The sequence below is a fragment of the Nelumbo lutea genome, chromosome 2 (assembly GCF_056320005.1).
Source record: "Nelumbo lutea isolate HS-2025 chromosome 2, American lotus-T2T, whole genome shotgun sequence".
Lineage (NCBI taxonomy): Eukaryota > Viridiplantae > Streptophyta > Magnoliopsida > Proteales > Nelumbonaceae > Nelumbo > Nelumbo lutea.
This window is the reverse complement of record NC_142685.1, coordinates 11,324,150-11,439,612: the sequence shown is the minus strand read 5'-3', so window position 1 is coordinate 11,439,612 and position 115,463 is coordinate 11,324,150. Positions and strand designations below refer to the sequence as shown.

The 115,463-nt window shown below is 40.5% G+C and overlaps 3 protein-coding genes across 5 annotated transcripts; all 3 read right to left on the bottom strand.

Moving 5' to 3' along the window:
- Positions 1-7,381: 7,381 nt before the first annotated feature.
- On the bottom strand, positions 7,382-8,708 carry LSH5 (LIGHT-DEPENDENT SHORT HYPOCOTYLS-like protein (DUF640)). The gene has a single exon (XM_088973098.1). The coding sequence runs from the start codon at positions 8,176-8,178 to the stop codon at positions 7,555-7,557; it is 624 nt and encodes a 207-aa protein (XP_088829224.1). The 5' UTR covers positions 8,179-8,708; the 3' UTR covers positions 7,382-7,554.
- Positions 8,709-16,284: 7,576 nt separating this feature from the next.
- On the bottom strand, positions 16,285-110,835 carry LOC148868555 (Rab3 GTPase-activating protein catalytic protein). 3 transcript variants are annotated; one of them, XM_088972622.1, is made up of 22 exons: positions 110,735-110,835; positions 96,837-96,880; positions 96,619-96,682; positions 91,081-91,195; positions 90,914-90,981; positions 90,661-90,758; positions 71,002-71,173; positions 64,081-64,300; positions 63,348-63,474; positions 49,959-50,068; positions 49,757-49,849; positions 49,117-49,251; positions 48,465-48,598; positions 45,596-45,685; positions 33,903-33,976; positions 32,600-32,786; positions 32,419-32,490; positions 32,202-32,241; positions 21,713-21,990; positions 17,756-17,933; positions 17,442-17,653; positions 16,285-17,061 (listed from the first exon to the last, which is right to left on the bottom strand). In XM_088972622.1, the coding sequence occupies exons 1-22, from the start codon at positions 110,792-110,794 to the stop codon at positions 16,765-16,767; spliced, it is 2,868 nt and encodes a 955-aa protein (XP_088828748.1). In that variant the 5' UTR covers positions 110,795-110,835; the 3' UTR covers positions 16,285-16,764. The 3 variants fall into 3 exon arrangements, with proteins under 3 accessions (XP_088828748.1, XP_088828749.1, XP_088828750.1); XM_088972623.1 differs by having other exon boundaries at positions 49,117-49,245; XM_088972624.1 differs by lacking the exon at positions 96,619-96,682 and having other exon boundaries at positions 110,735-110,827.
- On the bottom strand, positions 38,974-40,663 carry LOC148868556 (uncharacterized). Its single transcript, XM_088972625.1, has 2 exons — positions 39,485-40,663; positions 38,974-39,155 (listed from the first exon to the last, which is right to left on the bottom strand). The coding sequence occupies exons 1-2, from the start codon at positions 40,524-40,526 to the stop codon at positions 39,121-39,123; spliced, it is 1,077 nt and encodes a 358-aa protein (XP_088828751.1). The 5' UTR covers positions 40,527-40,663; the 3' UTR covers positions 38,974-39,120.
- Positions 110,836-115,463: the final 4,628 nt, after the last annotated feature.

The window sequence follows — 115,463 nt, the reverse complement described above, 5'->3', positions numbered from 1 at the left end:
GTCTGGTAGCTTTGCGATGGAGATCTCACAGACGTCACAGGACACAGGGAGCTGCTAGCTAGTCATGACTCATGACTCATGACCGTAGACAAAGGAAAACAAAGTAGAGAAGTAGTGGCGTGAAGCGAGGGTTGGGGGCCCCCTTGTCACCCATTGGATTGGAATCCACTTGACAAACTCACTACACCTTGTATTATTTGGTTTGGTATGAGTCAATTTCACTAACTTCCTCTGTGTTTTCATAAAACTTCACCAACCTCCCCTATTATACGGGAAATATTTTTGACTTCTCCTGTTTCCTTAAAACTGTCATCTCATTCTCATCAACCCAAACTCCAAAGTCCTCATTATACAAATGTATGTCCTCAGACCTAATTAATTCGCTATAAAAATTACACCATGGAAAATGCTGCTGCTTCTTTTTTTTTTTTTGCAAATGAATCAATGCAAGTATGCAACCGATCAATTTAATTAGATTACCAAAAGACAAGATTAAGAATACCAAAATATTGTGCCATACATTTCTATAAAATCTCTCTTTCTTGGACAAATTGATCATGCAAAATTTCAAGATATTTTGGTGTTCTATAACTCTTTTGTAATTCATGTGACGGGGCACCATTAATCTCAATTTGGGTTGAAAATTTGTTAAATTTTTAATGGTTCCGATCGAACCCCAACTTGGTCCTGTTGTAGTTTAAAACTAAAGACTGAGGGAGATAAGCCAAATATACTATTTTGGCGTTTTTTAACTTTTGATGATGCAACAAAAAGTGGAATATTAAAACCAAACAGACCCTTATAAGATATTAGGGTTACTGTTTTATTTTTCTTATCCAAATAATAGTGAATAATTAATAATATATTTTAATACATATACACATACTCATACACACTATTGAAACAAATCATAATCCAAGTTTTCCTAATGTCTTGCTGATTAACTTTGAAAAACAAATCTGAATAGATCAGAAATATACATGCTAGCAATATAAATGAAATACATGAAAGCAATGTTTGATTTGTGTAGCGGAGACTTGAAATCAAATTCTGCTGTAATAATCAGGGCTGGGAGTATAGTTCAAGATATCGACGAGAAATTGTATATTCAGAGTTTTTAATTACTTTTCAGTTGGTTATAAAAAAATATATTACATTGAATATTAACATTTGAACATTTTGAGAGGTTGTAATTTTCAGTATATAGTGTTAGATCGATCGGTGGATAGAATGAGAAACCCCGTTTGTTTTGTGTAGAGTCTGTAGACTGTAGACTGTAGTCCGACGAAAAAGAGAGAACAAAAAGACTTGTGGAAAGTGTTAGAAGAAATGTCATTTCCTTGGGAAAAGATTTGGTCTTGACAGTTTTGTTTTTTTTTTTTACGTGCAACCTTACAAACCAAAGCCAAAGCAAAAGCCAAAGTGGGTTCAAAATAAAAATAAAACAGCCATTTTACGACAATACAAAAACGTTAAACGAATAAACTAAGAAGTCTTGAACCAAGTGCCTGATTTTGTAAGGCAACCGTACAGAGTCAGTGAGTCACCTTGTTACGGTGTCAGTCTGTCAGACACCAACCCGGATGTCGGAGTCCTTGTTCCTTAGGATTTTACATTACCATGCATTTATTTATTTATTTGGACGGCATGACCGTTCGCTGATCGCTCTCCTGCCTTCTTTCTTCATGATTCATGACTCATCTTCATTCAGTCATTCACAAAAAGCTATCGACATGCAGCTGGGCTTCAATCCTTCTCCACCAATCTCACCAATCAACCACTTTCTTCAGTCTTTTTACCTTGTGCCTCTTCTATTGGACGCTTTGCCGCCGCCACTCCACCCCCTACATCATGTATATATGTATAGAGAGCTAGGGACTGAAAACTCAAAGAACAATTATTCACCTGCTCTTTCTATATATGCTCATATATACAATCTATAGAGAGAGATGTTATGTTTAGGGCTGTTCATAAGAACACCCAAGTCGACCAAACCGATCAATTCGGACCGGCCCAATTTTAACTGATCAATTGGTCGGTTTCGGATTGTAAAAAATCATAAACTGGTAGTTCATGTTGATTTTGGTTTTCATATGTGAACCAAAATCGATCTGAACTGAATTGACTTAATAGTTAGTAGTTAGTTCCTATTTAGTATTTACAATCTATTTAGTTACTATTTAACTAAATTGTCTCTATCCTACTTACAACCTAACTTAATTTTTAGTCTTCTAGTTATGAATGACATTAATGGCAAGTATTGTAAGACAATTAGACAAACAATTTTTTTTCGAAAAGTAAAAAAAAAAGGAATCAAAGGATCATAGTTTTTATGGTCTTTTACACCAAATAGTCAATCAATTACAATTAGAATTAGGTGTCATTTTTTACTTAGAATAGTAGGTTTCTTGAAATATACAAATTTCAACATTCTTTCTTTAATACAGTTTGACTTTCTATTTTCTTGATAACTTTTATTCTAACTTGGTCCGCCCTTTATCAATTTCAGTCTTCTTTTTCTAATAGAATTATGTGTCCTTTTTTTTTTTACATCAAATTTCAGTTTTCTTTCTCTAATCTACCAATTTATTATCATGATTGAACTTAGAGCTGAAACCGACTGAAACCAGTTAAACTTGACTCAAACCGACTAGGTCGATTTTACTTAATACAGGATCAGTTTCGATTTTAATTTCAGGTAACCCGACCAGATTGAATCGATTGAAAAAATCTCAATAAACCGACCCAACCTGACCCATGAAGAGCCCTAATTATGTTGTATCTTGAAATCTCACTAATTATAATTAGCTCATTATCTTATTAACTTATTAGGGTGTAGTTATACCCGTTTGGTGGTAGTGGTAGTGGTCGTCTAATATAATCCAACTATGAACTGTGAAGAGAATATAAATCATGGGCCCTAAGGGCTCACAAGTTGGGGTTGAAGAAATTCAAATTGGTGGTGAATCTAAGCCCAGGAAGTGAAGCAGAGGGCAAGAAAGAATCCGGACAGCTATATAGTATATAGGCTCGTAGCTAGGCTGCCCCTATTCTATGTATGGTTATGGATGGTTCTGGCAGTGGCTTAAGCTTAAAATAGTTATTTTGAGTGACAGCAGCAGGAAAGCCATTTATAAGCATTTACATGCATGTGCTTATGCAGATCCGGTCCCACCATTTAAAATCAGGTGAAGTCAGTCGGCTCAGTCCCATTGTCCACCCTTTTCTTCTCCAGCTGTTGGATTTCCTTCCTTCTCTTCTCTTCTCTTTCCTTCTTTCTGTTATAGCTTTCAATTGGTTGAATGGTTGATACTCGATACGCCTTCACTTCACAGTTCACACACAACACACAAGGATTGCTTACTTACTGCATGCTCAGCCTCAGTAGTTGCCGCCTTGCCGGTTGGTTAACACTTGAACAGTGCCGCTGCTATGCATTCTTTTGACATTTGTTACCAACTCGATCACTGCTCTGGACGATCGACATAGATGGATGGTCATCTGACGTCTACAGGTGATCACGTATTCATTGGAGGTAATGTGGCCCACAGGACCCACGTGCTGACTCTGTACACCTTCCGATTGGAATACGTGGGTTCGTGGGATTTACATTTACCCTACGGGCTAGTACGGCTACCTTGTTTGACCCACAGACAGACGCTAGCTAGCCTGGTTCTCGTTCTTAGAAGTTAGAACTTAGAAGAACGCCGTTAAAGCGTGACGTTAACGTAACCGATGGGCGATGATGGATCACGGTAGGGTAAGCAAGCGTATGAAATGAAGATTCCAATAATAAGGGGTAATAGGCTAATAGCAATATCAATAGCATATAGGTCCGTCCATAGGCATGAGGCATCTCTCGTCCTTTCCTTTCAATGTTTCATCCTCCGCCAATGCGCTTTGGATAACAAAAGAAATTCCCAAGTGGAATTTGGGTGGATCCCACCATTGATTCTTCTTCTTGCTCCACACCTGACACCCCCCTCTACCTCTAGCTCTACGCTTCTACTCAAGCCTCGGTGACGATGAGAATGAGAATTGAGATTGCTTGCTGCACAGTCATCTCACTGGAACAGGATAACTGGATAACCATAACCGTTTGATTAGAATAGGGGCCCACCAACATGGAATATATATATAACAACATAACGAGTGAATTATGAAAATTGAATAGAGCCAAGCCAAGACGATACGCAACAGCATTATGAGTATATGGTTGTCTCAACAAGTTGAATAATAATGGTTGCAGCGTTCCCTTCTGGAAAGCAAATCGCAAGACGTCACCACATATTCATTGTTTTTTTTTTTCCCGCCTTCACACCTCAATGCCAGTTTCATAAATCCAGCATTAACTTTGAAAAGGAAAACCCATGAGCCCATGACAAGAGATTGTCCTACTCCCTACTCACGGCTGACGCCTCCCTACATTATCTCGTCCCGGCTCGACTCCATTACATTATAGGTAATAGCACAGCCAATTTAGACGAATTGATATCTGCTCCTCACACAGGGCGCCTCACAAAGATTTCACACGGGAGATATTACTAATTAATGTATGGTGGGAATTGGGATGTGCCTGTGACTGTGAGGATTAATGTGTCAGTATAATTAACCACGTGGCTATTGTTATGTTGTTTACCGTAGCGCACTCTCTTCTCTTGCCTTGACAGTAAAAATACCGAAAGAGATGTTACCTCTTTCGCCACGCGACATACGGTTATTGGTGAAACTTGACAAGTCAAGTGATGAGGGCGATGTGGCAAACATTTGGATCCTCTATCTTTTCTTAGTGCTGTACAAAGGGTAATGGGATCTGAGACCCACCGTCCGATGCAGAACCCAACCGACTGAATTTTAATAGAAAACGAAAGAAGAAAAGAAAGAGAGAATAAAAGAGAGGAGAGTTAATATATAGAACATACACATACATAATCAGGGTCAGGGCCCTCGAATAACAAGCTTTTTGAATACAAACAGGGCCCACAGTTTGACACTGAAGATCTAATTACCCATAAATTAATTTATAAGCATATCAATCAGATGTAAGAGAAATTATTGGAGGTCCTCACTCCTCAGCTTGGTGCGTCTGCTGAGTAGGAGTAGGAGCAATAGAAGAGTGATAAGACGGGAAACAACAATATCTGTTTTAATATCTAGTAGGGGTCTACAAAACCAGGTCCACCATATAGAAACCGCACTGTAGGCTGGTCCATATTAACAGCTATTGTGCAAAGAGAAATTGAAGTGAGTCAACATTCGGCGCATATTAGTACAACTCACGTGTAATTTAATTTTGTCGTTTTAGTTTAGATATTTTATTTTTTCTCGTGCTGGGTCCTAGGGGGGCCTGGCGCTGCGCTGCGCTGCGCTCGGGGGGGTGAAGGCTAGCAGCGAGGAGCGAGGAGCGAGCAGCAAGTAAAAAACAGAAAGAAAGAAAGAGGATGAGAAGGAAGGAAGCGATCATGTGGTGTCTTACTTGGAGGCAAATGAGGCAAATATTTTATGTATATATTCCTATCAAAACCATACGTCAATAATAACACTGCCGGACGTGTCGACAAGACTAGACGGTGCAGGTGCTTTTAAAACCCCTCCATTTCCAAATTCCAACCCCTTCCAGTTTGAAAATTCTCTTTATCTTCTCTCTCCTCTCTCTGGTTGAATGGATGAAGTAACGTTGCATTCCAGATACCATTTGTCATGTAAGGACAAAACAAACGATTCAGCCATTTCATCCTTTCCCTTTCCTTCTAACAATCCATCCCAACTAATGACATCGCTTTGCTTCTTTTGATCAAACTCGTTCAACCCTTCTCTCTCTAGAAGTTCTGCCCATTACGTACCGTGACAGAGACGGAGAGACTCAATGTTGAGCTAGCAAATACAGTAATATATATTTTGAGTTTTCTATAATGCGTTTATTATAGCCGTGGACCCCTTAACAGTGATTAGACTCTTCTACGATTGATACCATAAGTAATTTATTAGGCCTGATAGGTCGTATGAGGCTGAGCAGCCGGAAAACGAAAACAGGAAAAGCTAAAGTTAACCTATTTGAGGGTCAAAGAGAAGATTATGAAATGGGGTTGGGTTTTAATTTCCAGGAGAAACAAGACTGCATCTATCTGCATGTTGTCTTTCGAGACTGAACTCTGAGAACAACACCCGAGAAAATATGTTTTGTTAGCTGAGCTTTTCAACTCTTCTGGTTTTTCAAATTGTCTCGTGTCACAACACAACCACCCAGAATTAATATTTTAACTTGTAGAAGATAAGAAAATGAATTCGAATTCATCCTAGTTATATAGACTTGTAGTTGGGTATTTAAGAAAAAAAGAAAAAACAGTGGGAATGCCCATGGTGTTGTAGGAATGAATATAATGTGAAAAACTCCGAAGTTCAAACGTCTAAACTTGAAAAATCTCAACTTGGTTTGTAGTTTGTACTGAAGTTATTGTGGGGGATTTCTGTTCGTTATACGTAATAGGTAATAGTCATACAACAATAACATCTACGACGATCTTATAACCTGGGCAGAGCAGGGTCGGCTGCTGGTCGTTTTCACACTTGGGCTGAATCGCAGGGAAAAAGATGTTTGAAGAGAGAGTGATGAATCGAGACTCTTTGTTGTGTGTGTGTGAGAGAGAGCTCGTCATCATCCCTCTCAATTCAATTCATAAGCAGATAATCTATAAAATCCCAGAGGGCCAGAGGAGAGAGGACCCAGATCAGCAAAGTCTTCGTGGAGTAAATGGAGAGAACTGAAAGACTTGAAGGTGCAAACGCGTGGGGCAGTGGAGGCACGTGTATCTCCATCGAGACCTGATAACATCCCCCGGAAGCCTAGCTGATCCTGGATCAGTTATAGTGGTCTAAACGTCTACTACAAGAATTGCGGCTATCCGGCTAGCCTGCTCTGGGACTGATGCAAATCTGAGTGAAGTGAGCTAAAAGATAAAGTCTCCAAGTTTGAGGGACATGGTGATCACTGCATTTTGAATGATAATTAGGGTTTTAGTTAAGCAAGATAAAACAAGTAGATATGAGATTTTACTTGGTTCAGAATAAAAAAAAAGTCACCATACAGTAGAAGAATGTATTGGATTTGTGTTTTTTATGATATTGGGTAAGATGGAATTGGAAGAATGAGGTTAAATGTTTTTTTATCTTCGTATTAATCGACAAAGAAAAGCAACAAGAAAATAATGGGCGAGAGGTTTTGCTTCATCATTCGAAAGCTGCTGAGCTCCTAAACAGCAGAAGACAAGCAAAGAGAATCGCATTGAAATCTAAGAATCCTTCTTTCTTCCCTAACTTCATTTCATGGTTCATGTGCAGAGAAAATGAGCCCCAACATAGTTCAGGCTTCAGCCGGAAGAAGGAAAAGAAAACTGGGTTTATCCAATCTGATTGATCGAGAGAAAGAAAGAGAAAGACGATTTCCATTCTAGTTTTGATCACGGTGTTGATGGAAATATAAAGAGAATCGATCGGCATATAATGACTCAAATAACAATGAAAATAAATAAAGAAAAAAGAGAAAAATTAGTGAAGCTATACGGAAGTAGTGGCTGGAGGGACACTAGCAGCCCCAGCTTCCGAAGAGGAACCACCGCCACCACCATCAACCGCTTGGGTCATCGCTGAGGAAGCATTTGCCGGCATAGTCGTCGTTGTCGAGGTCGGTCTCTTTCGCTTCTTCTCATACGGTATCCCTCTTGCCTTGGCTTGACCTTCTCTTACCTCCCTCAGATATATCCTCACAGCTCTGGCCCCAAACGGGTTGGACTCAGGCCGTCCACCGTTCTCCTCATAGGCCGCCCTGAGCCGTCCAATGAGCGCGTCGAGGCTCCCCCAAGCCTGCTTGAGCGGACACGCACAGGGCGCAGGTGGGTTGGGATGTCCGAAGTAGGCACACCCAGTTAAGTGCACCTTCGTCTTTCCAAACTGGTCTAGGTACTTCAAGAACTCGATTACGTGTGCACCACTGCACCTTGCGAGCGATAAAGGGGGCTTGTGGTTCTTCAGGTACTGTAGGAACGTGTTCCAGTCTCGCCTCTTCTGTGACTCGTACCGACTCAGTGGAGCTGCCGACGATCCTTCTGCGCCCCCACCACCCGTTGCCGACGGACCTTCGCCGGAGTTAGGCTCTGATGCACCACCCGGTGTTCTTTCCATAACGGTTCTGTCCTTTTCCCTTTATTCCTCTTGCTGGGTATTGATGTTTTCCTCTTTCCTCTGGGTCCTTGGTGATTATCTCTCCTCTCTTCTTCCAATTTCTCTCTTGGTTGCAGATTGGATTTGCTAGCTGTAGCTGAGCTAAGGATCTTTCATTTAGAAGGGAAATATTTCCTCTATTTTCTCTCTATTGTTTCTTCTTTTCTTTTTTCTCAATTTTGGTGATCTTTTATGGGTTGCTCATAAGGTTTTTGTGAGATGGGAGGGAGGGTTTTTGGGAGGAAAAAATGAACAGTGAAGAAAGAAGAGAAAGAAGAAGGGAGAAAGTGGGGAAGATGGGACGTTAAAAGGGATGTATGGATGAATAAGCGACGCTGTGAGATAGATAGATAGATCGAGAGAGAGAGAGAGAGAGAGAGAGAGAGAGAGTGAATGCTTCTATTCACGTGGTGGGCCTTGTGGCCCCTTCCGACGTAACTCCGCTCCCCATTCCCCGTCCGTTGTCCGATCTCCCTCTCTGTTAGCCTCTACTCTCTTGTTGCCTTCTCACAATTCATATTTATATATGTTCAAGTCAGTAGATACTAAGCTCTGAGTCTGATGTATTACATCTCTTTATATTAATTGAATCAATTTTATGTAAACAAAACTGGGTCTTTCAAAGGCCAGCCGTCTGCTAATCTTCCTGGCGTTTGGTTGCTGGAATTTTAGGTGTTAACCATTCTTGATTTCTCGTCAACAGAGGACCAAGAATGCCCCTGGTAATCTGTAAATGACTATTGATGACTAGCACTGTAGCACAAGTGGTGAAAGTAATCTCATTCTCATAATCTCATGCTTGTTTATAATCGAGGAAAAACAAGTGTTTTCATTTTTCATACCACCAAACAGTCTTTGTTGAGGAATTTCATTTTAGATCCAAGAATAGGATTTATTATGTTGGAATTAATACATGGAGAATTAAAATAAAAACTGATGCATTTTAATTTCCATGTTTCTTTTCCTTTTTTTTTTTATTTCCTGACTGCAATTAATCTAGAATTTCCAAATCCCGTTCATCTATTCGATTTCAATTTAAAGCAAACTTAGAGCCGTTTGATAACAGCTGAATGGACGAACCAAATTGTATATTGCTCTGTCTTTTTTGTGAATAACTATTTAAGGAGGTTATGTTAATTGATTAATTATTATACCCTTGACTATTTTATTGTTTAATTGTTTAATTGTTTTATTCATTAAAAGACAAACGAATAAGTGATTCAGTTCAGCCGTTATCAAACGGCTCCTTAGCTAATCACCTTAATTGTTCAACCGTGTTCTATGAAGGCCAGATAATAAGCTTGGCCGATTCAACAAAAACCTCCTAACAGTTTACGTGAAAGCAGAATTTTTTTTGGCCTCGTAGAAGATGAGATGTCATCACTAGACTAGAAAATAATTTGGTCTTCAGTATCTTCATAATTTGCTTTAATTTCTTTCTTCTAATTTACCTGGAATTTTACAGATGTTAAACTCGAAGGAAGTAGAACATTCCTTTATTCAATTATATCCTGATAATTACACCCTTTATTTTTTCTTTCCCATATTTATATGCTATTTGATTCTTTCTTTCTTTTTTTTTCTCTTCCTTTTAAGTCTCCACTTTTTTTTTTTTTTTTTCATTTTCCCCACTGTTGAACTTTTTGTCTCCATTTTGGAGCTTAATAATGAAAATGGTCCAACTAGATGAACTTAATTTCATTAAGTATTGTATCGAATGTATGGAGTCAGTTATATGAATCCTATTTCACCATTCCATTTTATTCATTATAAAACCGGTAAATTAAACAATTATTTAACTATTTTATACTATTTTTATTATATTATAATAAAGAAAGAGATTAAATATAAGAATGCCAAGTCAGCATAACCAAGAAAACCACATTCAAGCTTGAAGTGATTATTGTTATTTAAGAAATGAAGAGAAATATTCCATGGAATTCTTATAAGAATGTATTAGTTGCTAGCAGTCATGCCCCTATTACCTAGACCGATCACCTTCCCTTGTTTTACCTAATAAAATTCCAAACTTGTAAAATAAAAGATTCGGTTCAGTGGATGTTATTCTGCATTAATTTTAAGCCCTTCTACTGAATTCTTATTATTTAATAATTGAATGCTGACTTAGTGAGGTGAAACATTATCTTCCAATATGCTCTAACTTACAGAAGCTTATATATGTATATTAATTATAAACCATGACTACCGAATTGAAGGAAGGGGAATTGGTGCATTAATTTTTGAATGAATAAAAAAAAAAAAAAAAAGAAGAGGAAGAAGTGATGATTTGCTTGCGTAAGAGGAGGAATCTAATCGTCTGATAAGCTAAGCTTGTCATTTTCATTGGCTGATATGGGATAGTGATGTAATGGGATGGATCCCACACAACAAGAGATAATCTATTGACCCTGCAAATTTACGCTTGGGTTGGAATCTTATGGCAAATTGATTTTAAATAAGCTTTTATCATATGACATATATAGTGAGAAATATTCATTTAGTTAAGTGTAGAGATACTCAGATACAGAATATATATAAAAAAGTGTACAGATACAGGCCCATGAACATTATTATGATCCAAAAAAAGAAAAGAAAACTAGTGACATCATGGCACCATAGTTTTATGTTTTCATTCATTATTTTTAATAGAAGAAAAGCTATTTTTTATGTTTTAATAATTATTCAATATCAAAATACTGGACTGCATAGTATAGCCCAGTATGTTGGACATATTGAAAAGCTTGGACCTACCCAATAACGGTTAATTATCGATGTAAATAAACTTGATTTGTATTAATTATATATGTGAAAAATGAATATATTTTATTGGGTTACGTAACCCAATAATGTATTATTCTCTCCATCTCATTATACATCCAATCAATAGAATTTTAATGTGTTTTTATGTGAAATTGAGACCAGATAGAGAGAGAGAGAGGAATTCGAGAAAGTTGTCATTTTCTCAGGGGAAGAGAGAAAATGAAGGGTGACTTTATTACCTCCCAAACGAGGGAGGTCTTTTACTATGATTGTGTTTCCTCACCTCAAGTACCCTCATGTCAAAAGAGATTGAATGGAAGGAAATGACTCCGTGAAAAGACCATATCAAGTCCTTTTTTTTTTTTTATAATATACCTGTTGCCATGATAATAGACATCCTATTATGGCAATTCTACGGATCACAGTAATTCTTTTTTACTTTTTATTTTTAAATTTTCTACCATCTCACACCACACATCTGCAACACTGCGTCATTTCAAAGTGGGGTTGCAATTATATACATGTGGGTCCCACAACAATCAACCGTTTGGCAATGTATCAAGAACTGGGTCTTAACAACCCTGGGTTCTTTCTTTCTTTCTTTCTTTCATGTGTGTGTTGTTGATTCGATATTGTTATTACTCCACTGCACTCTGCAGAGCCAAGGGCGAAAAGAATGATGCCTCTCCCCCCCTCCCCCTTTCAATAACAACAATGTTCTGAGTGTCTCCCTATTGAACTTAGGTCTCCAAATGGGATCATAGCTTGGTTTGACACTATTCGATGTACCCTATTCCCTATCATATGCATATATATTCTTTTAAATGATTACAATAAATACAATGTTAAATCAGTGGGGCCTTTGGTTGCCTGTGATTCTGTGAATGTATGTATGATGCATTGTCACGAGAAAAGATATGAACAAATTTGAAGGTTGGCATTTCTTTTGTTATCTTATATGATCTAAATCTGCAACACATTATCTAAATCGGCATTCAAACAAGCCAATGAATGCAATGGAGATCCTCCAACCATTGATGAAAAAGCCTAAAAACATAAACTAATGCTTTATGTTCTGCTGCTTTTCACCAAAAATCTTGCCAAAGTTTATATTATACAAGTTCTTCTCATGAGTATTAGCCAACTCCAAATAGGTGGGGTTAAGGTTGGGTTGAGAAATCAGGAATTGCATAAACTTTGTGATACTTTGTATGAAGAAAGAAACAAGACTAAGAGCTTCTCATAACTCTCGTGATCACAATGGCTATTGGTTTCAAATCATGGGTTATACGTACACTAGGGATTTGGTGCGGGGGGACGTCTGAATGAGGGGGAAAAAAAAAAAAGAAAGAAAGAAAAAGCTATCTTTACAGAGGAAATAAAACTATGAAAAGAGAATACGAGGACCCACGCCTTCACCTTTATTTATTATCTCTATTCTAGTCCTAATAATTAAATCTATTATAGAAGCTCTCAAACAAAGCATTCGTTTTGATCAAATCATCAATCTGCTAGATTTCTGTACACTTCTCACCCTCCCACCACCCAACTCCAACCAACATACAATGATGGCTCTATAGGGCACCAAAATTTCTTGCATTTGTTTCTCATCTTATTGCCATTTGTATTGCCTTGATCAGTGTTTCCGGACTGGATACGGTAAAAATCAGGAATCAATGGCCTTTCCAGTTGACCAGTAAAATCGGAACCTGTAAAGAATTCCGGTCTGTCTTAAAACATTAGCTTTAATTAGCCTTGATAAGGTGGTAGTTACCTTCCGTCATGTCTTCAGATAGGGGAATATGGCTATACATTGGCTTATTAATGGTGTAGTTGCTATTTATTGTGTTGATTTTTGGGGACGTACTTCCTCCCCTATTCTGTGTGATTACTTGTATTTAAAAAAAAGAAAAAAGAAAAAAAGAGGCGCAACGCTATTAATTTTTTTTTTTTCAACCACAGTTTGTAGTTTGAACATAATAAATGAGAAGAGGTAAATGGATGGATAAATTGGAGGAAATGGGGAAAAGGGGATGCATCATCCATCATGTTTGATGGGTAGGGCCTCTTTAATATATTATATATTTTTAAATGTTTATAGGTCAAAATGTTATAACCCACTTAAGAGGAGTAGCGTAAGGCAAGATAGTTGTTACATCGTACGGTTCATGCAATCCCTTGTTTTCTTTATTATTATTTTTGAATAAAGGTAAGAGAATCCAATGCCTCCTTCATCCAAAAATCCTCCAAACCCTAAAATTCAAAACAAAAGATGTCGCTCTACAGCCCCACAAAATTTTCTATAATTTTTTAGCATAATTTTTAATGTCCAACCGGCCCCACCACAAACGATTCCCTTCAATCATTCAAAACCTCAAGCAATCAAAGGCAGCTAGGAAAATGTACTCCCCATTAAATAGATTATCTTAGAAAAGAAAAAAAATTGAAAAAAAAAGTTGTAACAATGTAACCCCATTCTATAGTTTAATCACCAGCCCTTTATTATAATCAACTAATCAATCATTTAATTATTTATTGTCAGAATAAAATATTAATACGAGTCCAGATCCCATTAATTATTATTATTATTTATCATGGAGCCCATGAACTCACTGGCCAGCGACCACTAAAGCTAGGGTTCACCTTCCGTGCTCTGCTCTTAAGTGGGTCGTGGTTGAATCAGTCTAACGAGATCAAATCATCATCTAGAGATGTTTTCAATACACGATGGAAATGTACTGTAGGTCATTGTGGGGCATAGTCTTGTGGGGGGTTGATTTAGACTCCAGTCTAAACCCTTTCTACATTTGAAAGGGTTCAGACCTCCGTCTTGTGGTCTCCCTGTCTTAGAAGCACTGGTTGCAATACGGTTTAACAGTTTACGCACCTAAAGTATTTCATTTATTGAATTTAAAAAGAGAGTAGAATGTTAGATCAGGATTTGAATTAAAAATAGATGTAATATATTTCTATCTTTCTTTTTTTCTTTCCCTTGTTTGGTACATGTACAAATGATTCACATTATTTATGTAGAGGGAGTTAAGAACCATTTAATTGAAGTAGTATATGTACAATTAGTGGTGCATGATCGTTATTGAAAGCATTGATGTTGAATGGGAGTCCTACATATATGCTTAAGGACTGTTTATTTATTGCTTCTACCCACCATTGATTGTTGTTGTCCTCATTCTGGTGTAGGACATGTGAACACAGAACAAGACTTTCATTTTTGTTTCTTCTGGGTGCAAATACACTAGGTTATGAGGGGTGTTAAAAATATCCTTCTGTAGCCATAACCATAGCTTGAATGATGCATGGGCGGAGCAGATTAGATAAATTTCTCAAATGTAAATAAAGACTGATAGTAATACTTTTTATAGGGGTGGCTTAAAATTTGAAGTCATGAATTTGGATTTGGTTAAAAAAAAAAAAAAAAAAGAAACCAGGTCAAGGAAAAAGTACTTTGGATTGGGTTGGACTGAGATGAATATCATTATGGTATCAATTCACCAGGTAAAACTTGTCATAGCCCAGAATAAGACTCAACCTTATGTACATTAACTACCTATCACATGGTTCTGACCAAGTTCCTGAATTCAGTATATTAGAAAGGTGATTGTCAACCATGCTTCAACATTCAGTCACTAGGGATATGTTTGGTACTGTACGTATCAATGTTTGTAACCAGAGATATTTCACGAGAAATTAAAATGTTTTGACAAATGTGTAAGGATTTGATTTTAGGGAGAACGACGGTTCAGCCCAGGGTCAGAATTTTTAGGCTCAAAGTACAGTTGGGGTAGGTGCCAGTTCGGAATTGATATCAATTCACGGGCAGGCATTAGTGTCTAGAGTGAGGGTTTTTGACATTTTAAATGTTTACAGGTCTACAGTGGAATTCAGAAATCTGTATTGGGTCTATCCATACTTTTTCGTTGATTTTAGACATATAGGTGCCGGTAAATGCCAGGCCGTACAATCATAATAAAAATGCCCCTAAAGGTAGGGGTGTCATTTGGACCGGATTTGGTCCAATCCCATCCAGTCCAATCTGAGTCCATTACAAAATGGACCAGGTCCAATCCAATCCAATGAATATTTTGGACCGGTCCAGTTCAATGCCTAAACCATCCAATCTATTCAAAATTGTTTTAATTTAGATTAATTCTAAGTTTCTAACCCAAACCTTGTCCTTTGACACCTATATTCCTATCTTCTATCAATGGACCCAATATTAGCTCAATCCAATATAAATTCATTATAGATGGACCATTTCCAATCCAATCCAATAAGTACTTTGGAGTTAGGACCATTAATTCTGGACTGATCCAATTCAATATGTCTTGTTGGTCCACCCAAATTGATTTTGGTTTGGATGGGGTCCAATCCGGAATCAGTCGATTGACACCCCTACCCGTAGCCTCTCAAACACCCCCAGGTCCAATCCAATCCAATAAATACTTTGGACCATTAATTCTGGACTGATCCAATTCAATGTCTTGTTGGTCTGTCCAATTTGATTTTGGTTTGGATGGGCTCCAATCCGAAATCAGTCCATTGACACACCTACCCGGAGGCTCTCAAACACCCCCCAGGTCCAATCCAATCCAATAAATACTTTGGAGTTTGGACCATTAATTCTGGACAGGTCCAATTCAATGTATTGCTGGTCCGTCCAAATTGATTTTGGTTTGGATGGGGTCCAATCCAAAACCGGTCCATTGACACCCCTACTCAGAGGTTCTCAAATACCACAGGCACATAATCTTATACAACAAGTGGTATGAATGTTAATACTCAAAATAATTTACCCAACCAAACAAATTTTGTTGCATGGCGCTTAAAGCACAAACTTTGAGATCTGCTGGTCATTGTGTGGGGTCGAATCCTGCCTGCACTTGAGTTGGGGGATAGGTTGCCCCCTTGTGTAGCCCTCCAAGAAGAAACCCCGGGGGAGGGTGCAGATAGTCCATCCCCATAACCACAATTCCCTAACACTGGTGTAGGATTTGATCCCAAACCTCCTCTGCAATCAGTTGGGGAACTTGCCAACCGAGACACCATCAGTTGGTAAAGTAGCAAACACAACCTAGAACTCTTTGCGTTTGATAAGATGGATGTTGTGATTGTTATTCCAGCACTATGAAGTCGTTTTTCGAACTGATACAAATTGAGGAAAAAGAATGGTCTAGTAAACGTGATTTATAGTTGTGCATATGGCATTATGGCAAGTATGGATATATCTGCTGATATACAAGTTAATGAAAACCGCGTGTCACACAGCACACAATTTTACCCTATTACATGTAAATAAGAACTTAAACCTTTTTATTTTTTCATTTCAATCAATCGGTTACATTTTACACGGCCACTAGCTGAAACTTCGAATTAAACGTATTTCCACACCCGCCTGATAGGGTTATTTTCCTTTCTTCTTCTTCTTCTTCAGGGAAAAGGGTGAAGTAGTAGTTCAACATTTCTAGCAATTTCTCCCACCCTAAAAATCTCTACGATTAATAGGATAATGTCAAGCATCCACCACCAAGACTGTAACACCTATAAATTGAGTAAAAAGAAAATAAAGATTCCTATGTCCTCAAGCATGTAGTGAAGCACGATATATTCTTTCAATCCCTTGGTTGGAGAATTCCATTCCCATCCAACACTCTAGACCTTGGAAGAACAATGACATTGCTTCAACTAAGGGACCCAAATAGCACTGGTAGATGTCCAATCTACCCAAAACAGGAATAAAAAAAAAAAAAAAAAACTGAAAACAGGTAGAGACTAATCACAAGAGGTGACAGAAAGTGCTACTCGGAGGTCATTAGATGTTCCACAAATATACATTCGATGTGTTTCTATGTCTTGGTGGCAGCTCCTGGGAGAAGGGGCCCCATAGTGACTGCCTCTCATGCTTTCATGCATGGAAAAAATGATTTCCCTTTGAATTGGTTCATGGCCATTAAGGAGATTGCCCATGCTTAGAACTTTCCTCCATGACTGGTTAGCAGTGGGTGATGGAAACATATTTGCCACAGTTTGTCTCTCATTCATCCTCACCTGTTGCTTCATGTTGAACTCCTAAACAAAGATAATAATTTCAAACATATCAGAACATACTAATTTCAAGGACATTTTACAACAAAAAGGGTGACTTAAAGTCTCATTCTCATAGTTGTTGAATATGGTCCATGAATACCATGTCTTTGTAAATGACATATGCAAGGGGTTGCCCATCATGTCAAACCTAATCAATTATCCAACATATTTGACTTTTCTTGGGCAATTCTGATCCCTCATCAGAGTAATGTTATGATGGATCTCATAGATGGAACCCAAGACATAAGGTATTATAGATTTATAGTCCCCTGCAAAAACTATTAATTGACCATATTCACAGTCCATAAGACATGAGCACTCATATTTTTGCTTTCTCTAAAGAGATCCCTGTGGCAGTTTACCTTCTGATCATCACTCCCAGTTATGCTATTTCCCATTCTTGGAACATAAAAATTGTACAAGTCTCCAAAAATTGCTCCTGAGAGGCGTGGTACCTCTGCAAACTTACGATGAATAGAAGCTGCAAGGATTATTAACTCCTCAACATGTTCAAAGATGACACAGAGTCGTCTTAGGTCATCAACAACTTCAAATTTTTCAGGTAAAAGATTTGCTGTGATTGACACAAAATAGTAAAGCTCAGAAAGCTTGAATTTCATGATAACTTCAAGCTGCAAGCAAAGTCGAAATAGAAAGAACAAATGAGATGATATACCTTGCAAATATTTCAAATTTGATGCCATTGTCAGGTAGATCTGTGCTAGTTTGGTAGTCATCTGTTTTAGTCCCCCGAAAGAGGTCTGGTTTAGACTGTCAGCTGATGCTCTGAAGGCTGTGCACACCATTTGTTCAAGCAGATGATGTGGCCGCAATGTTTCCAAATAATGAAGTATCTACATAAAATAAGGTATTTTGGTTGATCATAATCCAAGGAATCATGGAATAAATTTTGAATAACAAGCAGAGCATTTTTTGTAAGAAACCATGTTTTTTCTCTGTCAGCAATCTTTAAACCATGACCTAGGTTAACAAGCACCATGCAGCTGGGCACTAAATAAACCTAATACAAATTAGTGTTCCCTTAATTTTTCTATACAATTTTGTTAATATTGCCTTCATCATCTTCTTTGAGTCTTGAATTATGCATGGTTTAGCAATAGAGGTGGTTAAAGAAACACTCATGTTCCTTCTTTATGATATGCAGTGTGATCCCATATAGTTGGAATAAGGCTTGGATGATGATGACAGGTGAGACCCCAAAATTTAATAGGGAAGACAGACAGGTATCAATGGTCATCTTCCATTATAATAGTTTGGATGAGAAGTGATAAGAACAAATAGTGATTTGAGATATGATATCAACCAAGCGGTTGTTTGGTATCAATGGCATTTATAAAATAAACGCTTTGTACAATTTTTTTACACCTCAGCGCCATTATCTGATAAACGGCTTAAAAATGAGAAACATCAGATTTGTTTTTTTTCGATAAACCGCTAAACCAAATAATTTTTTTGACGTTTTTTTGTTAAACGTGTTTATAATGCTGAGCTGACACCATTTCTCTGAAAAGCTACATCGATACCAAACACCATCCAAATAATTTTAATTGTTTTTATGTTGTTTTACTTCACACTTTTTTTTATAGATATGTCTCCCATGGAAAGAAAACTTCCTGGCAAATGGTTTATAGAGATTCCAGTGTAAGCAATCAAGTTGTTGAGCCACCATTATCCATAGTAAACATGACAAACTCTAATGGGTCGAACAGCAACCATATCTTGTATTGGCTCTCTCCTTAACCCATGTAAAAGGTATTTTGAAATTTTACCCTCTGTTTATTTCTTCTTCCAATTCAGGGTGGGTAATGACCTTAGGATGAAACTGATGTTTAGATCAATAAACCCCTAAACCCCCCGTTTCCTCCTTCATATCTTTCAACTCTCCTTCTCAAAGGATGTGGTAATCTCTGCTTGTCTTTCTATTGATGACAATAGTCACTCATGGAACCTACATCTTAGGCTCCCACTTAAGAATACTGAGATCAAATAAGTCTCTTCTCTCCCGTATCTCAGTTCGAGGTCATGAACCTTCAACCCTAATTCTAACTCAAAGCAATCTTCAACTTTAAGTGATCAACCGTAACTCAACCCAATCTTATTATCTCCAACCTGATCTAACCCACTTCAAAAACCAAAAAAAAGACCTAACTAGATGTATTAGAAAAAAACTAAAAATAGTTAAGAAAATCCACTTCTAATTATCATGGTTAGTGTTAGGATCATAGATTATTGCATTCCAAAATGACATGGTGTCATTCTAGAGACAAAGTAGAGGTATCCCTTTGTTGGTTTGGCCTCCTAATAAATGGAAGACTAACCCACCGGCCACCTCTTGTACACCACTGATAATGTAAACTTTAGATAGTGGACACTTTTCTCTTTCCACAATAAATGCACTACAGCAGTTCAGCTAGACCATTTCCTTCTCAACCCTAATCCAATATTTAACCGAACCCAACACTATTTTTTCAGATTGGTTTTGGCCCAGTCCAACATGTACCCCCTACTTTTTCTTTTTGGTATTCCAATGTGGCTTTGGCCCCCAAGGAGTGAGGTGCTGTATGCTAGACCTAGTCAGTGGGTTAGTTATAGGGTGCATACAGGACCCATTGGCACAATGTGCAGAACCTGCCTATTTGTGGTTTGAACCCATGCCTCCTCATTATAAGGGATGCCTTACTCCCTACCTCAAGGAGGCCTACATTTCCCCTTCCCCAACTCTAGAATTTGATTTCCATGTTGGTAGCATTTTTACAACTAAGTCTTTCCCTGAGATAAGTGCAATTGTTGTTTGGGGAGAACATGCAGCTCTTCTCATCCCCTACAGAATCAGCATTACACCTGTTACTGCTGCAATGTCAAGAAATCAGGAAGGTTTGGCCATTTTTTTTCCTCAGTGTGATTAGGTTACATAGGTGGCTTCAGGCCTCATGGTACTGGAAGTTGAAGCCTGTAATGCATACTACCTGGATGGAGTTTAATAGTGAAGAAATAAGCTGATCTTTTAAGGTAAGAGTTGCCTCTGAAATTTTCCATGAAGTTGGATTCTTTTTCTGGTTAACTCTTCGATGCTAGCAACTCATGAATCCAAAGCATATCCCCCATCTATATCTAGGCCACTCTTATTTAGATGGGGAACCCAGGCCTGGTGGAACTTGGGGTGGTTTTCTTTAACCTGGAAAGATATCTCATTTGGTTCTTCGTCTTCATTGCTAGTGTTATCTTCCTGGTAAAATTATGACCATTACAATGCCACCAACATATTTCTGAACTTTACTTTTCCTAAGTTCAAGTATTCTGCAATATCTGAATATTTCTACCAAAATTCAATGGGGGTAGTGATTAGTTTGTTGTTTTAAAATTTTGTGAATCAAGTGTTGTTTTCGTTTACTTGTCAACATTCAGCTAGGACCTCATGCCTCAGCAGCTTTCTCATCCAAGTTTTCCAGGAATTGCAGAAAACACCAAGATTCCTGTTTTCTAATAAGTGCTTCAGGAACAAGTGTTATTTGTTTAATTGCACTTAAGCATACCAGATGCAAGGTCCTACCTCTGTGGGTTGGAAGCATGGAAACCTTGCATATGGAGAAGGCTTTATGGTAGGACTTAGGGGATGATTTCAAGAAATGAAGTTGATCTGAAGTTCAAAGTATCAATACACCCAATACACATGAACTTGCATATCAAATGTTTCGATATCACCCAACTTTTTTTGTAGCGTTTAAAACCCGAAAATCCCTTTATTTAGAGTCTTGGAGGCGTGCTGATATGATACGATATGCCCAATATGGGGTGTATTGGATCGAAATTTTGAACCTTCAGCCAATCTTAGCTAATCAAATAAGATCCATTAGGCTATATGTATCACATGATCAGAAAATACAGTAGCTAGGTTGTGCCATTCTCATGGAGAACGACAGCGTTGAAGAACACTATACATAAGGGTTAATATGTCAATTAAAAAGCGCAAGTTTGATGTACCTTTTGCATCAGCTAATATGACAGGATTCAAGAAGATGATTAAATAAATATAAACCTAAAGGTGACAAGGAATCTCATAGAAGTGCTAAATCATGTGATCTACCTAGAACCAATATCAAGAAACTAGCAAGGTTCAGGATAATGCATGTACAGTTTTTAAGGAATTCTGACCAAAAAAGGAGGAACCTTTTTTTTTTTTTTATCAGTAAGGAGAAACCAAATTTTGTTCAAAAAAGTCTCATAACATTATGCATTTTGGCATAGCATGGTCTTTTGAACATTGAGAGAGAGAGAGAGAGAGAGAGTGGACCCTAAAAGGGCCGATTAAGATCCTTCTTTATACAATCCTCCCTATTTCTGCCATGGAATTCATGATGTGACCAACTAACTATTCACTGGATAAGGGACCCTCCAGATTAGCCACTAATCTACTCACCCATTCTACTTCAACCCTATACCCTACCTTATATCAGAGCTTTCCCCAAGTGGCACTTGCCATCCAAATTTTGCATTTCTTATTTAATAGAATGTGTATCAAAAAGGCTTATTTTAAAGACATGGCAAAGGGTTTCAGAATGAAATTTGCTCAATGAGGGTAAGATTTCACATAAAACTATGCACGGAAAATCACCTTTTCTCCTTCTCGATTTGGATCAAGAAGAGGCTTCTGCTCAGAAGCAGGCAAAGCAGGGGCTTCATTCCAAATTTGCCGCCATGAATTTCCATGCTCAGACATGCGCTGTGAAAGTCTTCCCCGAGGAGGCCAGCTGTCTCTTGGTCCTTCCATTGCATGATCACTGGAACTTTTACTCTCTTCAATTTCATCACTCTCCCAGTCTCCAGGTGAATGCCATCGAATAAAATCTTCAAAAACAGCACTTGGATTTGCTGCTTTGAATGCAGACATATCTGGTCCAAAATTTCTATAGATAATAAATACCAAATTCATATCATACCACACACAGTAAGGAATTCAAGCAGTTTGGATAGACTAAAAGCTTATCTTTCATCACAGTCTAAAAAGAGAAATTTCAGAATTTAATAAATAAGCATTTATTCTTAATGCATAATAGAAAAAAAAAGATACAGAAGCTGAAATGTACAAATATGATTACAAGTTAGGCACTCCAGATACCTGCTAATGTGTTCATGCTCAGTGGGGATTTATTTGGCAGGTGTAGATACTAGATTGAGATATGTGATAGGAAATGGGCAATATTTGAAAATCTGACCAGATTTTCTTCTTTTGTTAAGAACCGATCAGACCCTCCAAACTTTACAGATACTACCTTCTTCCACCCAAAATGGGATACCAATTAAATACAGTATCCCTTTATAAAAAAATCTAAAAATCATTACATGAGAAATGTAAATACCTCTCAGCTAGGGATAAGAAAACATTATTGAAGAGAACCCATCTCAATTGCCTACTCATTTTCTATATTTAGTCCCTATCCCATCAGCAACTGCAGAAAAGTTGAGAAAATCCAGAGGGATTTTCTATGGAGAGGATGGCAGCAGAGAGATTGTTAAGCCCAGTGGAGGAGAAGACCCTGGCGGAGCAATTCAGGCCCAACCGGCCCAAGTGTCAGCCTAGAACACCACACGAATCACACATATGGCACCACCCATTACGTTCGTGTATACCTGACGTCCACGTATTGGGAAGCAATCATAGTCTGTAAGATGCTCAGAGTCAGTTACAGGTTGTTAGCTGGCCATGCACTATATAGGCCAATCCGCGAATACATGACAGAACAGTGAATAATTCCTTGATATTTCTCTCTCTCTCTCTCTCTCTCTCTCTCTCTCTCTCTCTCCGCGCGCACGCGCGCGCATCTTCAATCTCTTGTCCATTTCAGGAGGGCGAGCTCCCACGAACCAGCTCACTAGAAACAGAGTAGAAGCGGGAACCTATCAACTGGTATCAGAGCTTTGCTGCGATGCCACCACCAGGTCCTCGTTTGCAGAAGAAAGGATCGACCTCATCGAAGGAGAAGTGCGGTAGACTACCAGTGAGTTAAGAGAAATCAAAGAGACCCTCTCAGCTCTGGTAGGTCAGTTCGAACAGATGTCATCAACTTCCAAACCTATGGATGTTGAAGGATCTAGCAACGGCGTTAGGCGAGGAGGAGCATTTCTAGCCAAGGCTGCTGTGGTGATTCGTGGGGATTGGGAGAGAGAGAGAGAGAGAGAGAGAGAGAGGTACGATTGAGAGGAAAAAAGTAACTACTGGCTGCCGCCAGTTTTCTATTTATATTAACTTCATAAAAGAATCAGAAATTACAAGTATGCCCCTGGCGGCATATCCTAGAATCAGAATAATAAGGAAAAAGAAAGAAGAAAAAAGAAACAAGTAACTGTAACTGTCCAACAACCTACTAACAGCAGCTATAAAGTAACAATTAAGTAAGCCTTACAACACTCCCCCTCAAGTTGGGCTGAAGATGTTTATCATGCCCAGCTTGTCACATAACTCATTGTGCCGCAAGCACGGAAGCCCCTTTGTAAGGACATCAGCAAGTTGTTCCTTGGAGTTGACATAAGGGATGCAAATTTCCCTTTTTTCCAGTTTCTCCCTTATGAAGTGTTTATCCACCTCAATATGCTTGGTCCTCTCATGTAGGACTGGGTTGCTGGCGATGTTTATTACAGCCTTGTTGTCACAGTAAAGGGACATAGGACTATGAACAACAACTCCAAGCTCCCCTAGAAGGTTCTTTAGCCAAAGGACTTCAGCACCCCATGTGCCATAGCTCTATATTCAGCTTCAGCACTTGACCTTGCTACCACATTTTGCTTCTTGCTCTTCCAGGTCACCAGATTTCCTCCCACAAATGTGCAATACCCACTAGTGGACTTTCTATCATCCACAGCTCCTGCCCAATCAACATCTATAAAGACTTCCACCTTTAAGTGATTGTGTTTACTGAATAGTAGGCTTGTTCCTGGATATTTCTTCAAGTATCTAAGGACTCTCTCTGCTGCCTCCATGTGTGGCTTCTTAGGAGAGTGCATAAACTGGCTCAGGACCCCAACGGAATAGGCAATGTCTGGACAGGTCATGGACAAATAAATCAACTTTCCCACTAACTTTTGGAACTGCTTCACATCTTTCAGAGGTTCACCAACACAGTCACCTAACTTGTGGTCCACATTCATAGGAGTATCTGCCGGCCTTGCACCTAATTTACCTGTATCCCGTAATAGATCAAGGGTGTATTTCCTTTGAGAGACAAAGATACCATTTTCTGAGCGGGCAACTTCAATCCCAAGGAAATACTTCAGGAGTCCTAGATCTTTCACTTCAAATTTAGATGCAAGGAATTGTTTCAAGCTCTGTATCTCTAAGCTCCAACTTTCTGTAATGATGATATCGTCTACATACACTATCAATACAGAAACCTGTTCCTGACATCTCTTCACAAAGAGTGTATGATCAGACTGACATTGTTTGAATCCCATCTCTTGAGCTGCCATGTGAAACTTACTGAACCAGGCTCTAGGAGACTGTTTTAAGCCATAGAGAGACCTTCATAGCTTGCACACCTTATTTTCACTCCCCTTGGCACAGAATCCAGGAGGTTGAACCATGTATACCTCTTCTTCTAAGTCACCATTTAGGAAAGCATTCTTTATGTCCAATTGATGCAATTTGATAAGAATAAAAATTATCATATTTTTTATCCCTAAATATTCAGTCTTTTATACTTAATTAGTACTTAATTGGACTTATTATGCTTGTATTTCAATTCAGGGCATGAAAGAAGGCGTTAGGAGAAAAACAAGGCTAATCGGGTAATTTTGCACAGTTTCGGCGCCACGTAGTAGTCTGGGCATAACTTTCCCATCCAGACTCCGATTGATATGATTCAAGATGCATTGGGAAGATAAGGAAAAACTCTACAACTTTCATGTTTTGAGTTTTGATAGATTCAGACTGCATCAAAGTCAAAATCGGGCCCGAAGTCTGAGCAAATTCGTAGGGAAGCCCAGTTTGTAGCAAAAGCCCAATTTGCAGCAGAAGCCCAATACGAATACAAGAATAAGGAAACTGCAAAGAGTCCTATCAGATTTAATTTTCTGATGTAACTCTAGAAAGATAAAGGAGATTGAGATCACCAGATAAGGGATAGGATAGGATTAGATCTAAACTAATCATTAGGAATTAGGACTTTCTATTTTTGAGAAAGAACTCCAAAAAGGAGTTGGAAACAACCCCTCTTCCTAAAGCTATATAAAAGGGGGGGGGGGGGGTGGACTAGCACCAGGCATCAATCAATCTGGGGAGCAATCAAAAGTCCTCCAAGAGAGCTTCAACTTTCAAGGAAGCAGTCAGCAACCTAGGAGGAGAAGAAGGCAACGGCAAGGAGAAGACAGGCTCATCGATCTCAACTTCAAGGGCGACATCATGAGTTCTTTCTTATACCTTGTTTTTTTAATCTTCTTTATCATGAACTAGTTTATCTATAGCTGGGGCTATGGAAAGCCTAACCATGACCATGGATTGATTTTTATTTAATTCAACCAAGCTGTTTTTATTTTCATGTTGTCTATGAGTTATTATGCGTAATGCAATTAAGAGCTTTGGCCACTTCTTAGTTGATTTGGTTTATGTGAATGAACCGGAAGGGGAATTCATATAATAGACTACATAACTCAGTGTGTGAATTGAATGGTATATAGGAATATATATACATGATTCATTTGATGATACAGGTTTTTCATAGAACTTAATGCACTTTCTATCTCGAGAACTCTAATCGAGGAATCGAAGGGTTACTCGATAGAAGTAGGTTTGATATATCCTGGAAGGGAATATTAAATAAATTAGGAAAAACTTCAGCTTATGAAAATAGTAAATTATTTTGGTTAATTTAATAAATTGATCATTGGAAAGGTTAGGTGGACCAATAGTCCTGGCACTTTCAGTTAAATTGTTGCAAGTTCAATCATTGATTGCCTTTGTTTTTATCTCTTTTCTTTTTCTATCTTTAACTTTCAGTAGTTCCTATTGTTAGATCCAAAATTCGGTTGTCCAAATAATTGAGGGAAGCTATAGTTCTAATACTTATTTTGTTAAATCCTCGTGGGAACGATATCTTTATACTACTTGATAACTAGTGCACTTACTAGGGTTATGTAATTATAGCTATCACAATTCCCAGTCAAGATTAGCAGCTAAGGACAAGAGAACCCTAATTGAGTTCATCTTGGCCACCGGGGCAAAAGTCTCATCATAGTTAACCCCATATACTTGTGTGTACCCTTTGGCCACTAGTCTTGCTTTGTACCTTTCAACTGTTCCATCTGCCTTGTGCTTAACTGTGAACACCCATTTGCACCCCATGGGGTCTTTCCCCTTTGGAGGATCCTCCAATTCCCAAGTCTAATTTTTGTGGAGGGCATTAATCTCCTCCTTCATGGAATCTACCCATTCAGGGCATTTTAAGGCTTCTGTAACATTTTTGGGAATAGGGATGCAATCAACTGCCGATGGGAAGGCTCGGTACGAGGGGGAAATGTGGTCATAGTAGACAAAGTGGGTAATGGGTTGTTTGGTAGTGCAGGACCTGACTCCCTTTCGTTGGGCAATAGGAATGTCAAGGTCATCCACAGTAGTAGGGTTAGGGGGTGGACTTACCTCCTGGGAGTCTGATGATGTCAGTTGCTCAGTGTTTGGCTGCTCCACATCTCTATCACATCGCTGATCTATCCGACGTGTACGTTGGAAGACACGAGAGGGAGTAAGGTCCAGAATAGAAGGAAGAGATACCTGAACCTTCTTCTCCTCTTCCACACTACGACTCTCCCCCTGAGGAGAAGGAGGGAAGAATGGCTCGGACTCAAAGGACACATCTATAGACACAAAAAATTTACGACTAACTGGGTCAAAGCACCGATACCCTTTTTTAGAGGAGGGGTACCCCAGAAAGACACAAGGAATGGATCGAGGGTCTAACTTACCTCGGGATGGAGACAAATCATGGACAAAGGCTCGACAACCAAAGACTCTCATGGGGATGGAAAATAAAGGAGACAGAGGGTACAATAACTGATGAGGGGCCATGTAGTTCAGTACTCTGGAGGGCATGCGGTTGATGACATACGCAACTGCAAGTATAGCATCCACCCGAAACCTTTTTGGGACATTCATGTGTAACATCATCCCGCGGGCTACCTCAAGGTGTCTATTTTTCCTTTCTGCAACACCATTTTGTTGTGGTGTTCTGGCGCATGAGCTCCTATGAATAGATCCGTGGGAGGCGAAGAACTCATTGAGCTCCCAATGGAGGTATTCCTTCGCATTATCAGATTGGAAGATCTGTATTTCAACATGGAACTACGTAAACACCATCCTCTGGAAGTCTTTCACTATCTTTGGAACTTTGTCTCTGCTACGCATAGGAATTTCCCATGTATAGCGAGAGTAATCATCGATCAATGTAATAAAGTACTTATATCCACCCTCAGAGATCACATTGGTAGGCCCCCATACATCAGAATACACAACATGAAAAGGAACATTTGATCTTTTATTACTTGAGTGAAAAGTTGTTCTACATTGTTTGCTCAACTAACACGGTTGACACATGAACTCTAACACTGAACATGACTTAAATAAAACTGGAAACAAAGATTTTATTATTTCGAAAGAAACATGACCTAAACGACTATGCCACAAGAAAATTTGACTCTTATTTGACTAACTATGCGACTCTGAGGATGACACTGAGAGACCGGCTTTATTATCGAGAATGTAGAGACCATTCACTAGGCTTCCTCTACCAATCGTCCTCCCAGAAGTTAGATCGTGAAAAACACATGAGTCAGCAAAAAATGTCACACTACAATTCAAGGAGCTTGTAACGCTACTAATTGAAAGCAAGTTTATGGGAAGCTGAGGGACATGCAATACACAATTTAGGTTAAGGCCATGGAGAAGGGACATTGATCCTTGGCCTACAATGGAAGAAAAAGAGCCATTTGCAAGTCTCACTCTATCCCTTCCTGACAAAAGGCTATAAGACTGGAATAAGTTAGGCTTACCGGTCATGTGGTTGGAGGCCCTTGAGTCAATGATCCAAGGGGAATCTGTGGGAGTGACATGGAATGCAGAAGTCATATTACCTGAAGTAGATGCAAATGAAGTAGAGGGAGTACCAGTGATTGAGCTGCCCATTTGCCACAAGGCCCGACCATAAGATTCCAGGTGCTCTCTGAAAGAATTCATTATATCCTCCTTGGGGTCAGACTTATTAGGGTGGTCCCGGGTACTACCGGCAACTTGAGTATCTTGGGTTGCCACATGTGCTGTGCTCATTTTCTTCAAATGACCTTTACCCTGTTCTTGATTCTTTGTTGCCCACTTGGGTTTCTTGTGGATGTCCCAACGAGTGTCATGTGTATGTCGTGAACGCCTACAGTGGGTCAAACTTTATGTTACAGCTAGGGGGAAGGCCGGTTATATAAGTGGAAAAATAAAAGAACCAAAGTCTGGTACTGCTGAACATGATCGATGGGATCAAGAGAACAACATGGTTATGTCATGGCTGTTAGGCTCCATGTTACCTCATGTATGGAAAATTTCATATGGGCTGACACAGCCTGTGAAATCTAGAAACAAGCCAAGGCAACCTATTTTGAACAGAGGCATTTTGCCTAGATTTATCAACTTCAAGCAGAATCATCTACGTGTAGACAAGGTGACCGTAGCCTATCTACATACTACTCAACCCTTACATCTATCTGGAAGGAACTAGACTATTATCAGACCATTGATTGGAGGAATGATGAAGATGCATGGGACTATAAAAAACTTGTCTCCCAACAGCGGGTTTTTGCCTTCTTACATGGGCTGAACCCGTTGCCCTAGCTACAAGAGGGGGTAACACAGGAATGAAAAAGGGGGAACCGAGGAAAGGTGAAGATAAGGACAAACTGTGGTGTACTCACTGCCAGAAGCCTAGACACACTCGAGAAACCTGTTGGGAATTAGTGGGTAAGCCCAAGTGGGCAACCAAAAATCAAGACTCTTCAAAGAAGCCTCCTCAGAAGAAATTTAGTTATGCAAATTTGGCCACTCAAGACTATCAGCAAAGTAATCAAACTATTGTGTTTTCTCGAGAGCATCATCATGGTTCTGATCCCAAGAAAGAGATCATTTGGAATTGTATGGTAGGACACTCAGGCAGTTGGACAGGTCAGTTCCTACCCCTTCTACCTCATTTGCTTCTACATCAAGTAAAGGTGCTTTTGCATTTCATGTGCATACCTTTGCTTCTGAGTCACTTTGGGTCATTGACTCAGGGGCATCAAACCATATGACCAGTAAGTCAAATCTCTTTCAGACCTACACTCTTCTTTCTAGGAAGGGATAAAGTGAGACTTGCTGATGGGTCTCTATCCACTATTACTGGTCAGAGATCTGTATCTCTTCTTGAAGGCCTTGTCTTTTCCCATACCCTTCATGTTCCCAAACTTCCTATCAATTTGTTATCTATAAGTAGTATTACTCAGTCTTTAAACTGTTGTGCAACATTTTTTCCACATTCTTGTGTTTTCCAGGATTTAACCTCAGAGAGGACGATTGGTAAAGGACATATGGTTGATGGTCTCTACATCCTAGAGAACAAAGTTGGCCCTGCGGCATTAGCTTCTGTGAGTCTTATGAGTCAGTCTGTAAGTTAGTCTACAAACAGTCAACTGTGGTTATGGCATAATCGCCTTGGTCATTTGTCCTTTGAGTGTTTGAAAGTTATGTTTCCTGAATTGTTCAAGTCAGTGTCTCTTACTAGTTTGCATTGTGAAACGTGTCAGTTGAGTAAGCATTGTAGAACAACTTTTCCATCAAATAATAAAAGATCTACTTTGCCTTTCAATATTGTCTTTTCTGATGTTTGGGGCCCTCTTAACATACCTACTGAGGGTGGGTACAAGTACTTTATCAGCTTTATTGATGACTATTCAAGATACACGTGGCTATATCCTATGCACTCGAGAGAAGAAGTACCCAATATTGTGCAAGATTTCCATCGCATGGTTTTCACTCAATTTCATGTTGAAGTCAAAATTTTCCAATCGGATAATGCAAAGGAGTATTTTCATCATGACTTAGGCTGAGCTTTTCTCTTCACATGGATCTCTTCACAGAAGCTCATGTGCCAGAACACCACAACAGAATGGAGTTGCTGAAAGGAAGAACTACCATCTCCTCGAAGTTGCTCGTAGTATGATGCTTCACATGCATGTTCCAAAATGGTTTTGGGTTGAGGCTATGATGGTTGCAGCTTATGTTATTAATCGTATGCCATCACGCCTTCTGCAATACAAGGCCCACATCAACTTCTCTTCCCTCAATCCCCTTTATTTTCCATTCCTCTACGTGTGTTTGGGTGTAAATGCTTTATTCATGATCTATCTCCTAACCGGGGTAAATTGGACCCCAAATATGTTCCGTGTGTTTTCTTGGGCTATCCCTCTTCCCAGAAGGGCTACAAATGCTTCAATCCAGTCACCTCTAATTACTTTGTATCTGTGGATGTGTCCTTTTTTGAGTCAGAACCCTTCTTTCAAGTCTCTCCTCAGGGGGAGAATAGTGTGAAGGAGGAGAGGCAAGCTCCAGCTCCTCAAATCCCTCTTCCCCTTATTCCTGACTCCTCTCCATTCCGTGTCTTCTTGAGACACCGTAAGGGACTGCTGAATTCAAAGGCTGTGGAGCAACTTGAGACTATACATCCAGCACCTTCTGACTCCTTGAAGGAAAATCCAAGTACCCTTGTTCCCTTTGATATGATTGAACCTATTGCTATTGATGATCCTACTAATGATCTTAATGTCCCAATTGCTCATAGAAAAGGGGTTCGATCATGCACTACTAAGCATCTTATTGCTTAGTTTTTATCCTATGAAAACATTGCTCCCACATTTCGTGCCTTTTTGACTGCCATTGATTCCGTCTCTGTTCCCAAAAGTGTTGCAGAAGCCTTATCTATACCTGAATGGGCAGAGGCAATGAAGGAAGAAATTAGTGCTCTTCACAAAAACAATACCTGGGAGTTGGTGAATCTCCCCAAAGGCAAGGAGCTAGTGGGATGCAAGTGGGTATTCATAGTAAAGCATAGATCAGATGGGTCGGTTGAAAGGTATAAAGCCAAGCTAGTTGCAAAAGGGTATACTCAGGTGTATGGGGTTGACCATGCAGAGACTTTTTCCCCAGTTGCTAAAATGAACACTATCCGGACTATACTATCCTTGGCTGTTAACTTTGATTGGGAGCTTCATCAACTGGACATCAAAAGTGCTTTCTTAAATGGGGATCTGGTAGAAGAAGTTTACATGATTCAGCCTCCTAGGTTTGTAGCACAAGGGTGTGAAGGGAAAGTTTGAAACTAAAAAAATCTTTATATGGTTTGAAACAATCCCCAAGGGCCTGGTTTAGCAGATTTCACTTGGCTTTATAGCAAATTGGGTTCAAGCAGTGCCAATCTGACCATACTCTATTTGTTAAGAGAAACCAAAAGAATGTTGTGGTATTAATTGTTTATGTTGATGACATTGTTATTACAGGGAATTGGGACTTTGAGATTGAAAAGGTCAAAGAATCCCTTGCTATGCAGTTTGAAGTGAAAGATCTGGGACAACTACTTTATTTCCTTGGTATTGAGGTTGCCCGCTCAAAAAGGGGCATCTTCATTTCCCAAAGGAAGTATGTCCTAGATCTTTTGCTGGACACAGGAAAGTTATGAGCAAAACCTGAAGACTCTCCTATTGAAGAAAGCCATCGACTTGGTGATTGTACTGGAGAACCAGTGACAGATATCAAGAAATTTCAGAGGTTGGTAGGAAGACTTCTCTACCTATCAATGACTCGACTGGATATAGCTTATGTTGTTGGTGTCCTCAGTTAGTTTAAGCATACAACATCCTCCCATCTAGAGGCAGCTGAGAGGGTACTCAGATATCTACAGAAGTATCTAGGAACTGGGTTACTTTTCAAGAAGGTGAAATTCCTTTTTGTCTCTTTGGAGATTATTTGTTTTAGGAAATTATATTTTCCTTATTCTGAATTAAGATTTACTAAATCAATCAGATTGACAAATCATGGTAGTGAAAATAACCTGATGACAAGATCTCTCTCTCCAATTGAGCAGAAAAGCTCTGTAACAGAAAGATGGGCATTGATTAGTCTTTAAAAGAAAAGGAGAAAAAGAAAATAGATGCAGCTACTGAGTTAAATACTTTATCTTGTATAATCAATTCAAGGATAAAAATCTAATAAACTAGAATTTTCATGTGAACAAGAAATAATCTGGGTGAAAAGAACAATATGCTCACAAATGCAGAGCCAAAAGCTTCCACTGCACGGAGTCGCTCTTCATGCATATCTTCTGTCATAATTGGTGCATCCTATGATTATTTTAGAGAGGCAGATTAAGTTTTGATATTTTTGAATAATGGTATTAACAGGATGCAAAATATCAAGAAGGGACCATAGTCAATTGGTCCTAATTAAAACCTGAGTATATGGAGCATGCATCCTCTCGTAAGAATTCAAAAGCATCATAGACCCAAAAACACCAGATGAACCCCTCCTGGTACGTTCTTCTGGTTTTGTATTTGCAGATGCCATTACATTTCCAGGCTGAGCACCAGACCTTGTTACAGCTTTCCTACCACTGCGTTGACCTTCTGTTCTCAAAGGGCTGCAGCAAGAACAGAAAGTTATGGAGGAACAAGACAATGAGGGAAAAGAGCAAAATTTTAAACATCAAGAAGTAAATCAAAACATAAAGGCGTGCTATATGGTGCATAAGAACAAAGTGAACGCCTCCAGCATCAGTCAGAAACAAAAGGAACTTTGGCTAATGTGATCACTATTTAAAAATTATACATTTCATCAATGGACAAAACCTTTTGGAAGCCAAAGAGGAAAGCCAGGGAAGCAAAACAAATGAACCAGATAGAAAACAGTTCGAGAAATCAGCTCATTTCCTTATATTTCTTGTTGAGTTTTCCATTTTTGCAAATACCTACATCAAACATAGCTGCAAAAACTTTCAAACACATTTTAAAGGTTCAGTAATTTAATGTCACATCAATCAATGCTTACTTACCCAATTACATAAAAGCAATGATTTGATCTCCATGTATGAAAACAACCAAACAATAATATTTTACTACTAATACCTCTAAAGCTCTTCTTATTTTTCACCTCTGAGTCCATTATTTTCTTGAGTTTCATGTTTTATCAACCACCTGTTTGAAATTACTCTATGACATTTAGAAACATCTCAGGCTTGCATATTGTATTACACAAATACACTGAGGTCCATGTCTCATTCTCTTTTATCCTTACCAGAGGACAAACAAATAGAATGAAATAAAGTGCATAATTACACTTAAAACGAGCTAAAATATTAAAGAAAAAGCATTTGAGAAACTAAATGATGTTTATATGCAATGAGTTACATTGACCATTTACCTTGTGTTGTTCATTGTTATTTGGTTACTCTGACATAACAATTTTGGAAGTGTGAATTATTGCTGCTTTATAATCCCTAAAGAACTGATAAATTTCTGATTATCTTATTATGTTTCAAATGATTTAACAATTTTTACAATATTACAAGATTCTAAGAATTTTACACATGTTTCCTATTTCTAATGACAACCATTTTCGTTGATACAAACATTTGGAACATTGGTATAAAGTTCGCATAAAGAAAAGGGTATTAAACAAGGAAGTCTTTCAAGACCATATATTTCGTCCAATATCTTGAAATTGTAAACAGAATGTGGTTCTCAAGTGCTTACTTTACCTATCATGTTTCACATCAAACTTCTTTGTAGAATTCCGCATTTCAGTTTGGTCTTCAACAGCCTGACAATCTTCCTGTGTTCACAAGTTAAATAATTAACCTGCACCTTGCATTCAAAAAGGGTTAATTACTTAAACCTCCCCTGGGTTTAAATTATTCTTGCCTACCTTGATAGAGGAGGATCCAGTTTGTAGGTGACACTATTTTCATTATAGAGTACAACTACGGTTTGTTTCTGAATATTTGCTGCATGTTAAATCAAGATTTCAACCGATCGCGTTAAAGACATTACATGGTCTACTTTTCATTCGTTCACTTTCACAAGGCATACCTACTATCAATTAATAAAGCTTACCTGTTACCTGATAAAAAAAGTGTACCTATTATCAAGACCTTAACAACGTTAAAGATGTCAGCTGTGACATGCCATTTTATCACTGGTTCACATTTTTTGTTTCACAGTGCAGTTCACACACCATAGATTCTGCCTTTATTTTATTGCCCCCATACCCCCAATTTACACACCATTTAATAAAATTACCTTCTATATTTACTATTTTTCATTTCACTCTGATTTGACAGTGTGTGGTCAAAGTCATACTATATTATATTCAAAAATCCAACTACTGATCCTTTTCTAAAGAACACATTGATTTGGTCTTTCCAAGTAATGTGCCAAGGTCTGACCATTTGTGCTATCCAAGTGGTGTCATTGACATAAAAAAACTGACATAGACCATCTAATATGGGTTCCAAGATATAAGCCATAACTCCTAACCATTGAACAGGAGAGTCCGAGCAGCATACAAGATCCAGCCTAAAAGACTATACCATAGAGAAGGGCCATCCATGTAGTGTGACAAGACCTTATTTTGGATTTTATCAAGTGTGTGCCATAATCCAAGCATTGATTTGAATCATCCTAGTGGTATGCAAAGAAATTATATTGATCAGTCATCAAGGCCACCTAAGCCATCTGCCACGATCCAACTTTTGATAGAATTGTCCAAGTGGATGGAAGGTTCCCAAGTCAGCTATGATTTAGCTTAAAGCTTCGACTTTTTCACTATTTTACACATTTTTTCAGAACCTCATTCATCCATAATTTTGGTGTAACTAAATTATTGTAGCACAAAATGGAGCTGGTCAGGTTGAGATCTACTCTATCGAGAGCAAAGGACGAGTCCGAGATCTACTCTATCGAGAGCGAAAGAAGAAGGTTTGATGGAAGAACAGAGGAGTGTAGAAGAGTTAAGAAAAAACAAGGAGGAAGGAGATAGTGGAACGGAGCTTTTAGGGAGCAAGGAGGAGCCAAAGGATGACAAGAAGTCGAAGAGCTAGGAGCTGGGGAAGGAAGAAGGAAGAAAGGGTGATGTGGCAGGGGAAACATTAAGAGAGAGCCAAGTGGAGATTATGGAGTTAATAGGACGGTGAGAGAGGTCCACTTAGCAGACAATTGTAATGGTGTGTAGAAGCCCAAAAGTTGGGTGAAAGGAAAGGGGGAAATTAAGAAAACAGGCAGTTGAAGGTAAACAATTGAGAGAAGATAGGAGTGGGGTCCACTGTTTTGAGAGTTTTAGTAGGAGTTTTAAAAGAACAAACCGGCATCAGAGGTTAAAAGTGTTTAAGGGCATCGTCGGAAAAGAAAAGTTAGGAAAAAGAGAATTAGGAAAAAGATTTCATGTTTAGGGAACTCAAGGGACCAATGGATCTGAATTGTTACGAGATATGGGGAAGAAAAAAAGATCTAGTCGCTCAACAACAGAGAAGTCAAGGATTCAGGGAAGCTCAATGCCAATTTAGAAGAGCAGCTGCTAAAAGTATCGTCAGTGCTGGAAGATGAAGTCTTAGACTAAGCCTCCAAGCTCTTTGTTGCAATGATTGATCCTCTTTCGACCAGATTTGTTCGCCAGTTGGCCTCCAGTTTCAAAATCCTGGTTATAGGGAGGGAAGCGGAGATAACCAGGTGGATACTAGTGCGGAGTTAGAGAGCTCGAACAAATGGCCATGTGAAAAATTGAGAGAAAAAATGAATTGATTGTATTGTCTTGGAAGGAGCATATACACAACTTTATATAGAATTACAAAGCTAAATTACAGGGTGATAAAATAGGAAACTAACTTTTCCTAAAAAACTAATTTCTATATCAGTGGAATTCTCCAATTAATATCCCATGATTCCAGGATATCCCATGATTCTAGGAAATTAAGTTTCCTAAACTGATGGACCTAAAATTATGGAGAATCAATCAGAGAGTCAATCTTCTACTTTCCAACACTCCCCCTCAAGCTGGTGAATATGCATCTTTCATTACCAACTTGGAGCTAAGTCCTTGGAATGCCACACTATAAAGCCCTTTTGTCAGCACGTCTGCCAGTTGACCATTCGTTGAAACGTATGGAGTGCAAATTAATCCGCTATCCAACTTTTCCTTTATGAAATGCCTATCTATCTCAAAGTGCTTTGTCCTTTCATGTTGGACGGGATTGTGAGCAATGTTAATAGCTGACTTGTTGTCACAGAATAATCTCATTGGACCTTCCCATCTGATCTTTAGGTTTTCCAAAATTATCTTGAGCCATAGTAATTCACATACTCCCTGGGCTATTGCCTTGAATCCTGCCTCCGCACTTGATCTAGCTACCACATTCTGCTTCTTACTCCTCCATGCCACAAGATTTCCTCCAAGGAACGTACAGTAACCTTTAGTGGACCGCCTATCCATGAGAGAGCCTGCATAATCTACACCGGTGTATGCCTCTAGGGTTAATCCAATATTTCTTTTAAACAAGATTCCTTTGCCAGGATTAGCCTTTAGGTAATGTAGTATCCTATAGACCGCCTGTAGGTGAACCTCTTTTGGGTTGTGCATAATCTGGCTAGCCACGCTCACGGCATATGCTATGTCTGGCTTTGTGTGGGCAAGATATATAAGTTTTCCTACTAATCTTTGGTACATTTCCCTATTCACGGCTGGATCTTCATTTGCTTCTCCCAATTTGTGATTTGGCTCAATCGGTGTGGAGGATGGTTTGCATGCTAACTTTCCCGTCTCTCTTAAAAGATCTGTTACATATTTCTGTTGTGAGATAAAGATGCCTTCTCTAGAATGAGCTACTTCAATCCCTAGAAAATACTTCAATCTCCCAAGTTCTTTTATTTCGAATTCTCTGACTAGGCATCTTCTCAAGGCTTCCTTCTCCTTTTCATCATTTCCTGTCACAATTATGTCATCGACATATACCAAAAGTCGTGACTCCCCCTGCATCCGAATGCTTTATAAAGAGTGTATGATCTCCCTGACTTTGTTTGTATCCGATGGCAAGCATAACTTTAGTAAATCTTCCAAACCACGCCCAAGGTGATTGCTTGAGACCATATAGTGCTTTCTTCAACCTGCAAACTTTATTTCCTTTTAGATTTCCTTTGAAGCCCGGAGGAATATCCATGTATATCTCCTCCTCTAAATTATTGTGAAGAAAAGCATTCTTTACATCAAATCGCTCCAAGTACCAGTCGAAGTTAGCTGCTAGTGACAACAAAATTCTTGCCGTATTCATCTTAGCCAGCGAATGTCTCCTGATAGTCAACACCATAGGTTTGTGTATATCCTTTTGCCACGAGTCTTGCCTTGTATCTTTCTAGAGAGCCGTCTAACTTGTACTTTATTGTGAAAACCCACTTGCAGCCCACGGGTTTCTTTCCTGGTGGTAGGCCAACAATTTCCCATGTTTGATTCTTATCTAGAGCATGCATCTCTTCTCTCATAGCATCTTTCCATTTCTCATCAGATAATGCCTCAGATAAAGTATTAGGAATATGAATGGTGTTTAGACTAACTAGGAAACTCCTATGTGATGGTGAGAATTTTTTAAAGGACACAAAATTTGCTAAGGGATATAAGGGATGTTTAGTGCATTCTCTTGTGCCTTTCCTAAGGGCAATAGGAAGATCTTGGTCAGATGCTAATTCAGAAGAAATTTCTGGAACTGTAATTATCTCATTCTAAGGATTAGGAGTTGAATCTTGAACCTGCACAAGATTAGGATCCTGGTTTCTTCTTCTTGAATATACCTGCAATCTCATAGAGTGACAAAGTTCATCATTCTCTGTCATGGGTCTGGTATGAATGGGTGAAGAAGTTGGTTTGGTTTGAGGCGGTTCGATAGGTGCAGATACGGATTGAACTAGTATAGATGCTGAGTTTGGGTGTTGAGAACTGTAGGTAGACCAAGCGGGAACAAATCTCTGTCCTTATCTTCAATGAATGACAAAGACTCCCCCTGAAGATAAGGTTGAGTGAAATATGGTGGTAACACTTATAACCCTTTTGGGTGGACGAATAACCCACAAAAATACACTTGACGGCTCTTGGATCTAACTTCCCTCTATTATGGGTATGAACATGGACAAAAGCAGTGCATCCAAAGATTCTTGGGGTGAGATTATTTGTTGTACGTAGATCAGGATAAAATTGAGAAAGTGTTTCCATTGGTGTTTTAAATCCCAACACCCTCGAAGGTAATCGATTTATAATGTATGCGGCTGTAAGCACAGCTTCCCCCCAATAGGTTTTTGGAACATGCTGGTGGAAAAGTAAGGCTCGGGTTGCAGCTAGTAGATGACCATTCTTCCTTTCTGCTACTCCGTTTTGTTGTGGAGTATTAATGCAGGAGGATTCATGGATAATCCCTTCTTTTTGAAAATATGGGGATAAAGTTTGGTTGAAATAATCTCGTGCATTATCCGATCTAAATCTTTTGATTCTGACCCCAAACTGATTTTGGATCATGTTATGGAAATTTGGGAGTACACTACTTACATCTGATTTAGATTTAAGAAAAAAGATCCAAGAGACCCTAGTGCAATCATCAATAAAAGAGATGGACCATCGTGAGCCAGACACATTTGGAACTGTGGAGGGTCCCCATATATCACTATGGATCAAAAAGAATGGGACTGAACTTCTCTTGTTACTGATGCACACGCTTGCGTTTTGCAAATTCACACACATCACAATGAAAATATTCAACATTCAATCCTTTAAACAAGGAGGGAGACATGGTTTTCAGAATTCCAAAAGATGGATGTCCTAGTCTGAAGTGATGAAGCCAAATGGTGTCTTTGTTGGATGATGAAAGGAATGACAGAGATAACTTATCCTGGACAATATTTGATTTGCATGATTCTTCAAGATAGTAGAGTCCATTCTTCTCCTTAGCAAGTCCAATCCTCTCCCCCGAATCCTGGTCCTGAAATATACAGTAAGAAGGATAGAAAAGCACATTACAGTTCATGCCATGGGTGAGTTTTTGGATGGATATCAAGTTAGTGGACAATTTTGGAACATGAAGGACACTTTTTAGTGTAAGTGATGGATTAATATGGATATCCCCAAGGCCAGCTACGGTAGTAAGGGAACCGTCTGCAATGGCTATTTTTCGATTGCTTGGGCAGGGGGTATAAGTGCTAAAATGTAGTGAGGAGTGACTCACGTGATCTGTGGCTCCTGAGTCAATAACCCATAAATCCCTAATAGGTTCATCTGAGACATTTAGTCTATGAGGAATAGAAAACTTACCTGAGATTGCAAGAGAGCCTGTACCACTAGGTTTCTCCAACGATCCCAGAAGCCCCCTTAACTTTTCGATCTCCTCCTTATTGAACTCGGTCTTGTTTAGAGGCTTTTCTTGGCTCGGCGGATTTGTGGTGAAGTTAGCTTGACTTCGACTCTTCTGTTGTCCTCCTCGGTAGCCCCATTCCCTATTCGATGGTTTACCATTCAACTTCCAACACTTCTCTTTGGTGTGCCTTGGCTTCTTGCAATAGGTACACCAAAGAGACTCCTTGTTGTCCCGTGCAGAGGACAAACATGTCTTCATTCCTTCCAGTATTTTCGTTTGTTCCATCCTTGTAGTCATGGTCGAACCTTCTAGTACTTGGGGTTCAAGCATAACCCCCCTACGGCTTTCTTCAGCACGAATCAGAGAAATAGTCTCATTTAGAGATGGTACCTCTTCTTTGCCGAGAATCTGGACCCTAACTTGATCAAATTCTGCGTTGAGTCCTGCAAGAAAGTCATAAACGCGATCTTTTTCGATAAAACTCTTTAGGATTGCTGCATCTGCTGCACATTTAGTCTCAATGCACCGATAATGATCGAGTTCTTGCCACAGGTTCTGCAGTAAATTTGCATACTCGGTAACTGTCTTGCTGCCTTGTTTAGTTGCTCCAATCTTGACTTTGATTTCGTACACTTGTGCTGCATCACGTGCTTTTGAATATGTTTGTCGGACGGCATCCCAGATCTCTTTAGCCGTGGATAAAAACATACACGTGTCGCTGATTTCTGGGTTCATTGAATTCCATAACCATGACATGATCATGGAGTCAGCTTCGTCCCATGCATCAAATCTTGGATCTCCTTCCTTCGGTCCCGTCCCTAAGAGATGGCTAAGCTTTCCTTTTCCCTTTAAATATGTTCGAACAAACTGAGACCACTTCAAATAATTTTTCCCGTTCAACCTATATGCTGCCTGAATGTTTTGCAGGTCGCCAGATGCTTGATGTGAGGAAACTTCTTCCGATTGTGCAGTGGTATTTGATACGGTGGCTTCTGACATATTGGGTGGGCTTCAAGAAAGAGAGAAAAACAGACAATGAAGGTCTGAAAAACTTAGTAAGGGTTGGCGATGAAGGCCTAAAGAATCTTTCAGCCAATGTAAAAAAAAAGGTAACTGTAATGCTTCACCAAACTGAAGAGTGGATCGAAACCACTCAAAATCAAAACTGATCCAAACCAAACCAAAGGGATTCAGTAAATCTGCTCTGGGCAACACCAGATCTAAGATTTCAGACTGATCTGATGTCTCTACAAAGAGATCCAAGAAAAAAGGATGAATCCGATGGCGCAGCAGTCCAGAAGAAGCAAAAATGTAGAGTTCAGATCTGTAGCCGATCTCGAAGAAGAATCGAGGACACTCAAGAACCTCCCAAATACTGTTAGAGAGTTCTTGAACCAGCAGCAGAGATGACTAAAGAGATACTATGTGTGGATTAAGTCGTGACCAGTTCTGATACCAGGAGAAGCAAAAATGTAGAGTTCAGATCTGTAGCCGATCTCGAAGAAGAATCAAGGACACTCAAGAACCTCCCAAATACTGTTAGAGAGTTCTTGAACCAGCAGCAGAGATGACCAAAGAGATACTATGTGTGGATTAAGTCGTGATCAGCTCTGATACCATGTGAAAAATTGAGAGAAAAAATGAATTGATTGTATTGTCTTGGAAGGAGCATATACACAACTTTATATAGAATTACAGAGCTAATTTACAGGGTGATAAAATAGGAAACTAACTTTTCCTAAAAAACTAATTTCTATATCAGTGGGATTTTCCAATTAATATCCCATGATTCTAGGATATCCCATGATTCTAGGAAATTAAGTTTCCTAAACTGATGGACCTAAAATTATGGAGAATTAATCAGAGAGTCAATCTTCTACTTTCCAACAGGCCAGATAGGATCAAGAACTCTGGAGATCATTGCTAGCCTGAATTCTGAGTTAATAGGTTTGTAGGTGAATGTTGAGGAGGTAAAGCCGAAAAAGATACAATCTTTAGAAGATGGTGGAGAGCAACAAAGCAGGGTGCATATCAGAAAAAAGAGGGTGTGTGGTCAAGGAGACGAGTAGGGGAACAGGAGGGGGGAGAGAGAAAGAGAGAGAGATCCCGAAAGTGGGCTTAAAAGAGGGGATTGCGGTGGAGGTGGGGTTGGGGGAGAAAGAAAATCCAATATAGAGAGAATCAGGGGAGAAGATGGTGGACAAACAAGTGGAAGTGGGAAAGTCGCTTGGCCTATTCTTCTTGGGAGGGGAGAGGGTGGTTAGGAGGGCAATAGAACAGTTCGAGAGAAAAAGAAGGAAAGGATAAAGGGCTTGATAAGTAGTTGGTCAGTAGGAGAGGTAGTGAGAGAGAGGCTGTTTTTCAGAATGTTTTGAGCAGTTTAAAGGAACAAAAGAGAAGGAAATTAGTGGAGAGGGGGGAAAGTTTGAGAGGCAGGAGAAGAGTGGGAAGAGGTCCGGGGTGAAGGATAGTGAAGGGTTTTTTGGAAGAAATAGTTAGTGGGATTGAATTGGTTCGTGGCTGCTCATTTGGAATTTTCCTCCTAGCCAGGATGCAGAGGAGGGTTGATGGTCAGAGGAATTTGAAGCTGCCTTTCTTTTTCTTGCTGGATTATTTGGATGGCACAGGAAGAGAAATATTTTTGGAGCCAAGGATCAAAAGCTGGTCTTGTTATGTTTTCTAAGGTCAAGTGAGTCGAGTCTGATGAAAGTTTATGGGAGGGATTGGGTTTTAAAAATTGTATCGTGGATAATTGAAGTTGGGTAGCTTTTCTTGTTGTTGTTAGTGTGGTGATATCTTATCACCCTCCCGGATTGTACTTTTTTTCATTTTAATGAATTTTTATTTTACTTTTCAAAAAAATTATAAAATAGACATTAATAAACTAAAACATTCATTTTGTATATTTATATACTAATTTCTTTTTATTATTTTCTTATTTTGTAGGGTTTATCAACACAAGCATTACTAACTACTGTATTGAACCCTCAAAGACTTCAAAACCTAAAGCCAATAAGGAAGAACTTAAAATTTTGTCTAATTAACACATTTTCTTCTTCTTTCACCTTTTCTTTTCTTCTTTTCCTATAACAAAAATAGGGGTTCAGCCCCTATATTTTTTGAAATTTCTTTTCTTTCTTCTTTTTCTTCTCATGAACATGTTGATTTTCTATACTTTAACATGAAGTCTATACTTTTTCTTGTGAAAATTATGGATAATTATTAAGGAAATATAGTTATAGAACTTTTTTTTGGTATCAATAGTTACAAAACCTAGGGAACTACCCTAGGATGTATGTTTTTTTTTTTTTTTTACTTCAAACACCTAGGTGACAAAGCGCCCTCCTGTCACCTAGCCTCACCTTGGCGCCTTGAAAACTATGCAAGCAACTTGTCGTTGTGGTTGAACTTTACTCCCAAATCCCAAACTTAATGCAGATATACAACCAGCTGGAACTTCTCAACCTCAGCTTCCACTCTTTCAATTAATCCTTCATGAAATCCCGAGGAAAAAAATAACTTGAATTTCATGGAAGGAGCTATTTTGTCAGTCCCATCGAACAAACTGTGTGCTACTAAAGCGTTAAGATTTACACTATCTTGATATCATATAGTTGTATTGAACTGATTCTTGGTCAAAACTTCATTAAAAAATCAGCTTAGAAAAATTCATATAATCCATTTTGGGACAGAAATCAAACAAAGCAATCTTAATGAAAGCATTCAAGTCAAACCCATAATTTATTACGAAGGAGGAATTTATCTTCCTTAATTACTTTCCAATGAAGAGCACAACCAGAGAATGTGGCAATGCAAAAGAAATGGTTCTATGGCTCCCCTATTCATGTACAGTTTGGAGTAAATATGGACAAAAAGAATTAGAGATTTTGATCTGGTAAAGAGCTGAGAATGAGTATAAACAATGATAGAATTTAGTGATCTTTTGATGAAGAGTGGAGTGATTTGGATTTTACTCAAATGGCTATGGAGACTTGGAGCTCAGAGGTTTGCTTAATAGCAAAAGGTGGTAGTATGCAAGTCTGGCACAGCCAGGTTCTAGTGGGATTCAAAACAGGTCTCTAATACTTAAGGAGTGTTGTGTGGAATATGATAATGTCTTCTCACTAAACTTATGCTGCTCTCACAAGATTTCTCCTCTCCATCCAAATCTCTCCATATCTCTCTTCCAGTAAGGTCCAAACTACAACATTCCTTGTGCATTTCCACATTATTTTACCTCTTTTTCTTGGCAGATTAAAGAAAGATGCTCTAAACAAACTCTCCACATCTGTAGGAAATTCCTCTGGAGAGAAAAATCAATCCTAAATGCTGAAAGTAAATAGGTAGGAGATTTAAGTGGTAATTAGTTTCTCAAGTTGCTTTACAAACAAGAAAAATGTGTTGGGATAAAAATCATTTGGTCTCCTCTTCTGAAGGATATCACACATATTGATCTTTAAGTGGCACCAGTTTGCACCAAATTTCTTTATTGACCAATGTCCTATTTCCAAAAGACCACTTCTAAATAGAGAGTAGAATATATTTCCCTCGAGTCAGTTGGAAGCTACCTTGATTTGCCCAAGAAACTTGGATGTCAAATGGTACTGCATGCATGTTCTGATGGCATATCCACCATGAAATCCTTTTATGAGGTCATCATAAGAAGTTAAATCGATTGGCCAGTTACAATATGGATATCATTCTTACCATTGACCATCTTAAGAGCAAAACTTTTAGGATGGAAAATTTTTGCTTTATGTATAACAACCATAAAAGATAGTAGAGCAATTATTTACACATTGTTAGGTAGCTATTATTAATTTGATGTCATACTTCTTTGGGTTATTCTAAAGATTAGTATTTTGCCCTGCTTTGCCCAATGAAATATTTTCTTCATGGCCTTCTGTGATGCATTGGGGATTTGGAGACAAAAAAATAGAAGAATACGTGATAGGAAGGTCAGGAAGCGTAGGAGGCAACATTTGTACAGTGGATCACTTAACTAGTGTTGTTAGATTTCGAAGTAGTGGACAGAGAAGCTTTTAGAGAAATTTGAAGACTCCTTTGGATATTATTAACCATCATACACAGATACCTGCAGAAGGGTGCCATATCATTTTTTTTTTGGTACGCATGTTCTTGGGGCTACATAACGAGGGTATCCCCATACCCTTAACCCCCCACCCAACCCTGGTGGCAGCAGGATTTGATCCCAAGTCTCCACTACATACATCTGCAGATCCCACCAACTGAGCCACCATCAGTTGGTTGGGTGCCATATCATATTGGGTATTTCAAATTTTCGTGTAAAATTCTATATCTGACACTTTGTCCAGCTGTGGCTTTACCATATATGGGTAAAATATATTATTACAGATGATGTATAGATTCTAAAAGGTTTATGTGGCTTTCTGTATAGTCTCAATATGGGAGACATTTACTCTTTCTCCACCATTACATACTAGCAAAACATGTATTTCCATTTTAATAACATTTTTACTACAAAAAAGAGATGGATTTTACTCCATTTTTTATGATAAGAGCACAAATTTGATTTAATTGTTTGAGGTGTATCAAAGGTTAGGTCTGTAACCAGTCTACTCCTCCCAAGACCCCATATAACTGGGATTAACATTGAGTAATGGCCTTCTTAGGCATACAAAAGAATATATCAAGTCATGTTTAGTCATGAACTTAGATCCTAACTGTTGGAAGAAGGGGGGGGAGTAACTGAGCAAATTTTGGAAGTTGGAATTTGGAGAGAGTAGTTTCAATAGATAGATTGTCAAGATCAAGTTTTCTAGGAATTTCTTAGTCATGTTTCCATCTATATCAAGGACTACAGCTACAGTAGGTCAACAGAAAGGAGGGATAATTCCAGAACACCCTATTTTAGGAGAGAGTAGAGTAATTCAAAAAAATCAGGGGAAGTTTAGCATGCTTCAAAATTTCAGGGGAGAATTAGGTAATTATCCCTAAAATATAATGACAATTACAAAATATGGTGAAATATTTCAATTGTGGGCATGATATTGGACAAAATAATGATATTGTTCAAAATTTACCACCTTAATATGACCAGAAGCATGATTTTTTCTTCCAGGGCTTTCTTGATGATTGTTATTCAGTTGTCCCTTCTTCTCAATGCATATCGTCAACTGAACAACAAATCAATGTAAGTGGAAAAAAGTTGGTCATGGCACCATCCAGAATCACAAAAGAACACTGTTCATGATCAAACCTCACCAACTATGAATTAACTCATGGAATGGATAAATGTACCATATATGCATTAATAGATACAATTATATTGCAAGATTCACCAAATAATGTGCCATAAAAAAAAAAAAAAAGCTAATAGCAGCAAACACATGGACAGTTCACTTCCATGTCCATGGTAGAAATTAGAAGGATTTCTTTAAACCCATGTTTAATTTGATTTTCCAAGGACCAGATAATGTAAGAAACCAAGCAATACTCCCTGATACATGCACAGGAAAGCATTATATCAAGGTAATCATTCATGATCTGGAATTGAGAGCTGCTAAGCATTAGATTTTAGGAGGAAGCCTGATGTAGTCTGCACTAGGCTAAGATAGTGTTTATCCAAGGGATTACAAGTTCAGCATTTCCGGAAAATTTTCAATCAATTAGTGCTTTGAAATTAGTAATGGACGAAGATAGTGGAGCACACTGTTTAAAAGCCACTTTTACAACAGATTAAAAAATAAAAGGACAGTGCCCCTATACAGCTAAGTATATGCATAGACTTGACAGCTTATTTACAATGTGTGCAGCAAACCTCCCATTTAAGTCCTATAACATTGGTTCCATATAGAGAGGATTTCACATGGTGATCAGGAAGACCCTTAACAGTAAGGCAGCTCAGACAAAGAAACTTCAGCATGGCCAATACTATAGATATGTCATCTGCTAGGTTGTCGAGGAACATGGTGTACATGTTTTTTACTTTATAACATAGAAAAAGACACTGGAACAGCTGAAGCATTGGCAAGACAAGGTGCTAGCAGGGATCACTTATTTTTGGGGACCACTAGCGGGGAACAGGAAAATGTTGCATCCTAATTAATAAAATCTTCAATTTATCCACAAAAAAAAGGACACTAGGGATTTCTTCTTCATCTTCCAGGTAGATAGAGAATCCCATCTTGGCCTCAAGAGTTGATGCAATCCTGGCAATCTTTCCTTTTTCAAGACAATCAGTGTTTTATAGAATGCTACTCCTTTCAGTCTTTCCAAGAAAAGGGAATGGAAGGGATAAGATCATTTATGAAGGTTCGGCATGTTCATACTATTTGCAGAGATATTAGCTTATTTGTAATGGACTTGGTATGGTGTTACAAGAATTGATATGAAACAAATTAGATTCAACAAGGATCTATAGGAGTAAGTTTTTTAATTTCAGTACATATAATCATATTTTGAATAAAGCCTGTCTCTCTCTCCTATACTTGAATTCTGTAACTTTATCTGACGTAAATTAAAGAAACCGTCTAGTCACCAATCAAAAGTTAGGTGTCACTAATTTCCAGGATCCACGTTTTTTTGTATGAGTAAAACTAGGATCCACTTTGTATCAGTGATAATCCTGTAATGTCAATTTCTACCTTGCCTACACCGGAACATTTCCAAATTTCTTGATTTCAGAATCTTAAAAAGTTTTTATCATTCACTATTCAATGAGTTGAAAACCATGGAACTAGATTTGATTTGAGCAAGTTATGGTCTTTTTCTTTTAGACAGGAAGTACTTGACTTTCTACTTTAGTTTTATAAATTATAATGGTTATTTTATCACTTCTATTTCTTTTTTTTTTTTTAATTTAGTTCTTTTAGATGAATATTTTCTTACCGAAAAGTGTTACCAAAGGATTGTAAGCCATATTTCATTGAATGAAAGTTTTGCTTTTTGATTTTTGTCAAGGTCCACCTTGTATGCTTTGTATGACTTCCTCCATTCTGTGTTTGGGTGGCAGGAAGTTTTTTCTTAATGAAATTTCTCTTTTATCATTAATCCAAAAAAAAATGCCTTTTGGTTGTTAATTTCTCCAGGACCTCTTGAGATTGCTAGGAATTTTACCACAGAGATTCACTTTGTTTGTCATCATTAACAGTGTAAAGAATTTCATTGAAAGTGTGAAGGATGAGTACAATGCAGACCACCACTGGCCAGAAATTAATTAATAGAAAGCACACAATCGCCTTTGCTACATTTTGATCCCTTGGTCTAGCTCCAGTTACCACACCCTCAATTCTTGATTGCCCTGGATTACCAGCAACATCCATCAAAATTTAATTTGAAGTGCCTTGTTCGAGGTTTACTTTGATTTCCATCTAACTTATTTTCAATAAAATTTCCTTTTCTGTTATTATTTAAAAAAAAAGCAAGTCACCAAAAGTGATTTTAATAATCTTGCACCCTGTTAGAATTATAATGGATTTTGTCACCAAATAGCACCAAACTATTAAGTACCTTAATCTATGGATGTAACTTCTTCCTAATGCGTTATACCAATTTAAGGAAATGGTCCAGTTCAGCAAAAAATGCAAAGTTGTTTTGTCCATTGAGCATGAAATATTGAAAGTAATCAGTTCATAACATCAAACCTATAGGCCAAAACTTTCTTTAATAGGAAAAATTACAATGTTTCTTAGTGTTAAGCAAAAAAGAGTGAACCTCTGTAATATATTTGAGATGACAATTTAACTACGAATTCATTGTACTACTTTATGTGAAATTGTTATACACCAGAAGAATAAGACTGGAATTTTGAAATGCATTCATTTCAGTGCACAGAAAAACTTAAAGTTCAGTTAAGCCAAAGAAAACATTTCAGTTTAATTAAGTCAAAGAAATGAATGTGGATCCAGGTATCAGCAAAGTTAAAGAACCTTTCAATATAGAAGAGAAGATTACCATTTGCAGTTTCTGGTGAATGAGACATGTAGACAGGTCAATAGCACCATTGGTTAGCATTCGGGGCAATGGTTGTGACTCCTCCCAGTACCAACGAACTTCTCGAACAAATTCTACCCAAAGCACTGCTATGGCTAATCACAAAAATTTTAAAAAAATTTCAAGATGATATTCACTCAATTATATTTTCTTATTATATAATGTGCTTTTGAGAAATGCACATGCCCTGATTTTTTTTTTGTGTGCAATTGTATAATCTCAGGCTGACAAGCATGAGAATGTCGTTATGAGTCTGAGAGCAGCTAATTTGTGTAAAAATATGCCAAATGTCTTATACAAGACCCATATTCCATAAATAACCCAAAGCACTGCTATGTCTAAACACAAATTAAAAAAAAAAAAAAAAGTTTGTCTAGATGATATTCACTCTATTTTATTTGCTTATTGTATAATGTACTTTTCAGAGATGCACATGCCCCTTTTTTTGCAATTGTATAATCTCAGACTGACAAGCATGAGAATGTGGGTATGAGTCTTAGAGCAGCCACTCTAAATGTCTTATACAAGATCCATATTCCATAAATAACCCTATGTAATAAACACATGGCAGTCATTGAAAGGAGAAAAAAAAATCACATTTCTTCATACATACCACGTATATTGCAGCTGCCAATCCAAAGTGCATGCAAACAAAATTGGGCAAAAAGTGAATCTAGAGGTGCGCCTTTAATAGCACGAGAATTCTTATGCTCACCATTGACATAATCTGAGGGTTGCACTCCTGTATCTGAAACAGGACTAGTTATCAAAGAACAACAGAATAAGAAATGTGGATATTCCCACATGCATAAATCCTTGTCATGACAAATAAAAGTGTTGTTCTCCTCCCAAGATGAAAAATAGTTTTATCTTATTAGAGATCTCAAAATTCAGAAGTCCCATACTCTCTCATTGGCTCAAAAAGGTATAGAGACTAAGCTCAATAAACAAGCCAGATGATAATCCTCATCACTATTTCATTTTTCAATTGAAAGTTGTAATACATTGAAAATACAGTTCTTGTTGCCAGAAAACAAAGGTCAGATTAAATGATGAATAAAATAATTGTTTTGTAACATAGAAGTAAGAAACATTTGAGAGAAGTGATCAAACAAGGGGAGATAAAAGAAAGAATAAACAGATGTTGGAACTCAAAAGGTCAACATGATCAAACATGGAAAATCCAACCAAGAGAAAACTGGGAATAAATATCAATATAGTACCCATTGGAAAAGAAAAGCAGAATGAAATACCATCATGAAAAATATCTTTGAGTACACGATCCAGAACTGTTGGAGGAGGTATTGCTGTGGAGGACTTTAAATTATCAGAACTTGAGCTTTCAACTGTCACAACATATCAAGAAGCAAGAAACAATGGGAACAAATCTTAAAAGACCTGATCTTCATCAATTAGAAAGACCATAAAACCTAGATAGTGTAACAGTCTTAAAACCTGATATAAAATCTTCCATAAACTGAGCCTCAAAGGACATTTCCAATGCACTTACTAAAAGGCGCAATTGTGAAGAAAATCCAATTGTATTTCCTTCAGATTCATCGCTTCTGAAGAGAGGAAGAAAATAGTTCAAGTTTCTATTATATTTAAAACCAGTACACCAAAATGAATTAAGCAACAACAAACAAAAAGATACATCTCTCAGATGAAAATAAGGAAATCAAGATTGTTATTTTTAGGCTCAGTTTGGAAAGAGTAAGGACACAAATTTGTACGGTGCAAAACCTTGTATAGTGTATTGTAAACCTTGTATTTGCACTGTACATATTTGTATTCACTCTTTCCAAACTGATCCTTAGGTGAAACCACAAACTTATTCTACTTCATCAATGAACCTCAGAAATAATAACCAATACTTAGCCCCAACAATTCCTAGGAAAAAAATAGGTGTTCTGTTATGCTTATCCTTGAGGTTCATGTCATTAAATCAAAGCGTTTTTTTGTTCTTTCTTGAAAATCAAAGATTTTAGTGGTGGAAAAGATATAGCACAATCAATATAAGACTTTTACACATTTCTAAGAAAAATTTTACATTTTTTAATCACTAACCAGATCAAATAGCTCTGTTAATAACAATCTAATTTTACGAAAGTATCTATTACATTTATGCTCAATCTTTTGAGGCACCAGTTGAAGATTCAAACATAGGGCTGTCAATGGGTCAGATCCACCAGACTGAACAAATTGTATCGGTTCTGGTTCCATGGTCTATTCCGTGGGTTGGTTCGGGTTCCAGGTTTTGTACCCTGATTATTATTGGATCAGGACTGGTTTTAGCTGTCCCAAACCAATTCAGACTTGAACCAGTTATATATAATACAATATCTTATATAAATATAGAATATTATATTATACTACAGTTGGAATGTTAATTTTATTTCTTATGTTTGTATTCTGCTGAGTTAGGGTCCGTTTGGACTAGTTAAAGTGGTTTTTTTCTCTGTTTTTTGTACTGTAACTTAAGTAGGGGCATAAGGGTCCTTTTCCTTTTAATTATGGTCGCCCTATATATATTAATATGAACTGGCACCGCCAGCTATAGATGTTGACTCCAAAATACTCTCTTCTCTTCTCTCTTCTCTCTTCTCTCCTCCCTTCTTCCTCTCTTTTCTTCTATTCGGCTGTTAATATGGTATCGGAGCGGTTCTGCTAGGCCTGTGAGCAGATCGAACAAGTTTCCACTTCCTCAACTTGCTGTCTTCTTCAACTTTGATAAAAAAGGACAGACCTACGACTGGTACAGATCCTTTTAATATTATTTTTTCTTTTATCTTGGTCGTGTACCAAAAAAAAAAAAACCATATGAATCCAGACTGCTGAATGCCTTCTGAGAAGTTGTGAGGTTTGAACCTCTTTTTTTATGGATCGTGTGTTCCCATATCTGAAAATACAGATCTGTAGGTCGTGAATGACCTGATTTTTTAACCCTTGTGGTGTGACTGTACTGGTTTATGACCCCTCCTAGCAGTCGATGTGTTTGAATGGTCTGGAAGTTGGAGTGTGACTGTTAGGACAGTTCAGCACTGAGATCAACCTAAAATCTTGCCTTTTTTCAACAATCTAAGCTGGTTTGTGGTCAGACTGTGTCCAGATTGCAATGTGTGCATGTGGGCTTCATCCTTGGTGTGTTTCTATGACTGTTTTTTTAGTGATAGGAGGGATCATAAGGTGTGTGTAAGATCTGAAAAGTGTTTGAACCATGTCCTCTGAGAATTCTGCAACTTCTGGAATTTCAAGGAGGTCAAAATGGAATGAGTGGGTTGAAGGAAGTTAAATGCTAGAAGAAAGAAAAGAAGTGGTAGAGAGAGCGTGGAGGTGTTTGTTTTAATTTATGCTTTAGTTTAAACTTATATTTTTTGTTTTTTAACAATCAATGCCATGGAACTATTAAAGTATATCTTTGGGTAGTAACTTTAATTTTATTCTCAAAGCAAAATCTTTCTATTTGTTGAAAAAAAATTATCAAAAAAAAAGGAATGAGTGGGGGATGATACGAGTTTCCCCATGGCTGTAATCCCCTTTGATGGACTGAACTATCTTGAATGGTCTAGGGGAATTAAACTTTATATTACTGCTAGAGGAGAAATTGGGTATATTAATGGTAAAGTGAAGGAACCAAAGACTAGTAGTGTTGAACATGACAAATGGGACCAAGAAAATAATATGGTGATGTCATGGCTCTTGGTTTCCGTGCTGCCACAAGTAAGGAAGACTTTTATGTGGGCTGAAACAGCTTGTGAAATATGGGAACAAGCAAAATCTACTTATTCATAACAGAGACACTATGCAAAGATATATCATGTTAGAGTGAGCCGAATAGGGATAGTTTAGTAATCTCATGTCAGTTAAGTACTTTGCTTATGTGGCTGTTTTATTAGAGTACTCTGCCCACACTTAAGTGAGGGCAGTTTAGTCTTTGTAAGTGTAATTAGAACCTAATAAACATTAGGGGGTCGACTGAATGAGAGACTAATCAGTTTCAACTAAACCCTCCTGTTCTTTCTTTCTCGTCTTCTTCCTTTCTTCTTCCTTCTTCACTGATTCGGGTTACTGTAGCTGCTCCAAAACATGGTACCAGAGCGAGGTTTCTGACCTGTTTCTGCTTGTAAAGCATCTCAGCTGTGTTCGTGACACCTTCTTCTTCGTTTCTGGTTAGTTAATGGAGAGAGCTGGTTCGCCCTAGGTCTGAGACATCACAGCTCGTTGCTCTCTGCTGCGCACAGCTTTTTTCATCAAGGAAGGTGATTTCAGCAGTGAATGGTTGGCTGATACTCTCGAAGGAAGGTTGGTTATTTAGTCCTTTCGTGTTGCTGGTATTTTTGGGTAGGAACCCTTCAAGAATCAGTTAGTACTGATTAGAACCTAGAGAACTAGGTTCATTGTTGCCCTAGGAAGGGCTGTGTGTGCAGTAGCCGAATGGTGTAGGGCTGCTGTGAGTTGTTGAGTAGTGTTAGGGCTGCTGTAGGTGGCCGAGTGGTGTAAGGTGGAATGCAGTGACCTTGCCAAGCTCCTTGTGGTTGTGTATTGCCCTCTTAAGTGTGTTAAACAAGTCTGAACTGGACGTAGCAGTTTGACTGTGTTGTGGTGCTTGTGATGCACAATTTCTTTTATTGAGTGGTTGTAAGAGGGCCTACTGTTGTGTTGTGGTGCTTGTGATGCTTATGTGGGCCGTAGGTGTGTAAAGTCAGCAGTAGTGTGAAGAAGAACAAGCGTGTGGTCCCACTGTTGTGTTTAGGGGCTGCAATAGGTGCTGAAGTATCAAACTGTGAACAACATCAATCAACTTGTAGCTGAGAAGTAAGGTTAGAGGCAACTGTGAAAGAGTACAATGGCAGCAATAGGAGATGGCTACAATGATAAAAAACCTAGTGTGGTAATTTCCTCTGACTACCTAGGGGTACAAATGACCTCAATTAAGCTGAATGGGGAGAACTATGTTCCATGGGCTAAATCAGTGGAAGTGTTTCTCAAGGCAAGGAAGAAAGTAAAGCATGTAAGAGATGAGAAGCCACCGGATGACTCTTCAGGGTTTGATGATTGGGAACAAGAAGATGCTCAAATCATGACTTGGTTGTGGAATAGTATAGAACCCAAAATTAGTGCCAACTTCATGTTCCTTGATACGGCTAAGGCTATATGGGAGCATGCTAAGAAGCTATATTCTGGACAAGATAACACAACAAGAGTGTATCAACTTTATCAAGAGTATTTTGATTTACAACAAGGAACCAAAACACTAGAAGAGTACTATGCCTGCATGAAGAATATAAGAAATGAACTCAATGTCTATCACCCCCTTACTCCAGATATTAAAGTTCAGCAATAGCAAAGGGAGCAACTAGATGTTACAAGATTTTTAGTGGGGCTGAAGTCGGAATATGAACCAGTTAGAGCCCAAATATTGGGGGGCTCTACTCTTCCTACACTTGAGGAATTATTCTCAAGGCTTCGTAGAATTTCTTTGGGACAGACAGAGAGCTCCACACAGTTTGATAGATCAGCACTTGTGACAGCTAGAGGGGTTGGACATAGTACAAGAGGGGGAGGTCATGCTCCCCGAGGAGGCCGTGGCAGTTCCATGATTAGTCGGGGTGGTCGTGACTCAGAGGGAGGTCGTGGCAATAACTCTACAAGGAAATGTACTCATTGTGGTAGAGAGGGACACACAGTGAATTTCTATTATGATCTACATGGCCCTCCCTCTAAATGGGCTAATCATGCTGCAGCAGGTGAGGTTGATATCAGTGACAGTAAACTGGCAGACCGAACTCCTCCCACATCTACATCTACCTCTGGGAGGGAGATGGTGAGCGTACCGCGTGATGAGTATCAACGGTTCCTTCAAACTACTTCACAACATACCACTGCCACACTTGCCCAATCAGGTATTGCTTGCATGTCATCTAAAACCTCTCCTTGGATTATTGACTCTGGAGCCTCAGATCATATGACCGGGACTCCAGGTGTGTTTTCTTCTCTTTCTGAAACCTCCACATCACAAACTGTTACACTTGCCAATGGGTCCTCATCCCCCATATGTGGTGTTGGTAATGTTGACATGGCTTCTGTGCCCTTATCATCTGTTTTATATGTCCCTAAGTTTCCATTAAATCTTATGTTTGTTAGTGAAATAACTAAAGCTCTTAATTGTTCTGTTACCTTCTTTCCTTCCACTTGTGTTTTTCAGGATCTCAAGACGGGGAAGAAAATTGGTGGGGGGCATGAAGCTGGTGGATTGTATTATCTTGACGGTGGTGGATCTTCAATTGCTCTTCAGACTTCACTTACTCCTCTACAATGGCATTGCCGACTGGGACATCCATCTCTCAAGGCTCTCAAGATTTTGGTTCCGTCATTGAGTCACTTGTCAGTTTTGCAATGTGAGTCATGTCAGTTTGGGAAACATCGTCGTGTGTCCTTCAGTCCAAGAGTTGAGAGTCATATGTTGAGTCATTTTTCTTTGGTTCATTCAGATGTTTGGGTTCCAATCAAAATAGAGTCTTATAATGGGTACAAGTATTTTGTCTCCTTTATTGATGATTGTTCAAGAATGACATGGATTTACTTAATGAAAGAAAGAAGTGAATTGTTTTCCATTTTTCAAAAATTCCATGCTGAAATACACACACAATTTGGCGCTCCAATCAAAATTCTCCGTTCAGATAATGGTTGTGAATACTTTCTTACTTCATTTCAACAGTATTTAGAACAGCATGGCATTATTCATCAGACATCATGTGCATTCACCCCTCAACAAAATGGGGTAGCTGAACGGAAGAACCGTCAGCTTCTTGAAACTACTCGGTCTATTTTTCACCACATGAATGTTCCTAAACGGTTTTGGAGTGATGCTGTACTCACTGCATGTTTTCTCATTAATCGGATGCTCTCCTTCATCCTTCATGGTCGGTCCCCCTTCTCTATCTTGTTTCCCACTTTATCTCCATTCCCATTAATTCCTCGTGTCTTTGGTTGTGTGTGCTTTGTCCACAATCTGAGCCCTGGAATAGACAAGCTAGATGCACGCTCAATTAAATGTGTCTTCTTTGGCTACTCACGGACTCAAAAAGGGTACAAGCGTTATAATCCCATTACTCGGAAGTGCTATGTCTGCCCTGATGTCACCTTTTTTGAGTCAGTCCCCTTCTTCTCAAGTCCTGAAGCGCCTTCGTCTCCACTCGTCCTTCCTCTTCCTCTTCCTGTCAGTGATCCAGTTCCAGATGTTGTTGTTGGAGTAGACTCGTCACCTCATCCCGTGCAGATCACCACCGAACGTCCACCAATCCGGCAAGTGTACACACGTCGAACGACACCGGCCCCTCCTCTAGCTTCTACCTCATTTGCGGATCCTCTCATGGATCCTATTGTTGAACCTTCAGACCTTGACCTACCCATTGCCTTACGAAAAGGTAAATGCAGTTCTACCCTCCATCCATTTCCAACTTTGTTTCATTATCTCGTCTTTCTACCTCACATCGCCAGTTTGTTTCCCCTTTATCCTCTATTTCCATACCTAACAATGTTCAAGAAGCTCTCAGTTCACCTGATCGGCGGCGAGCAATGGAGGAGGAACTTTCTGCTCTTCAACATACTCAAACGTGGGAACTTACTACTCTCCCACCTAGTAAGCATGTTGTGGGCTGTAAATGGGTGTATACTATGAAATACTTGCCAGATGGTAGTACGGAGCGTCTGAAGGCCAGACTTGTTGCTAAAGGTTACTCACAGTTGTATGGAGTGGAGTACATGGAGACATTCTCTCCGGTGGCTAAGATTGGTTCTGTTCGTGTACTAATTTCCCTGGCAGTTATGTATGATTGGCCTCTATTTCAGCTTGATATAAAGAATGCCTTTCTCCATAGTGATCTTGAGGAGGAGGTATATATGGAGCAACCACCTGGGTTTGTTGCTCAGGGGGAGGATGGTAAAGTATGCAGATTGAAGAAGGCAATTTATGGGTTGAAACAATCGCCGCGTGCTTGGTTTGGGAAGTTCAGTGAAGTGGTGAAGAGTTTTGGAATGAAGTAGTGCTAGGTAGATCACTCAGTATTCAACTATGACTCAGAAGCTGGGAAGATTCTATTAGTGGTCTATGTGGATGATATTGTCATTACTGGCAGTGATAAATTGGGGATTGGCAAATTAAAGGTATTTCTACAAAATTATTTCCAAACAAAAGATCTTGGAACATTGAAGTATTTCTTGGGAATAGAGGTTGCCAGGTCAAAACAAGGTGTAAATCTGTGCCAAAGAAAATATGCTCTTGATCTATTGGAAGAAACAGGACTGTTAGGTGCAAAACCAGCTGAGACCCCTATGGAACCAAATGTTAAGTTGAGCAGTGATACAGGAGAAGTATTTGAAGATCCTGGAAGGTATAGACGACTAGTGGGGAAGCTGAACTATCTAACTATCACGAGACCCGACGTATCCTTTGCAGTCAGTGTAGTGAGCCAATTCATGCAGAACCCTCGTATACCTCACTGGGATGCAATTCTTAGAATTGTGAGGTATCTGAAAGGAGCTTCAGGCCGTGGACTATTGTATAAACCAGGAGGAAAACTTGAAGTAGTGGGTTATACAGATGCAGACTGGGAAAGCTCAGTGAATGATAGAAGATCTACTACGGGCTATTGCACATTTCTTGGAGGAAATCTTGTGACGTGGAAGAGTAAAAAGCAGACGGTTGTGGCCAGAAGTAGTGCTGAAGCTGAGTATAGGGCCATGGCACATACTACCTGTAAGTTAGTGTGGTTGAGGAATCTTCTACAAGAAATTGGTTTTCACATGGATAAACTATGAGACTGTATTGTGACAACCAAGCTGCACACCATATCTCATCCAATCCTGTATTTCATGAGAGAACAAAGCACATAGAGGTTGATTGCCACTTTGTGAGGGAGAAGGTCCTTGCTGGAGAGATAAACATAGAACATGTGGGCTCGAATGATCAATGGGTAGATTTGTTTACAAAAGCTCTAAACTCAGGGAAGGTGAACTATCTATGTAACAAGCTGGGATTATATGACATATATTCTCCAGCTTGAGGGGGAGTGTTAGAGTGAGCCGAATAGGGGTAGTTTAGTAATCTCATGTCAGTTAAGTACTTTGCTTATGTGGCTGTTTTACTAGAGTACTCTGCCCACACTTAAGTGAGGGCAGTTTAGTCTTTGTAAGTGTAATTAGAACCTAATAAACATTAGGGGGTCGACTGAATGAGAGACTAATCAGTTTCGACTAAACCCTCCTGTTCTCTCTTTCTCTTGTCTTCTTCCTCATCTTCTTCTTCCTTCTTCACTGGTTTGGGTTACTGTAGCTGCTTCAAAACATATCAATTACAAGCTGAATCCTCTACTTGCAAGCAGGGGGAGAGGAGTCTCTCGGTGTACTGCTCAAATCTGACATCAATTTGGAAGGAACTGGATCATTATCAAAATGTGAATTGGAAGTGTGATGAGGATGCAAAGGCCTACAAATCACTTCTTTCCCAACAACGGGTATTTGCTTTTCTTTTGGGGCTGAATCCTACATATGAATCCATGAGGATACAAATCTTAGGAAGTAAGAACATACCTTCAATTCAAGAAGTTTATGCCCTAGTTCAGGCTGAAGAGAGTAGAAGAAGTGTGATGAATTGTATAGAAGGGGAACCGGTTGCACTAGCTGTCTGAGGGGGTACAAGTTCAAATGTTGGAGGTTCTTTTAAAAAGGATGATTCATATAAGAGAGTGGATGGCAAAGACAAACTTTGGTGCACTCACTGTCAAAAGTCCAGGCACACTAGAGACGCATATTGGGATCTTCATGGCAAGCCTAAATGGGCTCAGGAATTGAGTAAGAAGCCAACCCACAAGGTCAGAAAAAATATAACTCAGCAACTGTGGCATCTCAAGAGACTAGTCCCATGGTACCCCAGGAGCGACACTCTGGTTCTGACCCCAAGGAAGAGATCATCAACTCCTTTCACGACCACTTGGAATTATATGGTAGGACACTTCGCCAGATGGATTCTGGCCCTACTCCTACCTCCTTTGCGTCTACATCAGGTAACATTGCCACCGCTTTCCATGTGTCATCTCATACATCTGATTCCCCTTGAATAATTGGCTCTGGAGCCTCAAACCACATGACTGGTAAGTCAAATTTATTTTAGGCATATAACCTCCTCTCTGGGAGAGATAAGGTGAGACCGGCTTATGGGTCTTTTTCCACCATAGCCGCGATCAAGGAACCATCTCCCTTCCTCTTGGTCTTACCCTCTCTAATGTGTTGCATGTTCCTAAATTACCTACCAATTTACTTTCCATTAGCAGTATTACTCATTCCTTGAATTGTTCAGTGACCTTCTTTCCTTCTTCATGTGTGTTTTAGGATTTGACCTCAAGGGAGACGATTGGTAGAGGAAGCATGGTGGATGGCCTCTACGTGTTGGAGAATAAAGCCGGTCTTGTGGCTCCAAAGTCTTTAAGTTCATCTAGTGAGAGTCATGCCTACTTATGGCATAATCGTCTTGGTCACCTTTCGTTTTGAGTCCTTAAAACTTATGTTTCCTGAGTTATTTAAGTCTTTGTCAGTTAGTGAATTGCTATGTCAGACGTGTCAATTGAGCAAACATTGTAGAAATTCTTTTCCTTTAAGAAATAAAAGATCTGAATTTCCTTTCCATATTATCTATTCTGATGTTTTTTTTTTATAAACTATCTATTTATCTATTCTGATATTTGGGGCCCTATTTCTCTACCTACTGAGACTGGATATAAATATTTCATTACTTTGATTGATGACTACTCTAGATATACTTGGGTTTATCCTATGCGATCTAGAGATGAAGTGCCAAAGATTGTGAAGACTTTCAACGAATGGTTTTCACTCAATTCCAAACTGAAATTCACATTTTCCAGTCGGACAATGCAAAAGAGTACTTTCATAGTAATGTCACAGAGTTCTTTGCTTCGTGTAGATCCCTTCATCGAAGCTCTTGTGCCAGGATACCTCAACAAAACGGTGTTGTTGAAAGAAAAAATTGTCATCATCTTGAAGTAGCTCGTGGTTTATTACTTCATAAGAATGTTTTGAAACGCTTTTGGATGGATGTTGTTATGTGTGTTGCATATATCACCAACTGTATGCCATCTCGGTTACTAAAGTATAAGGCCCCAAATCAACTTTTGTTTCCTACAGCTCCGTTGTTCCCCATTCCAATGTGTGTCTTTGGGTGTCGTTGTTTCATTCATGACTCATCTCCTACTCACGGTAAACTCGATCCCCATGCCACTCCTTGTGTTTTTCTTGGTTATCCGTTATTTCAAAAGGGTTACCATTGCTATGACCCTGCTTCACGCAAGTACTATGTCTCCATGGATGTATCATTGTTTGAGAATCAACCTTTTTCCCCAGTTTCTCCTCAAGGGGAGAGTAGGGTTGAGGAGAAACACACTTAGATTCAACTACCTCCTCTTCTTGATCCTTCTCCATTTCGTGTCTTTCTTCGCCGCCATAAGAGCGAGTAGAATTCAAGAGCCGTGGAACCTAAAACTATGCAACCAATATCATCGGACTCTCTAGAGATAGATCTTCCTCACCAGCCAAGTACACTTGTTCCCATTGATATGCCTAAACCTCTTAATATTGATTCCCCTGTTATTAATGATCTTAATGTTTCTATTGCTAAGAGAAAGGGTATTAGATCTTGTACTACTAATCTTCCTATCTCTCACTTTGTATCCTATGATCATATTTTACCTTCATATCGTGCATTCCTCTCCTCTATTGACAATTTCTTTGTTCCTAAGAATGTGGCAGAAGCTTTATCCAAACCTGAATGGACAGATGCAATGAAGGAAGAAATTAATGCCTTACACAAAAATGGCACCTGGGAGTTGGTGGATCTTCCTAAAGGAAAGGAACCAGTGGGTTGCAAGTGGGTATTCATAGTAAAGCATAGAGCTAATGGTTCAGTAGAAAGGTACAAAGCTAGATTGGTGGCCAAAGGGTTTACACAAGTGTATGGAGTAGACTATGCAGAGAACTTTGCTCTAGTAGCCAAGATGAATTCGATCAGAATCCTCCTTTCAGTGGCAACTAACCTTGACTGGGAACTTCACCAATTGGATATCAAAAATGCATTCTTGAATGGTGACCTAGAGGAGGAGGTTTACATGACTCAACCTCTAGGTTTCTGTGCCAAAGGTAGTGAGCAAAAGGTGTGCAGGTTAAAAAAATCATTATATGGGTTGAAGCAATCACCTCGGACCTGGTTTAGTAGGTTTCATTTAGCTGTACAACAGATGGGATTCAAACAATGCCAGTCATATCATACTTTGTTTGTGAAGAAAGGTGAAGGGAAAATTGCAGCTTTAATTGTGTATGTTGACGACATAGTAATCACCGGAGATTAGAAGACTAAAATACAGAAACTGAAGAAATTCCTAGCCACTCAATTTGAGGTGAAAGATCTAGGCCCCTTACATTATTTCCTTGGAATTGAAGTTGTCCACTCTAAAAAGGGCATCTTTATTTCCCAAAGGAAATATGTACTAGATCTATTAGAGGATACATACAAGTTGGGAGTGAAACCAATTGATTCACCCATTAAACCCAACCATCAGCTAGGAGACAGTCAGGGGGAGTGTTTGAAAGATGTGAAGAAATTCCAGAGACTTGTAGGGAGGCTCTTATATTTGTTTATGACCAGACCTGATATTGCCTATGCAGTGGGTGTCCTTAGTCAAGACATGCATAACCCTAAGACAACTCACTTTGAAGTTGTAGAAAGAATCCTTGGATACCATTTGAAAGGGGAGGTGTATACAGATGTTGGTTGGGCAGGGCCAATCGATGACAAAAAATCTACCAATGGGTATTGTACCTTTGTGGGGGGAAACCTAGTCACCTGGAGAAGTAAGAAGCGAAGTGTGGTGGCTAGATCTAGTGTTCAAGCAGAATACAGAACCATGTCTCATGGAGTTGCTGAAATCATGTGGATAAGAAACTTGTTAGGAGAGCTGAGGTTTGTAGTTAACAAACCTATGTCACTCTACTGTGACAACAAAGCTGCTATCAATATTGTTGCTAACCTAGTCCTCCATGATAGAACAAAGCATATTGAAGTGAACAAGCATTTTATTCAAGAAAAATTTGTGAGCGGAGAAGTGTACACTCCATATGTCAGTTCAGAGGAACAACTTGCAGACATCTTCACCAAGGGCCTTCATCATGTGCGGCATAATAATTTGTGTGACAAGTTGGGCATGATCAACATCCATGTCCCAACTTGAGGGGGAGTGTTGGAATGTTAATTTTATTTCTTATGTTTGTATTCTGCTGAATTAGGGTCCATTTGGACTAGTTAAAGCAGTTTTTTCTTTGTTTTTTTACTGTAACTTAATAAGGGGCATAAGGGTCCTTTCCCTTTTAATTATGGTCGCCCTATATATATATTAATATAAACTAGCACCGCCAGCTATAGATGTTGACTCCAAAATACTCTTCTCTCTTTTCTCTTCTCTCTTTTCTCTTCTCTCTTCTCTCTTCTCTTCTCTCTTTCTCTTCTCTTCTCTCTTCTCTCCTCTCTTTCTCTTCTCTTCTTCTTCCTCTGTTCTCCTCTATTCGGCTGTTAATAACTAGAAACATAGCAGCAAGCCAGCTGGACAATCAATGAAACTGACCCTTTTTATTTCTGATGACAGTCCTGATATGACACAAAACAAGGAGTGCACGCTTTTTCACACCCATCCTAAAAAAATGCTTCTTAGAAAAGTTATTTGAGAAAGAATTCTGATCATGAGATATGACTGAGGGTGGATCTAGATGTTAAATAATGGAACCTTCCTACGTAAACCATGACCATATCGTATAGATCAATGCTGATGCATTAACACTGTATCATTGTTTCTGTAAGACCTTCCCTTTTTTCACCGCACATATCCATCTTATCATTGTACAAAACTCTTGTGTCTTGTGCAAGTGTTCTTCATAATAAAACCCCTTTTAGTAATATGCCTAAAACAGTAATTGAACAAACCCTATCCCTTGGTCTTTCTCCTTATTCTTCGCCTTGTCTTGTTTACTTTCACTCTTCATATTGGCAAGGATAGATTATGATGTTAACAACCACAGTAGTGGCAGGCAAGCTCAACAACAGTGGTGAGGGATTTGGCCATTCACAGCAGCAGTAGTGGCAGGCAGGCACAGGAAACCAAGAATGGCAGGCTTGCAGCTTTGCAATTCTCCAAGAATGGCAGCACCGCAGGTTGGCATGCAGTAGACCAAAAACCAAAGGTAACAACTCTATTTTGACATTCTGCAACAACAAACCAAGCTTTTTCCATTGTTGGTCTATTATGTGATAGGCATAAGAATGGTTAGAATTGCAGAGGAAAGTTGCAGTCCATAACTGAAGCAAAAAAAAAACCATAGTAATCTGCAACTGCAACACAACCTAATTGTAGTCTTGTAGAGTCAGATACAACCGGGTCTTATTGGGTCAGACCCGATTATTCCAACTAATGGTTGGTCCAGTTCTGGGTCTGAAATTATAGACCCTAGAGGGTCTGGTTCGGGTTCAGAACAGAATTTTTTCCCATTGGTTCAGGACGGTTCCAACCATCCTGAACCAGACCCGACCCATTGACAGCCCTGTTCAAACAGCCAATATTTGGAGTTCAGACAATTCAATTGACCTTCAGACACAATATTTATACAAAAAACCATGGGAAACTGGCAAGAGTGTAACAAGGCAAACAACTATCAGTAAGATGACATGTAGATGTACAATTTGAATCACTATATTTAGAGACCCTACACTAACCAAAGTGAATTTCTTACATATATGTAGACAAAAGAGGAGTAAGTAGCCATTTATCAGCCTCATGCGATGAAGCATTTTCTATTTCTGCCATCTCGAGAGAGTTTTCTATCATCTTATTTGACCATATGGTAATCAACTCAAACCCTGGACATAGTATAAAAAAATATAGAATGAAAAATGGGGATAAATTAAAAATAAGAAGATTCTAACAATCCTATCACCCCACATTGGCATTTAAAAAGAAAGCAAAGAAGAAAAGAAAGAAAGAAGGAAAGAAAGATAGAAATCCACCTAGAAAGTCTTACAGAAACAGCAGACATTTAGAAATCCATATATCTTGGTTTTTTAATCAACAAGTTTAAACATCTTTTCCAGTAAAGTTAATATATTCTTTTTTATTCAAAAGTTTATATACTGAATACTTGAAGAAAAGTTCATACAATGATCTCACTAGTGTCGTCTAGAACTGAGAAGCAAGAATAAAATTACAGATAGTTCCGGAAAATAGTTAAAGCAAAGGGTGTCTTCTGTCTTCAGCAATTTTCACTCCATAGGGCATATTAGCCAACATACAAGTTAGTCTGCATTGGATGGAAGTGATTGTAGTGGATACAATCTTGTTTCCTCAAAGAAAAATCCAAGTTATTGTGCAACTACTGAAATACACAAGATTGAATAAAGCCTTTGAAAGAAGGCATTAGAGTACAAGAAAGGTAAAACCTCAGATGCTAAATTAGCAGTTTAAGTTACCTTTTACAGGATCTTCTGCAGAATACCACTCACTCCAAGGGCAATCATCATCCCATTGTGTTTTACTACGGGTGTCACCAGAAGGACCTCCGGTTTCTGTAATTTCAGGTCCACCTCCATGTAAATCATCATCATCATCATGAGGAGGTGTTCTGTAGGTTAGCTTCATCGTGAAATGTACTTTAAAAAGATGCATTGATAAGTCCATTGTGGAGAAAGCCTTCAAATTAAACAGAAGTATTAGTTCTCCTAAAATGGATCGGATGAAGCTACGTGCAGACAGAAAATCATTCACTAGAAGCCAGTTAAATATGGAAACGGATAATTTTCTACAGATACTGAAAACACAGAATCATGTTCCACATATATATACAAAATAGATGGAAAGAAGGCTGCCTACCCCTTTTATTAGAGTTCATTGATCTTTTCAGTTTTTGTAAGGTCCTCCAGACCTTTCACTGTTTTATCATGAGCTGGAGAGACTCATTTATAGATTTTTAGAGTTGTAAGGCTTTTACATACCCCCTCCTGGGCTTTTTACTCTTATTATTAATAAAATTTACAGTGGGTTTAAAGGAGGGGAGCCAGAACTGAGTGGAGAAATTAAGAGGTCAAAAAACAATAAAAGAAAGAATGCAAGGTAACAGATGAAAATGATAAAAAGCTTTAAATCTAGATGTTTTCCGAACTGAACCTGTTGAGAGAGTTGAGAAAAAGAAGAAGAAGAAGAAGAAGAAGAAGAAGAAGAGAGGAGAGTCTGATGTGTTCGAATGGGTACTGTTCATCAGCCGGCCCTGTTCACTAATATAAGAGCAATACATAATTTACATGAAAGGACCAGGATGCCCCTGATTAGTGATGGGACACCCAGTCTAATAAAACACAAGATACAATTAGGCCCAGTTACTAAGGCCCATTAACTAAAGACTCTAATACCCAGCCCAGACAAGAGAATAACAACATATCAGTCGAACCGACACTCCCCCTCAAGCTAAGCATGGATGTCAATCATGTTTAGCTTGCCCAGTAAGTCCAAAAATTTCACTGTGGTTAGTCCTTTAGTTAAAACATCTGCAATTTGCATTTCTGAGGGAGTGTAAGGAATGCAGAGTTCTCCTATGACTATTCTTTCTCTAACAAAATGGCGGTCTATCTCAATATGTTTTGTTCTATCATGTTGCACTGGGTTATTTGCAATGTTGATAGCAGCCTTGTTGTCGCAGTACAACTTGAGAGGACACTCAGTCTTCACTCCCAGTTCACCAAGAAGAATTTTAAGTCACAACAGTTCCGCAACACCATGAGCCATAGCTCGATATTCTGCTTCTGCACTAGACCTTGCAACAACATTCTGTTTTTTACTTCTCCATGTAACTAGATTTCCCCCAACAAAAGTGCAGTAACCTGAAGTCGACTTTCTGTCACCCACAGAACCAGCCCAATCTGCATCAGTATATCCTTCAACTTCAATTCTATTGTTTTTTCTGAACAGGATCCCTTTCCCAGGGCAAGACTTCAAATATCTGAGAATTCTTTCTACAGCCTTCATGTGAGGAATCTTGGGATTGTGCATAAACTGGCTAACAACATGAACGGCATAAGCAATGTCGGGACGAGTGAGGGACAAGTAAATTAACTTCCCCACTAACTTCTAGTATCTCTCCTTATCAGGGTAGTCCTCTCCCACTGACTCCTGTAGACCATGATTCAGTTCTATTGGAGTATCTGCTGGCCTGCACCCCAACATGCCTGTCTCTTGTAGAAGGTCAAGGATGTATTTCCATTGACATATATAGATGCCCTCTTTGGATCTAGCAACTTCAATCCCTAGGAAGTACCTCAGTTGACCCAGGTCTTTGATTTCAAATTCAGCAGCTAGGACCTCCTTCAGTCTGTTGATCTCCTCCTTATCATCCCCAGTAATTACCACATCATCTACATAGACGATAAGAGCAATAAGTTTTCCATTCCTCTTCTTTATAAATAGAGTATGATCCGCCCCGCTTTGAGTATAACCACCTTTCTTCATGGCTCCACATAGCTTCTCAAACCAGACACGAGGGGACTGTTTAAGGCCATATAGTGCCTTTCTCAGTCTACAGACTTTTCTACCAAATTCATAACCTGGTGGAGGATCCATGAATACCTCCTCATGTAGATTACCATTTAAAAAAGCATTCTTCACATCCAGCTGATGAAGCTCCCACGAGAATTTTGCAGCTAATGAGAGTAGGACTCTGATAGTGTTGAGTTTTGCTACAGGAGCAAATGTTTCTTTGTAGTCAACTCCTTCCTTTTGAGTAAACCCCTTTGCCACGAGTCTAGCCTTGTATCTTTCAATGGACCCGTCCTCCCTATGCTTCACGGTGAACACCCACTTGCATCCAACAGTACCTTTCCCTTCTGGTAGATCTACTAGTTCCCAAGTCCCTGCTTTCATCAAGGCCTTCATTTCTTCATTCATAGCCTCTTTCCACCTTGGGTCAGACACAGCCTCAGAATACCTAGTAGGAACATGCACAGAAGAGAGAGTAGACACAAAAGAACAATAACTAGGGGACAAGTGTGAGTAAGACACAAAATCCGCAATAGGGTATCTGATAGTACAAGAACGAGTAAATTTACGAAATGCAATTGGAAGATCCAAGTCAGAGGAATTGATAGGATTACCTTGAGTTACTGAGACAGGTTGATCTGAGTTCAATTGGTTGCTGTCATGAGTTGGAGGGCTCTTCTTCCTTCTATTGTAGGTAACTCTGATATCTTTCTGTTGCCTGTTGGAGCCTTTAGTAACATTTTCCACATCACTAGTAGTAGCTGGGCCAATGGGAGCCTCACTAGATTCACCTGGGATACCACAACTAGGAGGATCAATAGGAGAAGATGGAAGATCCGAGGCAGAGAGGGGCACAAAGAAATGGGGAATAGAAGAATCAATCGGAGGGTCCTCTTCCATCCTACTAGTCTCCCCCTAAAGAGGATCCGAGGAAGATTGAAAGTAGGATTGAGACTCAAAGAACACCGCATCTTTTGTGACATCTTTTCTTGGTGACTGGATCATAACACTTGTATCCCTTCTGAGTAGGAGAATAACCCAAGAAGATTCCCTTTGTAGCTCGAGGGTCCAGTTTTGTCTTCTTTGGATCCTTGACATGTATGAAACATACACACCCAAAGACCCTCGGTGGAAGAGAAAAAACAGGGAGATGAGGGCAAAGAACCGAAAATGGAGTCTTCATTCCCAAGACCTTAGATGGCATTCGGTTTATCAGATATGATGCAGTGAGGATTGCCTGAGACCAATAGCCTTTTGGAACCTTGTGCTGAAATAATAAAGCTCGTGCAGTCTCCAATAAGTGTCTATTCTTGCGCTCAGCAACCCCATTCTGTCGGGGGGGGGGGGGGTACTAGCACAAGATGACTAGTGAATCATTCCCGCATCCTCCATAAACAAGTTTAAGGATCTTTCGAAATATTCAGCAGCATTATCTAACCTGAATTGCTTGATTTTCTTGCCAAATTGTGTTTCAATCATTTTGCAAAATGCCATGGTTACCCGCGGCACTTCATCTCGTGTCTTTAATAAATAGATCCATGTGCATCGAGAATAGTGGTCAATAAAACTGATAAAGTATCGATAGCCATCCACAGAAACAATGGGAGAAGGACCCCAAACATCAAAATGCACTAAGTCAAAAGGTGCTTGAATTTCATTACTAGAAGTTGAATACACAGTTCTACACTGTTTTGATAATTGACAGACTTCACAGACTAACTTTTGACTTGACACACCTTGAAACAATTCCGGAAACAACATTTCCAATGACGAGAACTGTAAATGACCTAGTCTAGCATGCCTCAGGTGCAGCTTAGATAATGACTCCACATTAGATTGACCACTAGTAGTAGATGTTTGAAGGGCTGAATTGATGTCTGCATCCAGGTAGTAGAGACCTCCTCGCTCATGACCGCTCCAAATCGTTCTCTTCGTCAAATTGTCCTAAAAAACATAATGGGTAGGAAAAAAGGTTATGCTACAATTCAAGTTCTTGGTAAGTTTTGAAACAGATAAAAGATTTGAAGAGAGATTGGGAACATGTAGGATAGATTTGAGGGAGATGTCCTTGCTTAGGTCAACCACTCCTTTCCCAGATATGGTAGAGAGGGAACCATCAGCAACCTTCATCTTGTCTTGACCAGACATTAAATGATAGGAAGAGAATAAGGAAGATATGTGAGTCATGTGGTCAGTTGCACCGGAATCAATAATCTAGGAGGCTGGATCAATGGAACTAGTTGCACTAAAGGCTGAAACAATACCTGATCTGGCAAGGGAGGTGGAAGCAAGAGAAATTGTCCTTAGGTGGGCCAGTGCCCAGCTAAGTACCTCTACCTCATTAGTTGTGAAATCCATAGGCCCATGTCCTTGGGAATTGGTAGTCTGTCCCGAAGAAGAGGAAGCAACTGTGGATGAGTGTTTGGAACCTCCATCACTGTGACTTGCTGCTAGGTTCCCACTTGCCGAATGGCCCTTCTGGTGCTTCTTCTCTTTCCTCAATGCTGCTGGTTTCAAATGAGGGTAGAGAATCCAACAGTTCTCTTTCACATGTTTTTCTCCCCCACAGTGAGTACACCTCAGGTGTCTCTTGTCAAAGAACTTGTTCCCCCTTTGGCTTGTAGAAATGAGAGCTGAATGTTCTATAGACTGCTCCACTGGTTTAGTCTAGGCATCAACTTGCATCACCTTTCTTCTCACCTCTTCATTTCTCACAAGATAGTAGACATGATGTAGATCAGGCATCTCATCTCTTCCCAGAATTTGGAACCTTATGTTCTCATATATCGGATCTAGGCCAGCCAAAAATTTGAATGCTCTACCCTCTTCAACTTGTTTGTCGTGTTTCTCCTTATCTCTGGCATTCTCTCAGTCTATGATGAGGTGGTGATCCATCTCTTCCCACAATCCTTCTAATGTAGCAAAGTATGTAGCAACACTCATGTCTCCCTACTTCAGGGCAGCAATATCTTGATTCAGTCTATAGATTCGGGCATTATTCTTTTTCTGCCCATAGGTCTTAGACACCTTCTCCCATATCTTGGCAGCTGTGGAGAAGTGTTGAACCGTCCTAGCTACCCTGGGAGTCATTGAAGCAAGCAGCTAGGACATGACTGTAGCATTCTCTCTTCTCCAAACAGCATATTCAGCACTCTCTATTTCGGATTCTTTCTTCTGCCCATCCAAATAGCTTGTAAGATCCCGGGATGTGATAAAGAGCATGGCCGAAACAGACCATTCCCTAAAGTTGTATTCATCAAGTAACACACTTGTTATCTGTAGGCTATGCAAATTAGGGTTCTCCAGATTAGGAGACCTCCCACTAGTCCTAATATCTCTAGAAGAAACTTCCCCAGATATGGAAGACATCTTCTCCGACTTGCAAGAGTACCAAAACTGTCACACAGGTTATGTGAAACCTCTTCAGACTTCCGGACCTTGCAGCACTGTATAGGGCTGTAATACCCTTCCCACTCTGCTGTACTGCTCCACTCACTGCTGTCGCAAGCTGCCACTTACAGTTGAAGTGCCGAGCCAAAAAAAAAAAACTCTGCTGTGTTTGGCCACTGTTGCCGAAACCCTGACCTAGCTGTTGTGGCTTCTACCACACACCAATCACTGCTATCGCAGGTTAACCTTCACCCACGAACTGCTCTAGGACTGCTGAAATCAGTCCTCTCTTCTAGATCTGTTTTACACAGATCTCACTTAGCCGAATGGCAACACCTTGCTCTATGTATCTCTTAGGGCATCAGTTACTGGGACTAACTCCCCTTGGGCCCTATAACCAAGGGAAACCCTAGGTATAGGTTCTGCTGTGTTTTACGACCAGACCTAGGGTTTCTTTGCAGTACCAAGATAGAGAGAGAAGTGCGAGATAGCTGTTGTAACCAGGCGAGAGAGGTGTTCTACGACCAGATCTAGAGTTCTGATACCATGTTTGCCGAACTGAACCTGTTGAGAGAGCTGAGAAAAAGAAGAAGAAGAAGAAGAAGAAGAGAGGAGAGTCTGATGTGTTTGAATGGGCACTGTTCATCAGCCGGCCCTGTTCACTAATATAAAAGCAATACATAATTTACATGAAAGGACCAGGATGCCCCTGATTAGTGATGGGACACCCAGTCTAATAAAACATAAGATACAATTAGGCCCATTAACTAGAGACTCTAATACCCAGCCCAGACAAGAGAATAACAACATATCAGCACAACACTAGAAAAGGATATGTGTAGATGTTGAAAATGAGATGAAGTCATTCATTTCAACATTCAATTTTTGTCATGTGGAAGTTCAGTTGCTTTTCATGGTAAAAAATCTCAACTCAAGTACGCCTTTTTCTTCTTTTTATCAAGTGAAAAGGAAAGCCTTTTATCAATTTGAGAAGAACCACCAGAGAATAAAAAAAAAAAAAACTCAGTTACATTATTGATAGATTCTTCTTGCGGTTTTAAGTATAATGTAGCCTTTGGGTGATGCTCCCCTAGATAAAAAAAAAAAGTTCTTTGGTCACAGAAAAACTGGCCCCTTTGAGGGGAAGGGTTTAATTGTTAATCAACCTTTGTGCTAGGACATATTGAAGGACAACAGCAGAAGTATTTGAAGACATCAGTTGACCCCTTCAGTGTGTTTGCATAGACATTGCTAAAATATGGATTAGTTCATTAGCATCAGGAGGGATTTGTGAAGAAATGGAGGGTCTTAATCTCAGAATCTCTTTAGAGGTTTTATTTGGTTAGAATCCTTCAGTGAATACTTTTCCATCACCTCCTTGTAATAATATCCTAAAAACATAAATATTTAACAGTGATATCATTATCAATGAAAAAAAATATATAATAAATTATGAGTTGGGTAAGGAAACTTACAAACTTAGAAACAAACAACTCATATAGCCCCTCTAAATGCATGAGTTTTACTGGAACCTGACTACCAATACGATCTGCCTCAAAACGTCTGGTAAAAACTGTTCCCATATTTTGTATTCCAATAAAAGCTTTCCGAGAAGGATCATGCACTGGAACAAATGCTGGCCACATACTGTATAGAATGCATAAAGAGATAAAGAAGCATGGAAACTTTGTTTTTTTTAAACTAGATCTGTTTAAAAAAACAAAAAAGAAGCATGCAAACTTTGTTTACTGTCAACAACTCAGGGCAAAAGCATGGAAACCCTACGGAAAAGAAAATAAAAAAAGCAAAAATATTGGTGGTAGTTGGAAAGATAAGAGATAGGGCCCATTCCTTGGGAAAATGGGAAAATCATGGGCTGACAAGCTTCAGAACATATGTTCGAGTCTGAAAGAGTGATGCAGATGATTATAAAAAGGCCCTACTGGAATCATTAAAGAATGCAGAATCTACAGAGTGCAGACTAGCAGATTGGCCAGACAATCAGATTCAGCTACCCTACTTGTCCTAGCTAGAGTGTTCAGGTTTTGATGGCGTAGCTAGAATCAGATTCAGCCCACCACATTTCATGGCAAAAGGCTTCCTGGAAGGTCTGTTCTTCAAGAAGCATCTTTAAAGATGACTTTCTGCACCTGCCTATGGAGTTTATGGTTCAAGTCCCATATTAATTGGTTTAGTAGTTTGGGAGTTGCACTAGTTTCTTAGTTAAATCCAGATTTCAGCAGTTTCCTAATAGTACTATGTTTCTTATGCCATAGATAGAGTCAGTGAGAATTCTTAGATTTTACATTTTAACCAATAAATCTGTTATTTCGATTTGGATTGGTTTATATTAAATGTAGGGTTATTTTGAGTGGGCAGCGTACATTTTTTCTATATACATTGGAGCATTTTCTGTAGTTAATAGTACATCAATTTCAGTCGATTTTTTTGTTTGCAAAGCATGGTTAAAAGTACTGGTACACCCAAATATGCCGGAAGGGGGGTGTATCAACACTTTGAACCATGCACATCTTAATTTTTTTAGTTTTTTTTAACTTCACAGGAAGTTTTTTTTATGTTATTTAATTATTAAAAAAGATTTTTTAAAAATACCTTAAAAAGGGGTATCAGTACCCCAAAAGATACAATACGATACGCCTGACCTGATACATATCGATATTTTGAACCTTGTTGCAAAGTTGAAAATTTTTGTTTTCTTTTTTTTTTTTTTGAAAGATAATATAAAATTCATTAAAAATAAAAAAGGAGAGATTACAATCTAGCAGGTGATGAGGCATTACCTGCAAATCATAAGGAATAAAAAATCAAAAACAAAGAGATCTGCTAGGGAGCAGAGTTACAGAATTACAAATATCTATCCAAGTTACAAAGATGGAATCCCAAGATATTTCCCAAATTATCCCCCAAATCCTCCCTAGAGGCATGTTTAAATTCTGGAGTTGCAAGAACCCAATCTGCTACCGAGTTGCTGACAGCTGCCACAATCTTGTCCAAATTCCAGTATTTTTCTTCAAAAACTCTTCTATTTCTTTCTCTCCATATATTCCAACAAATTGCAAACAGTATACAGCGCCAAATCATTTTTGCTTTATTGCTCCCTCTTAATTTTGGCCATGAAGAGAAAATTCCTGCAGCAGTGCCTGGCTGAAAGTTTGAGAATCCAAACATAGAAGTAAATATCCTCCACAAAAATTCAGCAATCTTGCAAGAGGTAAAAAGATGACTGTCAGGTTCCTCATGTTCTTTGCAGGGGACACACATATTAGCCGAGCTGAAGACCCTGAATTTCAGATGGTCCATGGTCAGAATACTATCCATGGCAACCAGCCAGGCAAAAGCTTCAATCCTTGGGGGAACCGGATTTCTCCAAGCAGCAGCTACCTGATCTGAATCTGAAATATTTCTGATGAGATCCATGTAACATGATTTAACAGAGAACTTCCCATTTGAGCATTCTTTCCACCAGAATTCATCCCTTGACTGAGCTGAGATCTTCACTTTCTTTAACCTCTCCAAGAGGGAAATGCATTCCTCCAATTCTCTATCCAGTCTTCTTAACATTGGACACCAGACCAACTGTTCCCCCCTTCTCTCATAACATTGGCTTATGGTTATTTCAGCTTCAGATAACCTATACAGACTTAGACATGGCTCACACAGTTTACCTGCCCCACACCAATCATCCTCCCAAAACCTGATTCTTGTGCCATCTCCAACTGAGAAGCTTGTTAGACCCCTGAAATCCTGATTGAATTTCATGATCCCCTTTCATACACTCACCCCATATGAAGACCTCACCTCCCTGGATTCCCATCCAAACCTCACCATCCTGTACTTACCCACCACCACTCTTTTCCATAATGAGTTTTCCTCCCTCCCTGTGCCAAATCTCCACAGCCACTTTCCAATCAATGCCTTGTTAAAAATATTGACTCTCCTAAAACCCAGCCCACCCTTCTCCTTTGGTCTACAAACTTACCCCCAGCTTACCAAGTGAAACTTCTTTCCTTTTCCCTCCCCATGTACTCCTTCCCAAAGAAAATCCATTTGATTTTTTTCATTTCAGCCACTTGTCACGGAATCCTAAGTAAGGATAAGTAGTAAGTTGGTAGGCTTGAGAGAACACTCTTTATTAAGGTTATTCTTCCCTCCAAAGATAAGTATTTTGCTTTCCAACCATCCAGCCTCTTCTCCACTCTTTCCACTATTGGTCTCCATAATGTACCTGATTTTGAGGATCCTCCAATCAGCATCCCTAAATATATGAAGGGGAGTTCTCCAATTTTATATTCAAAGGCTTCAGCGCATTCCACTAGAACCTCCCTTTCAACTCTCCCAACTCCAATCAACATACTCTTTGTTAGGTTCACCTTCAGCCCCATTAACAGCTCAAAGTTTCCAAAACTGCCCTCAGGTTTAAAACCTGCTCAAGTGAAGCATCCAAAAAAATCAAGGTATCATCTGCATACTGCAGATGAGAGAGAGAAGCATGGTCCATCTCTGCCCACTTTGAAGCCTTCAATTAGACCCAACTGCCCTTCCCAATAATAGATTCAGTACTCCCGTAACCAAGACAAAGAAAATGGGAGATAATGGGCTTCCTTGACTTAAGCCCCTTGATGCTTGGAAGAATTTCGAAGAGATACCATTAATAAGAATGGAATATGGCACTGTAGATATGCATGCAAACATCTAGCTCCTCCACTTCTCTCCAAATCCCATCAGCGTTTGAATTTCTTCTAGAAATCCCCACTCCACATGGTTGTAGGCTTTCTCAATGTCAATCTTGCATACCAACCCAGCTCTTCCACTCCTTATTCTGGAATCTATACATTCACTTACTACTAAAACTCCATCCAAAATCTGTCTACCTTCCATAAAAGCCATCTGAGATTCCCCCACCACCTCATGAAGCACTTTCCTCAATCTTTTTGACAAAACCTTGGCTAATAATTTGTAAGTGCTGCTGATAAAATTAATTGGCCTGAAATCCTTCAGTTCTACCGTGCCATCCTTCTTTGGGATCAATGATATGAATGTAGCATTAGCCATTTTCTCCAAAGACTTTTCCCTATGTAACTCTTTGAACATCTGATTAAACTCATTCTCTAGCATATTCTAGCATGCCTTTATAAACAAGAAAATTGTTAGAGTTAGCCGAATAAGGGTAGATTAGTCAACTCACCTTGGTTAAGTTATGAACTTATGTGGCAGTCTTATTAGAGGTTCTCTGTCCCATACTTAAGTAGGGGCAGTTTAGTCCTTGTACATTTAATTAGAGCCTAATCACTATTAAGAGATCGACTGATAGGGTTTAGCTATCAGGTTCGACAGTTCTTTCATCTTCCTCTTCTCCTTCTCTTTCTTCTTCTCCTTACTGGTTCGGACTACTGTAGCAACAGTAGAAACATGGTATCAGAGCAAGGTTCGTGACCTGTTTCAGTTCGTGGCAACTTCAGTTCGTGCTTCAGTTCTCTCTTTTTCTTCTCTGGGTTGTCAATGGAGAAAAGTGGTTCGTCCCAGGCCTGAAACATCTCAGCTCTTCTTTTTTTCTGGTGCGCAGAGCCTCCTTTCCTAAGAAAACAACTTCAGCAGTGAATGGTTGGCTGAAGCTCTCAAACGAAGGTTGGTTATCTCTTCTCTTTGTGCTGTTGGTATTTCTGGGTTGAAATACTTCAAGAACTTGAGAGGAATGATCAGAACCTAGAGAACTAGGTTGGTTGTTGCCCTGGTTCTTGGAAAAATTCCAAGAACAGGCTGTGTTTATAGTGACCAAATGGTGTAAGGGCTGCTGCTGGTGGCCGAATGGTGTAGGGGCTACTGTAGGTGGCCGAATGGTGCAAGGTGTAATGCAATGGTACTAGTTGAGTTCTTGTTGGTCTTGTGGTGCCCTCTTAAAAGCGTTAAAGCAGGTCAGTATTGTGTGTGACAGCTATGGCTGTGTGGTGGTGCTTGTGATGCACAAACTTTGTTGAGTAGTTGTTGTAAGAGAGCTTGCATGTGGTTAGTAAGTGCTGAATTAATGTCGGTGTAGTCTGTGTTTTATGTGTGTAGAGAACACTGATGTGGGCCCCACAGCTACGGTCCCACTGTGTTTGTAGGGTAGAAGTTGTTCTAGTCTGCCTAGGGTTAGCTATTGGTCATTTAGTTGTTTCAGTTGTTATTTATTTCAGTCATTTCAGTTTTCTGTTTTGCTCTATTTGTTATGTAAAGACTAAGGGCAGATCTGTCCTTTCCATGTAATGAGCATAACCTATAAATATTAATCAAAGTGGTGGCGGCAGAACATTAAGCTTCTGCTCCTCCTTTCAACCCTTGTGTTCTACTGCTTCTCCTCCTTCTTCCTCTTCTCTCTTCTTTCATTTCTTCTTATCTTCGATCCTGAAATCCATTAGGGTTCAAGACTGATAACAGTCCTGAACTTCTACTTGGTATCAAAGCAAGGTTCTCTCATGTGAGTCTAGTCCAGCCGACCACATGAGAACCATCTAAGGCTGGAAGCTGAGAAAGCAGAGTTCGTTGACTGGTTCTTGGAGATCTCCAGAGGATTAGCAGTTGTTTGAAAAAGTGTCACAGTTGTAGCGAGTTGGTGATCAGGAAGAATCAGAGAAGGCTAGGGTTCGGGTAACCTTGGTAGGCAGCGAACTGCATTCTACTGTAAGTCTTTTATTTTCTGAGAGAAATAACATCAGAAAAGATAGGTTGGACCTATCCAGCAAGGGTGGCCGAACTACTCTAGGGTTTTATCTCTCTATTCTCTAGGGTTTCTCTAGGGTTTTGTCTTATCCCTGCGGCAAACCCTAATAGTTCTCAACATTTATCAGTTTTAGGGTTTCATATTAACCCTAATACAAACCTTGTCCGTACGGCTCTTAGGACTGATTAAAACCTCAAATTGGCTTCAGCATATCAGATTGCTCTTCAAACTGTTTTTCAGTTTTCTTTTGGGGTTTCGAACACTTCTGAAGGGGTGAAAACAGTTCGGACTGTTGCTGTTGTGTGTGGTTATTGATTTCAGATCAGTCGTATACATATTTCATGCACATCTATCGTGAGTACAGATTGGTTCTACACTGATTTTGTGACTGTTGTTGGGAGTCCTAGTGCTGTTTTTTACTGTAGTAACCATAATTTTTTATACTTCTGGTTCTTGACCGAAATGGAGTTTAAGAATCAGGCAGAAGGCAATTTTGGGAACAGCAGTTATGGTGGTGGTTCTGAGACAGGTTTTCAGATTACAATCGCAAAGTTTGATGGATCAAACTATTTGGAATGGGCCCAATCAGCCATGATGGCTATTGGGGGAAAGGGCAAAGTAGGGTATCCCTTGGGAGATGTGGCAGAACCTTCCAAGGGAGACCCTATGTATACCAAGTGGGTCCAAGAAAACTACTTGGTTATGACATGGCTCTGTAATTCTATGCAGCCCCATATCAGCCGAAATTACTTATGGGCAAAGACAGCTAAGGAGATATGGAATGTGATGAAAGAGACTTACTCCCAGCCCCTTAATGTTGGCAGATCATATGAGTTGAAATGTGAGGTGAATGCCCTTAAACAAGGAGAGAAACCGGCGTCGGTCTATTTCTCTACCTTAAAGTCCCTATGGCATGAGATTGATCACTTAGAGACTCTTGAGTGAGAGAGTCCCAAAGATGCTCAGATACATAGAAAGCACATCGAGACAAACAGAGTGTTTGAGTTCCTTGCAGGACTGAATTCAGAATATGATATTGTGAGGCAACAGATTTTGACCAGAGATAGTGTGACCCTCTCTCAGGCATACTCCTTAGTGCACAGTGAAGAGACCAGGAGGAAAGTCATGATGCAACCTCAGCCACTTACACCTGCCTTGGTAGCTGTCAAACCCAAAACAGAGGGTGATTCAGAGAGGGACAGAAAGAAGGAAGATAAAAGGGATGTGGTGTGTGAGCATTGCAAGAAACCTAAACACACAAAAGAAACATGTTGGAAGTTGCATCCACATTTGGTCCCAGCAAAGTTGAGAAATAAAAGGGGTAATGCTCATGTGGCTACGACTACTGATTCAGCATCCTCATCTGGCACGAGAGGCACACCATTAGAGACCTTAGCTGCAGTTCGGGCTGCTCTAATACAATTGGAGAAGGAAGTTGGCAGTTCAGCTCAGTTACCGCAGTCATCATCAGCTCCAGCTATATCGGCCTTTGCACACTCAGGTACTCGAGCCTCAGCCTACCATGCCTCCGCTCCAGGTACTACTGAACCGTGTTGGGTAATAGATTCAAGTGCATCCAACCATATGACTAGCTTGCCCTCTTTGTTCACTACTTATCACTTATCTTCTGGTAGGGATAAAGTATCTATAGCTGATGGCTCTTGTCCCTATTTTTGGCAAGGGTGACATCAAACTGTCAGATACTATATCCTTGTCCTCTGTCTTGCATGTTCCTAAACTGGATACTAACATCCTTTCCGTTAGTAGTATTACCAAACATTTGAACTGCTTAGTAACTTTCTTTCCTGACCGATGTGTTTTTCAGGACATGGAGACGAAGAAGGTGATTGGGACTGGTTGTGAGACGAATGAGATCTATCTGCTCGGGGAGAGTTCTCGTCGGGAAGAGTCAGTGGATAAGAAGTTACTTGTTTCCCAAGTTGTGAGTCCGGTTATGCTGTGGCATAACCGATTGGGTCATTTATCTTTTCAGTCCTTGAAGAGTCTGTTTCTTACTTTGTTTGAGTCTGTTGAGTTATCTCAGTTGAAGTGTGAAAGTTGTGAGTTTGCTAAACATTGTAGAAACTCTTATTCATTGAGTAATAAAAGGAGTAATAATTCTTTTGATATTGTGCATACTGATGTTTGGGGGCCATATCACATTCCTTCTATGGGGGGGTACAGGTATTTTTTGCTATTTGTTGATGACCACACCCGGTTTTCGTGGGTTTATCTTATGCGATTACGAGATGAGGTGCCTGTCCTGACCCAAAACTTCCACCAAATGATCCTAACACAGTTTGATGCCAGGATAAAAAGTGTTTAGATCTGATAATGCAAAGGAATACTTTGCTAAGCCATTGGCATCGTACCTCCTTAATCATGGGGTTATCCACCAGAACACATGCCCTTATACACCTCAGCAAAATGGGGTTGCAGAGAGGAAGAATAGGCACATCTTGGAGGTGGGTAGAAGTATTATGTTTACCTCCAATGTCCCTATTCGCTTCTGGGGTGATGCTATCCTTACGGCAGTATATCTTATTAATCGAATTCCTTCTCGGGTTCTTGATATGAAACCTCCTTTTTCCCTTCTATACCCCAATGAGGAATTGTTCACTATTCCCCTCAAGACATTTGGTTGTACCTATTTTGTTCAGCTTCTTGGTCCCCATCACTCCAAGTTTCAACCTAAGGCCTCCAAATGCATCTTTCTTGGTTATGCACAAACTCAAAAGGATTGTTGTTGTTATGATCCTGTCTCAGGGAAGAAGTTTGTATCCATGGATGTCACTTTCTTTGAGGAGACACCCTACTATTCTCGGGTCTCTCCTCAGGGGGAGAGTAGTGAGCGTGGAGATTTGGGTCCTTTTCTTCAGGGGGAGTGCAGTGAGGACAGGGTTAATACCTTTGGGGCTGTTCCCTTACCTATTCCAGTTGGTGATGAGGGCTGTAGTAGTGAGGGTGGTCAAAGGGATCGGCAGTTGAGAGTCTATCATAGGCGGTGCAGGCAGGTTGATCCCGGTCATCAGCAGTCCCAGCCAGCTCCAATCTCTTCTGCGGCTCCAAGTCCAGATATTACAGTCCCAGGGCCCACAGAGACTCCTTCCATTGTTGCTACCTCACCCTCTACAGATGACCTTGACCTTCCCATTGCCCTCCGTAAAGGAAAACAGCATTGCACCACATCTACAGCCCACTGCATCTCCCAGTTTTTGTCCTATGGTCGCCTATCTCCCTCCTACATGTCCTATCTCACCTCCGTTGCTGATGTCCCTATTCCGAGAACAGTGCAAGAAGCCCTATCAGTCTCGGAGTGGAGAGGTGCAATGCAAGTTGAAATGGATGCCCTATTGAAAAATAATACCTAGGAGCTAGTTGACTTGCCCAAAGGAAAGAAACCAGTTGGATGCAGGTGGGTATTTACTGTGAAGCACAATGCGGATGGTTCCATTGAGAGGTACAAAGCTCGGCTAGTTGCAAAAGGGTTCACTCAGACCTATGGTATAGATTACTTGGAGACATTTGCCCCGGTAGCCAAGATGATCACCATTCGGGTTCTATTATCTCTTGCAGCAAGCTACACTTGGCCTTTGTATCAAATGGATGTTAAGAATGCTTTCCTGAATGGGGACTTGTAAGAAGAGGTTTACATGCAGTTGCCTCCTGGATTCTATGATACAGAGGCAGGTAAGAAGGTTTGCCGGCTCAATAAGGCATTGTATGGTTTGAAGCAGTCACCTAGAGCTTGGTTCGACAGATTCAGACTAGCCCTTGGGAAGATCGGTTATGTACAGGCCCAGTCAGATCATACACTGTTCATCAAGAGGGTGGAGTCGGCACTGACACTACTTGCAGTTTATGTTGATGATATTGTGGTGACAGGAAATGACAACCATGAGATTGAGTCCCTTAAACAGCTCCTTCATCAAGAGTTTGAGGTGAAAGATCTGGGTACACTACGGCATTTTTTTGGTATTGAGGTTGCTAGATCTAAGCAGGGGATCTTTGTCTCTCAGAGGAAATATGTGTTAGATCTCTTGGCTGAAACTGGAAAGCTAGGTGTCAAACCTGCAGATACACCCATTGAACAGAACCACAGGATTAGTGCAGAGAGCAGGGAGCTGCTTGAAGACAAAGTTATGTTCCAGCGGTTAGTGGGAAAGCTCCTATATCTATGCCTTACCCGACCAGACATCAATTATGTCGTTAGTGTTATCAGTCAGTACATGCATTCTCCTAGAACTACGCACCTTCTAGCAGCAGAAAGAATACTAGCATACTTGAAGAGATGCCCGGGTAGAGGTATACTATTCAAGAACAATGACCACATGAAGGTGGAAGTCTATACGGATGTCGATTGGGCTGGGAGTGTTGATGACAGAAGGTCTACCTCTGGATATTGTGCTCTTGTGGGAGGTAACCCGATTTCTTGGCGGAGTAAGAAACAGAGTGTTGTCTCTCGATCCAGTGCTGAAGCTGAGTACAAGTCAATGGCTAATGGAGTGGCTGAGATCACTACTTGAGGAGTTGGGGATTGAGTATGAGAAGCCACTGATGTTGTATTGTGATAATCAAGTGGCTATTAATATAGCACACAACCCAGTGCAGCATGACAGAACTAAACATATTGAAGTTGATCGACACTTTGTACGAGAGAGGGTCTCATCACAAGAAGTGTGTCTCCCATACATCACCTCCAATATGCAACTGGCAGATATCCTCACTAAAGTTGTATCACGGAAGAAGCTAGAGGCAGATCTATCCAAGTTGGGAATGATAAACATTTATTCCCAACTTGAGGGGGAGTGTAGAGAACACTGATGTGGGCCCCACAGCTACGGTCCCACTGTGTTCGTAGGGTAGAAGTTGTCTAGTCTGCCTAGGGTTAGCTATTGGTCATTTAGTTGTTTCAGTTGTTATTTATTTCAGTCATTTCAGTTTTATGTTTTGCTCTATTTGTTATGTAAAGACTAAGGGCAGATCTGTCCTTTCCATGTAATGAGCATAACCTATAAATATTAATCAAAGTGACGGCGGCAGAACATTAAGCTTCTGCTCCTCCTTTCAACCCTTGTGTTCTACTGCTTCTCCTCCTTCCTCTTCTCTCTTCTTTCTTTTCTTCTTATCTTCGATCCTGAAATCCAATAGGGCTCAAGACTGATAACAGTCCTGAACTTCTATTATGTGAAATCAGTAGTGGTGTGGATAAGAACAAAGGCATGTGTATCTATCATTGTGTTTAGGGGCTGCTGTAGGTTCTGGAACATCAAACTCTTGACAGCAGCATATAGTTGGTGATTGGGAAGTCAGATTAGAGGCAGCATTGAAAGAGTATCATGGCAGCAATGGGAGATGGCTGTAGTGATCAGAAACCTAGTGTGGTGGTTTCCTCTGACTATCTAGGTATACAGATGACCTCAATTAAACTGAATGGTGAGAACTATGTTCCATGGGCCAAGTCGGTGGAAGTTTTTCTCAAGGCAAAGAGAAAAGTGAAGCATGTGAAAGAAGATAAACCATCGGCTGACTCTCCAGGGTTTGATGATTGGGAACAAGAGGATGCTCAAATCATGACATGGCTATGGAACAGTATGGAACCCAAAATAAGTGCCAACTTCATGTTCTTAGATACAGCTAAAGACATATGGGAACATGCCAAGAAGTTGTATTCTGGGCAAGATAATACTACAAGGGTATATCAGCTCTATCAGGAGTACTTTGGTCTGCAACAAGGAAATAAAACCCTAGAAGAGTACTATGTCAGTATGAAGAATCTCATAAATGAACTCAATGTCTATCATCCTCTCACTCCAGATGTTAAGGTTCAGTAACAACAGAGGGAACAACTAGATGTCACAAGGTTCTTAGTGGGGTTGAAATCAGAGTATGAACTAGTTAGGGCCCAAATATTGGGGGCTCTACCCTTCCTACACTTGAGGAAGTGTTTGCTCGGCTTCGCAGGATTTCTTTGGGACAGACAGAGAATCCCACACAGTCCGATAGATCAGCTTTTGTGACAGCCAAAGGAGGTGGACGTGGTACGAAAGGGGGAGGACATGCCTCCCAAGGAGGTCGTGGTGGTTCCATATTTGGCCGTGGTGGTGGTCGTGACTCAGGGGGAGGCCGTGGCAAAGAAAAAGGCAGCTCTTCAAGGAAGTGTACCCACTGTGGCAGGGAAGGACATTCGGTAAATTTCTGTTATGATCTCCATGGCCGCCCTCCCTCTAAATGGGCCAATCATGTTGTTGCTGGTGGGGTTGATGTCAGTGATAATCAACAGGCAGACCTAACTCCTTCCACATCTACATCTGTTTTCGGAAAGGAGATGGTGAGTGTACCGCGTGATGAGTATGAGCGGTTCCTTCAGTCCACTTCACAGCACACTACTGCTACTCTTGCCCACTCAGGTATAGCTTGCCTATCATCTAAAACCTCTCCTTGGATTATTGACTCTGGAGCCTCTGATCACATGACCGGGACTCCAGGTGTGTTCTCTTCTCTCTCTGAAACTAACACATCTCAAACTATTACCCTTGCCAATGGTTCCTCCTCTCCCATCTGTGGTGTTGGCAATGTTGACATGGCTTCTCTTTCTTTATCATATGTTCTATATGTCCCTAAGTTTCCATTCAATCTTATGTCTGTTAGTAAATTAACCAAGACTCTTAACTGTTCTGTTACTTTTTTCCCTTCCTTTTGTGTTTTTTAGGATCTTAGGACGGGGAAGAAGATTGGTGGGGGCATGAAGCTGGTGGATTGTATTATCTTGACGGTGGTGGATCGTCAGTTGCACTTCAGACTTCACTCACTCCTCTACAGTGGCATTGTCGATTGGGACATCCTTCTCTCAAGGCACTCAAGATACTAGTTCCGTCTTTGATTCATTTGTCAGTGTTACAGTGTGAGTCGTGTCAGTTTGGGAAACATCGTCGTGTTTCCTTCAGTCCTAGAGTTGAAAGTCGTATGTTGAGTCCTTTTGCTTTGGTTCATTCAGATGTTTGGGGCCCGATCAAAATAGAGTCTTATAATGGTTACAAGTATTTTGTCACTTTTATTGATGATTGTTCAAGAATGACATGGATTTATTTAATGAAAGAAATGAGTGAACTATTTTCCATTTTTCAAAAATTCCATGCTGAAATACATACATAATTTGGTGTCCCAATCAAAGTTCTTCGTTCAGATAATGGTCGTGAATATTTTCTTACTTCCTTTCAACAGTATTTAGAACAGCATGGCATCATTCATCAAACTTCATGTGCATCCACTCCTCAACAAAATGGGGTGGCTGAACGGAAGAACCGTCATCTCCTTGAAACGGTTGGGTCTATTCTTCATCATATGAGTGTTCCTAAATGGTTTTGGAGTGATCCTGTACTTACTGCGTGTTTCCTCATTAATCGGATGCCCTCCTTTATTCTTCATGGTTGGTCTCCCTTCTCTATCTTGTTTCCCACCTTGTCTCTCTTTCCATTAACACCTCGTATCTTTGGCTGTGTGTGCTTTGTTCTCAATCTGAGTCCTGGAATAGACAAGTTGGATGCACGCTCCATTAAGTATGTCTTTCTTGGCTACTCTCAGACTCAAAAAGGGTACAAGTGTTACAATCCCATTACTCAGAAGTGCTATGTCTGTCCTGATGTCACATTTTTTGAGTCTGATCCCTTCTTCTCAAGAACTGAAGCATCTTCGTTTTCACCTTTACTTCCTCTTCCTCTTCCGGTCAGTGATCCCATTCCGGGTGTTCCTGTTGGAGTTGACTCGTCACCTCATCCAGTGCAGATCCCTACTGAACGACCACCAATTCGACAAGTGTATACACGTCGAACGACACCGGCCCCTCCTCCAGCTTCTACCATTGCCTTATGGAAAGGTAAACGTAGTTCTACTCTCCATCCCATTTCCAATTTTGTTTCAGTATCTCGCCTTTCCGCCACACATCGCCAGTTTGTTTCACTATTGTCATCTATTTCCATATCTAACAATGTCCAAGAGGCTCTTAGTTCACCTGGGTGGAGGCAGGCAATGGAGGAGGAACTCTCTGCTCTTCAGCATACTCACACGTGGGAGCTCACTACTCTTCCTCCTGGTAAGCATGTGGTGGGTTGTAAATGGGTGTATATTGTTAAATACTTGCCAGATGGTAGTGTGGAGCGTCTGAAAGCCAAACTTGTTGCTAAAGGTTATTCACAGTTGTATGGAGTGGACTATATGGAGACCTTCTCTCCAGTGGCTAAGATTAGCTCTGTCTGTGTGTTAATTTCCCTGGCAGTTATGTATGATTGGCCCCTATTTCAACTTGACATAAAAAATGCCTTCCTTCATGGTGACCTTATAGAGGAGGTATATATGGAGCGACCACCTGGGTTTGTTGCTGTTATGGACGCCTTCCTCGGGAAGATGTACCATCGCCGCCGGCAGCAACAGGCCCCGGGCCCACCGCCAGCAGTAGCAAGGATTCAGTGATGCTCATCCTACCCAGTTCGGCAACAGCAGCCTTATCTAGATTAGATTAGCTTATTTTGCTTGTTCTTATCTTATTCTATTGTTCTTATCTTATCTTGTTAGTAGGTTATCAGATTGGATTAGTTTATCTTGTTATCAGATTAGGATTAGTTTATCTTATTATCAGAATAGGATTAGCTTATCTTATCCTTAGCAAGATAGAATTGGAAGTCTCCCTATTCAGCAAGGAGACTCCCTAAGATTAGGACTCTTGTAATCTCCTATTTAAGGAGCTGCTATCAGTCAATAAAGATATCGAATATTCAGTTAAAAGAAGTGAATTAGGAGAGTTGGTGATCTCTTGAACAAATCACCAAAGGCACCAAGATAGGTTCATCAAGAAGGGACAAGGGAAAACATGAGGTTTTCCCCCGTGGACCGACCCGTGACGAGATCCTATTTCCGGGCCCACAACAGTTGCTTAGGGGGAGGCTGGTAAGGTGTGCAGACTGAAAAAGGCAATTTATGGGTTGAAATAATCGCCTCGTGCTTGGTTCGGGAAGTTTAGTGAAGTGGTGAAGAATTTTGGAATGAAACAATGCCAGGTTGATCACTCAGTGTTCAGCTATGACTCAGAAACTGAAAATATTTTATTAGTGGTCTATGTGGATGATATTGTCATAACTGGCAATGACAAATTGGGGATCGACAAACTAAAGGTCTTTTTGCAAAATCATTTTCAAACAAAAGACCTTGGGACATTGAAGTATTTCTTGGGTATAGAAGTTGCTAGATCAAGACAAGGTGTAAACCTGTGCCAAAGAAAATATGTTCTCGATCTATTGGACGAAACAGGGCTGTTAGGTGCAAAACCGGCTGAGACTCCTATGGAACCAAATGTTAAGTTGAGCAGTGATACAGGGGAAATATTTGATGATCTTGGAAGGTATAGACGACTAGTGGGGAAGCTGAACTATTTGACTATCACGAGACCAGACATCTCCTTTGCAGTCAGTGTGGTGAGCCAATTTATGCAGAACCCTCGTATATCTCACTGGGATGCAGTTCTTAGAATTGTAAGATATCTGAAGGGAGCTACGAGTCGTGGACTATTGTATAAACTAGGAGGAAAACTTGAAGTAGTTGGGTACACGGATGCAAATTGGGTGGGCTCTGTGTCTGATAGAAAATCTACTACAGGTTACTGCACATTTCTTGGAGGAAATCTTGTGACATGGAAGAGTAAAAAGTAGACGGTTGTGGCTAGAAGCAGTGTCGAAGCCGAGTACAGAGCCATGGCCCACACTACATGTGAATTAGTGTGGTTGAGGAATCTCCTACAAGAAATTGGGTTCCACATGGATAAACCTATGAAGTTGTACTGTGACAATCAAGCTGCGCTCCATATCTCATCCAACCCTGTTTTTCATGAGAGAACAAAGCACATAGAGATTGATTTCCACTTTGTGAGAGAGAAGGTTCTTACTGGAGAGATAAGCACAGAACATGTAGGCTCAAGTGATCAGTGGGCAGATTTGTTTACAAAAGCCTTAAGCTCAAGGAGAGTGAACTACATATGTAACAAGCTAGGATTATATGACATATATTCTCCAGCTTGAGGGGGAGTGTTAGATTTACCGAATAAGGGTAGATTAGTCAACTCACCTTGGTTAAGTTATGAGCTTATGTGGCAGTCTTATTAGAGGTTCTCTGTCCCATACTTAAGTAGGGGCAGTTTAGTCCTTGTACATTTAATTAGAGCCTAATCACTATTAAGAGGTCGACTGATAGGGTTTAGCTATCAGGTTCGACAGTTCTTTAATCTTCTTCTCCGTCTCCTCTTCTTCTTCTTCTCCTTCTCTTTCTTCTTCTCCTTACTGGTTCGGACTACTGTAGCAACAGTAGAAACAAAATTAAATCCATCTAGACCCGAGCCCTTATCTCCATTTATTCCTTTCAAAGCCTCCTTAATTTCCCCAAATCGAAATCTCTCTCAAGCCAGATTACTAAGACATCACTCAGCTTCTTGGGAGCCATCTCCCAAAGAGACATCCAGTTCCAAATTCTTGAAGAAAATAAATTCTTGTAAAAATCTACCACATTGCTTTGAATTTCATTCCAATCCTCCACCATCTCCTCCCACACCTGAATTGTAGAGATAAAATTCCTCCTCCTTCTAGCATTAGCGTAGGCATGAAAGAAAGCAGTGTTTTTATCACCTGCTTTCAGCCACGTCAGTCTTGATTTCTTCTCCATTTCTCCTCTTCTCTATAAATTATTCTCTTTAATTCACAATCCAGCCTTTCCCTTTCAATCTCCTCTTCCTTAGAAACACTCTTTCCTCCTCCAACCTGTCCAAGAGAGCCATTTTTTCTAATATTTCCTTCCTTTTTCTTCTTGTATCCCCAAATACTGTTAAACTCCAGCCCTTGATTTCCCCTTTCAGCAATTGGAGCCTCCTAACCAGTCTGAAGACTGCAGACCCTTCACCTGTATCTCACCCCATTTCTCTTCTACCCACTCTAGGAAATTTGGGTGATCAAGCCACACGTTTTCAAACTTGAACGGTTTTGGAGCAGACAACATTACAAATTGTCTAAGAATGATTGGCTTGTGGTCAAACGAGAAAAAAGGTAAAGCTTCCTGGATCAAATCACCCACATGCTCCTCCCAATCTCTATAATACAGCAACCTATCCAATCTTGCCGTGGCCATTTGACCAATTATATCTACATCCATTTAGAGGTGGATCAATTAAACCATTCCTTCTGATGAACTCACCAAATCTTCTCATTCCCACTCTCTCTTTCATCCCTTCCCCCCTCCCCCTCCTTTCCCCCACCCTTCTGACTGAATTGAAATCACCTCCTATACACCAAGGACCCCCCCACTCCTATCCTACCCCTTCCAATTCCTTCCTCATCTCCACCCTTGCCCTTTTGTCATTAGGACCATAGACATTTGCGAGACCCCACTGCCAACCCCCTTCCACCATCTGAAAACAAACTGATATTAAATTTACTCCCTTCCTTTCTCCGATTTTCCTTAGATATCTTGGCTCCTAGGTGACAACTAAACCTCCCAATAAACCCATTGCATTCACCTCTGCCCATTCCCCACTATTGGCTCCCCAAATTTCATTTTTTATGCCCAGGTCAAAAACCTCCAGCATTGTTTCTTGCAATAACACTACCTCTAGAGAAATCTTTCTCAACATATTCCTAACTATAATAGCCCTTCTTCTTTCTTCTCTCAATCCCCGCACATTCCAGGAGACCAGTTTCATCTTTTGAAACTGTTCCCGATACCCTGCTTAAGCCTGCACCTTTTATTCCTCATCAACTAATCATCTCCCCTCCCTTCTCCTTCATCCCATGCCTCTCCCCCTTCACTTAAAACATTTCTTTTATTATGCTCTTCCCTTCTATTCTTCTCAAACTATTCAATGGCTCTCCTCACAACCCCTTCCCCTCCCAAAAAGAACAACCCAAGAGCTTTGCCTATCTCCACCTGTCTTTCCACCAAGCCGTTGATATCCACCCTCCCTCTCTCTGTGCTTGCTTCCCCTTTTTTTTCTCTTTTTCTGCTTCTTCTGAATTTTTTCCTTCTCCCCCGGACCCCTCACCTCCCTCCTTCACGACTGACTTCACCCGCTTTCCACATTTTTCTCCTGTTATAAGTTCTGTTAGCGTCCCTCCCCCGTCACACAGCCATCACCATCCAGATCTCCCACTTTTAAGGGAGAAGAAGGAGAAGCAAGAATAGTAGAAGAAGGGAAAGAGTGGGGATATTGAGCATCCGAACTTACCTCTTCGAAATGGATCTCAGTGGGAATCTTGTTTCTTACTTCCTCTAGTTCGCTAGAGCCCCCGGTATCCTCCTGCGAAATGGGCTTCAGTGGGAATCTTGTTTTCATCTCTTTCCACTTCACTGCTTGTTAATTGCCTATCCTCAGAACTTGCAGCTCTTTGGGAAGGGGGGGAGAGTGTAAGAACTGATCTCTCGATCTTCTTCTGAGCAGGGAGTAGACCCTCATGCACCACCGACGTCTCTAAGTATGTAGCTGCCTCTCTTTGACCTACACCGGCAAGATGCCCTTTTAAGATTTTTGTTTTCTTTATAGTTGATTGTTATTTGTTTATTGATTTTCTACCTGAATTCTCAAAGTTCAATTGCTAGTTATTACTTTCTCCTCTAATAGTTTGATGTTTGAGAATTTCTAATGCCTTTGGAGAGGCCACTTTGTGCAGAAAAGTGTCATAGCTTTGGTTGCAAGAGAAAAGTTAAGGAACCTGGCAGTATAGACACACATTGAGAGAAATCAAGCATTTAGTAAGGGAAAGGGTAGTATCAAACTATTAATCATATGGGTACACAGATCAGCAAATCATATGGCTGATACACTTGCTAAGCAGGGGGCTAGCTAATAGGGAACATATGTATTGGGGGATAAGAGATGAGAGTTGTTTGTAAATGTGGAAAGTAAAGTAAAAAGGGGTTAGGTGGTGTATTACCAGCCTAATAAAATAAACATTTTGTACATAACATTAATAAAGTTACAGTTACCAATCAAAGGTGAAAAAAAAAGTGTCAGAGTATTGGTCTCTATCCACCTACCCCTCCCAAGATCCCATATAGCAGGACCATCATTGGATAATGACCCTTTAGTTAGGATAGTCTTAAGAGTAGGCATCGGTCAAGGGCAGTTTAGTCCATTCATTTAGTTTTATATTAGTTCTTAATTTACTATTATACCCAAGGTTAAGTTGCTGTCCCACACTTAATTGGGGCACTAATGTCATTGTAACCCATTGGGAAAGGTAATATAATATATATCTTCCACCTGGGAGGGAGATGCTTTTCTCTCCTCCCTTTATGTTCCTTCTATTCTCTTCTCTCTCATTTCTACAGAGCTGAACTCTAACTCTAGACATAAATGAACCTATTTTAAAGAGACAGAAAACAGTAACATCATTAATTTAAATTAATACAGTGTATTCACACGTTCAGATCCTGAAAATTAAGGAAATCTGACCCCCCCTCAAATAATTACTATTACAATTCAGCCCAAAAGAGTTCACCCCTGAATAAGCAGTCGCAACATTAGCTAACTGTTTCATTAATACTCTTGACCTCTGTGTTTGTAACCAAATCCACCTGGCCTTTTCCCATCATTAGTTCACACTTCCCCCAAGAAATGGCTGGTTTCAGTTTTCAACTATGCCCCCTAGAGTTACTTTCTTAATCAACACCTGTCACTTGCTCAAAAGGAAGCATCTGATACAATTCTACAGATTCCCAAGTGTTTGTGTTATGTGCCTCAATAATGGAGAATTAGCTGCTCTTCTTATATATTTCCTGCCAACCAGAAGATTGTGGCATGTTTCTTAGATTGGTAGGCCCATCCCAAAGGATAAAACCAAGTAATTTCTAAATGCTAAGGCAATAGAAGGGTCATAAACTTGGAATCAATAAGGAAGTCATACTTGATTTATATGGTTGGTTAGCCATCATCTATGTGATCATCTAGACTATCTAGAAAAAGGAAACAGGTGCATTATTAACTAGGATAGCCCATTTGAATCTCTTAAGCACAGAGTTTTCTCTTCCAAGCTTGAGTATTGTTGCCACTGGGAAATTCAGCAGAATCTCTAATGTAGGAGGGGAAGGAGGCAATACTACTAGGATATAAATGGTTGGTAAAGAAGAGAAATGAAGGATCTGATTTATGAAAGCAACAGTTTCGGATCTGAGAATAGAGACAAGAAAAAAGAAACAGATGAATTCATAATAAAATAAAAGAAAGATAACATCTTTCAAAAGAAAAACAAGGAAAAGAAAATTTTAGAGAAAATTATCCCCAGCTCTTATATATGACAGACAGTCACCTTCATACAAAGAAAATTATTCCCATTTCTCAAATAACAAAATACTAAAGCAATATCATACTTTTCATGTAAAACCTGACCTTCCACAATTTGACAAAGCAATTGAAACAGCACTTAGAAGTTTGCTACCCTCAGGTGCATCAAGGACCACCCCACTGGCACTTAGAGGTGCAATCACCTGATGATACCAAAAAAAAGAAAGTGTCAAGACATATTTTGGGTGAAGAAATAATAAGGAAGAAAATAATGAAGAAATTATACATGGATGGATTGATGGATAAAAACACTTAATAGGTAAAGCTAGTAAGAGTACAATAAAAAGCCATTACATACCAGAAATGTCTTTACCCCAAAGGATAATTCCAGATCATGCAAATCATCATTCCAATCCACATCTTTGCCTGCATCCATCTCAAAACTCAAATGATAAAATGGAAAAGCCTCAAGGTATCCAACCTAGATGGTGAAAAGTAAAAGCTTAAATCAACTTGAGGAAATACCATCACTACTGGTTTCAAAGAAGTATTCCATACAATAGCTCTTCATACCATACTTCAACTCAGACTTAACCTTATATAAGTTTTTTGGAGAGCCCAAGTTAATTGCACCATTGTCCTACACCCATAAGAGTCAATAAAAGATATATAAAAAAAAAAACAAAATGAATAAAAAAGTGCAAAATGATCATAATCTGACATAAATGAGAAGCACAAACCAAAACCATGGCATTGCTTGAAATTCTTTTTTTTTTTCTTTTTTAATAAGTGCTTGAAATTTATTAATTGCATACCGCATCTAACTAAGACATTATATGAACATGAACTAGACCATTAGAAGAATTTGAGATATCACAGGGTTTTTTAGAGAGAGAGGGTAATGTATTGTACTGATCTTCGAAAGGCAAAAAAAAAAAACCTCTACAACACGTTGCTGTACACTCAGATTTTTTCTGCAATGCATCTAGGGAGCAAATTGACAATTTAATGGCCATTCTTTGTTGGTTTGAAGTGGTTTCAGGGCTTCACTTGAATGTTCACAAAAGTGAACTGGTGGCATGGGAGAGGTTCAAGAGCTGCAATCTTGGGCTGATTCTTAGGGATTTAAAGTAAGTTCCCATTAAAGTGATTGGGAATGCCCCTAGGGGCTAAGTGCAATTCCAAGTCTATTTGGGATCCAATTTTGGAGAGGATTGAGAAGAGGTTGGCTAGATGGAAATCAAGGTACCTATCAGAGGTAAAGTCACTATAATCAAGAATGTCCTCTCATCCCTACCTGTTTTCTTGCTTTCCTTATATCCAATTCCAACTGAAGTTGCAAAGCAGATTGAAAGGAAAATAGGTGAGTTTTTGTGGATGGAGTGGAAGGAGAGCAAGAAAGTTCATTTAGTTAACTGGGGAAAGGTGTGTAAACGAAAAAAAAAAAAGAATGGATGGTTGGGAATTAGAAGAATTCGGGAAATGAATTCAGCCTTACTTGGCAAGTGGTTTTGGAGGTTTGGTAACCAAGGGAACTGCTTGTGGAGGAGAGTAATTGAAGCAAAATATGGTAAAAGAAGTGAAGGTTGGGTCCCTAGTGATGCAAATCAGTCATATGGTTGTTCAGTTTGGAAGGGAATTGAAAAAAGCTATAATTCTTTCAGCAAGGAAATCAAATTTGTAGTGGGAAGGGGTACCAGAGTTAATTTCTGGTTGGATCGTTGGAGTGGTAGCAATACGCTAAAGGATGATTTCCCAAAATTATTTGCAATCGCAACAAACAAGGAGGCAAAAGTAGCTGAATATGTCCAGTCTCAAAATGGGATGCTTGTCTAGAATCCTCTTTTCGGGCTTTGAATGATTGGAGATCGAGACATTTATTAGGCTTCTTCAAAGGTTGTACAACACTCAAATCGACACTAATGCAGCAGACAAAAGGTTTTGGGTTGCAGATAGCAAAGGCCAGTTCTCGGTGAAATCTTTCTATGGTAAACTGGCCCAAGAGGAAAAAGATCTGGAATTTCCTGTGCATATAATATGGTGCAAACACATTCCATTGAAGGTCTCTTTTTTTTATTTGGGCTGCTTACCTGAATAAGATTCCTACTAGAGACAACCTGGTTAGGAGGGGTGTGGTGATTGATTCTAAAAGATATGTCTTGTGCAACAGTGATGATGAGATTGTTGACCACCCGTTACTGCATTGCAGCTTCACTCACAAAATATGGGTGAGGATTCTCAGAATTTTTGCAATCAGAAGTTGCCACCCAGAATCAATGGCTGATTTTGTCAACAACTGGAGGGTACAAGGTCTAAGCAAGAAAGGGAAAGTATCTGATTCCAGGTGCTGTGTTATGGTCAATAATGGCAAGAAAGAAACTCAAGGATATTTCAAAACAAAAGCTGTCAAGAAGAGGAAGTGTGGCAGAAGATTGTGGGGATGGGGAAGCTGTTTTCCTGGTCTTCGATTCAGCTAAAAGTTGACAGTTCTTTTTACAGTTCTCTTTTTGACTTTAAAATCATGTTTGTATCTCCCAATGGTTTTGTAGTTTGAGTGCTATCTTTGTTCCTGAGTTGTACAGCCTCTGGTTGTACTTTTCCTATTAATGAATTGATACTTATCAAAAAAAAAAGGATATACACTTTACGCTACGGAACCAGTCCATGACTGTTAACAAAAAGGTTCTGAAAATCAAAAAAGAAAAAAAATAAGTATTGGCATTCCTTCCACTAAATAGCTTGTGGCTTGCCAACCAAGAGAACACCCTTCCCCATAATTCTGCTAGTTACTACTTCTTTTGTACTTGCTTTATTTTCAAAATTCCTAGCATACCTTTTCTTCCATAATGACCAAAACACAGCTGCAGGTACCATTCCCCATGCTATTTTCCCATGTTTACTCAAACCCCTCAAATTCCAGCCCTTCAACAACTCTGCAACTGAAGCAGGGAAGCAGCCTCTAACTGCAAAAGGCCCTGTCATTTTTGTCTATACATTGGGAGAATTTACAATGTAGGAACAGCTGGTTGACAGTCTCCAAGTTTTCATCACAGAGAGCACAATTTGTGTTAGCAACCTGCATCCCTCTTCTCACCAAGCTGTCTCTAGCCAAAATTTTGTCCAAGATGAAATACCAAGCAAAAAAAGCTACTTTAGAGGGAATGACTGCACACCACATTCTTACTACAAAAATTACATTCCATCAGTCTCACCAAGCTACTGTAGAAAGATATAACAGAGAATTGACCATATTTCTCCCAGGGCCCAGATTATTTTGTCTTCTCTGCCAATTACCATCTGAGTACTGTAAAGCTTCTGTAACAAGACTTTTTTGAAGAGTAAAAGGAAAATATTCATTAATCAAAAAAAGGAGATAAAATCTGAGAAGTGACAAGATGGCACCTCACCAATACAAAACTGCTGAAAACTAAAGAACAGAAAACTGTTCAGTATTGCAAACTTGTATTTCAAGGACATTCCAAAAGTTTTTCCCCATATCTGATCTGCTAATTGATCAAATTCTGGAAGCACCAATACCCAGCCCACCACCAGTTTCCCAACCAGGGCCATAAGCACCTCAATATTTTTAGACTTATCTTCAAACAATCTTCTGTCTCTTTCATTCCAAAGGACCCAGCATAAATAGGGTGCATCTCCAAACTATCCTTGCTTTCCTGCTACCACTGAGTCTTGGCCAGGAGGAGAATAGTTCTGTTAATGATCTTGGCTGAAACAATCTGACCCCAAATAGGAAGGAATAGAATTTCCAAATAAACTTTGCAATCTTACATGAGTAAAATTGGTCACAGACTGACTCTTCATCCGAACAGCATAAATCACAGTAACTTGCCAAATTGAATCCTCTATTTTTCAAGTGATCTGAAGTTAGGATACTGTTCAAAGCAACTAACCATGTGAAAGCTTCCACTCCAGGAGGAACAGGGTTCCCCCAAACTCCTTCCACTTGATCTGAATCCAGATGGTCTTTAACCAAAGCCAGATAGAAAGATTTCACAGTAAACTTCCTGTTCCTACTTTCTTTCCACCATAGCCCATCCCTTGAAGAAATTGTAACCTTTATATGTTGAAGGTTTTCCAGCAGTAATATGCACTCTTCTAATTCCTGATCCAACAAGGGTCTTCCAAATTTAGGACACCACACAACCTGATCACCTTCATCTCAAAACATTGATCAAGCTTAACTTGATGATCAGTCAACCCGTATAGCTTTGGACACATCTCACAGAACTTCCCTATTCCACACCACTCATCCTCCCAAAATCTTACTCTCAGCCCATCTCCCACCTTGAAACTGACTAAAGCTTTGAAGTCTTGGTTGAACCGCATTATCCCTTTCTAGACACTCACCCCATAAGAAGTTGAATCCTCCCTCGACTCCCACCCAAACCTCACCAGAAATAGACAGAGAGAGATCACCAGAAGTATTAAAAAAGATGGAAAACCCAGACCATCAATAGAGATCTGGAAACCTTGTATTTAAATTAGTATAAAGGGAAAGAAAAACCTGAACAAATAAGCATGGAAGAACAAAATTTTGTGCAATTTAACACGTATTGATCTTTAAGGACAAAAATAGAGGCTCAGCCACTCTACTTTCTAAAATTTCTTTTCTTTCTTCCATTTTTCATGAATATGTTGATTTTTTATGTTTTAAATGAAGCTTATACATTTTTATTAAGATTATAGACAAATAACAGTGAAAGATCATTGCTGCTTACTATGGAACGTAGGGAATTACCCTATTTTATTCAAAAAAATCCCATCATCTAGGCGATGAATCCTCACATAAGCAACTGCAAATCCTCAATGCCTCTAAATTCAGCGTTTCTGGCTAAGGGGCTACTATAGTTGCCCATTAAAAGGTTAACCATGGTTTAAAGTATCAATACACCCAATACAGATGAAAAGGCATATCAGGTGTTTCGCTACTTAATAACTTTTCTTTAGTTTTTTTTTTTTTTTTCAAAATTGCATCAGGGGGTCGGTTTTAAGCATGCCTACCCCCTGAAAATGGTCAAAGTCCGAAACACCCCTTATTTGGGGTTTCGGACAGCTTCCAGTCTGATACGGGGTGTATCGTACTGAAATTTTGAACCTTAAGGCTATGTTTGGTTTGAAGGATAATGTAGGGAAAAGGGAAACATAGGAAAACCTATACAAGGTTTGTAAAGGTTTTCCTACATTTCCCTTCCTTTCCTTCAAACCAAACACTGCCTAAGGTTAATACCTTGGCATGATGGCAGAGCCAGGAATTTTCTTTTGGGGGGGGAAGCTAAAATAAGATAGGGAGTAGAAGAAGTAGGGTATGGGGAAAAATGGTCTGAGAAGGGGTTGGGGGGGCACTTTATTACATTTTGACCCAACCTCCCATTAGTAACCCTATATAAATAATGCTTTTAACAAAAAATTTGGGGGGGCCAAGGATCCCCCACCAGTATACTTGGCTCCACCCCTGCCTTGGCAGCTCCAACCTACTTAAAAGGAGACATGTTATCCCCTATGAAAATCCACAAACACAAACAACACATGCATATATAAAGGTAAAAAAGGGTCATTGCCAAACAATGGTCCCAGCTATACAGGGTCTTGGCAGGGATAGACTGGATAGAGACCTAACATTTGGCTTTTTTTCCACAAAGTGGCTGCTCTTAGACTCAAACCTACATTCTCATGCTTGTCAGCCTGAGATTATACCTTGGACCAAGAAATGGCCCCTAAGCACATGTACAGAGGTTCTTGACAATTTTTAGCTTTTCAGGTTTGGTACTCCAACCCCACATTCTGGTCAATAAGGTTTGGACAAATGTAGGACAAAATGGAAGTCTCTCATCACAATCTGTGTTTTTAAATATTGGTAGTTAAAAGAAATCAAGAGATAACAACAATAAAACCATGGGTTTAATCCCATTTTTCACAGAAAATTATACTTTACATATCAAATATGTAAAAAGAAGTGATTAAACTATAACTACAACAGCTTTACTATATAGAGAACATAGCTCATAGCATAGAAAATGAGAATAAACTGGTAGAAAAGCTTACCAACAAATTCTTTGTACCATCAGCCAGCCATGACCGGCAAACAGCCTCAATTTCAGATATGAATCTGATAATTAAAAAAAAAAAGAAAAAAGAGAGAGAGAGAGAGAGAATTGGTGTTCTAGTTCTTTCCTCCCTTCCAAATCACATGGTCCTACCAAGCTTAAGTTGACAATATAAGGACATGAACATGTAAAAGTTATCATGCCAATAAAAGATACCTTTCCCACGAAGAGGCAAGGGTGAAATCATCAAACCTTTCAAGCTGCACCAAAATCAAAGAATCATCAATTGTTTCTTCAGGTACTTAGTCCACAAATACAATTATTGGAAGCTAAACCCAATATCAAAACAATCATTTAATTTAATTGGAAGAAAAGAGAATAATCAAAGTTAATCACAAGCAAGATAGACCAAACCCAAAAGCACTACTTAGTTTACTGGACACAAAATCAAGTAGTTTCATCAAATAATGGATAGATATACCAGGTGCAGAAATAAGATTGGAGCAAAGAAAACCTGCCCTCATAAAACTGCAATGGAAAAGAAGATGGTCCATAGTGCTGTTCATAAAAATTTATAAACTGACCAAATCAACCGAACCAGACCGACTCGACCTGAGATGGTCAGTTAAAAAAATTCGGCCTGTTTCGGTTTGAAAACATGTCAAAAACCGATAATTCGGTTTGGTTGTGGTTTATGACGTTGAAGCCTGATGGAGCGCAATCCGGCCAGTCCTAGCTATCGACGGCCTTGCCTCTGAACGGAGCTACGGGGAACCTGAAACGAAGAAGATGAGGGAACTCCGGGGGAACCCGGTGAGATTGCTCCGAAGCTCAAGTTAGTATTCTCTCAAAGGCAAGACAAAACCAGATGGCGCAAAGTTCACATACCTTGTTCTTGGGGGGTAGGGAGCCTTTTATAACCACTTCGCGCACTCACTCCGAGGCTTCTGTCAGGTCGGGTATGATTATCTCTGCGCTCCTGCCAGTTCGGGTGTCATCACCTCTGCGAGGACAGAACCGCCACTACTCCTTGTCAAAGCCGTCTCCATAACTGGAGATGGTGGTGGCAGGTGGCCGTTTAAAGTGCGGCTGTCAAGCGTCAGATCCCCAGTCAGTCAGGTGCGCCGCCCCTGGATACGAACTTCCTTGGTGTCAGGCATGGTACGGTTTGTTCAGTTCGGCGTTCTGGAGGCGAAGTGCTGGAGTGGTGAGCGAGGTGGTCTTGAGTTCGGATAGAGGTGTGTCCCGAACTGCCATGGGGCAGGCCAGTTCGGGTTATTGCCCTTTGTGTTCGGCTCGGGATCTAAGGGAGAGTTCGGGCTCCTTGTAGGGAGTTCGGGCTCCTAGTAGGGAGTTTGGCTGCTGGTAGGGAGTTCAGACCGCTGGTTCCTCCCTTTGGTGCTCGCACCTTGGGCGCGCTATTGTGTCGAGCTGTTGCCTTTGCCACGTGTTGTGTAATTACGAGGTCGGGCCAAATCTTCCTTCATCAATTGCCCCCCACTCCTCGTGCTAAGGGTCTTGCCCTGGCGCGGGGAGTTCGCGAGGTGGCAGGTGGATTTGTCCCATACTTCGAATTTCGATAGCGCGAGGTGCGTTGTCAGGGTTCTTCGAGCGCCCAAAAGACGGGAAACGCGCCGACCTGCCTACAAATGCTGACAAACGTGGCGGCACGCGCTTTTTTTAAATTTCAAAAGAGAACGCCACTGGGAGACGTGACAGCGGGTCTTTTCGAATTTGAAAAAACGCGTCACTGCCTTTTTATTGCGAGGAGATGTGCGCTGGCATTCTGTCAGTTTCAGAAAAACCTGCGCCGGCATTTTGTCAGTTTCAAAAAGAAGTGCGCCAATCACGTCTCGGTCTCAGGGGACATGTGTCAGCGCGACTGCAGGCCGTTAGATTGGTTTTGATCTGCACTGTTGGTTCTCGATCACTGTGGGTATAAATGGTGGGGAACCCCAGTCGCTTTATCACTTCTGCGCTTTGCTTCTTGAGCTCGCGTCCAAGTTTCAGCTCGTGTCCAGGCTTTTAGTTCGCCTTCAAGGTTTTTTGCTCGTGTTCCAGTTCCCGTAGTCTTTTCAAGCCTTTTTCCGGGTGAGTACTTTCCTGGATTCCATCTTTTCTTCCTCGATGTCTAGCTCGGACGACTCAGACGATTCTTCAAGTGGGTCTGATGCAGGTTCTACGAACCGAGTTGCATCCACCGATGGCCTTAGCGAACCTGAGGTAGAACTTGAGGAAGAGTTTGAACCCGTAGGCCGAGCCGCCTCGGGCAGTTTGGCGTCCACCTCTCGTCGAGGTCGGATATTAGACAAGTTTGGTCCCTCGACCATGAGCCTGAGGGGCTCCAATCCCTTATTACCTATTACAACTTGCTTGGGGAGTACGCCTACTTCGTACCTTCGAGTAGCTTTCCTTGGGAACACGGTCCTGAAGAGATCGTGATATTCCGGGAGCAGCTCGCTGCGGGGCTGCGACTGCCTTTCCACCCCCTTCTTGTCGAAGTCATGAACCACTTTGGCGTTACTGTCAACCAGCTTCACCCGAACTCCATTCGTAACTTGGTGGGGACAATCTCCCTATTTTGCGAACAGGGCTTTCCTTTAGACTTAGAGATATTCTCTATTTTAATGCTTAAGAAGCAAGCGGGTCCCCTTCCCGGACGTAGGCGGGCGTATTACCTGTCTCCTCGCTCGGGTTTTAAGCTCTTACATGAACTTCCCAACAAGGTTCCGGCGTGGAAGCGGGACTACTTCGGGGTGCAAAGTGTATTAGGGTGGCCGTTTTAGACCGGGTGGGGGATGGCCGCCCCTGACTCTGGTGTTACACTTGATAAAGAGACAGTGAAGGGCCTCCGGCAATGGGCACGGCTAGGGCTAAAATGCCATCAATATCTGACGGAGGCCAAGCTCATTGCGGCCGGCCTGAGTTCTGGTAGGTTCCTTGCTCAGAGGTTTCTTGTTTTGCTTTGTTCTTTCATTTTTTATGATGTCGAACTCTTTTTTGCAGGTGTGATGGACTCAGAAAGGACTCGCGGTGGGCACCTGTTTCAAGGCATGAAGAGGAGGAAGTGAGTCGCCAAGCGAACTCGTGCCGAGTTGCCCCAAGATGCGGAGCCTCAGGTACCAGACTACCCATCAGAGGATCCACCCAGGGAGCCCGAGGTGGCTCCTCCAATGCAAGAAGCGGCAGGGGCCCCTTATGCCGAGACTACTCACACAGGAGCTCCCGCCTACTCTAGTGCTCCCGCTTACTCTGGGTCCACTTATACGCGAGCTAGGCCCTCAAGCTCGAGAGCCCAAGGGGAATTCGGGAGCATGCTGTCGCCGAACTACGCTCTTCAGAAGAGTAGGGAGGCCACCTTCCCCGAGGAGATCGCGGCGTGGACCGATCTTCCTTTGAACCAGGTCGCCTGTCGTGCTGCTACTCATGCTATGGTGGTGAGTCAGATTTCTTGTCGGGCTTCTTTGCTTTTATCCCTCTTGTTGTCATTCTCTTAATCGCTTGTTCTTTCCTTTTGGTAGGTGAACTCTTCTATCCATGCCTTGGCGGCCCAGGTGGAGAGGAGCTCGAAGCAGGCGCGAGCTGCCGAAGAGGCTTTCCATGCTGCCGAGGCGACTTCCCGAGCTGCTGAGGCGGCTGCTCGTGCTGCTGAGGACGCTACTCGCGCTGCTATGGCCAAACAGGCGAGGTCTCAGAGAGATGCCGAGGCCATGGGGGTTGTTGTGAAGCACATGGCGAACCTGAGGCTGGATCTACAGCATCAGGATGAATACCTTCAGAAGGATATTAGGGAGAGGACGCAAATCTTTTCTCAAGGCATCGAAGATGCCAACAAGAAGGTCGTCGATGAGTACATCGCCTCGCCACGCTTTGATGACCTGATGGTGGACTCGTACAGAAGGGGTTTTAAACTGAGCCAGTGGATGATCCGGAACACGTACCCCGAGCTCGATATTAGTGCCATATCCACTTCGCGCATAACTCAATAGATGGCCAACGCTGCTAATGGTGAGCCAGATTCCGAGGGCGAGGCAGGACCTTCGGGTATTGTTGAAGTGGCTTCTGATAATGAAGAAGTAGCTCCGGGCCTGTAACATGTAAAAAATTTTTTTTTCGAAATGTACACTCCCTTATTTTGTAATGGAATGACTTTTCTTTTGGTTAAGTGTTGGTTGTTCTTTCTCCCAAACTGATCGTATTTGCCAAACTGACCATTCGCCCGATTGGTGTTTAATACTTAGTCTCTAAGATGCCGATGTCTCTATTAGTTCGTTGTTTCCGCTTCGCCTGAGCCTTTGGCCGACACTTTTCTTTGCTTGCCTGCTTCGCTTGAGCCTTCGTTAGCTCGGTATCCAAGTCCTTAGGCTCTGGTAGCGATTTTGTCTGCTTCGCTTGGTGGTCTATAGGTAGTATCGCCTTAAGTTGACGATGTTCCACGCTCGGGGTACTTGTTTGCCCTCTAAGGTTTCGAGCTCGTATGCCCCCCCAAGCGCTCTCTTTACTTTGTAGGGCCCTTCCCAATTTGATCCAAGTTTGCCCACACCGGGTTCGGGCACCATGATCTTACGGAGAACCAGGTTGCCGATGCAGAAGCTCCGCTTCTTTACTCTGGCATTGTAGTATCGAGCTACTTTTTGCTGGTAGGCCACTGTCCGGATGTGCGCGAGGTCCCTTACCTCATCTAGTAGGTCGAGGTTAGTGCATAACTCATGTCTGTTTGTCTAATCATCATATGCTTCTAGTCGCAGTGTAGGTATTTCGATTTCCGCCGGGATTACCGCTTCGGTACCGTAGGTGAGGTTAGAGTGGGTTTCTCCCGTGGCGGTTTTTTCTGTAGTTCAGTGAGCCCATAGAACACTTGGTAGCTCGTCCGCCCACAACCCTTTAGCTCGGTCTAGTCGGGGTTTCAGTCCGCGGAGGATGGCTCTGTTCATTACTTCCGTCTGACCGCTTGCTTGCGGGTGTGCGACCGACGTGAAGTTCTGACGAATTCCCATATTTTGGCACCATTCTTGGAACTTGATATCCTCGAACTGTTTGTCGTTGTCGGAGATCAGCACCCGAGGTAGCCCAAAGCGACATACTATGCTCTTCCAAAAGAAGTTTTGTATGTTTCGGGCTGTAACTGTTGCTAGAGGTTCAGCTTCTATCCATTTTGCGAAGTAATCTACTGCCACCACTAGAAACTTTCTCCCACCTATTGCTGGCGGGAATGGCCCCAGGAGGTTGATGCCCCACTGCGCAAAGGGCCATGGGCTGGTGAAGTATTTGAGGTCGGAAGCAGGCTGATGGTGGATATTGGCGTGCTTCTAACACTTGTCGCATTTTCTGACGAGCTCGACAGCTTCTGCCTTCATCGTTGGCCAGTAGTATCCTTGTTGAAGTGCCTTTTGGGCGAGGGCTTTGCCCCCCAGGTGTCCGCCGCACAGTCCTTCATGAGTGTCGCAGAGTACGAGCTCGGCTTCGGCAGGTCGCAAGCAACGCAGGTAGGGGAGCGTGTAGGACCGTCGGTACAACCGTTCGTCTATTATGACGTATTTGGTTGCCTGGCGCTGCACCCTCTTGGCTGCATTGCGGTCCACAGAGAGGGCTCCATCTAGCAAGAAGCTCGCTAGTGGGTTGATCCAGCTCGGCTCTGCTTCAAGGATGGAAGCGACCTCCTCTGCCCCACCGAGAATGCTAGGCCGAGGTAAGTTCTCTATGTACACGGTTCTCATGGTGTTGTGACCTCGGGATTTGCCTGATGAAGTGTGACGGGAAGTTGAGCAGAGCTTCTTTTACTTTCGCCAAGTATGCGATCATAGAGAGCTCGCGTGCTTCGTATTCGCCTGTAACCTGGTTGACCACGAGCTGGGAATCACTACAGATAACTATGTGCTTTGTTCTTACCTTTTGTGCTAGGTTCAGCCCGGCTATCAGTGCCTCGTACTCCGCCTCGTTGTTGGATGCCGCGAACTCAAAGCGTAGTGCGTATTCCAATTTCGTGCCACCCGGGCCGCGTAGGACTATTCCAGCCCCGCTGCCCTGCTGGTTCGAGGAGCCATCTACGTGAGGGATCCAGGGCTCCTCATCCCAGTTCGCGTTTGGCCTAACCAGGAGAGATGCCACACTGGCTGCTGCTTCACGGGGTTCAGACTCTACTGGCTTGGGAGCTCTGGGCTCGCCTGAACTGGGGATCTCGGGCTCAACCGGCCCAGGGGCTTCGAGGCTGAACGTGCACTCGGCGATAAAATCTGCTAAGGCTTGGGCCTTAATAGCAGTTCGTGGCTTATTATGGAGGTCGTACTCGCTAAGCTCGATGGCCCACTTCGTCAACCGACCGGAAACTTCGAGCTTGAGTAAGACTTGCCTCAGAGGTTTGTTAGTCAAGACGATGACGGTGTGAGCCTGGAAATATGGGCGGAGTTTCCGAGCTGCAATTACCAGTGCGTATGCTAGCTTTTCCATCTGTCGGTATCTCGTCTCTGCTCCCTGCAGAATTTTACTAACATAGTAGACAGGCAGCTGAACCCGATCTACTTCTTTTATTAGTACCGAACTGACCACCTCGTCGCTTGCCGAGAGGTATAGTTCTGGGACCTCGCCCTCCTCGGGCCTGGCTAAGGTTGGCACAGTAGCAAGGTAGGTCTTTAGCTCGTCGAATGCAAGCTAGCAATCTCGGGTCCACTCGAACCCTTTGCCTTTGATTGCCTTAAAGAAAGGCAAACAGCGGTCTGCCGATTTGGACATGAAGCGGCTCAGAGCGGCTATGCGGCCGTTTAGCCTCTGAACTTCTTTTACTTTTCAGGGTGGTCTCATATATAGGATGGCCTTTATCTTGTCCGGGTTGGCCTCAATACCGCGCCGGTTGACAAGGTACCCTAGGAACTTTCTCGAGGTGACACCGAAGACACATTTGTTGGGGTTCAGTTTCATGCTAAATTGACGCAGAATTTGGAAGGCAGAATCTAAGTTTTGTATTAATTCCTGTGAGAACTGCGTCTTGACGACCATGTCATCTACATAACATTCTATTTTCGTGCCAATTAAGGGCCGAAACAGCTTATTTACAAGTCTTTGGAAGGTCGTCCCATCATTTTTCAGTCCGAAGGGCATGACCTTGTAGTAGTACAGGCCGAACTCGATTATGAAGCTGGTTTTTTCCTCATCGGACTGGTCCATCCTAATTTGGTTGTAGCCTGAGTAGGCGTCCAAGAAGCTTAGCAACTCGTGTCCCGATGTTGCTTCCACTAGGCGGTCAATTCTGGGGAGGGGGAAGCAGTCTTTAGGGCAAGCTCGATTCAGGTCGGTGTAGTCGACGCACATGCGCCACTTGCCGTTTGCCTTTTTCACCAGTACTAGGTTAGCTACCCAGCTCGGGTAATGAACTTCCCTTATGAAGTCCACTGCGAGGAGCTTTTCGACCTCCTCATCGACCGCCCTCCAGCGCTCCAGGGCTAAGTTGCGTTTCTTCTGTCTAATGGGTCTGACTACAAGGGTCAGTATTAAGTTTGTGAGTTATGAGGCCAGGGTCAATACTGGGCATATCGGCCGCGGACCATGCAAAAATATCTAAATTTTGAAATAAGAAACTCACCAGTTCGATTCGTAGAGGTTCCTTGACGGAAGCACCGATCTGTAGCATTCGAGCCGGATCTGTAGTCGAGGTCGGGATCGCGACCGTTTCCTCTGTGGGCGAAGCTCGTTCCTCGCCCTGCTCCATAGGCCGCTCCAGTTCGAGGTCGTCGGCTGCCTTGGTTTTCCCCTTCAGGGCGGCAACATAACACTTGCGAGACTCAAGCTGGTCGCCCCGCGCTACCCCCACACCGAAGTCTGTGGGGAACTTCATTGCCAGATAGTAGGTGGAGACCACTGCCCGTAGAATATGCGTAATTGGCCGCCCTATTATGGCATTGTATGGGGAGGGGGTCACGACCACCAGGAAATCGTGGTTGAGTCTGACCGCACAAGGCCATGTGTCGACTTCCACAGGTACTGTTATCTCCCCTTGCCGACCTGCCTTATTATTATTATCATTATGCTGTACAAAATTTCTCAAGTATCCGCGACGGATGAGTCCCTCTATCTCATCCCAGAGATTATTACACTGTTCGATACAATGATCGTGATCTCTATGAAAACTACAGTACAGATTTTTTTTTTCTCATTTGGGTTACTCTTTAGGCGAGGTGGCCACTTTACGTATGGGGCGTCTTTGATCGCATCAAGATCTCGGTCCGCCTTGTGTTTAACGGCGTGTAATCCGTCCGAACTACTAAGGGAGCTCGGGACGACTGGCTTGGCTTCGTCTCCCGGGCCGGGTTTCTTCTGTCGCCTGGGTTGGAGGGCTCACATTCACTTTTCCTTTTCTCAACCCCGCCTTCGGTTCTTTGTTTGAACTCCTTGTGCATTACTCCTCTCTTGGCTGCCGTGAGCTATACTGTGGGGTCTAATCGCGGTATCTGCAAGCATGCTTCATTGAACCGCTTGATGTAGCCCCGAATGGATTCTCCTTCCCTCTGGACTACTCTGAAGATGCTTTCCTCGGTTGGGGCACCGCTTGCTGGTAACGAAGTGTGCGGTGAAGACCTGCACGAACTGGATCCAGCTTCTTATTGACCCCGGGGCCAGGTTCTTGTACCAGGTGCGGGCCACCCCCCTGAAGGTGGTGGTGAAGGCCACGCACATGCATGATTCACTGGCCCTAGCGAGGTGCATTTGAGACTGGAAAGCATCGACGTGGTCGTTGGGGTCAAAGGACCCATCATACTTGTCCAAAGGTGGGAGCTTGAAGTCTCTGGGCATGGGGACTACCAAGAGTTCTAATGCGAGGGGGGAAGGAACTGAGAAGATTGGGGCAGCTTTTACCTCGTCCGAGCTCGTCTCTCCCCTACCTCTGAGCTCGGGCAGGACACGGGTGGCAGTTTGGCGACTTCGCCGGTACCTTCGTTGTTGAGTGGGCCTGGTACTGGCGCTGCTGGCCTCTGTGTTTCCGAGCTCGATGGCCCGGAATGTTGGTATTCTACTATTAGGGCGCTGAATCGGTTCTCTGTGAGCGGGAACTCAGGCTTGGAGCGTCGAGGTGCTGACTTTACGGGCGAGGTTCCCGACCCGCCTGCGAGCTGCGAAGCGGGGGTGATTTTCCTTTCCCTTCGGCCTGGGGATGAGACCTGGCTGTTAGGGGGGTTCTGGAGTTGGGAGGCTTCTCCTCGGTGAGGGCGTCCACCCTGAGGGGAGACCTTAACCGGCTTTGGAGCAGGGTGCCGAGGTGGAAGCAGTGACTAGTTCAGGGGTAGTTGAGGGAACTGCTGCTGATAGTGATGTTGAGAGAGATGGTGTAGTACTTGGTGCTGCTGGAGCTGATGCTGCTAGAACTGTTGCATTTGGACTTGCATTGCCCGCATGCATTGGATCAGGTCGTCGAACTGGTTCTGGCGGGTCGCCAGGGGGACAGCAATTGGTTCAACAAAAGTTGTTTCGATAGGGAGTGGAAGAGAGATGTTCAGGGTAGAAAGGTTTAGGGGCGCCACTGCTTGTGGCGCATTCAAGCTGGGGATCCCATCCACCGAAAGAGGGATGGTGAAGTGTCCGATGCACACCATGGGGACTTGGAGTTGTTCCCCGGTGGTGTTCGTTTCTGTGCCATGTCCGGCATTGCTGGAAGAAGCCATGGGTGTTGAAGTTTTTTGGAAGAAGAGGAGGTTATGAGAGTTTTAGAGGGAGGCTTTTAGAAGCGTTCCCACAGACGACGCCAATTGATGGAGCGCAATCCGGCCGATCCTAGCTGTCGACGGCCTTGCCTATGAACGGAGTTACGGAGAACCTGAAACGGAGAAGATGAGGGAACACCGGGGGGAACCCGGTGAGATTGCTCTGAAGCTCAAGTTAGTATTCTCTCAAAGGCAAGACAAAACCAGATGGTGCAAAGTTCACATACCTTGTTCTTGGGGGGTAGGGAGCCTTTTATAACCACTTCGCGCACTCACTCCGAGGCTTCTGTCAGGTCGGGTATGATTATTTCTGCGCTCCTGCCAGTTCGGGTGTCATCACCCCTACTGGGACAGAACCGCCACTGCTCCGAGCTCCTTGTCGGAGCCGTCTCCGTAACTGGAGATGGCGGTGGCAGGTGGCCGTTTGAAGTGCGGCTGTCAAGCGTCAGATCCCCAGTCAGTCAAGTGCGCCGCCCCTGAATACGAACTTCCTTGGTGTCAGGCATGGTACGGTTTTTTCAGTTCGGCGTTCTGGAGGCGAAGTGCTAGAGTAGTGAGCGATGTGGTCTTGAGTTCGGATAGAGGTGTGTCACGAACTGCCATGGGGCAGGCCAGTTCGGGTTATTGCCCTTTGTGTTTGGCTTGGGGTCTAAGGGAGAGTTCGGGCTCCTTGTAGGGAGTTCGGGCTCCTAGTAGGGAGTTCGGACTGCTGGTAGGGAGTTCGGGCCGCTGGTTCCTCCCTTCGGAGGCGCGCTGTTGTGCCGAGCTGTTGCCTTTGCCACGTGTTAAGTAATTACGAGGTCGGGCCAAATCTTCCTTCATCAAAACCCAAAATGAAATTGACCCAACCGTCCTCTGTCGCTTCACTATATTTACCTTTTTCCTAATTCCCATAAAAAAGTAGCAAACCTAAAAATATAAAAGTAACTCTTCACTCTATCAACTTTATAATCCTCGACCATTGAAATGACAATTTTACACATGTGACAAAATGGCAAAATGAGTAAAGGTCCTATCAAAGTACAGTTTGAACTTCAACATTTAGTTTATGGTCTCGATGTAAAAGTTGTTTCTTTCTTCAGCTTTTGTGAAGTCTCAGTTAATGTGAAGGTCTTAGCAAAGTACGGTTCGAGGTATTATCAAAGTAAAGATGTTAATGAGTTGTGGTTCATGTTCGACATTTGTCAATATAAAGGAAAGAGTTAAAAAACAAAAACATCAATTTGTCAAATTGAGGCATTGAGCTAACATTTAATTTCGGTTGGTGGAATCAAAACCGATGTCAACCCAAGAGTTGGTCTTTACCTTTTGTCAATCAGTTTCGGTTGGTTTCAAAGTCAACCCAAAAATTTTGGTTCGGTTGACAATATTACTGAAACCGAACCAACCTGACCCGTGAACAGCCCTAATGGTCCATTATTTGCCCTTACTCCGAGGATATGGAGAATATCTAGTAAGTAGTAACTCATATTCCTCTACCATTAAATTATCCATACTCCACAGACAATTTCATCCAGAATTGAACTGTTTCCATATGAAGAAATCCACCTTCTTAGGGGCTGAACATCTGTGCAGCCAAGCCAATAAATAAAACAATGGCTCCTGTACAAAGACAGCAGAAAATCATCTAAAGAGAAACTACTTCCACATAAAAGTTCAAACTCCATGAACTTCCAAATGCTCAAAACTGTGCACCATCAAATCCTAGAAAAAGAAGAAACAAGGTCATAGGATCTTCAAATAGTTATGACTGTACTTAGCCTTTGCATTCCTAACCAAATCCTTCCCAATCCTTCAAAGCAATCAGCTGTTAAGTGCTTTGGCTGATGTGTTAGCCAAACAAGGGGAAAATAGGGAAGATTTGTTTTGGGCTCAGCTGTGATTTATGTAATTTATTACTAGTTTACTTGTAAGCTATTGGGAGAGGCTGCAGCTCGCGCCTCTCCATGAGATGTTGTATGAAATTGCAATTCTAAATCAGTTTCTGAATTCTGAATCAATAAAATTTCTATTATTAATCAAAATAAAAAGCAATCAACAATTAAGTTGTTTTAAACCTCTTATGCCATATATCTTTCCCAACACTTCACTTTCATTCATATCTCATCACTGGATTCTTCAATAATTCATTATGAGTTCTCATGGTATCCTTATATATCCTTACTCCATAACAATATCTGACGTCATTTCTGTCACCCCTTCCCCTACAGCAATAAATGGCCTCCACTATCCTTCTCTATAAACAGACCCCAAACACTCTTTTTTTTATCATAACCTTGTGGATTACAATGAGGTGGGAAGTTTTCTCCAACCAAAGGATAGATTATAATTTTGCCCAAAACATTTGGTGCCTAGTTGTCCCTTGCTTAGCCAAAACATCTGCCATCCCATTTTCTGATCTTCTCACCCATTTAAAAGCCACACTTAATTCCCTTCTTAAGCTTTCTATTTCCTAAAATTTATGTCTATAGACCCAAGGGATTTGGAATCTACATCTTGTCCAAGAAATGACCACCTGAGAGTCCCCTTCCACCTCCAAATTATGGAAACTATTTTTTTTTTTTTTGGATAAATGGTTATGGAAACCAAATTGCCTAGCAAATTTTGAGCCATGGAGTAACCCACATAGCTCAGCTGTCAAAGCATTACCTTTTGCTAAAGGTCCTCAATATAATGCCAACACCTTTCCTTCTGTATCACAGAAAACCCCTCCCAGTCCAGCGACAGCCTGATTACCAGTGTAACTCCCATCAAAATTGAGTATAACACAATTGGTTTCTGGGGGTCTCCATTCCATGGTTACTCTTTCCTTTTCTTTAGCTGATAGAGACACTTCTTTCCAAGTTCTCAGTAAGTCATTTATTGAGAACATTTGAAAATCCACTAGGGTCTTCAGACCCCAAACGCTCTTCAAATCACTAAAATCATTTCCAATCCCAATTCATTATGCTGATAAGGTGAAGACCAAGAAACCCCTCCTTTTTGGTTTACAAACAACCTTTCAAGTAATTAAAGGATGCTTATTTAGTCATCCAAACCTTTCCATAAAATTCATTCTGCAGTCAATCTCCACAGGTGCTAGAGAAGATCAGAGAGAATGGCATTTATCAATCATTTTCCCCTCATTTAGGATTTGTGATGTTTTAAAATTGATATGTTGGTTTAATTAAGATAAAAATAGAAAACTTATCTTGCGGTTTTCTTCCAATAAATTGTGTTTGGGTTGCCAGATTGCAATGGAAACAGGAACATGGGAAAGAAAAGAAAATTCAAAATCCATTACTCTGAGCTACCACCCCCAGAAGAGTTTCTCACCTTTGGGTAGGGTTTCTTTCCGTTGGAATTTGCAAATTGTATTGTATCTTTTCCAACTGAGACCAAGCTCTAGAAAGTACTAACAAGCCAAGTTCAATCTGATATTCGAGAGCTTAAGCTAAGTCAAGTAAAAGCTCAATTAGCTGAAGCCCTAGACATAATCATGAAAAAGCAAGACTCAACTTAGTTGACAGCCAACACATAACCGCTGAAAGAGGAGGAAAATGGAACAAAATTTGAGCAACCTGAAAGAGCAAGTTTAAAGAAAGACCATTTTTTCGATCGGTTGTTCAAAGACAACCTTGGATAAATAAGAAATGAAAAGTAAACATTAAAGAGAGGTTTGAGAGAAAAGGGAAGGGAAATGTTGTGGTTTAGAAAGTTTTAAAACAGACAAAAAAATGAATTTAATAAAGAATGCTCGAGCAATCAAAATGCACTATCACTGAAATAATTCCAGCAACTTAATGGACATAACATAGTGCATAGCAACCAATGCCAATTAGCTTTAGTTGAGTTTCTCTCAACAATTTTTACTTTTTTCATTTTTCTTTGGTAAATCATGTTGCAATCTCTTATTAAGCTATGAGGTTATACACATAAACCATCCAAGCAGTATCTTCACGAACTTCCCATTCAAAAGGAGTGGACTAAACACCAATTGAGGTCAAGACCAAACAGGGCATATAAGAAATGAGCATCAAAGCAGCATAAGAAGAGGCATATATATAGCCACGTAACAAAAATGGCAAAGGGATTTCCAGAGGAAGTCGCAGAGTATGTAATAGCACAAGCACATTGATCCGCAGTGTTGCTTGACAGGTACAACTACAGAAATTTTGGGGGCTGAGGTGCTCAAACATACTTGCCCAAGTTAGTAAGGGCATGTACACTTTGAGCAGCGAGTTGTCAATTGAAAAACCGATTTGGAATGGCTTTTGTACTTCATTGAACTGGAAGTCGGTCGGAAAGAAAATCACAATCAAATGACAGTTGCAGAAAGAAGGATATACACTAAAAATCGAATCAAATGAAAGAAGATAAAAATTCTAATTCAAAATTCAGAAATTGGAGAAAATTTATCTAAGAAATAAGTAATCTATGGAGTACCTCTTCTTCGAAAGTCTCATCTTCCTCCTCGTGTTTCTTTGCCTTGCGAGAGGACGCCATGAAAAATCACAGGACGACGAAAGGAAAGGAAGCATATACCTGGCGTATAATCAATGTTAAATTGTCAACATATGGTTAATAATACTAAAATGACCAAACAATCCCCATCTTATACTACTATTACCTCTTTACCAAAATACGCCATCTATTAACATAGGCCCAACTTTCTAAAACACGGACTGGGCTCCGCTGTTAATAAGTAGGCCTTAAAAGATATAATGGGCTGAAATATGCAGCCCGAGTCTGGGATATGGGAGAAGCGTATTCTAGCATAGACCCTTCGCAGGCCCAGGGAGCAACTGGGCTACCCAATACCACTTGTAAAATTAAGCCTTCAACTCCTTTTCTTCTTCATAAGTAGTTGAATTATTGACCCGTTGACCTGTTAAATGGGTTTTGGATGTTTTTTATTTTTTTAGTCGGCCATATAGGCAATCGGTTCTATTTTATCCTAATCTCAGTCCATAGCCAAAAATCGTTGAATCGGTCAATAACCCATTGACTCGTTCAATGGTTTTTTGTCATTTTTTATTTTTTAATTTTTATTATCAGAATGGGTCATCCATTCGAACTGAATAGTCCAAACGTTGACCCAAAAACTGGTAGCTAAAACGGTTCCGTTTTTCAGGTTATATAAGTCACACGCTCGAATGACATAACACATATGGTAATGTTTAATGGACCTCACACACTCAATTTTTTTGATGTAATTTTTGTTGTCATAATGGGTTGTCCGTTTTTTTTTTTTTTAATTGGAAACTGTCAAAGTAACCAATTCCGTTTTACCCTAATCCTGGTCCCTGGGCAAAAACCATTGAATCGGTCAATGACCCATTGACTTGAGTGGTCGAACTGTCAACCCATTGACCCATTCAATGGTTTTTGGCTGTTTTTTTTTTTTAGTTTTTGTTGTCAGAACGGGTCATCCATTCGAACCAGACGGTCGAATCATCGACCCGAAAACCAGTGGCCATAATGGTTCAATTTTTGAATCGTATGAGTCACACCCTCAAATGACATAATATGTATGATACTGCTTAGTAGATACACACTTAGGAGTGATCCAAATTCGACCAAATAAGATCCGATCTCGGACCGGATCGAATCATGATCCAATCCATTTGCACCTTATCCATTACAGAATGCCAAATAAAGACCTAAGATGGGGGAATAGACTTCACCTTCTACGATAATAATACTCCACACCATTACACTAGTCCTATACATACAGCCCAAAACCGCCCATTCTCTCAATTAGCATTTATGGTTGGTGTGGGGCATTACCATTGGCTCCACTTTCAATTATGCAGTCGACATGTTCAGTTAGGTTCAAACTATGGTGTCCTTTAATTTGTAAAGGTTCTAGACATGAAGTAGAATAAAAAAAAAACATTAAAACAAAATTAAACAAGAATTTGCATTTTTTTTTTTCATTTGCACTCACATGCATTTGCACTAGTGCAAATAAAATTGCACTGCAACCAAATACAGCCTTAGGAATTTTTTAAGTCGCAAATCAAGGCTTTGTTTGGATAAGCTTTTGCTTTCCAGCTGTGGGATATGAAAAACCAATTGAACCAATAAGTGTTCAATTTTTGGTGAGTGCTACTTTCATGAACATATAACTTTTGGTGAAGCATAACACCTTCAGCTGTTTTGTAAAAAAAAAATTCAGGGAGCCCAAATCAGCTGTTAGTCATTTGAAGGACTGTCCACATTGATCTCTTTAAATAATTTATCTGAACCATTTCAAAACAACTGAATCAGTTTAATTGAATCTTCAGCACTGCCCTCCCAAATGAGCCCTAAAATTGAGACTTTGTGCTTTGGGGCTCTAAAGGCACAAATCCTGAGGTTTATCCAAACATAATCCAAATCTATTTAAATTCCTCAAGTCAAATAAAAAATAAAAATAAATCTAACCTATTGCACATAGGTAAGGTAGATTTCCCACATAGACATTCCTTGAAGGTCTCTCATTGATTGTCTCTTAAACATTTTCCCATAGTTATCGTTAAGGGCGACACTCGAACCATTATTGATATCCTCTTGCTTGGACAAGTTTGCCACTCCTCTTTGGCGCATTCAGACTTTGATAGCAAAATCCCTTATTGGTTCTTGCTTGGTTCATTACATGCCTAGATCGTATAATAACGTGGCCCACTCCCCGACACAATTTTCTATCTCGAATTGGGGATCTATTATTTGGGATGTACTTCCTTCTTTTTTGTGGCCCACGTTGAATAATGATATATAATTGAACTTCAATTGTTTAACGGAATTGACTTTAGGATCTTTGAGAAGATCAAATAAATCCAAATATTGTGGGGTTTATTTTAGATCTAAAGTATGATTTTAATCATAAATAGAACTTAATTAAAAAAAACAACTTTTTTAGAAGCCCACCGAATTTAGCTCTAAGGATTTCATTGAAACTTGCCATGTGAAGGGTGGATCTCAAATAAAATATACATATATTTGCCTTATATTGAGGGCAGGGTCATTAATTAGTTTTATTTATTTATTATTATTATTATTATTATTATTATTATTATTATTATTTTCTAAAGTAGAAGACCATTACCTAATATTTATCACAGCCAAGGGGGGTCTTGGGAGGGCTGGACATGTGTGCCCATGGTTTTTTAAGAGTTAAAAACTTGAACATTAACAGGGTTACAACTTACAACCAATCAATTGGGCTTCAAACTCAAGCTCTAACTTGGGTCATTCAAAATTTGGCTAAAAGTTAAGTCCAAGTCTGGCCCATGAATAGGTATAATGATGATTCAGTTTGTAGGATCTTTGGCTAGTTGTAGCCAGATTTGGGATTGAATCGAATCTCATTGCTACCGGGTTGGGGGTCATGGCTACCCCTATTGTATACCCCAGTGAAAAACAAAAAAGAAAATAATAAAAAACAAATAAAATTCACCAATCAAAGTGTGGGATGGCAATTTCCCCCATAAAACTGAGGCCCTGTCCCACCCTGAATGGGGTGGTTTTTTTTGTCAACCCTAAACGGGGATAGGGTGGGGCGGGAAAAATATCTTTTCCCCAAACCGGGGATGGATATTGTATATAATTCTTTGAATTTGGAGGTAAATTAGTAAAATCTCTAGGTTTAATATTGATATTTAAAATAGCTCTACTTTTTTCCTAAATTCTTAAAATCCTAGGATCCCATAATTCTATTTTTGAAGTACCCATAAAGTATTATAACTCAATTCCTAAAATACCCCCAAATTCCTATATCTTATGTGTAAATTGTTCATAAAATAAATAACTTTTTAAGTAATTGTCTTGAACGGAAAAAATTCAGGAATTCCCCGTCCTCAATGGGGAATGAATGCCCCGTCCCATCACTGGAAATGAAGCAGGGATGGGGCAAAATATCTTAACTACGGGGCGGGGACTGGGGAGGGGGGTGCCTCGCCCCAAACCCAACCCGTTGCCATTGCAGGATTCCAAAAAAAAAAAAACATTTTAAAAATGTAATTTATTAATAAAGATTTCTGGAGATAAAGAATCAATTCAAAGCCCATTCGGCAAAAATTAGTAGCCTAGTAGGTAGGAGCTACCGAAATGATGTGCTAAAAAAAAGCTTAGGTTAAATTTCATCCAACAAGTCTGGATTATATAGTTGTCTTATCCTCGAAGAGAATTACTGAAATGCTGCTTCAATGCCTGTTTCAAAAGCTACGAAGCATCTCCTTAGTGATTGGTGAAGGTATCGTTTCTGTCGTTGCAAAGTGTGTGGAAGTCAAAAAATGATGCAGGATGAAAGGGAAGGAAGGGAATAAAACTCACAAGACTAAACTATTTATGTTTGGTTCCCCCTCAGAATTTGACCGAATAACAAATAAGGAATAAGGGATTTGTTTGGGTGGAAAGGCCTCTTGACGTGGTTCATTGCATGAGCATTACATGTAATTACAACAATAATGTGGCTTGACTTTGGTCGTGCCCTGTCTAGCCCTTGTCTATGAATATATATTTGTTATTTTTATATATATTGATGACTGATGATTGACGATTGTGATTGATGAAGAATAGATGTCAGCGGATTGGGTTAAAGTGGTAAGCCCGCAATGACCCAATTTTATTGGGTTAGGACTGGATCGGCTTCAATAAGGTTTGAGTTGAGGTGGGCCACTCAAACCTGATCCGTTGACATTTTAGTACTGAAATACATGTATACGAAGGTTTGATAGCAAGGTTCAAAATATCAATACGCTCAATACGTCGGTAGGGGCGTATCAGGCATATTAGTACGTTTTTTTTTTTTACTTTTTTTATATATTTTTTTAAATCGGTTCAGAGAAGCGGTTTATGGCTCCTCCACCCCTTGAACTGGTCAGAACTCCGATACACCCTTTGTAGGGGCGTATTGGAAAGCTCCTGAAACGATATATGATGAGGGCAGATTTGGCCCTCCACTAACATGATGACACATGGCATCTCGGAACAGCTGAGTGACATCTAGAACCACCTAGGCAACAACTTGCCTTAGCCAAAATGATGGAGTTCCAGCTAGCGACTTAGTACTGTTGCCGACCTGGCGACGTGCCCCTAGTGCCGACCTGACAACCTGCCTCTAGCGCCGACCTGGCGACCTGCCCCTAGTGCCGACCTGGCGACCTGCCCCTAGTGCCGATCTGGCGACCTG

Coding starts and splice junctions, on each gene's coding strand:
- LSH5 (XM_088973098.1), bottom strand. CDS start 8,178: ATGGAAAGAACACCGGGTGGTGCATCAGAGCCTAACTCCGGCGAAGGT.
- LOC148868556 (XM_088972625.1), bottom strand. CDS start 40,526: ATGTCAGAAGCCACCGTATCAAATACCACTGCACAATCGGAAGAAGTT. Junction 39,156..39,484: donor AGGCTCTCTTGCAATCTCAG/GTAAGTTTTCTA, acceptor TGTATATTTCAG/GACCAGGATTCGGGGGAGAG.
- LOC148868555 (XM_088972622.1), bottom strand. CDS start 110,794: ATGGCGTCCTCTCGCAAGGCAAAGAAACACGAGGAGGAAGATGAGACT. Junction 63,475..64,080: donor TGCAGAAGATCCTGTAAAAG/GTAACTTAAACT, acceptor TACTATGTCCAG/GGTTTGAGTTGATTACCATA. Junction 45,686..48,464: donor TTCACCAGAAACTGCAAATG/GTAATCTTCTCT, acceptor TTTGTTGTTCAG/TTGACGATATGCATTGAGAA.